The 144,179-nt window shown below is 40.0% G+C and overlaps 5 protein-coding genes across 7 annotated transcripts; 3 read left to right on the forward strand and 2 right to left on the reverse strand.

Annotated features, from left to right (window-relative positions):
- Positions 1–176: 176 nt before the first annotated feature.
- ier3ip1 (immediate early response 3 interacting protein 1) lies at positions 177–2,250 on the forward strand. Its single transcript, XM_069673094.1, has 3 exons — positions 177–267; positions 605–703; positions 1,159–2,250. The coding sequence occupies exons 1-3, from the start codon at positions 177–179 to the stop codon at positions 1,212–1,214; spliced, it is 246 nt and encodes an 81-aa protein (XP_069529195.1). The 3' UTR covers positions 1,215–2,250.
- A 1,060-nt stretch (positions 2,251–3,310) lies between these two features.
- Positions 3,311–11,205, forward strand: hdhd2 (haloacid dehalogenase-like hydrolase domain containing 2). Its single transcript, XM_069673093.1, has 9 exons — positions 3,311–3,431; positions 4,952–5,061; positions 5,260–5,362; positions 5,603–5,708; positions 6,872–6,956; positions 7,225–7,390; positions 7,638–7,688; positions 7,966–8,029; positions 8,294–11,205. The coding sequence occupies exons 2-9, from the start codon at positions 4,961–4,963 to the stop codon at positions 8,395–8,397; spliced, it is 780 nt and encodes a 259-aa protein (XP_069529194.1). The 5' UTR covers positions 3,311–3,431; positions 4,952–4,960; the 3' UTR covers positions 8,398–11,205.
- katnal2 (katanin p60 subunit A-like 2) lies at positions 7,398–16,215 on the reverse strand. 2 transcript variants are annotated; one of them, XM_069673092.1, is made up of 16 exons: positions 16,085–16,215; positions 15,339–15,409; positions 14,865–15,031; positions 14,689–14,725; positions 14,496–14,598; positions 14,301–14,399; positions 13,425–13,496; positions 13,251–13,328; positions 12,799–12,897; positions 11,914–11,977; positions 11,673–11,791; positions 11,444–11,535; positions 10,218–10,328; positions 9,784–9,946; positions 9,471–9,573; positions 7,398–9,255 (listed from the first exon to the last, which is right to left on the reverse strand). In XM_069673092.1, the coding sequence occupies exons 1-16, from the start codon at positions 16,133–16,135 to the stop codon at positions 9,116–9,118; spliced, it is 1,569 nt and encodes a 522-aa protein (XP_069529193.1). In that variant the 5' UTR covers positions 16,136–16,215; the 3' UTR covers positions 7,398–9,115. The 2 variants fall into 2 exon arrangements, with proteins under 2 accessions (XP_069529193.1, XP_069529192.1); XM_069673091.1 differs by having other exon boundaries at positions 9,166–9,573.
- A 1,415-nt stretch (positions 16,216–17,630) lies between these two features.
- On the reverse strand, positions 17,631–20,642 carry sigmar1 (sigma non-opioid intracellular receptor 1). The gene is made up of 5 exons (XM_069673478.1): positions 20,398–20,642; positions 20,215–20,266; positions 19,768–19,916; positions 19,351–19,443; positions 17,631–19,232 (listed from the first exon to the last, which is right to left on the reverse strand). The coding sequence occupies exons 1-5, from the start codon at positions 20,540–20,542 to the stop codon at positions 19,003–19,005; spliced, it is 669 nt and encodes a 222-aa protein (XP_069529579.1). The 5' UTR covers positions 20,543–20,642; the 3' UTR covers positions 17,631–19,002.
- A 7,174-nt stretch (positions 20,643–27,816) lies between these two features.
- Positions 27,817–118,406, forward strand: galt (galactose-1-phosphate uridylyltransferase). 2 transcript variants are annotated; one of them, XM_069673731.1, is made up of 11 exons: positions 27,817–27,970; positions 29,197–29,366; positions 32,683–32,758; positions 33,699–33,747; positions 57,173–57,302; positions 59,120–59,176; positions 64,667–64,789; positions 83,339–83,471; positions 93,312–93,395; positions 117,385–117,539; positions 117,864–118,406. In XM_069673731.1, exons 1-11 carry the CDS (start codon positions 27,934–27,936, stop codon positions 117,960–117,962), a joined length of 1,113 nt encoding a protein of 370 aa, XP_069529832.1. In that variant the 5' UTR covers positions 27,817–27,933; the 3' UTR covers positions 117,963–118,406. The 2 variants fall into 2 exon arrangements, with proteins under 2 accessions (XP_069529832.1, XP_069529833.1); XM_069673732.1 differs by lacking the exons at positions 93,312–93,395; positions 117,385–117,539; positions 117,864–118,406 and adding an exon at positions 85,177–85,817.
- Positions 118,407–144,179: the final 25,773 nt, after the last annotated feature.

The raw sequence follows: 144,179 nt of genomic DNA on the forward strand, positions 1-144,179 counted from the left end.
CATGACAACACTATAATTATTAGGTGACATTATTAGTCAGTCTTCACAGGAAGAAAAGAGTTAAAAAAAAGTTGAAAAAGTTTATTTGCTTCTGCTGCACGACAATCGCTACCAATTTACGGCACCTGTATCTCTTGGAGTGCTGGTGAACGAAGCACCAACCAGGAGTTGCCAGCATGGCGTTTACATTGTATTCTCTCATCCAGACCGCTATTCTGTGCACTAATGCAATCGCTGTGTTACACGAGGAAAGGTTTCTCAGTAAAAGTAAGTTTTCTGCTATGTGTTGCAGCCTATTACACCATACATTTTTATTGACAAACGACTAACGGCGAATACAAAGCCAGAAGCTGCTAGGTCATAACGTAACATAACGTCCACGTTATTCTCATTTTAAGATATTTAGGAAAAAAATTAGGTGTGTCTACGGCAGAGACGAAAATATGCTTTGTGAAATAGCATACGATCATTCCTGCAACCATAAAGCTTATGTTACTTGAGGGGAAAAGAAAGGGAAAACTGGTTGTTAAAATGTTGAAAATGCATAAACATTCATTTACTTTCATGGTTTGCTTTGTACTTTAATCTCTTTCCATCTGTCTAGTTGGCTGGGGTGACCATGGAGTTGGAGGTTTTGGGGATGATCCAGGAATCAAAGCCCAGGTCCTCAATCTCATTCGCTCTGTCCGGTCCGTCATGAGAGGTTAAAAAGCTTTTTCTTATGTCCCTAGAAAAAATCATATAAATCATCTAAGGTAACTAGAAATTTTTAGTGAATGTCATATTTATTAAGAGTGGGTATCCTGTGGAAGTGATGAATGAATGGACTATGAGTTTTTGGTAAATTATGCCAAAGCTGTAGTTTTTTTTCATACATTTAGTAAAATGTAATTTATTTCGACCAGAACCCTTTTTTCTTTTTAATAAATTACACCAATATAATAAAAATCTTAACATTACATTACACAGTTACTACTTTTTCAAAAATACAATTCAGCATAAAATTAACACAATTATAGTTTCAAACTAATCATAAAATACATAGAAATATTATTAACCAAAAGTTCGAAGTTTAATGCCTTGTTCCAATACTTGAGTTGTACAATTTTGCAATCATCTATTTACTGTTTGTTTTCTTCTTTTTTTTTGTTTCTGCAGTGCCTTTAATATTAGTGAACTCAGCCTGCATTGTCCTGTTGTTACTGCTTGGTTGACAGCAATACACCAAATACTACGGACCATACGTGTGCTGAGGAACAAACAGAAATATTTGGCATTGAAAAAGACTAGAAGACCTTGAACGAACATCATTCAGAGAAAACATTAGCAGGGCTTAAAAGTTAGTCTATGGGGCTGGCATGGTAAAAGTAAAACATAAAAATGAACCTGGAAAAGTTCACATCCAAAGAGAACAAGAATTGATGCTCCACGTGGTCAAAAATATGGCTGATGTGGCATTCGCACACACATGCACATACATACACACACGCACGCACACACACACAGATGACAAGGAATTTTATGTGTCATCTATTTTATCTGGTTGTTACAATTAAAGATCTCAGACATGATGGTAAATATTTATTATGTGTTGCTATATTTGCTATCTATATTCAATAGCTACTGTACTTCTGGTTTCATTTAAAAATGTGTTGGTTTTGGAGGCTTGAATAATTATGGAAAGTGTACTTTAAAGCTGCATCCAATTAGAATGGGCGGGGGTAACTTTTAGCAGAGAGCATCTTAATAAAGACTCTTCTTGCACTTTTTAGCATTTCCACCTGAAAACTTGATTCATTTTACTTGAGTGTGATCCTGCAGTATATCTATCTTTACTTCTGCTCTGTATTTGCTGACCTCCATGTTTGTCTATCTTTCCCTGCTCCACTTCATTAATAATCCCCATATGTTGTGAATTATCACCATTTACTCCCCCGCTAAATGTCAAAAACATTTTTACTAACCCTACTGTAGTTTTGATTCTAAATACGTGGAATGGGGGATCTGCTGGAATTAGAAGCATATGTTTATCAGAGAGATTTGCACAGTAAAGCCACTTTGATCTGTGATTAGTCAAAATTTAGCTGTGGGTTCAGAATAAAATCTGTAAGTGGTCACAGGCCAGTCTACATGGATGTGTATCTGCACTTTACAGGTCAGAATGTGGGGGGTTTTGGTTGTCAGTAATAAATCATGGATGTGTTTCTACAGGTTAGTTTCCAATTCAAATTTTTAAGGTGTAAAATTATTTTGTGCCCTGTTAAGTTTTGTCAAATTAAATTGCATTTAAAATGAATTGAATGTCTTTGGTTTCTCTTAAATTGATATAAGCCATTATGGAAACTATTCAACATAATATAAATGTTTGAAAAGGCCTTGTGGTTTGGGACTCTTTACCCTAAATGTATGTCCATGAGAACAATAGTGTTGTTTATATTTAAGCTGCTTATAAAATTTACAATAAATATTACAATTTATAATTAAAAACTACCTAATTGATTGTTATATCAATCTGAAAAGTTGACAAAGAAAAGGGGAATGAGGAATGTATCTTGATGGTCTTCAGCTTACCAATTCATAAAAAAAAAATAAGGGTTGAAAAGTTTAGTATCTACATGTACATTAATCTTAAAGCCAGTATTTAAATAAAGAAGATACAAACAAAATGGTAATTATTTATATATTTTGTCCAAAAAATACGTATATGGTAAGAAAATATCTCTCATCCAAGATCTTTCTCTTTTTTTTTTTTTTTACAGCTATGAGCTGCATGATGTTTATGCAAAACAAAACACAACAGTGAGATACAGTGTTATTCACTGGAGGAAAATGAAAAGAGGATTTGGTCAGTGTTGTCTGGCGTCGTGCAGAGAGAGGGTTTTTATCATTTTGATAATACCCCCCACCGTATTAAATCTATTTGAATGTTCTAAAAGACCAACTAATGCAATGCATCTGTTTGTTGTTAGTCTGGTGGGACACATATGTTTTTTTTTTATTCTAACAAGTGACTAAGTAGTTAAGGATAAGCCTCTTATCTGATTATAATATATACATTGGAGAAACAACTAACAGAAAAAAAGAAAAGGTTATTTAAAAAAACAGAGATAATTAACAAAATATCCAATAAGAAAAAAAACATGAAATAAGAACATTGCATTAAAGGATGTAAAAGAGAGTTGAAGCTGTTGCGGTGTTTGACCTGCAGGGGCCGTCTTGAATGCATATAGAATAACACCCACTACAAACCAGCGAAGAAGAAAAACGCCAACAGGAAGCAGCTGGAGGAGCTGACTTTGCTTAGGGTTAGCTGTGTGGTCTGGTGACTTTCTGATCATACTGTAAATACGTAAATACGTGCACTTAAAATCGACCAATTTGTTTCTGCGCTGCTGCAAAGAAGTCGCTAAATGTGCTGCTGAAATGTAAAGGTAAAGCCAACAGCTACATGAATGCCACTGTGCCTTTCTACATTTATGAATGTCCAACAGTGATGTTGATACTGACGGACTCCTGACAATAAAACGTAACTACTTACTGTCCTACAGTTTTATGTGGTACCGTTTAACAAATATTTGCCATAGAATTCTCATTTTAATTTACGTAACTTTCGGAAAGAATGATACAATGATGCAGTACGCATAAGCTAGAGTTGATTTAAGGTGTATTTTGTATTTAAAAGGCACAGAAACATAATATTACAGTAGTATTCAATTATTTAATGAAAAAAAACCTTAAAAGCAGCAATACTACGAAGTGTTTAAGTGAGACACTTCAGATCACAACGGAATTAATATATCAAGGTTGTCAAGGAAAATGAATAAATGATACTAAATAGTACATGAAAACTTCAAAGTACGACAACACAAGTACGTTGATACAGGAACCAATATAATGTCATTGCCGTATAAAACTAAAATTAAGTATGTTGTATTGTATAATTACGGAGGTGTAGCAAACGCTTATCCCCTTTATTGTTTGCAACCCTTTCTTTTATCTGAAGATCATTTAAAACGACCAACATAACTGGCAACATATAGCCTAACATCCTCTGTATCTGCCTGTTCTAACACTTAATTGATACAATGTAGGGCTCACACTGAGTCTGCTTGACCATTTTCCTGCAGTGATAGTAAAAAATAGCACAGGTGTAATAATGACAGTGACATTAATGACAATGAGTGCATCCCATTTGGGTCCAGATCCACCAGTTGTTAATTTACAGCCCTGACACCCCTACAGACACACACATGCTCATTATGTGTGTTTGTGTGTGTTTAAGCTGTTTTGGGTAGGTATTAAGAGCATTAATTGTATCCTCCCATTGATAACTACATAACAGAAATCCAAGCGTGTCTAAAAAATAGGCGATCACACAGTCAAATAGCAATAAAATACTTAAATCTGTATTCTAGGCAGGAAGTCTGGGGACAAAGTGGTCAATAATCCTCTCAGTTTGTCCTGATACAGGTTTCAACAACACAGTAATCTGATACATTTTGCCACTACTGATGTGAATTAAGATTATCAACGTATCATCTCTAAAAAAAACACATTCTCAAAGAATAAGCTTTTTTAAAGCTCCATTTACAGCAGACCTTGGTCATATTTAGCAGTTTAGATAATAATAATCAAAGACTGCACTCCAAAGTGCTCTTATCTAACAGTGTACTTGGTGAGGACTAAAAACCTGTCGGATTATTCAGATTTTTTTTTTTGTTTAACCAGTGAAAATAAAAATCCACTAACTAAATGGAAAGGAGTACATTTTTATTTTTATGAATGCAAAGTCTCTGCAGGAACACAAATCTCTCTTGCATCCAATGGAATGCTACCTGACCTCCTAACATTGTTTTTTAAAGTGCCAGAAGAAATGTGAGTCTAAAGCCGTCAACTGTGCCATCATGCCTGTTCATCTCTACAAGCTACTAAACATTTCACTTTGCTACAGGTCTCCAATATGGCAGGTAAAAGGACTCTGAAGGCTGTGCTCATTGATTTGAGTGGAACTCTTCATATTGAAGACACAGCAGTACCAGGGGCCCAGGATGCCCTGAAAATGTATGAAAAACAGCCATAACTCAGACATAAAGACCAATATACTCATAGATGCATATTTAGGCCTGTAAACCCCTCTTATTTTAGTGTTTACATTCTAATAGATCAAACTGAACTTGCTTATTAAAATTAAATTGAAATGAAAGTTCGAACACTGCTTCACTGTTTTCAATTACATGATAATTGCTTCGGTGTTTTCAGGTTACGGCAGGCATCTGTAGCTGTGAAGTTTGTGACCAACACAACCAAGGAGAGTAAGAGGAACTTACTGGAACGACTACAACGTCTCAACTTCAATCTTCAAGTAAAAACAACCAAAGCCATATATAATTTACTGACGATAATTAAAAGGAAAAGAAACCTACATAGAAATTAAATTGGTTGCTCTTTCACAAAAAACAAAAGTCTGGAGAAAAGACACTCCAGAAGTCAAAGTCCGCACAAGGATCGTCTCATCATTTCATAAATTCACCAGAACACATTAAGTTTTCTTTTTGCTGCTTTTAACCTTGAAGTGCTTAATTTTTAAAAATTAACTCTACAGGAACAGGAGATCTTCACTTCACTGAGTGCTGCAAGGAGTTTGTTATTGCAGAAACAACACAGACCACTGCTACTAGTGGAGGACAGCGCACTAGAAGACTTTACTGGTAAGGAGCTTTGCATGTGTGTGTTTCAGTCAGAGGATGGAATGTTTGTCATCTTTTTCTCTTTTTTTTTTTTGTATTTTTTTTAAGAGATCAAATAAAACAACTTAGTGCAATTGTTAGTGTTTATCATTGCTATTGTTATTGAGCTATTGTTCATCCCTCTAAACCACAACGTTTGCGAAAAAAACAAAAAACCTGCTCTAGAGTCAGTGTCACCATTTCTAAGATGGATTGTTAGTTTAAATTTAACCCAAACAATTTGGTTTGGGTGTTAAAAGAGAAGTTCGGTATTTTTAAACCTGGGCCCTATTTTTTTTTTTTACAAATTTGGGTGTTGAAAAGGAACAAAAACCTTTGGAATCGGTCTAGTAGATGGCCTCCCCCGTAGCTGTGATACGGCCACAATGGCTGCAACATAAGCCCCTGGGCAATTTCGCCCGATCAAAGTACGTCCACTAAAAGTGTTTGTTTTTGCCACTGACAGGCTCAGATTGTTACTTCAGGTGTCCGACACTTTTTTCACACAGGTTAAAAAGCACTTTTAGTTGATGTACTTTGATTGGGCGCAATTGCCCCAGGGGATTATGTTGCAGCCATTGCGGCTATATTTTTTGTTTTTGTTCCTACGAGTCATTTCGACACCCAAATTTGTAAAAAAAAAAAAAATAGGGCCCAGGTTTAAAAATACCAAACTTCTCCTTTAAGTCCCAAAGAAGTGTATCATTTTCTGCCGTCTCTGCTGAGCTGTGAACCAACCGAAAATATCTATGACTACAGCATGAAACGAAACAAAAAGCAGGTGTAACAAAAGTCAACATTCAGATGGAGTCAAGCTGTCAGGATGATGAAGTCAAAAATATTGTCTACATAATATTTAGACTAAATAATCTAAATAATATGATGACAATGATCTAAATAGTCTTATAATATAATATCTTCATTATTGCTACTTGAACCATTTTTGTTTGTGAAGCGTTCACTTATTTTGACCAACACTGCTAAAACCAAACTAATCAGTTTAAAAAATATATCACAAAAAATACTGCAATCATGGCATTTGTAAATTTCTAGGTTTTTAGACTGAGCAAGTGACTCGCTAAATATGTTTTATATCAAGATTGAAAGGCATTAACAAATCCTGCACCATGTCTCTCCATCTCAAGGTATTGACACATCAGAGCCAAACGCTGTTGTCATTGGACTTGCCCCTGATCACTTCAACTACCAAACATTAAACAAGGCTTTCAGGTGGTTAAGTATGTCCTAAGAATTGAATACTTCAGGATTGAATGGCAGATTTGAGTTCAGATTATTGAGAAACTTTCCTTACAGGTTAGAGGATATTCTTTTTTGTTTTGTGCTCTTTATGGCTCAAAATCATCTATTACCCTAAAAATAGTAGTTTCTTAAGCTGTTCAAACAGATAAATCACTACTGCTACTTTTTTCTGCTTTGTAGCTATTATTTTGTTTGATGAATAAAGTACAGCTCATTAAACATGTAAATTTTTCCCCAGAATGATTCTTAGTGGAGCTCCTCTCATCGCCATCCATAAGGCTCGGTACTACAAACGTATGGATGGTTTGGCCCTTGGTCCTGGGCCCTTTGTGACGGGACTTGAATATGCCACAGACTGCAAAGCTACTGTAGTGGGAAAGCCAGAAAATACTTTTTTCACACAGGTTAAAATGTTACATTTTAATGTGTTTTTTAATACATACACAAAAGAGAAAATGCCTTTTTTAATGTAGAAATATGTAAAATGCATTGTGGTGTAGAACACCTCATTATATACTTCTATGTGACTGTACCATCCACTTTTTAACTTTTTTTGTGGTATTGTTGGGAGTAGATTTCATGGTTATAAAACTTAGATAATCAGCCTCTCAATGAGACCTCTCTTTCTCTTTTTTTCTTTTCTTTAAATAGGCTCTGTCTGATTTAGGATGTAGGCCAAATGAAGCTGTCATGATAGGAGATGTAAGTATATCATCTGTAAGGTTTCATGTTCAGCAAGTTTGTTACATTCATTTCTACTAAACCTGAGCAAGAAGTGTCCACACTTTAGGGCTGTAGTTGGAAATCAAGCCTGAAACTTGTCGAAATAGAGACTTATTTTGAAACATCATTAAATGACCACTGACATTTTTTAGAAGATACCGCACTTCTTATATGGAACTTCCATCCCAAATACAATATCACTTGATTAGGTACAAAAAATAGAAGCTGTTTAGAGACCGTTTGTGTTTTCCAACAGGATGCCAAAGATGATGTGGGTGGGGCTCAGAACACAGGAATGTTGGGAATTCTGGTCAGAACTGGTAATAAAAAAAACTTCATCCAGTTTACGCTTATCCCTCCAGCATTTTCACCCATCCCTCTGACTCTTATTGATGTACACTCTACCTCATCTCTCAATTTTTTCTTCCACTGTAATGTATTCATTAAAACCTACATTATTGTATTTTACCATGGGTCTTATATATACAACATTAGCTACAGTATAAACTAATCAAATTATTTTGATAATGATTGTCTTCTTTGTGGTTGATAATTTTTCCTACTTCTCTTCTGTCATCTCTCAGGTAAATACAGAGAAGGAGATGAGAATACAATTAACCCTCCTCCCCACCTGACCTGTGACAGTTTCCCAGATGCTGTTGAGCACATCCTGAGGAACCTGCTTTAAGCTTGTAACTGCAGAATTCTACAGTCTAATTTTTAATAGTCTTTCTTTGTCACAGGAAAACAATCTAATAGACACTAATTACTGTTCTAGACTATTGGTGTTTTAGAAGTGACAGCTAGGAAGTTAATAAATTATAACCCACATTGTAGACTTCCTGAATTAGGAATCTGACCAAGTTTAAGAAAAAGAAATCCTCAAAACTTTCCAATTGAATGTCTCCCTATAAATCCAGAATATTAACAAATAAAAATACATCATTCATTCCAGACGTAAAAACCTTATGTTGCCCTAATGACAAATATTTTTTTTACCATATCATCACAGAAAATGTATTTGAAAAATCAGCTGGTATTTAAAACTCAGAGAGGTTCAGAGTACCTAAGTTTTCAGACATGTTTTCAGAAACTTTGTGTGTATACAATTTGAAATTGATTGATGTCAAATATTCCACCAGAAGTTATAGGACAGAGACACATTAAATTGAAAAAATATGTAAATTGAACTAAGGTAATGATGCAGGCAATGTTTTTCTGTTTGTTTGTTAGGTATTTTTTAATTCTGAAGCTTAAAATTAGTTATTTGGGAACGCTACAATGAAGAGCAACCTTATAACAGCAGTAGTAGGGAAACCTTTTCACAGTAAGAAGAGCTTATTCAGACATATGGTGATATAAAAGTCTTTTTTCCCCCTCTTGTTTTTACTGTATGTGCCTGTGCTTTAGACAGACTCGTACTCTCTCTCCCATGCTGTGAATCTGTCCATCAGGTTTCGGGCCGAAGGTTTGGTGTGAGTAATGACTTCCAGAAATTCAGCTGTTGTTACAGTTTCAAGCTCGATTGCAGGCATGTCAGAATCTCCTGTGAAGGAGAACACCTGTGAGGTTAGAGTGTTCATTCAAAAGCACTAAACAGAATCATGGCTATGTTGGTGGTTAATCTTCTTTTGTGTGTGTGTGTGTGTGTGTGTGTGTGTCTGTGCGTGTGTGTGTGCGTGTGCGTGTGTGTGTGTCTGTGTTTGTGTGTGTGTGTGTGTGTGTCTGTGTGTCTGTGTGTCTGTGTCTGTGTGTGTCTACCATCCTGATGTGACTCAAGAGCATCAAAGATCTTGCGGACTGGTCTCATTGCAGCCTCCTTGCAAACCAGTCTTATATCAGAGCCAGAGTAACCGTCCATCCTCTTAAACAAAAGCACAAGTTGTGATTGTTCTCTATTTCATCTCCTCTTAGAGGCAACAGACACAAATATATATACAATTTAATATATTTACAGACAATAAAAGCATTTTTTATTAAATCCCAGACAAATATTTTTTAATTAATACTTAGAAATAAATAGATAGATGTAATAGATAAAGGATTTAACATTAGTTTAATTATCATAACAGACCTTCGCCAGAGTATCATAATCAAGGTCAGTTCGTAACTCCACCCCTTCTGTGGCGCTCAGAGGAGGCAGCCAATGAGAGATCATGGCTTGGCGAGCTGTTGAGGAGGGAAGACTGACTAGAATCCTTTTCTCTAACCTTCGTAGCATGGCATGGTCCAGTTCCCTGGCATAAGAGTGGAACAGTTAAAAAAAATTAGGAGACAGAATATCATTTCTCATTCTCTTCCATTTCCAATGTCCTGAATCAGAAATAATTCAAAAAATTAATCATGGGGAATAGAACTGAAAACCTAATTTTATGTGCTTGTCTGTCACTCTAGCATCTGTCTATCATCTTTAGTGTACATCTTTTTTGCAAAACAAACACTGATTTATTTTCATTCTGTTTATAAAAGAAACAAAATATTTTGTATTAGTCTAGGATAAAATGTTACCAAGGCAAGTTGGAGGCAGCCAGTAGAAACACCAGATCGTCTGATTTTGCAAGTCCATCCATCTGAACCAGAAGCTCAGTCTTCATCCTGCGGCTCCCCTCGTGCTCGCCTCTGAAAACAAATCAAGAACAAATCAGTCTGCTTTCCCCACTGTTTATTTTCACAATGTTACTCAATAGCAAATTTGTTTATAGGTCCACCCATGACGTAATACAACCTGCAAACTTTTCCTCAAGCTCATCTTACAGGAAACGCATAAAATATTTTTTGTGAGTTCTCTAATGTCAACAACGTGTGGATGTATAGTTATTGTTGAAAGCATTCAATTTTACAACGTGTTAGCTGTAGTCAAAACATGTGAAACTTGAACATGACATTGGGACATTATACTTCTAGTTTGTCGCCTTGAAAATACAAAACTTTCTACACAGAACACTTGTTCAATAACCTTATCTATTCCAGCAGGTTTTTTTTCCTGCAATATAATTATTGTACATGAATCAATATTATTGTTACTGTTTTCTATGTCAGAATGCCACCTAAAAAGAGAGGTCTTCTATACAGTGTGCCAGGTGTGATTGCTGCCTTTCAAAATAAAGAGTTATGGTGAGATGGAAGCACACTACAATGATCCAAGTGAAGTAATGCAGATTAAAATGCTGGTAAAGTAGACAAAGATAACAGAAACCCATTGACTTAAGCTTCAACCAACCAAGTACATGAATAAAACAGGATTTTATCAGGCCAAATATGGTTGCCCAATGTGCAAGAAAGAGTCAACTTCTAACTGAAAACTGGAACCAAGATGAAATTAGGTTGTGTGCCCAAATTTGTCAAATTTCTGCAAATGGATCCTTAGTTGTGTTAACTTTTCTGACAGTGAGTGTATAGAAATTCCACTCTCAGCTAGGCCCAACATTGCAATATTACTCTTTGTGAGAAAATGTATTTAAATGTATAAAATAAATAAGCATCTATTTGTTTTGTATTTGGGCTTCAAAGAGATATACATACATTTGTTTGCGTATTTTGTTAAATAAATACAGTACTAGGTTCACAATTTACAGATGTCTCATAGCTAGTTATTTGCCCTACTCAAGAATATGTTGGCAGTACGCATGCCTAGGTGAACAGACACATTGGCCATTGCAGGAAGCAAACTCATTACCTTCAGTACTGGGGAAGAAAAAGACTTTCCATTTACCACATTTCGTGGTGTAACTCACCCCATGGTGGTTCCCCTCTGGCTCATCACTGACTCCAACTCATCCAGGAAAATGGTGGATGGGGCATGGTACCTGGCCAGCTCAAACAGAACCTGTAGGTAAATAAAAAACACAAATACAAACTAAATGCATTTAAATGAGAGAATATGTGTTCATGTGTATAAATATGGGGGGGGGGGGATTCCTATTTGTTGCATTTGATCTGTTGTGTGTTTTGAAGAATACCTACTCTGACCAGTTTTTCAGAGTCTCCTCTCCACTTGCTGACGATGCTGGAGGCTGAGATGTTGAAGAAGGTTGTCTTACACTCTGTAGCCACAGCCTTGGCCAGCAGTGTCTTACCTGTGCCTGTGAGAATTTTGTTAAAATTTAATTCTGTTAAATTAATAAAAAAGAAAGCAAGCAAACTTAGTTTTTTTTTCTTTCTTATCAACCAACCTTCTTAAGGTTTAAAGTGCTGGAAATCTTACCAGGGGGGCCGTATAGCAGCAAGCCCTTCCAAGGAGACAGGATGCCTGTAAATAGCTGGGGGTACTGTAAAACAGCATAAGGGTGAAATATGAACACTAAAAAAGAAAAGACAACATAAAGTAAATCACAGTATTCTTCAAAATTGGAAAAATTTGAAGCTGCAAACATATCCCTCAGCTACAAAAAATGAATTTTCATTGTATTCTGACCGAACAGAGACTGTTCAAATTAAACTAAATTACCTGATGTCTAGTAGAGTCAGTTCAGCAAATACCACATACCACAAATTAGTCTAAAGTCTAGGTGGCAAACAGAGACTGAGTCACATCTACAAACTGACCTTATACCCTAGAGAATGAAAAATAATGAGAGAATTTCAGGTTTGTTGGAAGGAGGAGGTATTGTGTTATCCAATAAACGAGGCAAGCAGAAGAGAAGATAGACATATCAGTCCTCATCTCTGTCTGTAAATGTCAAGTGGATGCAGACAATGTGATTTGTTGTCATTATATCCATAAGGGAGAGCTATGTGATGGGGATTGAAGTGTGTATGTATTTTCTGTGTGTCTCTTTTATTGACGTCTTTGTGTACCAGACTTTTTTGTATGTACAGTCTCTGTATGCAACGGCATTGTGTGAAAGCGGCTGGGTACACAAATTCTAAACAGCATTCAATGTGTGTGTGTTCGTGTCTCCATGCCTATCTACCTATGTGTGTATGTGTGTGTTACCATATTATCTCAGATATAGATTAAATGTCAGCCTAACAGACTGGCCTGACCCAGCTGCCCTCCTTCTCTTTAAGCCTTTTAAAGGAGATGTATTCAGAATCGAAGATAGGCGCTTGGAGCTGGATTACCAGCATACCCGAGCAGTGGTCGCACCTTAATGGGATAAACGACGGCCTCCTTGACTAATTGCTTTGCATTCTCCAGGCCGATGATGTCTTCCCACCGTACATTGGGGCTTTGCAAATAGATGTCCTTTAGGCAAGAAAACACACCGAGTGAGAGATGCATGTGGATGATATCAGTCAAAAATGGTCACGCACACATTCTGGTGCAATCAGGCTTGTGGCCTATAGAATAAAGAATCAGATAAGGAAAATTGAACCCTGTTTTTTCATTATTACAGAACATCAGTTCATTCACAACAAAACACTTCACTGCTCTCTAGGGGATACATTTGGTTTCACATAAATCACTTCAAGAATTTCTTCATATTTGAATACTATGTGTCACACATTAAGATATAAAAGATACAAATAAAATGTTTGTGAATGTATGTGTTGTTTATCACAGTTAGTGCTTGCAATGTATGAGTGTGTATGCATTACTTTGCTGATGATTGCGGCCAGTTCTCTCATCTCACCACTCATTCCAGAAAAACCACTGAGGGGCTTCAGCAGCCGTTCCTGCATAAAAGCATAAAATCACGTTTAAATAGTTACTCATTGTAAGGTTTTTTCAAATTTTCACCTCAGTGTTCTAGGACACTCCATTGTAATTACCATGTAGTCTGAGTGACAGCTCGCTCCTTTAACGGTGTCATAGATTAAACCTTTGCCATCAGTCATCTGGCCCTAAGACAAGCGACACATTTTTTAATACATTTACGTACATTGGCATAATTACAAAAAAATAATGGCTGTGATTTTGTTTCAAATTGTAATGTAAAGTGCACATTGGTGACACTCTGGTGCATGGGTAAGCTCTGTTGTCTCACAGCAAGAAGGTTCTGGGTTTGAATATGCCTGCTTGCTGGGTCCTTTCTGTGTGGAGTTTGCATGTTCTCAAAGTACTTCCATTTCCTCCCACAATCCAAAGACATGGAAGTAAGTTTAATTTGTGAGTCTAAATTGCCCATAGAGTGTGAGTGTCAATCTTTGTCTATACATGTAAGCCCTGTCCAAGGTGTACCTGGCCTGTAGCTTAATGTGAGCTTGGATGCGCTAATGCTCCCCCAAACCTTATGGCATATTGATCACTTTATGGTGTATGTTCTGTATTTATGAGGGACTTGGCATTTTCCATTGTTCATGTCTATCTGCATAATGGCTTAGGAAGTAAAGGATTTTATGCGACTAAATCCATAAAAGGCACAAAATACACAAAACATTTTGTGTGACACTTCCAAGATCAATATAAAATGACAAGTTGTAGGTTTAAAACAACAATTTAAGCAAATTGGAATATGTTGGAGATACTTTTATAAAATAATTTCAGATTATTTTAACGTAATTCTCATTATGATGATGGGATTTGCTGTTATTTTCTAGTTTAACCCTAACCCTAACCCTAGTGTTAATTTCCGAAATGTAAACAAAATGTTACCCTTAAAAATGTATCACATTTATCTGTATTTAACATGAATCATTCCTCAGTACCTTTCTGTTCATGGCTGTCTCCCCAGTTGGTCCATTTCTAATTGAGGAAACATTGAGACCAAACTCTGACAACTCTGTAGGACCAGAAAAACCACTCTCCTTGAAAATTAAAAAAAAAAGTCATTAAGATGCCTGTAGAATCACCTTCAGTTTTAATATTACGGTCTTGGCTCTTTGTTAAATGCTATACTGTACATTGGTATGTGCATCGGGAGCTGTCCTCTTGGTGCTGTTTCCAGACTGCAGGCTCTGGGACTGGCTGATTTTGGGAAGAGGCTTCACAGATGAACAGGGACTTCTGAGGGACATTTTGCATGTATGGGCAGTTTAAAACTAGAAGTCCTAAACATTTAATAAAAGGAAAGGTGTGAGGAATAAAGGCACTCACCTCTTGAATCCACCACTTTTTGCACATCTGTTTTCAACTTGACATTGGAGAAACAACAGAAAACATTCATAGCCTATAATATAGATTTTTTTTTTTTCTGAATTTAGCGAAAAATTTGTCCCATCAAGCAGGAGATATCATTTGTGTTTTACTAAGTGTGTTACCAGTGGTCTTACCTGGTTCTACTTTTTTTCTAATAAGTTTGGGATATTTCTGGAACTTGACGTAGTGATAGCTTTCGTACTCGGTCAGAACCATATTCAGATCGATGTTGTCACAAACCTCGAACCTCCTGACACCTCCATTAGTCTCCTGGTCCAAGGCCACAGCTGCAGCCATGTAACTGATGGACAGACACACACAAGAAAAAACTCACACACATGCACACACATTAAAAAGATCAATAATTACCCATATTGGATATTGCTGATTTATTGCAAGTGGGTGATAAAGTTAGACACTTTTTGTACAGCGAAGCACACATGAAGGAACTGTAGGCCTGCATCATCTCACGTATCATCAACAGCTCTACTGTTCAAATATGCCTTTGTGTGGAGCAAAAAGACCAAATTTGCTCTTTTACCTTTTTGCTGTTTAAAAAAGGCCACTGAGCATAAACGCAACATGCCAATACAGGACTTCATACTGACCCTTGTCCTTGCAAGTGTTGGTAAATGAGGATGAGGAGACTCTTCCTTCTCATCTCAGTCCTTAGCTCATCCTATTGGACAGAAACACAAATCAGACCTAGCATATTGACTCATTAGCACATAAAATTCAACTTCTGTACTAAGAGCTATATTTTTAAAGCTGTGTGATCTGTGTTTTGACTGCAGGTCGCAATAACTTATAAGAAATAAATTTAAAAAATCACACAACTGTAATCTTGGTAGTTGAGTAGAAATAGGCTACTGTTTCAAACTACCCTACATACTTCAATACATACATCAACTGTTACTATAGGTATTTTAAAAGACTGCTTTTCATAGCAATCATTCAAACTAATGTGAAGCCAATGGCTGTATGTGTGAAGCACATTGTGTTGCCCTGTGTATGAAATGTACTATATAAGTAAAGTTGACAAATTGCCACAAATGTATCAACCGACCGGGTATCTAGGCAACAAGTAGACGCCGATCTATTGTGCCACTGGTTCCTGCAAAACTAGCAAGACAAGCATAACAGCCATTTAAACGTAACCTCTTTGCTGATTGATATGGTACTGCATACATGATACAATCAGTAAGGCGTTACTTGTCATCTGGGAAAGTTAATTTGGCATGAACAGTGATGACGTTACATGTCTTCTTAGTGTCATTGCTAGTTAGCTAAAAGTTGCTAATAGTGATCTCAAATCAGCTATAAAATACAAAAAAAGAGCTCCTTCTTAACTCACCGCCTCCCGGGCTTGATGGGCGATTTTCATAGATTGATACGAAAGTTCCATTGAAGTTGTGAAAGGTCAGCAAGACAGCCGTTAAATCTGTCAGTTTTATTTTTTCGAGAGTTATGTTTGAAGTCCGTTCACCGTCTATGTAATGGGTCGTGTGGGTTTTCCTTCTGGGCTGCCGTACTTAAGCAACAACTGTCTTCTTTACCCATGCATGTTTTATACAGTACCGAAGATAAACGAAACAAATAACTGTCATAAAACCGATTAATATATACATACATAGCCTACATATCTTCTTGTATATTGTTTTTAATTTATATCTATCTATCTATCTATATATATATATATAGATAGATATAGATATATAGATATATTATCTATATATATATATATATGTAGCGGAAACACTGCCGGTGGTAACTCAGTTCCTCAGTTCACATCGACAGTAAAAACAAATAACTTTTGTCTTGTCAAGAAAACCATATAGCAGGGCTTTGAGGCAGAATTTGCCATTTAAAAGACCATGTTCTCTATCCACTTCTGCTCACAGAGGTTTGTTTCTGCTTGCTATCCACAACATCGCGGCTGCACCGATTCCTGATTTCTGAAACTGCGGGGAGGGCGTTCTATTATTATGGCGTTAAAAGAGCGCTAACTTTGACAGCCCTAATATATATGTGTGTGTGTGTGTGTGTGTGTGTGTGTGTGTGTGTGTGTGTGTGTGTGTGTGTGTGCGTGTGTGTGTGTAATTGGTGTGTAAGTATATGTGTACAAGTGGGACTGTTACACTTGTTAAGTATTGTTTTGTTTATTTTGTCATTTTTGTAATTGCATCCATCCATTGCTCTGTTTTGCCAGTCTGTGGTTAGGAGGAGTTCATCAGCCGGAGGACACCAAGCAACCGTTATTATCTATTCCACTAAGATGGAGCCACTGAGTGGATGGTGGACCCTCTGGTATTTCAGCTTCAGATGCCAATCTTCAATTCTGAATACATCACCTTTAAGGGCTTAATGAGAAAGAGGTCAGGTCAGTATGCAAGTCTGTTAGACTCATTAAAACACTATACACACAAGCAGATACAGGAAAATATACATCAACCTGAAAGGCCCACTCTTCTATCATCATGGATATAAAAACAACAAAAACCAGGTTGTCTGCATCCTCTTGGCATTGGAGATAAGGACTGATGTGTCTTGTCCTCTGTTCCACTGGCCTGTTATATTGGATAACAACGCCTTATCACACAGCATAACTCCATCTACCAAGAGGTCATTTTTGTGATTTCACTCACCTTGTGTTTAATGCTTCGTTTGTTTTGCGGAAAAAGGTCAATGTGATGGATTACATACTGCTTATATTATATTGTATGTCAATGGAATGTAATATGTACTGTGATTAGGGGCTTCTGCTTTGATGAAGGTAGATGGATCATCTATGGCACTATGATAACAATTTATGTAGTCCCATAGTAGCAGATGAACTACTACTATGGGACTACGGCAGTTGAAGGAGTTTGGCGTAATAACCCAGGCTTGTATCATTTTTTAAAAAAAACAGTCAGTTTTTATTTCAGCATACATTACAGTAATAAGTTACTTTGTGTTGCCAATCGTGAGAGGACACTGCTACTCTTGCTGATGTACATAAACCAGATAACTCTAGCTGTGAGTAGTTATACAGTATTCTGATAAAACTCTTTATGAGTCATGATGGATTCAGGTCTTGGTCTTGAATATAAGGCTGTTTTATCAATTTTCCAGTTTGTCTTAAGTATTTCAGATGCAGTCTTTAAATAAAGTTCTATACAAATCCATCCAATTGAATGAATGAATTAAACATTTACAGTATAACACAGAGGAGACATTAAGTTCAAAACAGCAATGTTTTGTTTTTTTCAATAATCATAGCCAAATATGACTTGTAGATTTTTTAGGGCTTGCATTTTTTTTCAAATACACACATGGTGTGTACAGTACGTAGGGCAATGTTCTGTGTTGGTATACATCATACTCATTCTTGGCCAAAAAAGTGACATTGCATACACATCATCATCATCATCATCATCATCATCATTGTCCAGGCAGTTTTCTTCAACATATCCCCTCCAGTTTTCAATTAAAAAAAGAAATGTTATAACATTAAAAACAGATCATGGATTGTGCATAAGGACATGGAGTAAAATGCCAAGATGGGATTGTCTTTGGAGCAATCATGCTCAGATCATCGTTAAGACAAACTTCACAAGAAACCCTTTTATACATATACATAAATATGACAGTGGTGTTCTAAGAAAATAGTGGCTTTGGCTTTGCTATATATACACAAGCCAAACTAAGCATTTGCTTTAAAAGTAATTTATTGGTCCCCAAACCTGACAGTTAACCAGTAGTTATATGAGAGCTTCAGCATTTTAGGTTTTTGGTTGTTAAGTGTCACTACTTAAAAGCCTGGTTACGAGTATTGCCTTAGTATTGCCAGAAGAATCTCCCAAAAAAATAAAAAAATAAAAAGTAGGTCTTTGGGGCACAACTTCTGACACCAGATCCCAAAAAAATATGCCCAGTGACTACCTAGACAGAATCTAAGTAATGCTTGTTGTGTATCAGTGAGGAACAGTAAGTAAAAGGGTAGACCTTGATTCATAAGAAATGTTTTTGGCTGTTACCTTTTTTGGTGAATGGTACAGCTTTAAATTAATGTTGGATGTTTGTAAACAGTTTGATGTCACCAGGTAAGAATGAAAGGACTTAACAGCCTTAACGAGGGGCAAGAACTTGAATGTAGATCACTAGATCAGCTAGGAAAGGTCCGGCAGTTTTTTTTCCTTGTGCTATAAGTAAGAGATAAAATGGTGTGCAATGACAAGGCAAACTTTTGATGTTACTGTCCTGTGTGGGCTTCCATGCCTCAGCTGCAACTCAGAAAATGCCAGCCTCTGTAAGAAGTGTACCAGCCTCCAGAAGCAGACCCTTAACATAGACAAGTATGGTGTAGAACATTGTGAGGAAGTCCTGGGTGCTGAACACGGTGTCAGCCAGAGCAAATCCAAGCGTGGAGGGTATGAAACCTCGACCGTACTCCACCATCCAAGTCCCAGCACTCCACTGGATGGAAGTGGCTTCACCTACACCATGTATGATAGTGTCACCTGTGTAGGGAGGGGGGATTTAAAATTTAGACAAAAAAATGTATTCTCAGTCAGATACGTCTACCATAAAATGAAGATGTAAATACATCTATTCAAAGACATAAGGTTAAGGTATTACCCGGGTAGTATATTTCACTCTTAGTTGTTCCCTCCTTCCACTGTCGGAAAGTTCCGGATATGACAGTGTCAGAAATCTCAGCCCAGTACCGTCCTAATAGATAAGGAGAGCATATGTGAAGTAAAATTTCTATTGTTCTCTTCACAGATTGATCATAAAATCCTATGAAAAGAACACAAACTCGAGTGTACATCAGAAGGGCCAGAACTCTTACTGCCCCTTACAAATACAATTGCAGACATTAATAAACACAGAAAAAGATTAATTGTGTATTTATTTTGAGTCTACCTTTTAATTCAGGAATTTTCAGACTTGACAAATGTCAATAACTGTAATACTATGACGAAAAGATTTTCACAAAAGTGCATGGAATAACAAAAAAAAAAAAAAAAAACTGTAACCCCCTTGATTCCTCACCTGAGTGTCCCCCTGTGTCTACTGCAGTACCAAACAGCAGCAGGTACTCTGTGAGTGAGGCATGAAGGAGACACATGGAACCCATCCAGCCTCCTGCGTTCACAAACACCCACTGCAGGTCCTCATCTGGCAGGATATGGCCAGGATACCTAGTTCAGTGACACTTTAGCTTTTTCATCACCCCTAATTATAGCAGGTTTTAAAATCAGAAGGATTAAAGAGGGTTTTGAACCAAGTTTTGTACATTGAAACAAAAGCTCAGTGGCTTAAAACAACATACCAACATCTTGTTTTCAACGGGTTGGAAACGGTTTTGAACAGAATGTTAAGTTGAAATGAGAAATCGACTGACTAATATGGGATAATTCAAATTTGATAATTGACTAAATTCCTGCTGTGCTGACAGTAAGTGAGTATGCTTCTGATGAATAGTTAAGTCACTGTTACCTCTTCCTGAGCTCCACCACCACTTTGGAAAAGGCCTGCTCATGGTCCTGTCCTGAGAATAGAGACATTTACAGTATAGTGGAAAAGCGGAGAGGACTACGTGGGTTACTTACATTCTTTACTTTTTTGATTAAACTACATTTTACATTTACTGCAACTAGAGGATGACCTAACCAAACTTACCCGCATACTGTTTGGCCAATTTGGCAATGTCTTCTCTGTTGAAAACGTACTGCTTGGTGGCCATCCAGTGCCGCAGCAGAAAAAAAGCAAGGACGGTGGCTGCGCCAAACACGAACATTTTTGTACTCGTTCTGACTACGGACATTGTAGAAATGAAATGGAAGATACACTATGAAAAAGCAGCAGGTTTGATTACAAGTGTAAACGGGCGCAGACAAGTTGCTCCAAAGACGCCATTGGCAGAGAAGTTGTAGACCGACAGATACTTCCTGTCTGTTCAGCGCTGCTCAGCCAATCAGAGGACAAGTTCTTCTTCTTCTATCGGTTCTTCTTTTTTTTCTTCTTCTTCACTGAGATTATGGCGGATTGCAACCAACGTTAAAAGGTGCATACCGCCATCCACTGTACCGGAGTGCAGAACATCAGGGTCTGATACTGTACTTCAGGTTAAAAGGGTAACTAAATCTCAGAGATTCGGCTGAAATGCGTCTACTCTGGAATTTCAAAAAATGCCATTAGAACGTCATCAACATATGGGGCGGAAGGGGGGAAGGAGGGTGGGTAAGACACACCCACTTATGCGCCACACACGCACGCATACAAACAAACATAAAATGCACATATGTATATGTGCTGCTAATAAGTATACTTGCTAATAAGTATACTGATCTGCTAAATCTGCTAATAAATATACTTATTAGCAGATTTAGCTAATAAGTATACTTATTAGCAGATTTAGCTAGGTTATTTAGCCATGCGCGACAACACAAGAAGCAGCGCAGACACTTGCGACGGACATGTCTTTTGGAGTGGAGGATTTTTCTCCTCCAGAGTCTCCTGTAGGCCACGACCAAAGCGGTCCAGAGCCGTATCAGTTGGAGCCGCTAGCACATGCACTGGGTGCTGAGAGTGCCGATGCTGAGGAGGAGGGGCAGGAGAGGATGGGGGACGTCTCTGAATGGTACAAGATGCCCCCCGGGGGATTTAAATGTTATGGCCTTAACATTTTTAAATATATAGCCCCGTTTTTGTACTTAACAATACGCATATTTCATGAAAAACCACTTAGGTTTCTTTTCTATTTACAACAGGTGCTCATGTGGTCACTGCACTAAGCTCTCTCCTCGAGAGAATATCTGCTGCAAGGAGGTGGCAAAGGTAACAGCTCACGAAGAGCCATAAAAAAAACATCACATCTTTGACCTTGTATTTCAACCTGACACTACTGCAAAGTCTATGAACACATAGTGATCACATTGCATTATAAGCCTGTGTGTATCGAATACAGGAGGCAAGTCATTTACACACGTGTACTTACACATTCATCTGTGCAAGACACCACCACAAACATTATGCCTTTCATTTCATGCAGGTGATGCATAGGTGTGAGCAGATTGGGGGTGCAGCCTGTGTGACTGCTCACCCAGGTTTCGGACCAGTGGCCCTCAATCCCTATGTGCTGCAGGCTGTGTATGGCACATGCAGGCAGCTCTATGGGGAGATGCAGGAACCAGAGCTCGATAGGTCAGTTTAAGGAAATCAAAGTCAGTTTATACAGGGAATAGTATTTAGATTTTTATTCATAACATGTAGTAAACAAAGTCGGCAAGTACTCTGTGAAGTGTAAAAGCACCAACATTATTTACATACTGATTATCCTTGTTTTGGAATACATGACGTTTTTCCCATTTTGGACAAAGCACTGCAAAAAGGCTTGCCATTAATATAGTACGTTCATTTCTCACAGTTGTTACAGACACCTGGCATACAGGAACTTTGTGCGGTGGTGCTGAGGATACCTGGGTCAGCACATCAAGGTGGTCATCCCGTCCTGTGCTGTCACCCGCATCAGACAAGAGTTCCCTGAAACTGGGGAAACTTACACTGGTTTCCAACTCCCACCCCTCGAATAAAAATACTGGTGGAGCGTTACCATGTCCACAGCTGTGTCCATTCCACCAGTTGTTGTTGGGGCAGGATGGTTTACAGTGTGGGAATTTTCCGGGCATCATTAAAGGGTAACTCGTCTAAATTTAAATTTATATGGGGGGCAATTTATTTTATGACGTTAACTTGGTGAACCCCGGCTTCCCCCCTGGAGAGCAGAGAAGGATCATTTTATCTTGCTTACGAAGGCCAGGTGGCTGATTGAAGTACCATGTGGGGATGGGGTAGGGGTTTGTTGATGTTGTTTATAAGCTTGAACACTTTAACTGCAAGGGAGAGAACTGCTGTACTTCTCTCCATGCTGCATGTAAAATGTAAGTAAAGAGACTTGATTCACAACATTGAGTTTGCTTGTTCTTCACAAATTATCTTCAGGAAGAGAGTTTCCCCCACATTTTTTTGTCAGAAGTGGGATGGATGTTTCGCTGATCGACTCCTGTGACAAGACTCAAAAAAGGACCCAAGAGCACGACTCAAAATTCAGAAAATCAAAAAGGTTTATTTAAACAAGGAAGTCCACAAAAATTCAAAAGAAACACAAAGTACAACATAAAATCACTGCAAAGCAAGAAAACTAAGATTAGGTTTGAAAAAACAAAAAATCACAGCAATGCTGGAAACTAAAGACAAGAGCACAGACCACACTAAGATGAATGAAGCTTACTTTGATGAGAGGGATCAGGACGAGACTAGAGACAAGACGATCTGACACAGGACACAGGTAGACACAGACTAAAAATACATCAGGAAATGGGAAACAGGTGGACACAATCAGGGGTGGAGCAGACAATCACACTGACGAGGAAACACCAGGGCAGGAAGTAAAGTTTCTGAAACGAGAGGGGACAGTTACTACAAAATAAAAGCGGACATGAGAAACATGGAAGACAGGACTAAAAACATAAAACTTAACATAACCAACGAGACATGACATCCTGAGTCTGGACTGAGGATAAACTGCCGGCAGGGGTCTTTTTTGAGACTCAGGGTGACCTCCCCACAAAAAAGGGTGATAGGAACCCGCCTGAAGTCAGACAGGGGTTTCGAACAGTGGATGCTCCATCTATTGTTATCGGGGTGAGTACGGTGTTATGAATCATTTTCTCAATGGTAACTGTGTAATTGTTGTGTGATAGGACAACTGTTTCCTTGTAATTCCTTTGTGGTATTGGAAACTAGTTTCAGCATAATTCCAGACAAGCCGTTGTGAAACTAACGTATGGTTGTATTTCTCTGATGGATTTCCTTGGGGGAGCAGAGCCCGTTGGCATGTAAATCCTTTGTGGTATTGTAGGCCAGTTCTATGTTATTCCGGAAAAAAAGGTTGTTAGAACTGACAAGGGGAATCAAATAAAGAAAAAAAGGGTAAAAGGGTGGAGGAGTATTAGATAATCCTCACAGAAGTTAAATATGTTTGTTGAAACATAATGATATTATAGTAATATAGCACATTATAAGGGTATAGCACATAAATATGATAAAATGGGCGTATGATTGAAAAATCTAAGAAATATATAAAGAATAAACTTTGTGGTTGCTCATTCAGTGTCTAGTACATATTCATGTGTACTACAGGGGTGTGTTGCTCGAAACGAATGTGTGGTACAAACCACCAGGTTGAAAAAGTTACCCAAAGGTTGTGTATGCTTGATAAGATCCAACCATACCATTGTATGGGAAGATCAGTGTGACTGTGTTTTTTGTGTGGATGATAAGCTCATTGGATGTGCAAGCAAATCTGTCCTACTGAGTCAGTTACCTGACCTCCTTTCAGGTCCTGCTAAATTGATGGTAGACAAATGAGGAAAAAATGTGGTTGAGGATGTTTCACTCTGGCAGTATATAACACAGGGTTTTTTCCTTTAATAGGCACACTGAGTAATGATTGTTTAGGAAGATGAACGTGTATGTAGAAAACAGAGAGATAAAAGCAAATGTAGGGTAAGAGATAGGGCTCTCCTGCCTCCATATGCTGTTTCCATGCCTTCAGGCCTCCTGGTAACGAGACACATCCCCCAACAGTTGAGCAGACTCATGATGACCCTGAGCAGGAGGGGGAAGGGGCAACAGTATACCCTGACCTGTCCAAACTTCATTTGATCTTTTGATTATTGGTTGCGGAGCTAAGGGACAAAGGGACTGTGCAAACAACTGCTCATGATGATGTGTCTAAATCTCAAGCCAAGGCCAACAGGAGGAGAAGCACACAGCCACTGGGATCCAGAAGTGTTGGTGGACAGTCCATTGCACATTTTTTTGTATGTGTTTGTAGTTGAATTGTTTGACATGTTGATGGCATAATTGTGGATGCACAGGTTATTTCCAGTAATAAATATTAGATATAATTTATAATATAATGATATGTTGTGATATTGTGATGGCACTTATAAGCATTATGATGGTACAGGTTGAAGTCATTAGAATTGGCTTTGTGAAATGTTGTTTACTCGCATTAGGATTGGCCATTATCAATTTCGTGTGGATACCAAGACATTCAGGGATCTGGGAAATGAAACAGGAGAACAAACTGGGGAAAAAAGCACTCAAGACGGGATTGTAGAAATCACTATTAAATAATACTATGAGTTAAATTGCAAATGGTCAAGAATTTGAAGTATTGTGGAAGTTCTTGTGTATGTATTTAAGAAACTTGGCTGAAGTCAGTATTACATTTTGTTATAAAAGTGGAAGGAAGTGCAGGAGGTTGTGTGATATTTGTGAAGCAAGAAATGAAAGATAGAGCATTCAAAAGAGGGAAAGACTGGGAATTGATTGAAGTCAGTATGAAAGACTTAAACATATTTTCTTTAACTATTATAATCACTGCAAAAAGCTTTCATTAAAATTAATAGAGGGACTAGCAGTAAATCTCTTTTTAATGCATAGTACAGTATGGGGCAATGACAATGATGGAAAGGGAGCGGTGATTGAAGAACTAATGGAAATCTTAAAATTTTATATGCATCAATGATGGAAATGGAACAAGAATTGACATAAGAAAAGGTATAATCAGACAACCTTTGATCTCACTTTAATTTCAGAACCAGTTGCACTTGGGAAATTATCAGAGTAATGACAGGAAGTGACCACTATCCTATAATGATTGAATTATGCTTGAATATGGAACAGTATCCTACATGGGATTAGAAAGATGGGTCTTCAGCAGTGCTAACTAGAAAAAATCTAAAATAATTACAGATAAAGAAATGAGCAAAAAGTTTAATCGATATGATGATGAACTAAACTGTTCTGTCTGTGAACTCATTCTAGGGGCAGCAAAGCAAACAATTAAAAGGAAAGGAGGTAAGCATGAAAAAATTGTACCATGGTGGACAAAGGAATGTGAAAAGGCAAGAAAATCTAGAAATAAAGCATGTAAAGTATTGAACAGAACTCACAGTTTTCAGAATCTTGATGACAACTTTTTACTGACTTTTTACTGGCTAAAGTAAGGAAAACAATAAAGTGCAAAAGTAAAAAAAATTTGTAATTCGGTAGGAAGAGAAACAGATATGACTTAATGGGGAATGATAAAATAGAATGAATGGAATTGGAAAGTTGGATATGGATACCCAGTCTTAGTTGACAATGAAAATACTGCAGTGACAGATGAATATACAGCAAAATGAGGATTCAAATGATATATTAAATATACCATTCACAAAGTCAGAATTGAACCGTGCTCTCAGGAAAACAAAGATATCATCGGGAAAAGGTAAAATATGCTATATAATGTTAAAACCTCTTATTGAATGGTCAAAGGGCATTTTATTAGAATGATAAAGTCTGGAAAAACAGGAAAACTACCAGTCTGAATAGAAGCTGTCATAGTTCCAATACGTAAACCAGGAAAAGATTGCACAGATCAAGGAAATTATAGACCTATTGCTTTAATATCGGGGGGAAAAAAGTTTAGGCTACCTTTATTATATAGAAATCAACAGACGTATCAAAATATAAGAGTGGATTTAGAAAAAGGCAGAAGTAGCATGGACCCTACTTTATGTTGAGAACATGAAATCAGGAAAACACAGATTAACAGGGAAAGTAGTGGCCATCTTTTTTGATATGAAGGTTAATGACATAATGTGGAAGAAGAGATTATTATTTAAACTAAATACATTAGGGATTAAAGGATTGATGAATAGGTGGATAAAATGATTTTTATATGAAAAATCAATTTAAGTAAGGACAGGGAAGTGTTTATCAGTAAGGTTTTTAGTTGAAAACGGTACAGCTTAAAGTAATGCGAGATCTTTTCAATGGAAAAATGTTACAGATTTTTGTTTCAGTGTTTTAGGAGAAAAAATTTGATAGACAGTTGGTGGCGGTAATGCACCAAAAGGTTATTTACCAACCGCCATAAAAGACCAAGAAGAAGAAGAAGAAGAAGAAGAAGGGCCATACTGGACTGAATGACATAATGTATATTCTGGGGAAAAGGAATAATGACAAGTGTGGAAGATGTGGAGCAAAAGAAAATGCAGAACATATAACACTTAAATGTGTTAGGTATGCAACAGAGCGAGAAGGACTGCAAGAGAAAGTCAGAACAGCAGGGCGGGAGTGGAGCCTGACAAGAATTCTAGGAACAGAGGGGGATGAAGAGGGAATAAGAGATGTCAGGAAGGCGCTTATTACCTTCCTATATAACACATGGCTCACAGCCAGAGTCTCAAGTATGTAAATGATAAGATGTTACACACTCGTGTACAACTGGAGTCAAGCCAGCCTCCACTTCGAATAACACAGTCAAGCCAGCCGCCACGTTTTTTTGGAGTGCGCATATATGCTCGGCAGTACGGTAACAGCGTGAAAGAACTGATTTCAAGATAAAAGCGACTTTTCATTCTCAAACTGAAATGGAATTTCAAAATTAGAGCCCTCTCAAATGGCTTACATAAAATAATTTTCCTCTGATTTCAGATTAGGATTAAAACGGAACTATCTGTTATCACACGCTAATTTCACTTCAGAGTGAAAGTACAACCCCCCCAGGGCGTCACTCAGAAAATATCAGGTCATTCTGATGTGGAATTTCAAAATTAAATCCCTCTAAAATGGCAAAAATGAGCACTATTTTCCTCTGACTTCAGATTAGGATTAAAAGGAAACTACCTGTTTTCACACACTAATTTCACATCAGAGTGATAGTACAACCCCTGAGGGTGTCACTCAGAAAATATCCTTATCCATATCCTAATATATCCTCAGCCTTTGTAGAGGGCTCTAATTTTGAAATTCCATTTCAGTTTGAGAATGAAAAGTCGCTTTTATTTTGAAATCAGTTCTTTCACGCTGTTACCGTACTGTCGAGCATATATGCGCCCTCCAAACAAACGTGGCGGCTGGTTTGACTGTGTTGTTCGAAGTGGAGGCTGGCTTGACTCCAGTCTTGTACGTAGGTGGCGGTATGCACCTTAAAGTTGTTTGCGATCCGCCAAAAAACCAAGAGAGGAAGAAGAAGAAGAAGAAGTAGTAATAGTATTTGGTAGCTGGTAGTAAATATCCTGGGTTTTAGCTGAAGTTCATGACTTTACAGTTCAGTGATTTGACAACGTAGAGGTAATGGTTAGTTAACGGCACAACATGAGTCGCAACACAGAAGTCAGTTTTGACCCTAAAGGTATGGAGATTTGTACATTTAGTAACTATCAAATTAACTATGAATTATTTTCATTTATATATTCTGTAGGCTATATCGCTAAGTGCAGACGGTGTGGTTTATGTCAATGCAGAATTAGATTTGAATCTTCATCTTATTCAGTACCGTGGCAAAAAAAAAATTGTCTGTCCGGCCTGTCTTCCTGCATTTTGAGAGTTACTGTTGCTTTACAGAACACACAGCCAGCTGTTTATTCTCGTGACTTGAGTTCTGCTTTTACTGCCATAAGTTAGAGCAACAGTAAATAGTGACCCATAGATAGCCTGAGCTGAGTCTCATTCTGCTGTTGATATTGTCTATATTTATGGTAAAATTGTGGCTGTAAAACCCGATATACTAACGTTATCTAGGTTGCTTTTCAGATCTTGTCTCCGCACTCCTCACTTCTAAGACCCTCGTTCAGCGAAGATGTGAGAAAGAGTTTCGTGTTATGTAAACGTTTGCATAACATTAAAAGTTGATGTTGCAAACGTGTGTATAACATCAATGATAAGTAAAGTCAGTAGCTTCCCAGAGCGCTTTTTTCCCTTTGAAACTTTAAACGCCCATGGTCACCAGTGAAAAGACTTTTAACACTGGTTCAGAAGTGAATGTCTTCACTGATTATTAGAAGGCGTTAATTAAACGTCCATGTTCAGACTATATTTCACCGGGATTTGCAAACATTAAATTGGTCATCCTCAAAGTCTGCACGTAAATGCAGTAAATGCAAATAAAGTTATATTGAAGGTTACTCATCTGTTCGGTTGGCAGTACTATAGTTGATGAAAAACTTCCACTTTTCAACCAAATTTTAATGTCTTTTCAACGGTTACCGTGCCCTGACGGGGCCGTGCTGCCCCCATCAATAGCCTACTGATCTAATCATTCACACACATTCACACACCGATGACTATGCCTTGGGAAACAATTCAGAGTTCTTGTCCAAGGACACTTCAACATGTGCGCTGCAAGCAAAACCTTTGTGTGATGAAAGTATCATATATTCTTATTAAGTGTTGAAAGATCCTCCACGATGGCTAAACAGTATCTTGGTGACAGGAGAAGAGTGCAAGAAAGGAGGCATAAGTCAGCATAACAAAAAAGCACCATTGACTGCTTCGATGGGATCAACAAGTGATTTTTGGTTCCCGAAAGATAGTGCATTCCCTCTAAATGCCTTCCCTTATCTCTTCTCAACTACTCAGAGCACCAGCACCTGCGCTATAATCCTCTGCGGGATACCTGGGTCCTTGTGTCGGCCCACCGCATGAAGAGACCCTGGGCAGGTCAGATAGAAAAACCTCCTGAAGAACATCTACCCAGATATGACCCCAACAACCCACTCTGTCCCAGGAACACACGTGCAAGTGGAGAGGTAAGACCAGGTAGATACAATCTTACACAACGTGTCTGTGAAGGTTCTCAGTAATCTAGGTCATGGTGATTCAAAGCTTAATCCAAAGGTTCTAACTGACTGGTGGACAGAGCTTCTAGACCCTGTTGTCAGAACTGAAGGAGCCTTTCGGATGTGAGGTGAAGCGTCTTCAAGAACTTTAACCAAGTCCAGTTGCCTTTTGGATTAAGCTTGTTTTCTCCTTAGTCCTCAGCAGTCAATGGGTTTTTAGTCAGTCACTATTAATGCTGTGGATATAAACTGTTACCTAAAAATAGGGCTGCATTTGGATTTGGCCATAAACTCATATCGTGGATCGGACTTCTATACACAACTCCCATGGCTGCCATGCGCACTAATAATAATCTGTCCAATTACTTTGAGCTCCAATGTGGCACGAGACAAGGGTGTCCTTTGACCCCACTTTTAATCGCGGTTGCAATGGAGCCACTTGCTCTAGCTCTGAGGTAAGATGCTTGTATCCAGGGAATGCAGCGTGCAGGTTTGGAGCATAGTATTGCTTGATGCGGACGATATGCTATTGTACATATCTCAGCCCTTTACAAGTCTTCATAAATGAATGGTCTTGGTCTCTGATTTTGGCAAAATATCTGGCTACAAAATGAATATTCAATAAAGTGAGCTGATGCCCCTCGGATGCCGTTAGGCTCAGTTCCTTTTAAAATTAGCCCAAAGAAATTCAAATACTGGGAATATGGGTTACACATAATTATAAGGACTTATATGTAACTATCAGCCTCTATTATAATACAGTAAAGATGAATGTACTTCCTAAATTTCTTTATACATTTCGATAACTTTGTCTTCTTAACAAAGTCTTTCTTTTCTAAATTAAATAATCAGGTATCAGCTTTTATATGGGACAAGAAACTACCCAGAATTAAAAGATGTATATTGCAGAGACCCCGTACTATGGGATGGATGACACTCCCAAATTGTATGTATTATTACTGGCCAGCCAATATACGACCATTGCTATACTGGTGAGGAACAATGTTACTGCCCCCACATGGGTAATTCTGGAGGGTGCCTCTGTTTGGTCCACTTTTCTAGCAGCCTTATTTAGTTCTAAACTACCATGCTATGATTTTCTCTCATTTAACATACTGCTTAACCACTTGGTCTCTTACAACAGATACAATATTATCGCCCGTACAATCGGTATATAAACAAGCTCTCAAGGTCCTGGATAACAAACCTAAAAGCTACCACCACTGTAATATACTCCCTGTATGGTCTCCTCTGCTGGGAAAATCTTATCAAATTTCACATTGCATGCTTAATATACAAGATTCTTAATGATTTAGCACCTCCTCAAATTATAATATATTCATCTCCCAAAAAACAGTATGTGAGAGATTAACTCGATCAAGAGTAAGAGGAGACATAGCTGTCCCAAGGAGAAAAACATCTTTTTGGCAGACAGCTTTTACAGCCGGGGTGGCTGTGGCTCAGTGGTAGAGCCAGTCGTCTTTCAATCGGAGTCAGGTCGGAGGTTTGATCCCCAGCTCCCTCAGGCTACATGTCGAAGTGTCCTTGGGCAAGACACTGAACCCCAAATTGCTATGAATGTGATATCTGATTGACAGTTGGGCACTTTACGTAGCAGCCTCTGCCATCAGTGTATGAATGTGTGTGTGATTGGGTGAATGTGATATGTAGTGTAAAAGCAGCTTTGAGTGGTCGCTAGACTAGAAAAGCGCTATATAAGTACAGTCCATTTACCATTTACCATAGTAAGAGCTTCCCAGTTTTGGAACATCCTCCCTTTAAACATACGTGGTAGTGAGTCTTACCGTTCTTTTGTACATAATATTAAAACCTGGCTAAAAAACAACCTGACCTGCGAACATACTTAGCCACTGCATGCTTGCCCTGTCTGCTCTCGCTCGTTTTAGCCTGTCTTCTGTAATATAATGTGATTTTTTGTTGTGATGTCTCAATAATTTGTGCTGATTGTTTGCTTGTGTGATGTCCTTCACAATGCGATTTTATGCGTCATGTTTTACAATTTACGCTGCCTGTCTGCTTAAAGGTCCCATATTATACTCCTTTTCAGCAAGTTCACATAGGTCTCAGAGGTTCCAGAACAGTCAATTTGAAGTCTGTTGGCATACAGAGAAATACAGAGAAACAAAATTTGACGTTAAAATAATACCGAAATAACAAATTATTTCAGGGGCAATGGTTTTAATGGAAGGGCCAGTGACTTTGGAAAGTTACTGGCCCGGAGTGACAGTGGAAAATTGTGCTCATTGTCGACCCCTGCTTTAGACCATCTTAAAATTAAATGAGAATCGGATTTGGGTAAAACCAATGTCAGAGGAAACTTGGCAAAAACTAATACAGGGAATTTTCTCCTCTTGATATGTCTTAGCCATGCTGTCATCAAATTTAAAATTGTACACCACCTGCATTGGTCTAAAGTGAGGCTTTCAAAGATTAAAGCTGGCATAGGCGTGTGATCGATGCAGGTAGGCTCCAGCCACTCTGTTGCATATGTTTTGGACATGCCCAAAACTTCACACATTCTGGCAAACCATCTTTGAGACTTTCTCTAAGATATTTGGGATAACAGTGGAGCCCTCTCCACTCATTGCGCTGTTTGGTGTGGCCCCGGTGAACACTCCTCTCAGTAGGTTAGAAACCAGCACATTGGCCTTCTGTTCTCTCCTGGCCATGAGACTTATATCTTTAAATGGAAGGACTCTATTCCACCAATATATAGTCATTGGAACAGTGAAGTAATTTATCAATACTAACTATGTATCTAATTATATATATAATTGGAGAAGATTACATCCCACATTACGTACCATCAGTGGGTCAGCCTTGAAATTTCACATTATTTGTCAGCCTTTCTTAGCTTTTGTTGGCAATGTATCATGGATATATGTGTATGGGGGGGTTTCTTCTTCTGTTGTACATGTTAATCCTGTAATATAATGTAAAAAACAATAGAAAAGTCAATCAAATCAAAAAATCAGGCTGCAGAATATTAACCTTAAGTTGCAGAATCTGCAATTTGTTTTCAGTAGAAATACAAATTGTGATACAAAAACGATTATTTTGTAATAATCATGTTGTGTTCTTTTCCATATCAAGCAGCATTATTAAGCCTGTGTTTGTAATCAATACTGAGGTTGTATTTGATACATTCCAGGCATCTACCAAACAGCATATGCCAGTTATAAATGGTATTTGTATAGGGCCACAATATTTGTTTTGTTTGGTTCCCCATTTTTTGATATCTCTGTGTCCATCTATTTCTCGCCAGATAAATGCAGACTATGAAAGCACTTTTATCTTTGAAAATGACTTTCCTGCTCTTCAGCCAGAAGCTCCAGATCCTGGTGAGTTCCGATGCTGTAAACTGTATAGATATTATTTACACCACTGGTTGGACGCTTGCACGTTATTTCAACTGCTTGAATTTTGTCAAATTTTTTTTCAACATATTCTAGTTTCATTTACCTTTTTTGCTGCTCAGTAAAAATGCAAAATGTTTATTTTTATATCTACATCTTTATTTATTTTTTCTTACATAATTCCAGGTCATAATAAATAACTTGGGTGCAAGGGGATTGATGTACTTGCCCCTGTGAGTGAAATTCCTGTGATCAACATGACTTTTCATCTATGACCACGTGTTTGTCAATATGATCATGCCTTTGCTGAAAATTGATTCCTTACTATTGAAGAAATGTGTCTCATGTGTTAACCATTGTATTAATTTGTTCATGTTGTAAGTTAATGATAAATAAGACCGCTCAATGTAAGGAAGTTTATCCTGGATGGGAGTGTAAAACCCCTTCCTGTGGGTGTGTGTGTGTTTGTTTGTTTTATATTGTCCGCTGTATCAAAGAGATGTGTCAAAGAAGATTAGGGATGATAGGCATGTGACATTCCCAGGATGATGAAGACAGAACAACGTGTGATATAGTAAGCTAGTATTGATTATTTAATGAACTCAAATGACACCCTGAGTGTAATCATGTGTATCCTGTTGTTTCGTCAAAGCCTAAAGTCCACTGTCTCAAATGCTATAAGAAGGGGAGGAAACTGTTATTCCTCAGTCATTACAGAATGGCTCTTGCTTGCAAGCAATATAGTCAACTTAGAAACTGGAATATTGTGCTGGTTGATATTTTGTTGCCCTCGCTCACCAATCTAAGACAAACACTGATTTTTCAGTTGCCACGACACCCCTAAAATTATAAAGCGAATTAATTGTTGAAAGCATAATACATTGTTATTATAAAACAACTTATATTTGCTATTGCGTGTTTTTAGGTTTGGATCAAGATCCATTGTTCCAGTGTAAAGCTGCCAGGGGTGTCTGGTAAGGACAATCTTCATGTCACATATTACAGGAATGACACTGTATACACCAGTCAGCCATAACATTATGACCTGACAGGTAATGTGAATAACATTGATTATATCGCTACAATGGCACCTGGCAGTGGGTGGGATATGTTAGGCAGCAAGTGAATCCTTGTCCTCGAAGTTGATGTGTTGGAAGCAGGAAAAATGGGTCAGGTAAGGGTCAAATTGGGATCGCTAGAATGCTGCATTAGAGCATCTCAAAACTGCAGCTCTTATGAGGTGTTCCCGGTCTGCAGTGGTCAGTACCTACCAAAAGTCATCCAAGGAAGGAAAACTGGTGAACCGGCAACAGGTTCATGGGCAGCCAAGGCTCATTGATGCGCATGGGAAGTGAAGGCTGGCCCGTGTGGTATGATCCAGCAGAAGAGCTACTGTAGCTCACATTGCTAATAAAGTGAATGCTGGTTCTGATAGAAAGGTGTCAGAACACACAGTGCATCACAGTTTGTTGGGTATGGGGCTGTGAAGCTGCAGACCCGTCATGGTGCCCATGCTGACCCCTGTCCACCACCGAAAATGCCTACAATGGGCATGTGAGCATCAGAACTGGGCCACAGAGCAATGAAAGAAGGTGGCCTGGTCAAGTTTTCTTTTACATCATGTGGATAGCTGTGTGTACCTGGGGAAGACATGGCACCAGGATGCACTATGGGAAGAAGGCAAGCCGGTGGAGGCAGTGTGATGCTTTGGGCAATGTTCTGCTGAAAAACCTTGGGTCCTGCCATGCATGTGGATGTTACTTTGACACATACCACCTACCTAAACATTGTTGCAGACCAAGAAAACCCCTTCATGAAAACCGTATTGCCTAATGGCAGTTGCCTCTTTCAGCAGGATAATGTGCCCTGCCACACTGTAAAAATGGTTGGCCTCCAAATTCCCCAGATCTTAATCCAATCGAGCATCTGTGGAATGTGCTGGAAAAACAAGTCCGATACATGGAGGCCCCACCTTGCAACTCACAAGTTTTAAGGGATCTGCTGCTATCGTCATGGTGCCAGATAACTCAGCACACCTTCAGAGGTCTAGTGGAGTCCATGCCTTGACGGGTCAGTACTCTTTTGGCGGCAAAAGGGGGTCCTACATAATATTAGGCAGGTGGTCATAAGGTTATAGCTGAGCGGTGTATACATTAACAAGTGTTAAAAAAGTGTTTTCTCTGGGACACCAGCAGATGGAGTTGTTTTCTCATGAATTTGTTTCACAGAAAAACTTGCTGTTATGTAATTATTTATTTTTTAGGGACCATGTACAATATAAAACATGAATGTTACCATTCGATGCATTGTACCAGAGTTAGCTTAAAGCAAAATTTCATCCGCAGTCCCTTGGCAGATCACAATTAAAACATCACATAGTTATAAACATCACCAAGTTGCAAGACTTCAACACATCTTATCACAGATCTCAAGCTTCACTTCTAACCCGGTTGTTTTACACTGAATCAAAATCTGGAATCAGTTTAGAAGATCCTTTTTCCTTAGTTACCTATCACAAGCTGCAGCAAAAAGTCACGTTTGCCCTGTCAGTGATGGATGGCGGTGTTATAGTAGGGTGTGTCTTCATTGTCTGATCTGGTCAGTGTCTGAAAATTCAAATTCCACATTCAGTTTTTGCAATTCAAATTCAGTTCTTGAAATTCAATTTCAGTTTACTGAGACACATCCGGTTAATGAGGAAGAACAGTCAAGTGCAGATTCACAGCATTTCTTTTTGGCCAATCAGTAACTATGTTTTTGACCAAATTCACTTACACGTTATATCCAATATAAATACTGCATGGTCATCAGTCTTTAGGTTTTATCATTATAGGTTTTATCATCTTTAAAGGTGTTCTGAACTATCCCACATTTTGGGAATACTTGGATGATTCTGGCTAACAGCAGTTACACAACAATTGTATAATAGATTTAATTAAAAAAAAAATCTGCATGTGCAAGTTGAAAACTGAACTTGGTGTTCTTAAAGAGATTAAAAAGAGAAACTAGAACTAGACAATAAAAGAGTACAATGGCTGTGGCTCAGTGGTAGAGTTGGTCGTCTTTCAATTGGAAGGTCGGAGGTTCGATCCCCAGCTCCCTCAGGCAAGTGTCCTTGGGCAAGACACTGAACCAGCTTCCAACGGGTATGAATGTGATATCTGACCCCCAGTTGGGTGAATGTGTGAATGGGTGAATGTGACATGTAGTGTAAAAGCAGCTTTGAGTGGGGTCGCAAAGACTAGAAAAGCGCTATATAAGTACAGTCCTTTTAACCACCAATTTTGAGGGTGTTTTTATATAAATATTCAAGTGGTAGTAAGGCTGTTCTACCTGTCTGAGACCAACTTGTCACACAATACGAAAAATGTGAGAGAAATATTGCATTTAACTAGGTACTTGATGCCTCAACTGTAAGGGATTTTCTTATATTTCTAAAATTTGCAAGGTTAATTTTAGTGTTTTTAGTTTTAATATGCTCTTTTTAATCAAGAGTTTGATCAAAAGTGATACCCAAATATTTTAATAACTCCACATTTTAAATGTTTTGCCCATTGACACAGATGTGAGGACAGTGTCTAAGTTTGCTTCCATTGTGCATATTTTTCCAAAGTGCATAGTTTTTACCCACATTTAGAGAAATTAACAATTATTTTAAAAAAACATTAATTATATAAATGAAATGATTTAATCTACATTAAATCACCTCTGTATGGGGCACCACTTAACAAAGTTAAGAAAATAACCATCTAATTACTTCAGTCACATAAAGTTTACTAGACTATCAATAGAGACTCTGATTAATAATTAACTTAATAACCATAACCCAATTATTGATAGCTAGTAGGTTGAAGGATTTGGAGTTCAAACGCAAAAGAGGTTGGCAGTATTCATTCTTGTGCAACATTAAATAGATAGCATTTTATTCCACACAATGATTTATTTAAAAAGACAATAAAAGCAGAAGTAAAACACGAAACATGCAATCTAACTTATTCTAATATTTACGTGAGAGAGAGAGAGAAAAAGAGAGAGAAGGGTGTGTCTGTCTCAGGACAGGCAGAGACCGAAATGGAGGTTGTGTCCATTAAGAGACCACATTGCTTCAGTGGCAAATAGGGGAGACAAAGAACTCATAGAATGGCCGATTCAAAGATGGCCACTGAATGCTGTCCTTTGTCTCAACCAACTTGCACTGAGCACATAGGACGGGTCGAGACCCAGAAAAAGAACCGGGATGTTTAATTCCTGGCTGTTTAGTCTGGTCAAAAGGTCAGTCCAAAATATTGTATGTGTGTAAGTCTTAAGAGTTAGAAAAGAGCAAGGTTAATTTAGCATGCAGACTATGTCTTTATGTAAGCATAAGTAACCTCAACTACAATCAATACCTGGCTAAACAGACATTACAACAATACAACTCAGTAACAAATCAAATCAATAACATTACAATACAGTAAACATTCCTGCTTAGCCGGTACTGTGAGTTATTCTAGCTTTGCCCAGATGTTACGTTATCAGACCGTGGACAGAAAGGTGTTGCTGTGCTGTGTTGCAGCTTATTAGGCCGACGATCCTGTTACTCAACCGGGCTGGGGGAGCAGTGGTTCTGGTGAAGTTGCAGTCGTTGTGTTGGTGTCCAGTTGGAGGAAAACTGGTCCTTCGTTGCTCCGTTGTCCTTATTTGAAAAGCGGGCAGACTCTTTCAGCTGCTGCTAAACTACGGTTACTAGTTTGTGCTGAGTAAACCGGTAATCTCTAATCGCTGCTCAATCAATCAATCAATCAAATTTTATTTGTATAGCGCCAAATCATAACCAGGGTTATCTCGAGACACTTTACAGAAAGAGCAGGTCTAGACCGACTCTTTGTTAAGTTATTAAAAGAGAGGCCCAACATGAATCACCATGGGTAGCACTTAGCAATTCGGCACATTGGCAAGGAAAAACTTCCTTTTAACAGGCAGAAACCTCGAGCAGAACCAGACTCATGTTGAACAGCCATCTGCCTCGACTGGATGGGCCGAAAATGGGATAGAAGGAGATGCAGGATAGAGACAGGCAGAGAGAGAAACAACAACATATGTTCTTGTTACAACAACAACATATGTCCTTGTTACATGAACAACAACAGACACATACTTATGGTTACAATGCCAATAATAGTGGTAGACTAGGGTGAAGATTTCCAAAATAAATAAATAAATAAATTAGCGAGAGAAGCAGAGTAATGATAAAGGCTGAGGTAATCGTAATTGTAACAGTTGAAGTCAACAGGTCTACTATTAGCATTAGCAGCAACAATAATGATACTATGGGGAAGGCTGATGTTAGTAGTTGTTGCAGTCGAGCAGGTCCACAGCAGCAGGTGGTCTGCAGCAACTATCCCCAGGAACCTTGAAGACAAGGGAGCACAAGAACTCCCGGGAAGATATGTGGTTAGTAATGTTAATGGGACCAGAAGATACAAAGTTAATGAGCTGCATTAAGATATAAGAGAGAGAGAGAGAGAGAGAGAGAGAGAGAGAGAGAGAGAGAGAGAGAGAGTCAGAGAGAGTCAGAGAGAGAGAGAGAGAGAGAGAGAGAGTCAGAGAGTCAGAGAGTCAGAGAGAGAGAAGCTTGGTGTGTCAGATCCCCCGGCAGTCTAAACCTATAGCAGCGTAACGATGGGCTAGTCCAAGCCTGAGCCAGCCCTAACTATAAGCTGGAAAGTTTTAAGTCTACTCTTAAAAGAAGAGAGGGTGTCTGCCTCCCGGACCTTGACTGGTAGATTGTTCCAGAGGAGGGGGGCCTGGTAATTGAAGGCTCTACCTCCAACACTACTCTGAGGCCTTGCTCAGTTAGCAAGCCATGAGAGCTGTTGAATTGGAGGGATCTGCGGCAGCAGTTCCAACCTTCTTGGAGGACAGTGGAGAGCTTCTGAGCTTCAGAGCTTCAGAACAAAAAAAAAACCCAAAACAATGGAGGCCTTCAGGCTTTACAGACCTGGCCAGGGGGAGGGGTTTTCAATTGAACGTGTGAAAACCTAGAGGCTGCTGGGAGTTTGTGTGTTAAGTTCAGCTGCCATTTTGAAGTGTCAGTTTAAAGTCCATAAATGAACACATTCCAATATTGGAGATGCAGTGAATCCCAACACATGGTACAGGTTTTTAGGGGTGATAAGTTATTGTTTATTTGCATACACTGTTGGCGACCACTTAGGTATGATTGAATCCAGTTTTGTGTAGTTACAAAGGTCGTAGTTTGCCAATTTTTTAAATAGTATTTCATAGTTTACTCTATCAAAAGCCTTTTGCAGGTCAAGGAAGACTGATCCCTTGGTATCCCTAGACCAGCGGTTTTCAAACTTTTTACACCATGTGTTTTTTAATTTTTAATTTAAATTTAATTTAACCAGGAAATGCCTCATTGATATTAAAATTCTCTTTTACAAGAGTGTCCTGGCCAAGACAGCAGCAGTACATTTTACCAGGGTTTTAGACATACAACACGTAACAATTACAAAAACAAGTCAGCATAATCAGGGTCACATAGTGAAAGCCATTAATCAAAGCATCTACAACCTGATGCATCTTCCTCTAATGCCTTAAATCTACTTTTAAAAAGATTTAAAGAGATTAGATCCTTCAGACTCAAATCCTCCTGCAGCAGATTCCAAGCAGCAGGAGCAGCATGCCTGAAACACCTTTTCCCCATTTCAAGTCGCACTTTGGGGACAGATAGCAAAATTAAGCCTTGCGAGTGGGTCACAGAGCGAAGAGTGTAGCTTCCAGCAGTTTTCAAATTAATAAAATTACATAAGTAAGAGGGAAGTAAGTTAAGAATTGCCTTAGCACTCTGTCCAGTCTGGTCTCCAATGTTTGACAGAATAAAAAGTCCTATTGAGCTGCACCATCATCTTCATATCTGACGTACACAAGCAAATTGGCTAAATCTACAACATTGTGTGTCAATTATTTGGCTGATGGTAAACACATCTGTTCGCCAATCGTGTGTGGTTTACTGGCTTTTGCTATGCGTAGGCTTCATGGATTCATTGCTAACAGGGGTGTCAAACCCATATTAGGTAGGGGGCCGGATTTGTTCAGATGAGACCTCAAAGGGGCTGGACTATTTTTTGCCAACATCATGATGTCTTAACACATATATATATGTCGGCTACTACAGTTTTATTATTTGAAATCATGCAATATGCATGCATGTGCCATGAATTGAGTGATCTCTGTGCGTAATTGAAAAAAGTGTTTGAGCATTTCTCCTCGGCTCAACGAGCAGACATCAGTGTGAGGGCAAAAATCTCATATACATAGGCCTATATATATATATATATTTATATATATATATATATAATATATATATATATTTTTTGTTTTGATTTTTTGTTATGTTTGTTTTTTTTTTTTCCTTCCTGTCCCCCAAAATGTCTTGCGAGCCTGATGAGACCTCCTGCCGGCCGCATCTGGCCCGCGGGCCGTATCTTTGACACCCCTGGCTAAGAATGTGACCACATACCACACACATCCTGCTCAAACTGAATCCAAATTTGAGGTAACTCGAGTCATATCTCCTCACTGCTTTGTGCCGTTTGCTGCCAGCAGGTGCTAGGGAGAGTTCACTGGCGCTGCTAAATGCTAAGTAGCCACTAGCACTTGTGTTCAGTTCAGTGTCACCCACTTCAGTTTCAACAGGGCTGCTCAAAATATTTGCACTTCTCTTCCTAATTGTTCCCGTTTGGAGCCAAGTTGCAGTGTTTTTGAACCACTCATTTTAGCTCCGCTTACTATCTTGCCATCACAGTTTAGTCTCGTGCTACTGCTACTTTAATAAAGACCTCCGCATACCATTAGAGGGCGGTCGCGTACCAGTACCATAGTTTGAGAACTACTTCCCTAAACTGTCTAGGTTTGCTTTATTTACCAAATTGCATTGGGTGTAAAAGGGCCTTGGAAAGAAGGTGTGCAATCAGTTGTTCTGCTACGACCTTTTCAATAACCTTTTGAGATGGCAGGGAGTATGCTGATTGGTCGGTAATTGTTTAACTCCTGTTTGTGTCCTGATTTGCATACATGGGTTATTATAAGCCGGTTTAAAAAAACTGGAAAAAGTACTCTCATTAATAGACATGTTTAGTATTTGAGTTTTAGGTGAGGTTATAGTTTCTTTCTGTTTAAAAATGCTGTATCAAGGCCATATTTTTAAAGTTCAACAAGTGCATCAACATAAAATCTAAAGACACAACAGATGTAAATGCAGTAATACTGCAGCGTTCTGTTGTCTGTCGTTCTGTTTTTCCATCAAGTCAAAAATGCTTGTACCCAAGCAATTGTTTTTGTTTTTGTTAATTCTGGCAGCTATTTTAGACTTAGTCTTAAGGTGGTGATACACGTATCAACTTTTACATGAACATCAACAGACAACATCAACAAGCAATATGATGAGACACGGGGCAACAGGCCTTTGGGCAACAAGGCTCTCTGTACTCCTCCGTTCCAGTCACAACTATGGCGTTACCATAGCAACTCCTAGAACGACCACAATTTAAGCTAGCTCAAACGATCATATACAAATATGCTATACAAAAATGACAAATTTCATGGCAACAAAACACCTCAAATGTGTTTGTTTATATTCAATTACTTATACCTGAGAGATATTCTCCACACATTCACTTAACAGTGTAATGTTTTAATAATAAAACTTCCTTCTCCGAGGTCCACTTCGCTTGGATGGCCGCCATTGTTCAGAAACATTTTCAGGCCATAGAGATCACATGACCCAAAATCTTGGCTGTGATTGGAGCATTTCTGATGTAATTCTGCGTGTTGAAAAATCGCTATCTCTGCGTTTGGAAACAGTCCACCACCTGCATGCCTTCTCTCCTTCATTTGATTGGCTGTGGGACAAAAGCCCCTCTCCTATGATTGGTTGTGGAATCAGTCGATCTCAGATCAGCACCCGCCTTTTTCACCAAATATCTCAGTGGAGGTGCGATTTGTGATTTGTAGTTGATGGAAACAGAATCTGTGACTCGTGGGGAAGGAAACAGAATGTGTGACTTGTGGGGAAGATTCAAGCATTTGTAATTATCGATTTGTATTTGTGTTTTAAAGTAACACAAATAATTTCCTGATAAATTATTTTACATACATTGAACATTTTTTGCACAAGTTCACATTCAGATTTGCAAATATTCAAATTTTGTCCACAACTTCACATTGTTTGATACAGGTGCACAAATATGTTTTGCACCAAGTATACTGCAACAATTGGAGCAAAAATGTGAGCATGTCAGTTTTTTAATCTGTGACTTGTAAAATACTACTTGTCCACTTGCAATTAAGAATTTGTGAATGTGTAAGTGTTGTGTTGTATTTGTGGAGAGAGACAAAATCTACAAGTACACAACTCATACTGACACACATACAAATCACTGTACAAGTACACAACTCATACTTACACACATACAAATGACTGTATACAACTACAAATTGTACTGTTACAGGCGCTCAAACCTTTTTCACCAATAATACCTTCATAGAAAGGAACTAATCTTCAATGGTGAAACAGCAGAGAGCCCTATACATACCAACTCAAGGCCAGGGATATGAAATCATGCATCTTGGCCAAATTAGGGGGCTATAACTTTAAGAATAATGGAAGTTCATCTGACCCACACATTGGCCCTCATTTATCAATCTTGTGTGAAAACGGGTGCAGATCTGAGTGCAGAATTGGTCTTACGACAGGACACACGTGTGATTTATGAAACATTCGTATCTGACCAATCCCAGCGTACGATTGATCCGGTCTTGATAAATGCGGCGGCTGAATTCGATCGTCATTAACATGTTACGCCCTTAAATATTCCTGGTTCGGAGGCCTCGCCCACTGAGGTCAAACATGGAGAGAAGAAACACTGGCAAGAAAAGAAACTTTTCCGAGATGGAAATCGGCATCCTCACATCTGAGGTGGAGCAAAACAAAGATGTGCTTTTTGGCAGTCTGAAAACTGGAATTAAAGGAGCTCATAAAACGCTGTGTGGAAGAGGATAACGGAGGCAGTCAACAGCGTTGCCGTACAGGAACGGACTCCGGCTGAGGTTTGATTAAAATTCTCAATAACTTACAAATTTCTTACAAATAATTAGGCTTACACATGTTACATGGGTATACATTTTTATTGTATGTTTAAATGTTTCAAAGCCAGGCACCAGCAGTATCGGCCAGGTGTCCTCCCCAGAGCGGTCCCACTGAGCCAGACCCACCGAGTCAGGCTGCTGAGAGCGAGCGTGTGCCCTCTGCCCCCCGTGCTGCGCTGCCTCAGTTGTCGGCACACTTGAGGCAATAAATAACACATTAAAAGAAATTAACGAAACCCTAAAAAAGCCTTAATAAAATGTTGTCCATTGTCTGTGTTTAGTATGCCTTTAGCCAATTTCACCTAGGATACTTCAACACATACTGATTAAATACTGCAGCGCGTTTGCAAAAGTTTAAGGTAAACTTTACATTTTAAAAGCGATTAATAAGGTCCTGTCTCCTCCGTATAGGAGTGGATGCTTTGCTGGCCACGGTTCCCTGGGCATTGGCTCCTCTGGCTGCTCCGGCACATCAAAAGGCACTCCATTTACCAATGCAATGTTGTGCAAAACTGAAAAGGCCAAAATAATGTTGCACACTTTCTCTGGGGTATGCAGCAGCGTTCCCCCCGCTGGTCCAAGACAGAGCCACCTGCCCTTGAGCAACCCGAAGCAGCGCTCCACTGTGACCGGTGTGCGCAATGTTGAACCTGTGCTCGAAAACAATTGCACAATTTTACCATAAGCTATTTTGAGTTCATTTGCAAACACATATTTCTGCTTGTATTTATTGTTATTTCAAATTTTAATGTGCAATAATTAGTTGTCATGTTTAGGCTATTTAGCCTATCATATTTTTTTTATTTTACAAAAAAAGTGGTATCAGTAAAAACGTGGGCTTTTAAAAAAAAAATTCATTTTGTTTTATTCGTTTTAAGAATCCGTTTGATCTTTTCTGAATATGTGGCTGCTTATGCTTAGATGACAGCTGAGGTTTGTTTAATAATTACTTTCAGACTCAGCCAGATTTTGCTGTGCTGCACCGCAAATCCACAGACTCAGATTTGCTTCCGCTCACGTCCAAATTGATAAATACCGAAGCTTGCGTGGAAATGGTCGTACGCACAGTTTTCTGCCGTACGTTTGTTTGATAAATGAGGGCCAATGTCTGGAAAACCTTTAAGTCTGCTATCAGAGTACATACAATTGAGAAGGGGTCATGGAAACACAAAGTATTTTTTAGATATAAATTTAATGGAAGACCAAAACTATTTTAATTTAAGGCTAGATGAAATGCAACTTCCCTCTGTAGATATAGCTTGTTTAACAAAAAGCAATCAATATACTCAGAGCATGGAAGTGGTATTATCCATAGATCTCATGCCAAAGGAAAAAGGGAAGTGCACTACATGAATTTGTGTACCACAGATGGACTGTTTACATTCCTAAAGTCAAATTGTGTGAAGATATAGACTATTGTAAAGCTTTATTTTCTTTTGAGGAGGAGCCCATACTTGGCTCTGATTTTTAATGTAATGTAAACCATGACACTAACACTACATCAGCAACTAAGGAGTGAAGGTGAAATTTTAGAAAGAGAAATCGCCTGGGAGTAATGGCATTCACATTGAGGTTTATAAGACCTTTTTTGTTCAGAAATTAAAAACCCTCCTATGCCATCGTTTAACTACTCATTCACTCAGAGAACATTATCAGACACACACAGAAAGTGCACATCATCACATTGCTTAGAGCAATCAAGACTCAAGAATCAAGAGGGGTATTGTAAAGATCCTGTATGAACCATTTTCGACCATCTACACTGTTCTGCTGTAATACCTGTATCCTCTCTAAGTGTATTGCATTGGGAATGAAAAATGTATTTGTGATACTAGGGCTGGGCGATAAAACGATAACGTATTTCTCAATAGAAATACAACAAATGATCGATAAAGGGTTGATATATTTAAACCTGTAATTACACAAACCAAACACCACAAAAGGGGGTCGCTAATGTGCCTTAAACGCTAGTTGCCACCCGCCATTAAAGAGAACATGAATAAAATTACGAACATCCAATCATGTCACAGGGATAGAGAGGCGGGCTTACAAACTTTAGGATTGGAATGAAAATACTAGAGCCAGACAATTTATCGGTCAACCAATTTTATCGGCTGATATTCGCACTTCGCAGTTTTATCGGTATCGGCATTTATGTCCTCCGATATGCTCCAATATGAATTACTTTAATTTTAGCAGGGCTGTGGGTTAAAGCCATTACACCTCCTGACAAGCAGAGGGCGTAGATTTAATTTTGACAGCATGAACACCAGGCCCTTAGACTTTATAAAGAAATACAGCTGAAGTCAAGAAATGAAACAGCCACCTTACTCATGGTTACAACTATAAACCAGCACGAAAATGACAATTACCAACATATGCAGAACATATGTTCTAAACAGACACATTAAAAACACTGACAACATTTTTTGCATTTTGGAACATAAATAGCAAACTTAACAACTTAAACTACTCAGTCAGCACTAGGCGGCAGGCATGATAGGAAATGAGGACGTCCCTATCGCTGCCAGAGTGCGTGTCACAGCTGAGCAGAGCAGCACACAAAGCGAAGGGAAGCATTATCTTTCCCATACAGAACGAAACATTGTGAACAACAAAGTCGTGTTAAAATCACAGTAATCAGCCAAAGAAAGCTTGCTTTCAGAGCACCGCTGTTTATACCCTCTGTGTATCTAAACTGTGCAGACGAGATCCTGTGTGTACAGTCTGGCTCTTAGTTAGTTTTAAGTTCGATAGTAATGAAGGTTCAGGACCTTTAAGCTTTATTGTCTGCTAGTTTCACAGCGGTTACACTCTAAACAAAAAGCTTACACATCTCAAGGTCAAGGTATCTTTATTTGTCTCCCGTGGGAGAAACTTGTCTCGGACAGAGGGGTCATTCCACCCACAACAACATTCCACTACACACATACAATAGTCAGAAATAACAATGAACAATACATAAGAAATAAAATACTCAGCAGAGTCACATAAAGTGCAATTTGTAAAGTGCAATTCATAAAGTGCAATTCATAAAGTGCAATTCATCTCTGTGCAAATTCAGCGTCACATAGCCCCTGATCATTTCCGTCCATCCTGAACAATCTGCTCATTGATGAGCTTGACTGAGAGTGGGATGAACAAATGCTTATATCTGTTGTGCTTACATAGGGGGACTCTATACCTCCTTCCTGAGTTCAATAAAACATATTCAGAGTGCAGTACGTCTACACCTCTGTACAACCCCACAGGCAGATACAGGGTTTTGTTCTAATAAGCCATTGTCGCACTGCTGCCAGGTGTGTGCGTCTGTCTACTCCGCCCTCCGTCACACCTGCAGCTCCTTACAGCAGTCAGATACACACGTGCGTGGACTGTTCTCATTCACAGAACGGCAAATGAAGACGCTTTGTGAAGTCCCTTGTCATCGTGATGCTATGTTTGATTGAGTCCCGACCTGCGGACTGTTGGCTGAGCTCCAGACCACTGCCCCGCCATAGACAGTCCATAGATAGTCCAAAATGCCCCAAGCCGGAGCAGAATAATAAGAATAGAAACACAGACGAAGGGCAGATCCTCTGCAGATACAGACACCATCTCACACTTCTCCTGGATTATAATGTTGATTAAGAGGGAATATTTAATATGGGAAATCCTGCTCATTAAGCCTTTATTACTGTTATTAACAGTATCAGTCTGTCAAATAAGCTGGTCTGTGTTTAGTGACTTTTATCTTCAGCAGGTGGACAAAACAAGAAAATTATTTTTGATCCTACTCTTGTGTGTTTTTGGTTTATACTCACTTCTATTTAATTTGATATTTTATTTTAGTGCTATTTAAGCTGCTACAGAAATGCAAATGTGACAATAACGTTTCAGATTTGGAATTTTAATATTTTAATTTCAGATACATTTTGAACAAATGGGAATACATCGGCCGATATATCGATAGCGGAATATTGTTTCTCACTAATATCGGAATTGGCACTAGCCCCAAAAGTCCATTATCGGTCGGGCTCTAGAAAATACAGCCAAAGTGAGCGACACTGAAGAAAATGCAGTGCCTACCAGCTCAAAAAAGGCCATTGTTGACAAAACAGGCCACTCAACTCAAGTAGCTTGGAGATACTTTGGCTTTTTACTGTCTGACAAAAACAGAGCAGCGTGCACTGCAAATGCTTCCTATTAGTACTGTTGAGAATAAGGAATTCAAGCAGCTTATCAGTGTACTTGACCCCAGATATGAGCTACCTGGCTGGAAACATTTTTCACTGACTGCACTTCCCCTGATCTATATGGAGTGTAAGGAGAGGATGGAATGTCAGCTGAACACAGTCTTACCGTTGGCAACTATGTGTGATATGTGCTCTAGTCACACATCTGAGCCTAATATTATTACAAATAATTATTAATTATATAAATGATATGATTTAATCTACATTAAATCCTCAGTCTCATAAAGTGTAATAGACTATCAATATAGACTCTAATTAATAATTAACTTAATAACTATAACCTAAGTATTGATAGTTAGTAGGTTGAAGGATTTGGAGTTCAAATGCAGAAGAGGTTGGCAGTATTCATTCTTGTGCAACATTAAATAGACAGCATTTTATTCCACACAATGATTTAATTAAAAAGACAACAAAAGCAGAACTAAAACACTAAAAGAGAGAGGTTAATTTGGCTTGCAGATGAGAGCATAAGAGCATAAGTAACCTCAACTACAATCAATACCTGACATTACAACAATACAACTCAGTAACAAATCAAATCAATAACATTACAATACAGTAAACATTCCTGCTTACTGTGAGTTATTCTAGCTTTGCCCAGACGTTACGTTACTAGACCACGGACAGAAAGGTGTTGCTGTGCTGTGTTGCAGCTTGTTAGGCTGTCGATCCTGTTGCTCAACCGGGCTGGGGGAGCAGTGGTTCTGGTGAAGAAAGTTGCAGTCGTTGTGTTGGTGTCTAGTTGGCGGGAAACTGGTCCTTCGTTGCTCCATTGTCCTTACTTGAAAAGTAGATGGCAGACTCTTTTAGCTGCTGCTAAACTACGGTTACTAGTTCATGCTGAGTAAACTGGTAATCTCTTCAGCAGGATCTCTCATCGCTGCTGAGGCCTTGCTCGGTTAGCAAGCCATGAGAGCTGTTGAATTGGAGGGAACTGCAGCAGCAGCTCCAACCTTCTTGGAGGGCAGTGGAGAGCTTCTGAGCTTCTGAATAGAGATGTTTCGGTCCTTAACGATTCGTTCAAAAAGAATGAATCTTTTCAGTGAACGAAATGATCCATTCACTTCCATGCATCAAATTCATTCCTTTCGTTCACTTGGCTCCGCTCACGGCTCCCCAGTGCCTCTCTTCTTCTTTTAGAAAACCAGACTGATTAGCACGAGCCAATTGCCTTTCAGAGGAGGGCTGTTTTTATCAAATCAAATGTAGAACGACTGAACGTATCGCTTGACCGAATGTCTCTCTCTCTCTCTCTCTGTCTCTCCCTCTCTCTCGTTCACTGAACGAGAATGGTCTTCATGAATGAAGCAACCCGATTAGGTGCACCTGTGCATACAAGTCAATTCACAGATGTGTAAATCAAGGGCAACTCGTTAACCTGAGCTATTGTTGACCTAGTAGCCAATCACTGAGCGTCATTAGTAAAGTGAAGTCAGCTAAAATGGGCCAATTTTTTTGGTAAATTATCTATAAGTCCATAAAATAAGATGTGCATGAGATCTAATGATATTTTTATTAATTGGCACAGGCCTCATATATTAATATTACAGATATTGATTGGTTTAAAAAATGGGTAAAAATACAATTGTTTTAGTATCGGTTGTTAATTTTTTTTCATTAGGCAGTGTTGGTGGAGACTCTGATTAAATATATTACATCCTAAGGCCCTGTGAATATACAAGGAGCCTCATTCACCTCCATTAAAACCTTAAAAACAACATATAATAAAAACGGTGATGCAGACTCGCAGCGCGAGAGGGAGGAACACCTGCACAGAGGGAGGGAGGGAGCGGGTCATCACGGACTGAAGTGATGATGTGATATTTAAGTTTGATCATGAAGCCTGATAATCATCTACAGCTCTGTGTAAAATATATGTAGTACACAGCAGACTACAGTCTCTGTTGACAGACAGACAGATCTGAACACAGGTCCACGTTATTAAACGCGCTGCGTTATAAACTATGATGAACTGATCACAGGTTACAGCTCCTGCTCGTGTCATTCCAGCATGTGGAGAGACGTACTTTATTTTATATAGTAATTGTGTGCGTAAAATAAAGACAGATCGCGACCTTATTGTGGCAACAAATCAAGATCAGTCATTGTTATTGATTGTAAAATTTTAAAGAGCTATTATGGTCCAAACTTATCTGGCCCGTTTTACCTGACTTCACCACTCCCCTTGGTGTTGATGGGTCATTAGGCTCACATGATCCTGAGTGTGGGTGCGATCTCGCCTGTTTAGGCAGATGATTTAACACTGCATTGTTATTGGGAGATCGGTGGTGTCTAGGCCATTGCCTCTGTTAAGGGATGATTTTCTTATATTAGAAGCATATTAAAATTACAATGACCTGGATTACTGAGAACCTTCACACTAGCAAATACAGTTTGAGCGCCAAGGAGGGGTGAATGACCGGGTCATCTCTCGGTCATGAACGAACGAATTGAGTCCCAACAGGTCAGACATTCTGATCCTCAACCACGACAAACTAAGGTGGCTGGGGTATATCTTGCACACACACACACATCAGCAGTTCACATATGTTTACAGCACTGATGAACACAAACAAAATTACGTTTATTAATAGAAGGTCGTCATGTTTTGTAATGGAAGTCCGACGTTAATATATAACTATATGATATATAATATATAACTATTTTTAGCAAACTGACTTTGTGTAAAGCACAATGAAGTTGTTGTCTTCGTCTTTTTTTTTATATATTGTGTTTTGTACAGATATGGACTTATGTGTCTGAAATAAAGAAATAAAGTAAAGTACAATACTAGAAACGGTATAACAACAGCTCAAAAATAAACAGTGACACAACAGCAAGATAAGATAACACATGAATGTTTATTTATAAATATTTTCTTTTTAATATAGTTGGGCCAAGTAACTGTTATATTGTGATGATTGAACAAGAAGACCAGTAATGCAATGGGAGCCGTCATCATTCATGAACGAGTGAGAGCGAGTGAGTTAGGGTAAACTGGAAATGTCGCTGAACGACCTGGTGAACGAATGTAATGAACGAATCTTTCAGCTGAACGAGATTTGAAGATCCGGGTCACTGAAGTGAACGAGAGCTGCCATCTCTACTTCTGAGCTTCAGAACAGAAGAACAAAAAAAATGGTGGTCTTCCGGTTTTACAGACCTGGCCAGGGGGAGGGGTTTTCACATGAAGGTCTGAAAACCTAGAGGCTGCTGAGACTTTGAGTGTTGAGTTCAGCTGCCATTTTGAAAAGTCAGTTTAAAGTCCATAAATGAACACATTCCAATATTGGAGATGCAGTGAATCCCAACACATTTGTTTTAAGTTGTCACCAGCTTGTACTCCCGCACAAGCTGGTGACAGAGTCACCTACAAGGTGGGACTCACATCGGAAGATGGTGGCAAGAAAGGTAGAGCAGCACAAGGCCATCTCTCAGGTAGTCACTGCTGACAAGAAAACAAGGCACTTAGTGCCCACCTGGCTCACGGATTATCTTGGAATCACAAGTATGATGACCAGGAAACGCATAAAGTGTGGATCGCGCAAGGATGCAATATCATGCAGGTCAAGACCCAATATATCAAGCCAGGCAAGATTGAGGCCATTAAAAAGAGAGTGGTCACTGAGTAGGGTTTTTAAGAAACCATGCCCCAGCAACTCAGGACTTACTGCTATGCAGTCAGTGGAGGGAGTGCTGTAGAACTACCTCAAGGCTCCAGATGCAGAGAGTGAAACAGAACCCCTAGATTGGTGGAAGATGCATGAGAAAAACTTTTCAAGAGTGAGCCAGCAATCAAAGTGTTACTTGTGTATCCCTGCTGCCAGCTCCCCCTCTGAGAGGGTTTTTAGCACAGGAGGGAACATTGTGACCTATCACAGAGCAGCTTTAAAACCTGAGACTGTAGACATAATTGTTTTTCTGGCCCGTAACCTGTAGGGTAATGGCTTTGCTTGTTTTTTGATATTTTGACAGTTGTCATTTTTCTTTTGTCTTCTTCTCAATAATAAGGTGCTTAATTAGTGAGAACATTTTGTATCTTCTTGATACTATAGACTACTTTAAAAATGAACACAATCCTGGGCTTTATTTATTGCTGACTTGAAAAAGTGTTTTGACAAAAAAAAGATGGGACTTCATCCAAAAATTAAAAAATGGGTAACGGTCATGTTGAGTATAATCAAACAAAAAGCAAAATAGTTAATAATGGGAATTAATCCAATTCGCTAGCCAGTCACTAGCTAGGCTCTTCTTTTCTGTATTCCCCTGGTGGTGGAATCAATCAATCAATCAATCAAATTTATTTGTATAGCGCCAAATCATAACCAAAGTTATCTCAAGACACAAAAAGAGCAGGTCTAGACCGTACTCTTTGTTATGTTATTTAAAGAGAGACCCATCATGATAATAATACATTAGCAAGAGAAGCATAGTAATGATAACATGCTTATAATAATGAATTAGCAAGAACAGCATAGTAATGATAAATGTGATACTATGGGGAAGACTGATGTTAATAGTTTTTGCAGTCTGAGTCGAGCAGGTCCACAGCAGCAGGTGGTCTGCAGCAACCATCTCCAGGAACCTACATGGCAAGGGAGCACATGAACTCCTTTGGGAGATATATGGTTAGTAACGGTAATGGGATACATAGATAATTAAAGCCGCAAGCGGCGATGAACGGGCCCTCACACACGTGGCCAGGTTGGGGTGTGTCGCAGCCACGGGGTTGCGAGGCAGCCTTGGGGCCTGCTGCAGCAGCAGGGTGCGCATGAGCCACAGCATGTGCTGCAGCCAGGGGTGGTAGGTGGTTCTATCAGCATGACCCAAAGTCCAATGAAGATCTGTTGGGATCGAGACTATAATCATGGCTGTGAAATTTTATGCTGATTGAGCATTATTTATGAGAGCTACTACTCCCTTTTTCACTAGCTGGCACTATGAGTATGAGCGAAAAAGTCAATATGTAGACCTCTTCAGGCCAAGACTGTAATCATACATGTGAAATATGGAGCCGATTGAACATTGTAAGTGAGAGTCATTGCTGGCTCTCACCAGTAGGTGGCGCTATGAGTATGAGCAAAAAATGTATATAAAGATATGTTCAGGTCGGTACTGGCATCATACATGTGAAATTTGGAGCAGATCGGACAATGTACATGAGAGTTGATACAACCTCTGCCCAGTAGGTGGCGCTCTGACCCAAAATGTATATGCAGATCTGTTCAGGGCAGTAGCCTCATCAAAGCTGTGAAATTTGGTGGAGATTGGACAATGTACATGAGAGTTGATACAGGCTCTCACCAGTGGGTGGCGCTATAGAATTAGCAGGAGTGTGTAGATCTGTTGGGGGCGGGACTCTTATCAAGTATGTGAAATTGGGTGCAGATATGAGGAAGTACAGGCGGGTTATCGCAGCCTAAATGTTATGGCGAGGCATCATGGCGACGGTTATATTCGCCATGCCGCCAGGGTCACGCCCTCTGTTGAAACCTCAGCAAGGTTTTTCACAAACCTTAATCAAGGTCTTAAGAGTTTCCTGACATGAATTTGAGGTTAATATGTATTACCACCTTGGAGGAGGGGCTTGTAGAGTAAAACATGTCAATTCCTGTTTCCAGTAGCGGGCGCTAGGCCTGATGGGAAATATTTTCCTCTAATTGTGTTCAGGCCAAGACTCTTGTCATGCACGTGAAATATGAAGAAGATAGAAGACTGTATATGAGAGTAACAGTGATTTTTAGCCAAGAAAAACATCAAACTTTGACCCACAGCCCAGACCACGCCCATTCTCAAAAACTCAAATTTTGGATCACTTTTAATCTCCAATGTCTTGTCAATACACTGACCCAATTTGAAAAGGATGGGAGGAAGTCTCTAGGAGGAGTTCGTCTGCACCCTGTGAATATGGCAAAATATGCCAAAAATGACCACAAAATACAAAATGGCTGAGTTCCTGTTGGGTTTAGGGTATGTCCATAATAGACTTTTTTGTAGGTCCTGTCATGATACATATGTGTACCAAATTTTGCCACGCCCATTCACCAAAGCACGATCACACGTAAATTTCTCCTACTTGTGATGCGCATGGCAACTTTCATGATTTTTGGGGCATGTTTAAGCCGCCAAATTTGCGATTCATTTGGAAGAAGAAGAAGAAAAAACGTAAAGAATGATTCCTTGCATTCCAAGAGGTCCTCCAAGAGGTCCTCGCACTGCCTTTGGTGCTCGGGCCCTAATAAGATGCATTAATATAAGGGAGGGAGAGAGACAGACGGACAGACAGAGAAAGAGAGAGAGAGACAGGCACAGAGAGAGAGAGAAGCTCGGTGTGTCAGATCCCCCGGCAGTCTAAGCCTATAGCAGCATTACTATGGGCTGGTCCAAGCCTGAGCCAGCCCTAAATATAACCTTCATCAAAGAGGAAAGTTTTGAGTCTACTCTTAAAAGTAGTAGTAGACTAAACTTCTGCCTCCCGGACCCTGACTGGTAGATTATTCCAGAGGAGGGGGGCCTGATAATTGAAGGCTCTACCTCCCACACTACCCTTAGTGACTTTAGGTACCACAAGCAGGCCTGCATCCTGGGAACGCAATGTTCTAGAGGGGTAATGTGGCACTATGAGGTCTTTAAGATATGATGGTGCCTGACCATTAAGAGCTTTGTAAGTTAGAAGAAGGATTTTAAATTCCATTCTAGATTTTATAGTCCATGAGCCAGGAGGTTGGTCGTGTCAATTTGGAGGAATCATGTCTCATAGTGATTTTTATAAAGATCTGTGTCACTGGTGTTGGAAAATGTATGATAGCATTGCAGCAATGGTAGCTTTCTATGTGCTATCACTCAGTTTTTCACCCCTCCGTCACCACAATTTTCTCATGTTTTTTTGCCATTTTTCACATAGAGCCTGTATAAAAGAGGGTAACCTACACAAAATATCATGAAGTCACATCTCATTGTATAGCTTACATAATATTCTATCTACCAGTTACGTTTTCATGACGCTGAGGACAACAGAATTTGACCTCTGACCTCCAACGCTGTAACAGGGCAAGTTCTGCATGCCTCTGCAAATGCCCTTATCACTACCTTCATACTGATCTGATATGCGTATGGATAGCTCCATCATAACATGCACAAAAATAGCTTTAAAATGACATATTGTATGAATAACAACAATTACAGTATTTTTTTATCATAATAAACTTCACTTTGTGCAGTTTGTTTCTGATAGAAATTTTGCACTGGATTCTGTTATTGGAGCAGCTGTAAACGGTTCTGTAAGCAACAGAAACACAATAAAATAAAAACTCAAAACCTTTCCTAAGAAATTCATCGAAAAAGGACAAGAGACAAGAAAATTGAATCTGTGGTTTAACATTTCATGTTGATTTGCAGTAGTCTAATGGTCATCAGCATCATTGTTATCGTTGTCAAGATTCACATCATCATTTCCTCTTCCTCTTGAAGCTTGTTTTCACAGCTCTTCAGTCTGCCCATATCAGTACACTTAAGGCCATTTGCCAAGCAGACACAAGTGGGTGCCTCACATTTACAATTTTACAATTAAGGATGCATGATATTGGATTTTCTGCCGATAAGAGAAAGACAGAGAAACTCAAGTCTCCCCTGTGGAACTGATATCATGCCTGCTCTTATTGTAGTGGCCCACTGGCAGATACAGAAATAACATAATACAGTGCTTTTTAAAATGTACACATTCACTGGGCAATATAAGAAATGTACTTGAACTTGGGTTATGTACTAAATGCCATATTTATTTGTAAATAACATTTTCTTTTCTTTTTTTGGGGAATCATCGAGCATTTAGGCATTATTAAAACGTTGTTTTATTGGCGAAAAATATTGACAGAAAAATGACACATCTACCGATGCCGATACCGGTGTTCTGCTTTTAGTTTTTCTCCCTCATTGATTAAGCGGATTGTGTCCCTGATCAACTCTGTCTTCCAGCTCATGTTGAGGGTATTGTAGATCTCCGCAGCAATTGTCCGGAGGACTTGGTCATGCCGCCATCGATAGCGTCTATCTGCCAGAGCTCTGGGGCAGCAGCTCAATATGTGCTCCAGAGTACCAATCCTGTCAAAGAGGAGACAGATGGTTGGGACAGATGCTCTGTGAGGCCCCAGCAGTGCAGGCTGGATAGGCTAGGCAAGACGTCATAAACTGCCTGGATGAGGAACTTGATGCTGCGCGGATCCATCTCCCATCCCTTACGCTCCATCCCTTGTAATATCGAGGGACTTCAGGGCTTCCAAGGCCAGCTCTTCTAAAGAACTAGCTGACTACCCTCTCTACATCAGTGACAGTGGAAATTGGGAACTCATACAGGAGCAGTGGCAGGTAGATTCATCGTAGAAGGCTGTACTGGTAGATCCATGCTCTGAACTGCCCTGGGAGGCTGCAAGAATAGAAAAGCATTATCTAAGTAAAGTCAATTTACCATTTACCCAGATTTTCCTCTGTCTCACCATATTGGGAATCTGCATATTGTGGTGCTGTCCCTTCCTTGGGGGTATTTTTCTATTCTTTGATCTGTAGCTTACTTAGGTTCTCCTTCACAGGAGCTGTGGTTAGGGCTGCTATCCCACTCCGCACTGGTTTGCTGTCTTTCCAAGCTGTCAATTGTCTTTCCAATCGTCACCAAACTTTCCCGGTCGTCAACCAGACTCTTTCTGGTCATCACTGGTGTCCCAGTAGTTTCAGAAACATCTTCACGATGCAATGCTAGGGCATCATCATCAGTGATGTTACCTGTGTAGGTAGTTATTCCCATCTTAAGTGATGTTTTTCAGCTTATACAGAGTGCCACCCTTTTGAGTAAAAGAATGAGTGTTTGTTTGTGTTTACCTGTCTATGCTATGCACGTGCCCAGTGTACATGAATGGTCATGTGATATGTTTTTTAGGATTGTTTGTCTGATTGGAGAATAGATATATCTATGGGACAGAAATAAATCACTTAAACACTAGCTGAAGGTCATTTTTGTTTTAATTGGCAATATAAAGACAAACTTGAGATTGATTGTGGATTGCTATGAGAGGTTGTACATACAATCATGCTCACTGTAGTGGCAATTTCTGGTGGCGAGACCAATAAAGTTCTTTGAGAAACATAGTTGTCTTTTGATGTCTTTAATTGAAGAATAATAGAAGATGAGTATAAGCAGTTCACAACTCGAGCTGGGTCAGACCAGCACTACAAAGAAAGGTGTTATTGTTATGACCTTAGCTGAGGTGCCTGACTATCTAGAGTTTACCCCTTGCCACATAGCTCTTTACCCCAGACAAGGCTACTAACTATATCTCTCTAAGACAGAAGGAGCAGCAGTAAATCATTCACAAGACCCTGGAGAGGAACAAACACTATGTCTAAAATTAGCACATGCATGCATCATTAAATTAACCATAGCTGATTATACCATGATTATTGACTATATAATATTAAAGAAGAAAACATATGATCAAACAGGTTAACATAAAAAATGTCCTTCACACTCACCACAGGATTAATTTAAAAGCTTTGAAGTGATTTTCTGACTTTTCATCTAGTGCCATCATCAATTTATATTGTCAATACTTGATTTATTGCCAATAACTTGTAAAACTAATGACAGCCTTAACTTTGTATTTGTTGCTAAATTAAGATTGTGAACATGTTCATTATTATTAGATAGCATTATTCTTGCTAAACATCAGCAGGATAGCATTGTAAGAATGCGAGCATGGTGATCTTGGCATTAATGAGCTTAAAGCCCTACTTTGCTGTAAGTCCAGCTGCTGAGACCCTCAAGTGTGGCTGGAGTCTTGTAAAAAAAAAAAATCTGAGCCAGGCTTATTATTAAGTATTAAAAGTTTTGCTAATGCTCATTTAAATTATCAAAGGGGGTCATATACTGTATTTGCCAAAATATTGCTATATACATTTCTTCTCTTTCAATCCAGTCAAAACGTGAAGAGAGAAGAGAAAACATTTCAGTTCTGTTTTTTTTCCCTGAACTCTTTTTCAGTAAGGTCATGTGTTTCCATCCCTGGTCTGACATTACACTCCCCCTCATGAAAACAGAGGAGGTTGTCAAGGTGATTGACAAATGGGCGGGTCTTGTTGAAGAACTAGGCACCTCATACCCCTGGGTTCAGGTAAGGTGGCACACACATTCATTCCTCTTCACATTCACACATTTTTGAACCAATCTCTCCCAGGACTGGATACAGTCGCAGATAAACTTTCCATTCCATTTTTGTTGTTGTAATGTTTAAGGTATTAAATATGATACAATTTTAATGATGCAATTGTTATTGTAGTTTGATGCAGTGAGATAGAAATGATATTGATATGAATCTACAACTAGCAATTGAATTATTCCCATCACATGTAGATAATGAAAAAAATGAAGATACTGTGTTTTTGTTGATAGATTTTGAACTTAAGCTGATGTACATCTTAACTGGTTTTAGTACATTACTTAGTCCCTCAAGTAAGTCACAATGTCACAATTGCAACAAATTTGACCAATTTCTTAGCATTCTGCGGGATCTTGCAATTTTGTCTCAACATTGCAACCTTTTTGCAAATTTGACCAATCCCTCAATTCTTTGTTATCTAGAATACTAACACTAATACAGTGTCTTTTGGAGACTTTTTACGGTAAATTAATAATGATAAATACAATACACAATGTCATCATTGAATATTTATCTTTTTTCACTGTTTAACTGTGAGCCGTACACTTAGCCATCCTGTGATGCCTTGGTTTGAGTCTGTCTGTCAATCAAAGGCTAAGTTCCTAACTTTCCACTAACCAGAGACTCTATTACTGATGTGTTTGTCAGCGCTGATCTCAAAGAGTCATTCAACAGTGAGATTTTTTTCCTGTCTCTTATCAATGGTTTTCTACTAGTTCAGCACCTGAACTAACAAGTAGAACCGCATAAATGTGATAGACAAAGTGTAGATTTTCCTTTGGGCATATTGATTGCACTGTGATGCGCATGCAAAGTACCAATTGAGCATTTTATGGCTATTTCCTGTAGTTTTTGTCCGTTTTCCAATTTTATTTGGCATCTTGACACAGAAATCAACTAGAAGTGATTTCTCAAGACAAACAGCTTGTTCAGCCTAAACATGGCTAAATTTGAGCGGTCCTAGTTGCTCACAGTGGCTATGTAATGTATTACACACAAAAATAGCCTAAAAACATCTTGCATTGCAATTATTATTAATTAGCCATTTTTTCTGTAAATTAGGCAATCTTGGAGGGACTGATCAATAGGTATACAGATGGAGCAACTTCTCATTAATACTTGAAAATCTTTTGTTTTTGTTGTTTGATGTATCGAATGATATTCCCAGAGAAGCAATTAGTGTGAAATAAATAAGCAAGAGCCATTATATCCTCATGAAATCACTGCACCATAGTTCTGAATTGATAGAAGTTTCCAAACTGAGTTGATACATAGTAATCTGTTTACATCATCTTACTGGTTAATGAAAGGTCAGCATCTTACTTCTGCAGCACAGCCAGTCTTTAGATCTCTTGTGAGTTCTGTTCAATGTATTTTTTGTACAAAGTCACAATTGTTAATTCCACTGACATTTTCCTAGGATAGTTAGAATACATATATTAATACAGACTTCAATCAGCAGCCTGTGTGCCAGATCAGGCCCTTTTACAAACTCAATCTGGCCCTTTAATAATTTAAGAATAAATACAGATAATAAAAAGTGTATTAAAAATAACAACAATTTCTTCCAATCGGACAATTTCCTTTTAGGTGAAAGGTTAGTAGGACAGCCCAGTACTGACATCTAAAGTACCACCAAAGGGCTCTTCTCTTCTTCTTATATCTGTAATTGGTTTGATTTTCTTTGCCTTAGTTTTGTTGCTTTGCCTGCAAGTGAGTAAGTTTAACTAAAGTCTGGATTCCCTTTCCATCTTATTGTCTGTTTTTTTCAGATCTTTGAGAATAAAGGAGCTATGATGGGTTGTTCAAATCCACATCCTCACTGTCAGGTAATATATGTCCACATACATACATAAAAAAACATATGTACATAAAAAGAGCATTGATTAAATATTGCACATGCATGTGCATGGACAGGTGTGGAGTGGCAGAAGTATCATGGAGAACATGATGCACTTACTCCTGATTATTTCATAAAATTTCCACGTTTGTGTATGTGCATCTGTGTATCTATGTGTGTTAAGAACGCCTCCTTGCACGGGCATGCAGTACTACCCTTACCACGCACACATGTACGCACATGTGACTTTTTATAGACAGTCTGTATGATTCATTATTGTAGTTTAATGTGTCAGCTCCCCTCTGTCATCCACAGCAGCTATATTTTGCACATGTAGCTGTCTCTGGATCAGCTGCAGTGTTCTGATCGCACTGGAATGCTCTGCTTTTACTTTTTGTTATTTAGAGAACAGGTTACATGGCAATTTTGAGATCACATACTAACGTACTGCCCACTCAAACAGCATGTACTGCATACAGCCTACTAAACTGATCAAACTGCCAAGATAAATATATTATTTTCAAATAATAATTTGCATAGCGTTAAGTTAAATCAGAATTTTTATCTCTGATGTACTGTTTTGTTCTCTATAATCAAACCTGACAGTAAATGAAGTGAGGGAGCATGCTTGCACAACGCTATGTAGCGTAAATCAGTGGATTGATTATTTAATAATTAATTAGTCGTAGAATGCGTGTAGTCCGGCGTTCACATTAATATGTCAAATATGGATGTCTTAACATGGAAAAATACAACGTCATAACACGCTAAAAACGCCTTAAGACGTTAGAAAATGACCTGTTGACAGGTGAGTTTTTAACTTGTTAAGTGGTTTGGACCATTAAGGCTTCCATGCTATTGGTTGGCTTCAACATACCCACCCCTTTTTGATGTAGGTGCTGCGTTGGGCTGTACGTATGTCTACGTTGTGGTCATGTGGGCTCTTGCTGGTTGGTACGTTTGGGCTACGTAGCTATCATGTGACATGCACACAACTGTGACGTAGTATGTGGAACAGTCCGTTGTGTGCGGGGGTGGATCAGTTTCTGAAATAAGTAGTGTCTATTCCGACCAGAGTGAGGCAGCAATGCGCTAAAAGTGCCTAGTCTGCCATAAAATCCCATAAAGAAGAAGAAGACACTTTCTAAAATTGTGTGGGCAATTTAGAACTACAACTTCACTCTGGTGGTTTAGAGAGCGAAGGCGTCTAGAAACTTTGTCAGGAACTGTGGCAGGACATTTGCAGAATGTACCCGACGGTTATTATCTGATGAGCATGATGATGATTTTTCAAATAGGCCTATAGAGAGTATTTTGTCTAACATTTTGGACAAGAAGCCATGGGTGGCTAGGTCCACAGCTTCCAGTCTCCCTTTGATGGCTGCTGCTATGGCCCTCCTCAGGTGGGACCTGTAATGAATACTTACAATACATTTCCTCTGCCATTAAACTACTTTACAGCAGTGATACTATGTTCTCTAAGAATGCCACATTACTTTCTGAAAGACAGAAAAAGCTTTGACTTGGTTAATATTCTGATTAAAGCAAAAATTGCTGTGATAGACACTGTACTCCACATTTTCTGCTAGTTCTCATTCTGATCCAGAAGGTGAACAGCACACGTTTTCATCCAGTCTCCATTATACATTTCTTTCCAAACACAAATGTGATGTCTGACACAAAAAAGCTGATTCCTAATTAACAGTCTGTTCATGAAAGGATAAAAGTTATATTATTTTTTACATTATAGTCACAATGTATAATTCACACGACCATTACATTAAAAACATACTCATAGGCTGCACTAAAAATGTCGCCATTAATCAGAAAAGATGTTAACAAGTATACATCAGGCATTCAGAACATCAACTGCCTTCCAATATTCTAAATTCAACAGGTTGCCACTTGTGCTCCAATACTGCCATCTAGTGGGCGTGTAGGCGAGCACACCACATTAAATCAAAGTACACAAGCTACATTTTTCCTCGATAAGTAACCAGTACAAAAATGGTGATTTTAATAACATCACCGTAAATTCATATCATTTCTAAACCCCAGTTCAATAAATATTGTATCCTGACCACAATTCATACAAGGTTTATTGAGTGGGGAACTGTTTTCTGTCTTCCAACGACTGTATGTAGGGATTCCCCTCAGAAACGGATGAAGTGGTATCACCCGATAATATACATCTTAACAAGTCAAGAACTCACTTGTTAACAGGTTACTTTCTAACGTCTTAAGGCGTTTTTAGCGTGTTTGACGTTATATTTTACCGTGTTAAGACGTCCGTATTTGACATATTAATGTGAACGTCGGACTACACGTTTTGACCCTTGTGGCTTTCCATAGAGTGCGTCTTCTGGGCTCTGGGTTTGAGGCTTGTCAGAGCGCAATTGGAGCAAAAAGAGAGAGATGTATTGTCTTCAGTTCTTGGAACACAGGTCTACAACAGCTTGAAGTTTACTTGGAGCAATGTCTTCAGCGTTGCAACGCGCACGTAGGCTCTGGGCCTTCTCGTGGGGCAAAACTTAAAGCCCCTGGAAACTCAGCTTGAAATACCAAAAAGGCATAAATGACATCAGTTGTGAGTGTTTCATAAAGCATCCACAAAAATCTGAGGGAAAATAAACGTTCAGGACCACTAGAAAATCTTCTTGAAAAACAGCTCGTTTGGCTGTGCAGACAATTTCTAAGGAGGCGTGGCAGCTCCCGTGTTGATTGACACCTGCCAGGGAGTTATTTCTTACTTCCACACTTTAATTGTACTTTCTTCTTCACCTCATTAAGTTTTAATTCACAAACTACTTTAATCCGATCACTTTGCTTCAGTCCCCCAGCACACCTGCACCTCCGCTCCCTGCACCACTACTGGCCCCGCTCAATCCCCCCGCCCCCGCTTCTGTCTGTCTCTCTGTCTGCTGTGTAGACAGTCTTCATCAGCAGTCTGTTTAATTAAGTCACAAAACATATTACATATTTTCTCTTTAGCAATTCAGTACTCACAGCACCTGAGTTGCGTGTGCACGAGGGACGTTATTAATGACGTAGCGATCTAAACGATCAATCGTTACCAAATGACATCTCCTTTTATAAGCTTTATTAAGCGCGACAATCAATGTACTTACAGTAGGGACGTACGGAGTAGACAGACAATATCTCCTCATTCAGTATAATATTGTGCAGCTTGCTGGAGGGAGAATGCCAGGGAGCTGAAAGTTTGATACTGAGCGCACAGCTGATATGGTCACGTGGATTGTTTACATTGCGTATTAGACCTGCATATGTATGCCGATGTCAGCGATGCGGAGTGGACCCTCTTTTGCCATTAGAAGTAAACTGGTTCCGCTGTTGTTTATGTGGTTGCCAAGACTTCACGAGTTCACTGTTTCAGTGGTCTTCCTCAATGAGGAGAGGATGGACGATCGTTGATTTCTCCAAAGAGTCGTTCAATTACAACTTCTGAAGCAGCGGCTGCAACAATTCATTAAATGTATGTGGCGGAAACACTGCTGCTTCTCAAAGTCCGCCGCATTTACAAAATAAAAGAATGACACGTTGTCATCTCAGATGGTGGATGTGCACCGGGGACAGCACACACAGGCGTGACGGGGAAAAAAGGCGATCGTTAGGCAGGTAACTGCAACAGGTATGTGCAGAGATGTTCAAGATATGTGGACACGAGTTAGCGCAGACTCAGAGAGAGGGATTGATCGCGAGCCCAGAAGTGTTATTGCACCTGTGAGGGCGGGGCAACTGCTGTTGATTATTTCATGATTGGTTCGAGAAAATTTCTGACAACATAAATATCTTCACTGACCACGCCCAATTTAACCACAGCGTCAGGGAAGTTAACAAAGTAAGAATGGCAATTACTCCAGTTTGGATTAAAAGTCATTTCTAAAACTTTTAACATGCTTACAAATATGTACATAAGACTTAAAATTGCATAGAGAGAAGGATTTTGTGGATTTAAAAGGGGCTTTAAAAGACAAAGAAATGGTCAAAAGTCCAGAGACAGGTAGTGGCGCTCGTCAGCTGCCGGGTTGAAGAGGATGCAGGGAAACGCAGGGTGGAAAAGAGGAGGAAGCAAGATAGTAAGAGAGTAAGAGTAAAAGAGAGGGCAAGAGTGTAAGAGAGAGATCTTGGGGTGTCGTCTCTTATTTTAAGGGTCTCTTCTCCCGAGGGCAGTGTCCAAGCAAAACGGTGCGAAGTTGACCACTCCTTTGTCCGAAACTTTCTTATCAAATAAACTATTTCTTCCTAAACATAAAGTAGTTCATCTCATCTATATAACCCCCCCATATTCGACACCTCTGGACTCTCAGCTGCGTGTAGACTCCAAACATCGCTGGGTTATGATACACAGAATGAGATTAAATGAACAGTTCATGAAAGTAATAGAAAATTCAGCAATAAACATATCATGCACACATTTATACGTGAATGTATATATGTGGATATGTGTGTGCATATATATATGTGTATGTGTTTACAGACTATTAAACCAAATAAAAGAGCCACATTGATGAATCAACATTTTCTCTGTCCTGAGTTAGCTCTGTTTCACCCCTCCCTTCTCCTCTCTGTGTGAGGGAGAGGGGGGGAACGCAGATAGGTGACCCACAAACTCTTTCACTCCCCAGGGATCTGAGGTTTGACTCGTCCCTGTTGTCCACAGTCCGTGGATCAAAGCATTTGGTTACTTATCCTCAACATATTATTCTAGATGCAAACATTTAAACACGACAATCATTGCAGTTTATTGGAGGTTGGGAGGGGAGGGAGAGGGGGGAGAGGGTTGTACCCCCCCCCCCCCGATTCCATTAGTGGCTTCTTGATTAATAGCAGAGCTAGTGGTCTAGCTCTCTTCCTCCTGGGGTCAAATGACCAGGTCAGGCCTGGATCAGGCCCATCCTGATGCCACGCTACAGGTGATCAGCTGACGCCATTATCACAAACGGCGCTGCTCGTGGCGCTTCAGGGGAAAGGACGTCTCATGTCTCTCAAAAAACATTTGAGGGATGCATGGATGCAATTCAAGAGATTTGAGAAGCAGCCATGGTCGTTTGAGGATGCTCTGCTAGTCATTTTTGGAGGCCAACCAGTTCCTGAAGCGGTCCTGCATTCTTATAGAAGATGAAGGCATTGTGAACTCAAAGCTACTTGGATATGTCATCTGACATTGCAGACCCTGACCCTGTCACTCCAAATATGCTCCTGATGGGGTTGTGGAATGCTTCACTTCCTTATTGGAAGCATCATAGCCAAACACTTACAGACCATTACTGGGGAAGCTTTATCTGTCTTTATCTTCCCAGACTGCAAATATGCCCTTAATGACATGCAACCTTGAATGTGGCAATGTGGTATCAATTAACAGTTTACTAATTTGCCTTGCTAATTTTTGACATTGAAAAACTCTTTTATTTATTTAGATTTCTGTTGTGTCTCATTCTACTTTTCTGCTATCTGTTAGGTGTGGGCCAGCAACTTCCTGCCAAATGAGCCAGCTCTGTCAGACCGCTGTCAGAGAGCTTACCATCAGAAACACAGAAAGCCACTGCTTTTGCAATATGCAACACAAGAGGCTCAGAAAAAGGTACAGCTATACATATATATGAAAACAAATGCAAATTGTCTTCACAAAAACATGTTGAGCTATGTTTTCCCCTCAAAAACATGTAATTTACTGTTCCTCTGACCATACCTAATTCAAATACTTGTTGGTCCTTCCTCTAAACATTTTCTGCCATGCTTCTCGCATTATATAAGGCACAGATCTGACAACGGCATGTTCTCAAATTCCAATGCCACTTTGGGGAATTGTGGTAAAATCACAACGACCATTCTTAGAGTTTTTATAGTTCTGGGCTCATGCTTGTGTGCTTTGTTCATAAACCACCCTGTGCTCAGTGGCTTGGCTCATCTCTAGATCAAAAATTGGCCAAGTTGAAATTAAGTGAAGAGCTACCTAAAATCATAATCATCATTTTGCCATTATACTACATCCCAACAAAACAATGATAAAATGAATACAATACAACGCAAAATGACTATTAATAAAAGCACATAGCCACAAAAAATTATACAGTGCCATACATCCGAAACAGAGAATACGAACTTCACCTTAGTTTTACTTCAGATATTACACAACAAAGCAGGGGAGGAGGAAGACACTTGAGTGGTTTATTCTACATGGGTGTGGCTATTGAGGGGTATTTTGACCCTGTTAACACTAGCTGAGTTAGTTCTCTAGCTATGTCCCCCTGCAAAGGAGACACATTTCAGTAAAACACCTCTTATTCTTTCATCAGGGAGTACCCTTAATATTTCCCCGTACAATAATGCAGTGTTCGGTGGCTGATCCTTGATCCAGTTATCAAAATACATTTTCTGGCCAATAACAGTAAATTGTCACATGGTTTATATTGTAAGTAACCTTCTTTGAGGAAAGACCAAGAATTGTGAAGCATGAGTCTCTCTTTATCCTCACCCTAAAAAAGAAGCTAAGTTCCTGAGAAATTGTACCCAAAATCTTTTTATGAATTTACATTGCCAAATGTAATGATAATAGGTTCCAACTTCTCTTTGCCTGCAGCCATTCCCACAGGAAGAGGGCATGGAATGCACACTTCAAAAAAATATGTTTGGCATGGCTAGGCCTCCCCTCTCAGAGGGCAGCTGTAGTGTTTTCGGCTTCTGTCTTGGTCTCTTGCCATGCCACAAGTGTAGTGGATTTAATGTTCTAGCTCGAGCCACAAACCACCAGGATACAAAGTTGTGAATCATCCATTCATTTATTAGGAGATTGAAGTTTTATGTAGATTTTTGGGGTGTTTGCCTTGGTTCTAGACAAAGAAAGACACAAATTATAATATATTTCCCATACAAATAATAAATCCAGCGAAATATTTGTATATTAAAGTTCCATAAATCCATAAAATAATGACTAACTGAACATACTTCATCGTAATATTATTTAACAAATTAAATTATCAATCAACCTTTTAATAAAGGTAAACGGCTACTTACATTGAATGAACTCAAAACACGCATGGCAAACACTGCATCAAGGTGGATGTGTTTGAAGACAAAGAACAGGAAGTCCTCAACCAGGCCTCTATTTATAGAGTGGGAGGTACCCAAATCTATTGAGCCACCACTGGGTGTCTCTTGTGGAGAGGAGGGGGAAAACACTTGCAGTTTCTCACAGCCGCCCCCGGATTTGTGCAGCAAATACGTTTCATTTAGCCCTTTCGGTGATTTCAGGGAGTTGGATCAATCTGGAAACAGGGCGTATGTATTCTCTACCTTTAATAATGACTTTTGAGACTTCCTGTGACATCATGGACTCGCTTGCAGCATAGTAGCCGAGCTCCGCTGGACAAAATTAAAGATAAGAATGACAACAACAGTATTTTGACGCTGAAACTTAAAAGATATATCCACGAAAAATGAGTTCCTCCGCTGGTCAAAGGAGACAGGACGAACCTGATCCCTCGCGATGAAAAGAGGATAATAAGCCGAATCAACCGAGCCCAACTAGTATAAACAAGGCTATCAGCAACATGTGTCAGTCAGACTCATCGGTACTGGAGGAGTTAAAGAAACTCCGAAAAGAAAATCAAGACAGACACAATGGGCCTCATTTACGAACAGTGTGTACGCACAAATCTGTGCTTGAACTGTGCGTACGCACGTTTGACGCTCAAATCTTGGATTCATCAATTTGTTCTTACCTAAATTTCTTCGTACTCTGCGAACAAATTTAGAACTCCCTCAGACCATGCGTACGCACAAATGATGAAAGAAATGTCCTAGGAAATGTTAACACACACCCTTTTAACTAAATGCATACTATATTAAAACTTCATTTACTGAAAAAAAGGCTTTAATAGACAACAATAATTGAATTTACTAATGTATGGACCAAACGTAAATGCCGTGTCATCCTCATAATTTATTGTCATATAATTAAAATCTTCAATTATAGCATATATATATATATAGCAATATTCAGTTGAGTTAGTTTATTAAGTTTACAATAGAGTAGACCATATGAAAATGTTCATATTGAAATGTAACACTTTTGTTACAATTTTTTCTATTTCTGCTGATGTGAAATGTTTCTTTTTTCCTTTTGAGGCCATCTTTCACGTTCTTTCATCTTCTCCGTAACACCGCTCTCTTCATGCAGCACCAAACAGATGTCCTTATATAGAGAAATAGAGGCGTGGCAGTATGCTGATTGCAGATCGCGGACACGCGCCTGTCGATTTAGAATGGTTCCGATTTACTAACATACGCACGGTGGTGAGAACAAAATTGGCCGGTACGCACGTGTCATAAATCCGATGGTGATTTTTGCGCAAGTACTTATTTTTTGCGGAGAGTAAGAACATTTCTGCGCAGATATTAGTGAATGAGGCCCAATCACACTAAATTGGCCCTCGGCCGTGTGGAACAAACTGTTTCGGACATAAAGGACCAGCTGGCGGAACACGAAGAGAGAATGGGAAGATGGAGGATACGGAGATGCGCCATCGCAGGGCACTGAGATACCTGCTGCACCGTGATATCGACCTCCAAAACAGGCTGAGAAGAAACAATATCAGGATCTTTCAAATTCCGGAAGGCAGTGAAGGGAAAGATATGGCTGGATTTATCAAAGACCTGCTCCAGAAGGAACTTAAATTACCACCAGACTTGGACATTAAGATTGAAAGGGCACATCGCTCACTGGTGGCCAAACCTAAAGATGCTACAGCCCCTCCAAGATCGATTATGGTGAGACTTCTGGAAGCAGCAGTAAAGGATACAATCATAAGGCAGGCATGGAGCCAGGGTCCAGTCCTCTTTCAAGGCAAGCCGTTTTACTTTGATCAGGACTACTCCCTCGATCTACAGCAGAAACGGATGAGGGTCCATGAAGTTATCAAACAACTTAAAAGGAAAGACATACAGGCAAGGTGTCTGCAGCACAACTGAGAATTAAGCCGAACACCGGGGAGAAGACATTTACATTACTAACGAGTGCCGTGACGGTGTTGAAGGAGCTGGGGGTTGACATGCGCTGCGGGGAGAAGGAGCGCATCGAGGAGGGGCTAAAGGATGGATGGAGGAGCCAAGAGAAGAGAAAGAGGGGAGCGTTTCTGTCACCAGCTGATTTTTCCTGACACATGCTACAGGCACTGTTCTGTTAGTGATTAGACTATATCATAAAACTACACAGAGAACATGGCTGAGTTGAATTTCATAAGTTATAATATAAGAGGAATTAATAATCCAATCAAAAGGAATCTTGGGACAATTAAAGAAGTTGCATTGTTCTGTTGCTCTAATTCAGGAAACAAACTTGTCAGAGACTGAGCATTTAAAACTGAAGAGAGAGTGGGTGGATCAGGTTTATAGTGCATCATGTGGGGGGAAAAAGAAGAGAGGGGTTGCCATACTATTTCATAAATCTGTGTACTATAACAATGAGAAAATCTTTCAAGACGAAGAAGGTCGGTATGTTATGGTGATAGGCACAATTGGAGGAATAAAGATAACCATACTTAATGTGTACGACCCACATGAAGACTGTCCTTACTTTTTAAAAAAAGTAGCAACTCTAGCAGATAAAAGTGAGGGGATTATACTAGTGGGGGGGCGATTTTAACTGCACCCTGGACTTAAAATTGGACAGGATACCTGCAACAAGAAAATCCCAATCTAAAATGTCCAAGGGGCTATCGGATATGATGAAGGAACTAGGTCACTATCAACATGGCCCTTGAGATCGACTCCAGTCCCCTGAGCCTTTTTTTTTTTACTGTTGTCCAGATGTTTAAAGTGTGTTTTATCCATTCGTTATTTATTTTGATTTTATTGACTGACTTTGTATCAATAAATGGTAGTACTGACAAGGGAACGCCTCTAACCGAATCCCGCTCTATCTGAGTCCATATTGCCTCCTGATCATTTCCGATCCATGCCACTATTGCATTTATTTGAGCCGCCCAGTAATACATTTTTAGGTTTGGTAGACCTAGACCTCCCTTGTCTTTGGGTAAATGAAGGGATTTTAGTCTTACCCTCTGTCTCTTCTTTTGCCAAATAAATGTTGAGATTAGTTTATTTTTTATTAGTTTTAAGAAGCAGGTACTCTTACAGGAAGGGATTGAAACAAAAAAAGAAGTCTTGGTAATAGATTCATTTTTACTGTATCTACTCTTCCAAACAAGGAAAGGGGAAGGACTTACCAACGCATCACATCATTTTTTTTTTTGTTGAATTAATTTGTTATAATTTGCCTCGAACAACTGAATGGGGTTAGGTGTAAAAATAATTCCCAGATACCTAAATCCTTGTTTGGACCAGCGAAAAGAGACATTGTTATTTAATTGTGTAGGCCAGGTACCTGAGATCATCATGGCTTCTGATTTATTTTCAATAATTTTGTATCCAGACACTGACCCATATTCATGTAGGCATTTCATGAGTGCGGGGATGGAAAGAAGTGGATTCTTCACAAAAAGTAAAATATCATCTGCGAACAGAGCTATCTTATGAATTGAGCCCCCTTCATCCGCTATCCCTTGAATTTGTGTATTTTGGCGTATCGCCTCTGCCAAAGGTTCAATACTGACAGCAAATAGGATGGGTGACAGTGAATCCCCCTGTCTCACACCCCACTCGATCCTAAAAAAGGTAGAACAGTCACCATTAACTCTAACTTTGGAGCTGGGCTCTTTATATAATAGGTTTATCCAAGCCACAAATTCTTTCCCGAAGCCCATTTCTATCAGTGTCTGCCTCAGAAATACCCAGTCAACTCGATCAAATGCCTTCTCGGCGTCTAAGCCAAGAATTATTGATGGTTGTTTATCCCTTGCCGCTATTGCCTGCAGGTTCAGGGCTCTCCTTATGTTATTTGTTCCTTGACGTCCTGATATGAATCCTGTCCGGTCTGGTTGTATTAATTATTTTATGTTTTTTTGGATTCTAGTAGCTATTATAGAAGTCAGGATTTTATAATCTACACAAAGTTGATAGTTTATTCATTTTGAGGGGTCTTAAAAACTCTGTAATTTTCTCTTCCTTAAATTCTAGTTCTTCAGCCCTATATAGCTGTTTATAATATGTAGCAAATGAGTCTGATATTTTAGTGGGATCGGTCTCAACCTGATTGGTTTCAGGGTTCCTGATCCTGGGAACTGCACGGCTAGATTGGTAGCCTACTAGCTTTATTCCCCATTTCATAATACTTTCTATTAGTATATCTGAGAGCTCCCTCTGCCTTATATGTCAGAACCTCATCCAGTTGTTGTCTAACTTCCTTTAATTTTTTAAGTGTGTCTTTCTTTCCAAATTGTTTATGTTCCCTTGTTAATTTTTTTATTTCAGCTTTCAATCCTTGTTGTTTTGCGAGCCTTTGTTTCTTTATTCTAGATCCTATGGAGATTATCTTGCCTCTCATCGTGGCCTTACTGGCATCCTATACAACTGAGGGGGAGACATTACCATCGTCATTTATAGTGAAGTACTCAGTCAGAGCTCCTTGTAATTCCTGCCTGATGTTTTTATCTGTGAATAATGAGACATTAAGTCTCCAGTATCTAAATTGGTTGTTTACTCCTAAATTAATTTTCATGGTCACGGGGCCGTGGTCTGATATAGAAATTGGCTCGAGTGTACTTTATTTTATTCTATACAGTTCAGTTTTTGATATGCAGAAGAGGTCTATCCTTGAATAGCTCCCATGTACTTGGGACATAAAGGTGAAATCTCTCTCATTAGGGTGGAGCTGTCGCCAAATGTCTACTAGACTAGGAAATATAGAATTCCCACCCTCCGTGTGGGATTGCGGGTTTAGAAGGTGGGCTGACAAAGGTCTCTGTACAATTATTCAACTTTTTAAAGGAACAGAACTCAAATCATTCTCTCAACTCCAAGAACAATTTGATCTCCCATCAAAGGATTTGTATAGGTACCTCCAGACACTATATTACAAACCATAAGGAAAGGGAAATGGTCTGCAAAAACCCAAACGAAATACAAGAGTACTTTATTAGTGTTCTAGAGAGGCATTTCCCAAAGAAAAAACACGTATCTAATATATATAAAAGGTTAGCAACTAGCACCTCACAAAACACAGATTATATCAAGGAAAAATGGGAATTAGAATTGAATGTTATAATTGAAGATTCTACATGGATGGACATATGGAACCAGGGAATTAGTAGCCAACTGTGGAAAGAATTCGACTGGAAGGTGAAGATCAGATTTTTTAATATTCCTTTTACACACATTTTCTGGGATTGTCCAGTAATACAAGGATTTTGGGAAAATGAAATGATCAGCTAAGATCCGACTGTGACGCCATTTTCTCCTGCCGATGAGTTCACTTGCACCAAAGATTGCCTGAGGAAGAGAGGAGTCGGGCCGCCCCATCAGCAACGTATTTGGTGTGACTGGGTCTGGATCAGCAAGGTCAGAAGAGGTATAGCCAAGAGGCTTTGAATTTAGAATGCCTTAAACTTCAATCAGGACTGTGTGTAGGACTGTTTCTGTTGTTGGTTGGTTTCCTAATGCAACATGGAGGGCCATTTTTATTGATTTTATCTCTCGTTCCCAGCTTCTGCCGAAATGTGGTGTAGATGGAGGATTGAATTGGAAGTTCCCTTGTGTGTGGGCCAATTGCTGTTTCAAGTCTGGCCTTGAAGGCATTTTGCTGCTCTGCTTCTCCTGCTCTGAAATTTGTCCCACAGTCAGAGAGGAGTTCAAAGGCTTTACCTCTGCGTGAGACAAATCTTCTGAAGGCCATTAAGAATGTGTCTGCATCCATACTGTCAAGCAGCTCAAGATGTATGCAGCGTGTTGTTAAGCATTTGAACAGTATACCCCATCTTTTCCCTGTGCGGCGGCCAATTTTCACTATGAATGGCCCAAATCAGTCCATGCCTGTGGACCAGAAAGGGGGCTTAAACAGTGCTGGAGGAAGGTCCGCCATCTTGGGTGGGCCATGACTGGCTTGGCTCTCCATCGACACTGGTGTTGATGCTGGCGAATGGCTTGGTGACCACCCAGGATCCAGTACCTGCGTCTGATTTCCCCCAAGACACGCTCAGGGCCTGGGTGCAGCAATTTCTCATCATAATGCTTGATAATGAGTTTTGTTATGGGATGGTTTGGGTCCAATATAATTGGATGGATATTCGCATGGCCAAGGTTATCCGCTCTTCGAAGTCGACCTCCCACTCTGATGAGGCCGAGGTCAGGGTCATATTCAGGAGACAGGGGGAGTAGTTTGCTACTCTTCAGTATGCATTTATCCGTTTTCAGGGCATTGAATTCCTCAGGGAAGCTTTCTGATTGGGCCCTATGCAGAAGATGCCTTTCTGGGTTTATATAGCATTGGGCTATGTTTGAGTTCTGATCTGCTGCCCCTTAAATCACGTTGCTTGTTTCCTTTATCAATTCATCCCAGCTGCAGTACTTGTTCAGATCATGGAGGTTCGGATCATCTGTGATCAAAGCCCCACAGAACATAGACTTCCTGAGTTCCTCAACAGGCTCTGATTCAGGTGGCACACATGGATTGGCTGGCCAGCAGTTAGTGTTCAGCAATAGGAATGGAGGGCCTTGACTCCATCTGTGTGGCTGAGAAAGCTCTAGGAGGGTTTTGCCCTGTGTTAGGTCATCAGCTGGATTATTCTTTGAGTCAACATATCTCCTGTCAGTCAGAGTCTGAATCTCAGCTATCCTTGTACCAACAAACACCTTATAGCGACAGGAGTCAGATGTTAGCCATGATAAGACTGTTGTGGAATCTGTCCAAAGGGTCACTGACTGTAGTGGAATAGTGAGTTCCGTACTGAGAAGGTTAGCCAGCTGGGCACCAGATAGGGCTGCGCATAGTTCAAGGCGAGGGATACATAGCTGGCGTTTAGGGGCTATACGAGACCCGGCCATGATGAAGCTGACATGGGTGTGGTCATATTGGTCCATGGTCTGGAGGTAGGCAACAGCACCATACACACGTTCAGAGGCATCACAGAATACGTGCATGAGGGATTCTGAGGTGGCTGCACTGGTACAGGGGGGAAGATAACAGCGAGGAAAGTGAATGTCAGGGAGGTGTTGCAGTTCCAACTCCCATGCTTGCCATTTCTCCAGTAAGCCGCCTGTTTTGATGATGCTATCCCATCCTCTTTCCTGCTTCCATAGATCCTGTACTAGGATCTTTGCACGGGTTATGAAAGGGTTCAGAAAGCCCAGAGGAATATATTGGCTTGCCAGCAATTTGTATATATTCCTCATTGTAGGCTGATGGTAGATGATGGATCTGTTCTTGTAACCCAACATGTCTGTGAAGCAGTTCCATTGGAGGCCTAGTGTCAGCTCTTTGGGGTCTCCCCTTTCTGAGAGCCACAATTCGCTAGTTTTGCATCTGGTGGGACATGGTATTATACAGCTGGATCATTACTAGCCCGTTGTCTGATGTAAAACCCACCATCAGCAAGCAGAGGTCTCATTTTGTCAATGAGGGACTTGGCTTCGTGAGAGGAAGGAAAACTCTGTAGGCAGTTATCAACATAAAAACACTGCTGAACAGATTGAAGGACCTCCTCATTTTTCTCACAGTGATCTTGGACATGTTTGTGGACTGCATAGGTGGCACAGCATGGGCTACAGGTTGTTCCAAATGGCAAGACTTGCCATTCATAAATGGTGGGCTCCTGGTCTAGCTGCATCCCTCTCCATATAAAACGCAGTAGAGGTTTGTCCTCACTCAAAAGACGTACCTGATGGTACATCCCTTTAAAATCTCCACAGATGGCAATGGCATGTTGGCGGAACCTGAATAGAACTCCAAGGAGAGAGGGGCCCAGTGTTGGGCCAGGCAGAAGACATTTGTTCAGATTTTGTCCCATGTATTCAAATGAGCAGTCAAAAACGACTCTGTATTTGTTGTTGTGTTCATCAATGTGATGTGGGAAATACCAGGTTTCCTGTGGTTGGTCTACCTGCTCACTGGGAATCCTTTTAACATAGCCAGACTGTACAAGCTTATTCAGTTCCTCCTGGTATTTATCAGACAGCTTGGGATCTTTGGACAGGCGTCTTTCTGTAGCACAGAGACGGAGCAGGGTAGCTTCCTTAGGAGCCTGTAGGACAGGAGTGTTGGGAGCTCGTAGTAGTGGAGTGGCATAGCGCATTACACCATCTATGTCAACTTTAACTGTTTTAGAATGGAGTAGATCTAGAGCTAATTTGTTTTGACCTTGTGGCTGTCTTTATATTCACATAGGGCAAAGTGTCAATCTGCCAGAGTCTTTCCACATTCCTGAGCAATTCACTTCTGAAGCAGGTAGAAGTGAAGGGGAAAGTCTGCTGGGATTGGATTAAGCTGGCTGGCCCTTGGAGAGCCCATCCTAACCTGGTATGTACTGCCAATGTACCACCAGGGGGTCCCATGAACAGTGGCTCTGTGGCTGTTATGAGATGGGCATAGTCTGAACCAATGAGGACAAGAGGGAATACATGATCAATAGGTTGTACCTAAACACTGGACAGCTTGGGGGAGAAGAATAGATCTATCTGCACCATCATCCAGGATTGCATGAGTTGTGAGGGTCCTTACCCCATTGTGAAGACATACATTGACTACTTTCAGCATGACTTTATAGGAGCGGTTGGGTTTGTCCATGTAAAGGAGCTCTGAGGGAGAGGATGTAAACATCACTGTGGCTGATTTGATTGCATTGACATCTTGGAGAATGGTCAGGTGAATCTCCTTACAGATGTTACATGGCCTCCTTAATGTGCATGAATTCATTTTGTGCATTCTCCTACATTTAATGCATCTTTCCTTCTCTTTGATCCATTTCCTTATGTCATTGTTGGATAGCCTTTTGAATTCTGTGCATGAACCAAGGAAATGGTCTCTGATATTACAGTAGGGAAAGTAAGGCTAAGGCTTATTATCATTTACCTTTTCTTTGGTGTAAGCCTTTAGTTTGCTGTCTATCTCAGATGTTGTTGACAGGTAGACAGAGGAGACTTGTCTGGAAGGCTGGCGTTCCTTTCTAGCTTGTGGTTTTTCCTATTTGTAGAGCTCAACAGCTCTCTCTGATATGCATTTAGCTCTTGACTTTGATTGTAACCAGGTTGAAAGGTCAAGCAGGGAGTAGGTTTGATTTGCCTGCCCAGTCAGAATGGCACGGTTAATGCATTGTTCAACGAATCCATCTCTATACTGCACAGGGAGTTTACTGAGGAGTCTGTCCACATGAGAACCACATCTTAATTCAGACCCATTGGGGCCCTCTAGGGACAGCAACATTCCCACCAGAGCATGGACAGAGAGGGAAAAATCATCAAAGGAATCTACATCACCTATGCGAATAATGGGGGAATTCAATATTGCTCCAATTTCACTCTGAACTAGTAGCCTTGGCTGGCCATATTTCTCTTGAAGTGCTGGGAGAGCGGTAGAATACGGTCTTGCATCATGCATGCTGGATCTGGCCAATTTGTTAGCTCCTGGGTGCTGAAGATGCTCTAAAAGGACCTGATATTTAAATTGCTCAGTAAGATGGGGGGTGATTGTTGAGGAGGTTATCCAGAACCATTTTCAGGAGGGCAAAATCACTCACTCGACCACTCTTAAACGCAGAAAGCGAGGGCCTTGGTATCCCATAACTAGAGGCTATGAACATATCCATAACATTGAGGTTTTGAACATGAGGGTAAACAGATTGTGACTGCTGGGATGACATGGCCTGCATTAGTGGTAAAGCACCAGTGAAAGTGGGCTGTCAAGGCATGGGTATAGTATAAGTAGGGGCTTGGATGGTGACAGGAGGTGCAGCTACATGGGGAATAGGAGGGGAAGAGGTTATTACCTGGGCAAATGCATGGTGACTGGAAGAGGGTATAGCCTGGGCAGATGCAAGGGGAATGGATAACGGTGCAGCTTGAGCAGTAGCTACAAATGGCAAAGAGGGAGCCTGAACAGGGACTAAACTTTGCAGCTCTGGCTTCCTCATCAATTAATGTACATTTTTCATCAAGCTCCTTATCCTCTTGTCTTTGTCTTCTCAGCTCCTCCAATTCATCTTTCCTTTTCTTTTCTTCAAGAATGCTGGCTTGGAGATCACTTAAATTAGAAGCATGGCTGCTCCCGGAATGCCAACTAATTTGAGAGCTTGTGGGGAAACTAGAGGCTGAATTGGTGCAATGAGTCCTCTTGCTGTGTGAACTACGTGAGCCATGGGATCTTGCAAATGTCTTCCGCTGTGGCATATGAATCCCATAGAAGTCAGGGGGCCTCCTAGCCCTTTTAGGTCTAGCCCCTGGGTCATGGCTAATAATAGGGATTTGGTGCTCTCTGTGAGAGGTACGCAATGATGGGTCAGGTAAAAGGCTATCCTCTGTTTGGTGAGCAGGTATACACTACTCACAAAAAGTTAGGGATATTCGGCTTTCAGGTGAAATTTCAGGATGAACCTAAAATGTACTATAACCTTTACAGGTGAACTTAATGTGACCTTCTCTAAACTTTTGAATGCACATGTCCAACAGTTCAATATTTCAGTACTTTCTGCACAACTTGCTGTTCTCTAACAAGGATCTTAACGGCAAAATTCACAACAGGTGTTTGATCCATGTATCGACCAATACATTTCCTGGTTCAATTAGAATTGGTATTTAAACAGTCATCCTCATCATGCTGTTCACATTTTGACATCATGAGACCAAGACGACGCCTAACAATTGATCAACAGTGCCACGCCATTGCGAGGCTTCAAACAGGATGTTCTCAGACGGAAGTGGCCACTGAGCTTAGACTGTCACAGAGTGTCATCAGCAGGTTGCAACAGAGATACAGAGAGACTGAAAGAGTCACAGAAAGGCATAGAAGTTGACATCCTTTGGCCACATCCCACACTGATGACCGCTTCATTGTGAACAGTGGCCTGTGGAACCGGATTATGAATGCCGCTCAACTCCATGCACATTTAAGGGAGGTGAGAGGCACCCAAGTGTCACGTCAGACCATTCGAAACCGTTTACATCAGCGTGGTCTGCGTGCTAGACGACCTGCAAGGGTACCTGACCACACCACCAGGCACAGGCGTCATCGTCTTGCATGGGCCAGGGAGCATTTACGCTGGACGAGGAACAGTAGGCCTCAGTGCTGTTCTCTAATGAAAGTCGATTCACTTTGAGCAGAAATGATGGCCGCCAACGATGTTGGAGACATCAAGGACAGTGCTATGCATCAGCCACTGTTGTCACCAGATGAGCCTTTGGTGGTGGTGGTGTTACAGTGTGGGCAGGTGTGTCTAGTCAATACAGAACTGCTCTACACTTTGTGAATGGTACAGTGACAAGCCTATACTACCTGGATAACATCATTAATCCAGTCCTTGTGCCCCTGCATGAACAACACAGGCCTAATTTCATCTTCATCGACAACAATGCTCCAGCTCATCGAGGTGGCATCATTAGGGAACGGCTGCTGGAGACTAGGGTACCTCAAATGGAGTGGCCTGCACTTTCTCCAGACCTGAATCCCATAGAAAACTGTGGGATCAGCTGAGTCGCTGTGTAGAGGCTTGTAACTCTGTACCCCAGAACCTCAATGACCTGAGGGCCACCCTTCAAGAAGAGTGGCATGCCGTGCCTCAGCAGACAATAAGTCGACTTGTGAACAGCATGAGACGTCGTTGTCAAGGTGTAATTGATGCTCAAGGGCACATGACAAGTTATTGAGACATTGACATTTTTTGTTGTGGTATACCCACCACTGTTGTTGGCTTTTACTTCAATGCATTGTTTGGGATGAGGAAATCACCATTGCATGCTTCTACTTAAATGCCCTACTTTCATGATATAATACCACTGTAGTGTGAACTTTTTACATTTTCCATAAATTTCACCTGAAAGCCAAATATCCCAAACTTTTTGTGAGTAGTGTAGATGGCCTAGGTGATGTTTGAGGCAATTTGGGTTTGGCTTCGTCTGTGTAAAGCTGAGTTGAGTCACTTACACCTTGACATCCATCCATATACTCACTATGGGCCTGACCATCATTTGTGGGATCATCAATGGGGTTAATACCATCAGTCTGTGAATCAGCCATTTTAGGTCACTGTGTGGAGTGTGGCTCAGCATCCGGCTCGAAGGACCAATTTGTAGTGGATTTAAAGTTCTAGCTCGAGCCACAAACCACCAGGATACAAAGTTGTGAATCATCCATTCATTTATTAGGAGATTGAAGTTTTATGTTGATTTGTTGTGATGTTTGCCTTGGTTTTAGACAAAGAAAGACACAAATTATAATATATTTCCCATACAAATAATAAATCCAGCCTTTAAATCAAGAGAAATATTTGTATACTAGTGCTGCAAGCAGCATTGAAGGGGCCCTCGCACCAGCGACGCAGACACCGGAGTTCGTTAAAGTTTGAGCCCTGGAAATGTCGAAAAAACATGTTTTTTTGACAACGTCATCTAAAATGGCAGACTTCCTGTTGGTTTGACAATATGGGTCCAAGAGGCTTTTTTGTAGATCTAGACATATGTGTGCCTGATTTCGTAAGTCTAAGTTTAACGTGCTGCAGGGGCTGCATGTTTGAAAATTGTAGGGGGCGCCACTGAGACATTTAGCCACGCCCACTAACAAAACCTATACAGACCTTCCCATTACCCCACTGGGGACATGTTTACCGATTTTCAGGGCTGTATCAGTATTGTAAGCCCCTGAAAAGTGTACTTCCTGTTAGTGGCAAACAACGCCACGCCACGGCAACAACGTGGGACATAGACTTGTGAGTTTCAAGATGGAGCATGTTAAAGGTCTTGTGAGGTTGTTGACCAAATCTGAAGGGGTTACCAACAACCTAATAGGAACTGGACATGTAAAAGTAGAACGAGTGACTTCCTGTTGCCAGTAGATGGCGTTGTGCCCGTTATGCAAATGTTCAATATAGATGTGTTCAGAATGGGACTCTTATTGAGCACATGACATATGATGCAGATATGTTGATGTACAGTTGAGTTATGGCAGTTTGAATTTTCATGGCGAAGGATTTTGGCGACTGTTTATTTTGCCGCGCCGCCACGACCACATTTCCCTAGGCAGAGTCACAGAGTTTTCCCTAGACCTTAATCCAGGTCTTAGGTCCCTACTGAGACACATTTGAGGAGGATATGTTGTACCATCTTTGAATAGTAGCTCATAGCGTAAAACATGAAATTTCCTGACATTTCCTGCCGCCAGTAGAGGGCGCTTGGAGTATCAGTGAATTATGGCATATCAAGCGTACAGGCCGGGAGCCTTATCAAACATGTAAAGTCAGGGTCACATTGGAACTTGTACGGCCGAGTTAAAGGTCACTTCCTGGTTCGAAATTTGTCATGTAACTTTGAGCCCCCAAAAAGGCCACTACCCCTCCGAAAAATGTAAAGCCTTTGATAACTTTTAATCCTCAATGTCTTGTCAGTACACTGACCGAATTTGAAGTTGATCGGATCAAGTCTGTAGGAGGAGTTAGTTAAAGTATCGACCCTGTAAGTGGCCAAAAACGGCCAAAAATCGCGAGGCTTTTTCGTGTGTCTTGACCCCATAAACATACCTACAAAATTTCAGAGAGCTAGGTGAAAGTAACCTCTATGGGGAGGCCTTTTTGCAATTTTCTAGGGGGCGCTACAGAGCCATTTTGGTGATCTTGTGGCAGACGCCCATAAAATATCAATTTTTTCGCCAGACGTGATGCGTGTGCAGTTTCATGATGCTCTGCCTCGAAAAAAGCAAAATTCGAGTGCAATGAAACAATAATAATTAAAGCCGCGAGCGCCGATGAACGGGCCCTCGCACCCGTGGCCACGTTGGGGCTTGTCGCGGACGCGGGGTGTGCTGCAGACACGGGGTGCACCTCAGAAGCGGGGTGTGCATGAAGCACAGGCTGTCCACCAGTAGGGGCTGCTGTCAGCATGAGCACAATCAATATTTAGATCTGTTCACACACCGGACTGGCACCATACATGTGAAATTTGGAGGAGATTGAACAATGTATAGGAGACCTACTACTGCCTCTTTCCACTAGGTGGCACTATGAGTATGTCTAATATGTAGACCCGTTCAGGCCGAGACTATAATCATGCATGTGAAATTTGAAGCTGATATAACATTGTTTGTGAGAGGTATTACTGGCTCTTACCAGTAGGTGGCGCTATGAGTATGAACAAAAAATTAATATGTAGACCTGTTCAGACTGAGACTGTCATCAAGCATTTAAAATTTGAAGCAGATTGAACATTATATATGAGAAGTAGTTCTGGCTCTTACCAGTAGGTGGCGCTATGAGTTTTAGAGAAAAATGAATATGCCTATGTGTTCAGGGCAGTACCCTCATGAAAGCAGTGACATTTGGAGGAGATTGGACAATGTATATGAAAGTTGATGCGGCTCTGCCCAGTAGGTGGCGCTATGACTATGAGTGAAAAATGTATATGTAGACGTGTTCAGGGCAGTACCCTCATCAAACCTGTGAAATTTGGTGGAGATTTGACAATGTATATGAGAGTTGATACAGGCTCTCACCAGTGGGTGGCGCTACAGCATTGCCAAAAAAAGGAGTCTGTAGATCTCTTCAGGGCGGGACTCTTATCAAGCATGTGAAATTTGGTGCAGACAGGATGAAGTACAGGCGAGTTATCAATGCCTAAATGTTACGGCGAGGCATCATAGCGAAGGTTATATTTGTGGCGCCGCCAGGGTCACCCCCTCTGTTGAAACCTTAGCGAGGCCTTTTAAAAACCTTAATCAAGGTCTTAAGAGTTTCCTGACATGAATTTGAGGTTAATATGTTTGACCACCTTGGAGGAGGGGCCTGTAGAGGAAAAACATGTGACTTCCTGTTTACAGTAGGTGGCGCTAGGCCTGATGGGAAATATTTTCCTGTAATTGTGTTGGGGCTGGGACTCTTTTCATACATGTGAAATATGAAGAAGATAGAAGACTGTATGTGAAAGTTACAGTGATTCTTAGTTTTTCGCATTTTGACTTTGACCCCCCGCCGAGGCCACGGCCATTCTTAAAAACTCAAGCTTTTGATAACTTTTAATCTCCAATGTCTTGTCAATACACTGACCGAGTTTGAAAAGGATGGGACGAAGTCTGTAAGAGGAGTTCGTTAAAGTATGGACCCTGTGAATATGGCGAAATATGCCAAAAATGACCATAAGAAACAAAATGGCGGACTTCCTGTTGGGTTTAGGGTATATCCATAATAGACTTTTTTGTAGGTCCTGCCATGATACATATGTGTACCAAATTTGGTACACGTAGGTCAAACCTGTGTGAGGGGCTGAACTTTAGGGGGCGCTAGCGAGCCATTTTGCCACGCCCATTCACGAAAGCACTATCACACGTAAATTTCTCCTACTTGTGATGCACATTCCAGATTTGATGAGTTTTGGGGCATGTTAAAGCCACCAAATATGCAAATCTTTTGGGCGTAATAATAATAAGAATTCCTTGCATTCCAATAGGTCCTCGCCACTGCGTGCAGTGCTCGGGCCCTAATAATAATCCTTACAGATACAATAAGGTCCTCGCACCCGTTGGTGCTCGGGCCCTAATTAAAGTTCCATAAATCCATAAAATAATGACTAACTGAACATACTTCATCGTAATATTATTTAACAAATTAAATTATCCATCAACCTTTTAATAAAGGTAAACGGCTACTTACATCGAATGAACTCAAAACACGCATGGCAAACACTGCATCAAGGTGGATGTGTTTGAAGACAAAGAACAGGAAGTCCTCATCCAGGCCTCTATTAATAGAGTGGGAGGTACCCAAATCTATTGAGCCACCACTGGGTGTCTCTTGTGGAGAGGAGGGGGAAAACACTTGCAGCTTCTCACAATAAGAATCTCGAGAATGCCTTTTGTACATCAAGAGCAACTTGGAAATACATAAAGGTAGCATTTGTAGGTAATATAAGAGCTGAGGGAAGACATTTATTTTGATTAAACGTATGCGTCAATTGTTTGCCATTCATTACTATACAAGCCCCCCTGAAATATGAAATAAGTATTCCCTCAATGACTTATTGGCATCCAGGGATACATGTCAGTGAGTGGTCCAGCTACAAGATGGCTTGATTTTTGTAGAATTCTTGGCAGAAGCCATCAGGTCCCAGCAACTTTTCTGCCTTAAGGGATACAGTTGCTCTGTAGGTAGAGTCGCTCTTTTAAGCGGCTTATTTCTGTGCTGTGGTGTACGATATGATGCCCCAATATAATGTGAAATAATTGAATGAAACTAAAGCAAATTACCATGGAATAGTGATTGTGCCTATTTCAATGCTATCCATATGCACAAAGAATGTACACATTATTTATTGCATTTAAGCTGTTCTACTTGTTTTTTCAAGTGCTACGCTTGTATAAAACCACTGATAGGAGACATGATTTCTATCTCACTGTACAAACACTCTTTTAGATCAACACTGACTCTTATTTGTAACAGAGCCTCTGGTTGGTGGAAAGTTTAAGGCACCAGGAAGTGGTTAAGTTAACGGCTAAAAGATTTCACATGGAAAAAATTATCACTAGACAATGACATTCAGTAAGACATTCATTATTGGATGCGTTGTTATGGATTCACTGTATAGAGTCTCAATAAAGACACTGTGGTTGGAGGCCTGATCAGGTAGCTCATGAAAGAGAGACGCTTCACTTTGCTTCACAGCAAAAAAAAGTAAGTCTGTAGCATGCAGCGTTCCAGAGATATTAAAGGCAAAGTAAACGATACTCTCCGATATTTATACAACGTTGCAGACCTATGAAGATCAATATGTGGTGATGTGCTGGTTGACGCCCTTGGGGGAAATAGCTTGACGTACATCTGAGAGTTAATACAACACAAGCAAGGATCAAGACAGGAAAGAACAAAATCAGTTAAGTGCCAACAAACAGCTTCAAGTGTGATCGGACACAGGTGCCGACAGGCAGTGCACAGGGCGTGATGAATAATTTAGTGTTATTATGTATTTAACTTTGAAAATTCATAGTGAAGCCTTACAAATGATACTTTTTCCCTGCATATTCAAAAACATTTCAATTTTCTTTCTTCTCTAGGAGCGGTTGGTGGTGGAGAATTCTTGTTGGCTTGCAGTGGTACCATATTGGGCAACATGGCCCTACCAGACGCTGTTGTTACCACGACGCCATGTTCTCAGAATCAATGAACTGACAGGAGAGGAGAGGGAGGGTTAGTATGTTTGCCAAGCTATAAAGGGGGAAGGCAATTTTCTTCCTTTTCTTCCATGGTCATTCAAAGCACATGAACTCTTCCCAGGGGAGATGACTATTCATTTTACATCATGATAATTCAGTGCGTGAAGTGGTGTTCACAGTGATTTGAATCAGCTCCATATCAACTAATTGCATCAAATACACATTGTAATTAATCCAAAAAATAACTTATCACAAATGATAACATTTTACCAATATTAGGATGTGTATGGATTAATGAAATAGATGATGTCTCTATAGCTACCATGCTTTTTATTTGCATGTATTTTTTCCAGCCCTCACAATTATACATAGTTCATAAAACAAAAATAAATATTTGGGATTGAGTTAAATAAATTTGTTTTTAACTTACTTCCTCATTTTAATCTAATCTTAAAATGAGTAGCAGTAACAGTTGTTGCTGTTGTCAAAATTGAACCTTTGGTTGTTGATAGTTGATAGTTGAGAGGCTTTTGAGTTTGAGCTTGTATTCAATGACGGTGTGAGACCCCAAAGCACACAGATCAAAATCCGCCGCCTCAGTCAGCAGGTACCAGAAGAGCAGAATTTTTATGTCCTCTAAAACAACTGATTTATGCCTGCAACCATTTAAACTGCAGATGGATTTGTTAGTACAAGGCTAGCATCTTATTGACGGAATCAAAATTGGTTTATTTAGACATATATCAATCAAGCATTATACCAATGATATGCTAAATTGGTTCAATCAATCTGGCAATAGTTTTTAATTATTTTGTGACTGTTATTATTTACAGTATATTGTCATATTTGTAATCTTTGTTTTGCCACCTACTTTTTGTCTTTTTTTATTACTTGACTACTTTATTTAATTTGCCTGTTTTGTGAGCTGCAGTAACGAGTACATTTCTCCTGTGGGGGATAAATAAGGCTTATCTTATCGCATCTTATTTTATCAATAAATCAAATTTTATTTGTATCGCGCCAAATCATAACCAAAGTAATCTCCAGACACTTTACAAAAAGAGCAGGTCTGGACCGATTTTTTTTACATATTATTTAGGGAGAGACCCAACATGAATCCACCATGAGCAGTACTTAGCAACATTTGGCAACAGTGGCAAAGGAAAAACTTCCTTTTAACAGGCAGAAACATCGAACAGAACTTGGGCTTACACACAGGCTTATGTTGAACAGCCATCTGCCTCAATTGAATGGGCCGAAAAATGGGATAGAGAGAGATGCAGGATAGACACAGCCAAACAGAGCAACGACAACATATATTTTTGTTAAATCAACAACAACAGAAAATACATACTTATGTTTACAATGCCAATAATAATAAATCAGAATCAGAATCAGGGTTTATTGCCAAGTAGGTTTACACATACAAGGAATTTGTTTTGGTGATTTATGTGCAGAACATTTAACACAGAACTAGAAAAAAAAAATAAGTAAAGGACTAAAATAGAATAAGATAAAAAATAGGCAATAAGAATGAAAATATATAAAAAACAATAGGTATAATACAAAATATGTACAACAGGTGTGATGGTATAAATGTTTAATATTAGCAAGAACAGCACAGTAATGATGAAAGGCTGATAATAATAATTGTAACAGTTGAAATCAACAGGTCTATTTTTAGCATTAGCTAACTATAATAATGATACTATGGGGAAAACTGATATTTATAATTGCAGCCGGACCGGACTCTCCCCCCAAACACCCCGAAGAATTGTGCAGATCAGCTGTATCTGGTGTTCACAGACATCTTCAACACCTCACTACAAACCTGCCGCGTGCCAGCCTGCTTCACGTTCTCCACCATCATTCCTGTCCCCAAAAAGCCAAGGACCACAGGACTTAATGACTGCAGACCCGTCCTTCTGACCTTTGTGGTAATGAAGTCTTATGAACGCCGGATGCTCACACACCTCAAGGACATCACAGACCCTCTCCTGGACCCCCTGCAGTTTGCCTACAGAACCAACAGGTCCGTAGACGACGCAGTCAACATGGCCCTTACACTTCATCCTCCGGCATCTGGACTCAGCAGGAACCTATGCCAGGATCCTGTTTGTGGATTTCAGCTCTGCCTTCAACACGATCATTCCGGCTCTGCTTCAGGACAAGCTCTCCCAGCTGAATGTGCCCGACTCCATCTGCAGGTGAATCACAGTGTTCCTGCCTGACAGGAGGCAGCATGTAAAGCTGGAGAAACGCGTCTCTGACTCCAGGACCATCAACACCGGCACCCCTCAAGGCTGTGTTCTTTCCCCGCTGCTCTTCTCCCTGTACACCAACAGCTGCACCTCCAATCCAAGCTCCTTTAGTTCACAGACGACACCACCCTCATTGGACTCATCTCCAGTGGGGACGAGTCCGTCTTCAGGTGGGAGATTGACCATCTGGTGACTTGGTGTAGTGAAAACAACCTGGAGCTTAATGCTGTGAAGACAGTGGAGGTGGTTGTGGATTTTTGGAAGAAAGCAGCCACACCTGCCCCCATCACCATCAGTGACTCCACTGTTTCTACTGTGGAGTCTTTCCGCTTCCTGGGGACCATCATCACCCAGGACCTCAAGTGGGAGCTGAACATCAACTCCCTCATCATAAAGGTACAGCAGAGGATGTACGTCTTGTGGCAACTGAAGAAGTTCAACCTGCTAAAGACAATGATGGTGCACTTCTACATCGCCATCATTGAGTCCATTCTCACCTGCTCCATCACCATCTGGTACACTGACTGTCATCCAGCCCCCCAGTCACTCAACATTTCCCGAATGTTTAATTCAGATTATGCATAACATTAACGCACACTGGACTTTTATATTGTATGTACACTGCAATATTTTTAACAGAACCTTGTGGAACTCCATGACTAACTTTGGTGTGCATAGAGGATACATAATTAGCATTAACAAACGGAGATCGATCTGATAAATAAGATTTAAACCAACTTAATGCAGATCCTGTAATGCAGCATGTGATGGTCTATTGTGTCGGATGCAGCACTAAGATCTTACAGGACAAGTACAGAGAGAAGTTCTCTGTCCAAAGAGATAAGTAGACCATTTGAAACTCATGTCTTAGTGCTACGGTGGACTCTAAATCCTGACTGAAAATCCTCAAATAAAAAGTTGTTATGAAGAAAGTCGCATAACTGGTTAGCCATTACTTTCTTAATAATCTTTGCGAGAAAAGGAAGGTTAGATATAGGTCTATAGTTAGCTAAAGTGAATGAATCAAGACTAAGCTTTTTAAGAAGAGGCTTTAATTACAGCTAGTTTAAAAGACTGTGGTACATAGCCTGTCGATAAAGACATTTTATAAGCTTTTCAATGATAAATTATGATGTTATGATAAACCCCTTAAGAATACTAAAGAAAGAATACTTCTTTTAAATACTTCTTTTTAAAATAAAAAATATGAGGAACTATGGATGCTGAGGACCTGAACAGACGTGAATGAGCTGATATCTTTCTTTCTCTTTAATTTAAACAATGCTAACTTAGACTTTTGAGTTTGACCAATTTTATTTAAGGTACTTACCAGATGAAGGATGGACCGCCGACTTCTGAACCAAAAAGACGGCCAAAGCGATACAAATTTTCTCACTAGTGATGCCGTAGCTAACATTAGCACACACAAGGCTGTTATGTAAGATGCTAACCCGTTATTAACCCGAGAATTTTGCCGATATGCTTGCTGTACTCATCAGAGAAATCCACAAGGGAAACAGGACTCTGTCACAGAAAATTTATTTACAATCTGCGGAACATCAAACTTCCATCGACAGACTAAATGCTACTGTAGAGGGCTTACTAGCAAAGGTAAATATAGCTCAACAGCCATACACAGAGGACACAGTTAATGGATGTTACTGACTAAGCAAATGCAGAAAGACAACTTATTCCTCAAAAACCAACTTGATTTACTGGAGAACCAGATGGTATAATGTACGTGGGACTACAGGAAGACAGCGAGAGCTCAGTAAGGGGGAACTGCCACAACCTGCAAGAGTGGGCAGGTGGCAGCTCTGGTGGCTGCCAGGCCGGCCCAGGGGAACTGCCAGTAGCTACCATGACCTGTCAGGACCTGCCAGAGCTGCTGCCATAGAAATTAATGATGCCTTTTAAAAAAATGTTATACCGACCTTTTCACCTCACAATCAGACTGAGATCCATCAAAAATAGACTCCTTTCTCTCCTTGGCTGACTTGCCATTTCTATCATATAAAGACAAGAGTCTTGAAGAGCGTTGGCTTTCCCTCAGAATTTTATGAGTTTAAAGACCTTCTTGTACCACTATGAATGGATGTATGTAAGGTGGGAAAAACACAGATTATAAATAGGTTATTCAATGATATCTAAAAGACTAGAGAAACATCTCCCCCTGCTGGTCAATCAGGATCAACAGTATGAAAAGATTGTCCTCTAATAACTTAAGGTTACTGTTCAACATACTCAGCCTTGCTAATAAAAATAGAAAACCAAGTCTGCAGTGTCACTTAACACGGAAAAAGCCTTTGATATGGTCAAATGGCCATATCTGTTTCGTGTTTTTAAAAAATTTGGTCTCTGTGCTGTGTTTATCGATGTGAAAAAATCACCTTACAAACCTCCCAAAGCAAGTATTATTACGAATAGTATTGTTTCTAATCCTTCTTTCCATCTCTATAGGGGTAGCCAACAGGGATGCCCAGCTAGTCCTGCTTGTTTTGTACTCGTGATTGAGCTGTTGGCTGAGGCCATTAGAGGTAACCCTAATATAGACTGACTTTAGGTCCGGTCATGAGACGCACAAGATATCACTTTTTGCTGATGACATTATCCTATATTTAACTAAACCTCCCTTTCCCATCTACAGATTATTAAAACTATACAGTTCCTTTTCTGAATATAGGTTAACCTAGACAATAGGGAAATACTGCCGCTTTGAAACAATGAAACAATTATTCCATAATGACCAACCATTTTTTAAAACTATTTCTAAAGTGTATGCAATCTTTTGTCAAGTTTATGTCCAAGAAGTCATTAATGTGTGTAGTTTGATATCTGTGGCATTTGTATGGAGCTCAAGAGATCAAACGGAGCTTTGATCCTGTCTGCTACATTACATCTGCCTGAGAAATCCTCTCCTACTTTCTACTGCAATTGTAAGTTTATTTTGGTAAGGAACATTACAGTGTATTGCTTTTGTCATGTTTGGAGGCTACAGTGCATTGCGTTGTGCCATAATTACAACAATTTACATAAGAATTATCCCCCCGGCATGCCAGAGTTTGCTGTGAATCCAATTTGATTACCTGCAGTTGGAGCAGATAATAATAATAATAATAATACATTTTATTTATAAGCGCCTTTCAGGACACCCAAGGTCGCTGTACAAAAAACACAAACAAGAGTAAAAACACCAACAAGGGTAAAACAGACCAGATAAAATACATTAGGAGTGGGTGAGGGACAGTGCTTAGAGTTGGGGAGAGTAGGTGAGGCGGAACAGATGGGTTTTGAGATTTGATTTAAAGATCGGGAGGGTGGTACAGTTTCGGAGGTCGGGTGGGAGGGAATTCCAGAGCTGGGGAGCAGAGCGGCTGAAAGCTCTAGCCCCCATGGTGCTGAGGCGGGCAGGGGGTACGGTGAGGTGGATGGAGGAGGAAGACCGGAGGGTGCGGGATGGAGTGGCAATGTGCAGGAGGTCAGAGAGGTAAGGAGGGGCGAGGTTGTGAATGGATTTGAAAGTATACAGAAGGATTTTGTAGGTGATCCGTTGGTTTATTGGGAGCCAGTGGAGTTGCTGTAGGATGGGGGTGATGTGGTGGGAAGAAGGTGTTCTGGTGATGATCCGGGCGGCAGAGTTCTGGACAAGCTGAAGTTTATGGAGGGCTTTCTGGGGGAGGCCGAAGAGAAGGGAGTTGCAGTAGTCAAGGCGGGAGGTGACGAGGCTGTGGACAAGAATAGCAGAGGTGTGGGGAGTGAGGGAGGGGCGGAGACGGTTGATATTACGTAAGTGAAAGTAAGCGGACCGGGTGACGTTATTGATGTGTGATTGGAAAGATAGAGTACTGTCGAGGATGACACCCAGACTCTTAACCTGAGGGGAGGGGGAAACAGGGGTGTCGTCAATGGAGAGTGAGAAACTGTCAACTTTAGATAAGGTGGATTTGGTGCCGATAAGAAGGATTTCGGTTTTATTGCTGTTTAATTTTAGAAAGTTTGAGGTGAACCAGGATTTTATTTCAGAAAGGCAGGAGGAGAGGGAGGGGGGTGGGAGTGTGGAATTCGGTTTGCAGGAGAGGTAGAGCTGGGTGTCATCCGCGAAGCAGTGGAAACGGATGTTAAATTTGCGGAGGATATGGCCAAGGGGGAGGAGGTAAGTGATGAAGAGGAGGGGCCCCAGGACAGAGCCCTGGGGCACACCTGTAGTGACTGGGGAGGGGATGGATGTGAAGGACTTGAGCTGAATGAACTGGGTGCGGCCTGTGAGGTAGGAGCGGAACCAGTGAAGGGGGGTGTGAGTGATGCCAATGGAGGAGAGTCTACTGAGGAGGATGGGGTGGGAGATAGTGTCGAAGGCCGCACTCAGGTCAAGGAGGATGAGGATGGAGAGTGAACCGGTGTCAGCTGCAGTGAGGAGATCGTTGGTGATTTTGATGAGGGCGGTTTCGGTGCTGTGACGGGGACGGAAACCAACATAACTGCAGAGCGCACCGCTAACTGTGTTCGACTGGGAACTCAAATTGACAAAACAGTTGCATACATGCTACATATCCGCCAAATTGAGAACCTACTTTGCCATGAGGTTGAGCATTTGGTTGGAAGAGTCCAGAGACCTGTTCAGAAGTCTCACGACTCAGGCTTTTCCAGCTGCTGAAGAAACCGTGGCTCCCAGGAAGCAAATCACTACCACCTAGTTTGGGCTTGTCCTAAAGTTTACACTTTTTGTTGCAAGATCTACTAAGAATTAGCAAATGAATTTGGGACAAATGTTACTTTAATTGGGACCACCTTTTCGCTGGAATCCTACATTCATCTACAAATAACAAAAAACTTAATTGGAATACTATGCGTAGCTGGACGACAGGCAACAACAACAATAATTAAAGCCGCAAGCGGCGATGAACGGGCCCTCGCACCCGTGGCCACGTTGGGGCGTGTCGCGGCCGCGGGGCGTGTCGCAGAAGCAGGGCGTGCTGCACCCACAGCATGTGCTGCAGCCAGGGACTGTGCACCAGTAGGTTGTGATATCAGCATCACCCAAATTCCTATGGAGATCTGTTCAGGCCGAGACTATAATCATGCATGTGAAATTTGAAGCTGATATAAAATTGTATGTGACAGGTAGTACTGGCTCTTGCCAGTAGGTGGCGCTATGAGTATGAGCGAAAAATGATTATGTAGACCTGTGCAGGCCGAGACTGTTATCATGCATGTAAAATTAGGAGCTGATCGGACAATCTATGTGAGAGTTAGTACTGGCTCTGCCCAGTAGGTGGCGCTATGACTATGAGCGAAAGAATAATATGTATATGTGTTCAGGGCAGTACCCTCATCAAACCTGTGAAATTTGGAGGAGATTGGACAATGTATATGAGAGGTAGTACTGGCTCTTACCAGTAGGTGGCGCTATGACTATGAGTGAAAGATTAACATGTAGACCTGTTCAGGCCGAGACTATAATCATGCATGTAAATTTTGAAGCTGATATAACATTGTATGTGAGAGGTAGTTCTGGCTCTGCCCAGTAGGTGGCGCTATGACTTTGAGTGAAAAATGTATCTGTAGATGTGTTCAGGGCAGTACCCTCATCAAACCTGTGAAATTTGGTGGAGATTGGACAATGTATATGACAGTTTATACAGACTCTGCCCAGTAGGTGGCGCTATGACTATGAGTGAGAAATGTATATGTAGATGTGTTCAGGGCGGTACCCTCATCAAACTTGTGAAATTTGGTGGAGATTGGACAATGTATATGAGAGTTGATACAGGCTGTCACCAGTGGGTGGCGCTATAGGATTGGTAAGGAAAGGAGTGTGTAGATCTGTTCAGGGCGGGACTCTGATCAAGCATGTGAAATTTGGTGCAGACAGGATGAAGTACAGGCGAGTTATTGCAGCCTAAATGTCATGGCGAGGCATCATGGCGAAGGTTATATTCGTGGCGCCGCCAGGGTCACGCCCTCTGTTGTAACCTCACCAAGTTTTGTCACAGACCTTAATCAAGGTCTTAAGAGTTTCCTGACATGAATTTGAGGTTAACATGTTTTACCACCTTGGAGGAGGGGCTTGTAGAGTAAAATATGTCACTTCCTGTTTCCAGTAGCCAGTAGTGATGGGAAATATTTTCATGTAATTGTGTTCAGGCTGGGACTCTTGTCATACACGTGAAATATGAAAAAGGCAGAAGACTATATGTGAGAGTTACAGTGATTTTACATTTTTGGCATTTTGCCAAACAAACATCAGACTTTGACCCCCCGCTAAGGCCACGCCCATTCTCAAAAACTCAAGCTTTTGATAACTTTTCATCTCCAATGTCTTGTCAATACACTGACCGACTTTGAAAAGTCTGGGAGGAAGTCCCTAGGAGGAGTTCGTTAAAGTATGACCACTGGAAATCCACAAAAACACGCTTTATTTTGAAATTCAAAGCAAAATGGCTGACTTCCTGTTGGGTTATGGGCATATGTATATGAGACTTTTTTGTAGGTATGGACATGATACATATGCCTACCGAATTTCAGGCCCGTAGGTGAAACCTCCTTTAGGGGCTGAATTTTGCTAAAATTCTAGGGGGCGCTATAGAGCCATTTTGCAACAGTCATCTGCGAAACCCACAAAATATCAAATTTTTCACCAGACCTGATGCACAGTCCAAATTTGATGAGTTTTGGGGCATGTTAAAGCCGCCAAATATGCGATTCATTTGGCACCAGAAACAAACAAACAAACAAACAAACAAACAAACAAACAAACAAACAAAGAAAGAATAATAATTCCTTCAATTTCAAGAGGTTCTCGCACCGCCTTCGGTGCTCGGGCCCTAACTAGAGAAAAAAATTGCCTAAGCCAGTCACCCCAACTATGGGGTAAGTTATACTTAACACTTGTGTGTATACGTATGTGTATTTTTTTATATCTTTTTTATGAATGGACATGCACCCCATGTTGTAATGTATAGTTTTTTCTCTTTTTTTAAAAAACAGGGAAAAAATTGACCACTCTGGAAGTTGAAATGAAATGAAATGATGACTGTATGACAGTCTGTTATTCTATGTGATTCTAAATAAACTTAAAATGGAAATCAGAGGCCTGGCTTTCAATGGGACTGAGGCTCTCTGAAATCAACAGCTGTGTGACCCTAGAGAAAATAACTTACTGTTTGAGGAACAAGAGAAAATCATTTTACAGTATTTGGCACCCCCTTCTAGATTATATTTAAAACCTTCTTCTGTACATGATTGATGGTGCCACTGTATAATCTAACTGTACTGAGAACTTGCTGTCGATATGACCTTTATGTAAGAAAGTGATCTGTGTCTCTCAATGTTTTATTAAGTCACATTTTGTTTTTGGAAATTTGCAATGTCTATTTTGTTGTTGTCAGTTGTCCATTTATTGTTGTACTAGAATATTTCATACTTTAATGTATTGTATTTTCATTTTTCAAACATATATATATATAAACTTGAAAAAGAAAAATAATATTTTACATGCTTACACGCTCTTGCTTTAGCTAATCTTTCTCATGTCATTTACAATGCACTGCTATTAACAATAGTTACTGACTGTACTAACTTACTTCTATGTGTCTACTTCCTGTCTATATCAGGTCTGGCTGACATTATGAAGAGACTGTTGACCAAGTATGACAATCTGTTTGAAATGGCATTCCCCTACTCCATGGGCTGGCACGGTAAGAAAAAAAACTGTGAGAGTTGCAGAGTGTAAAAAAAAGGATTTGGATAAATGTGGCAATCCGTTTCATGTCTCTTTCACAAAGTTACTCACACAGTATTCAGCCAATGAGAATAATAGGTACGCTAACCTCTAACTTGGTGCAATGAGCAGTTTGCCTTAAATAACTGAGAGGGAGTGTTAATATTGACTTTAACTGTCGACAGATTTATTTCTTCACAGCAACTAAACAAAATTCACGTTGCAGCAGTTCATGTATCATAATTAGGACTGTCAGTCGATTAAATATTTAATCGCGATTAATCGCATGGTTGTCTGAAGTTAACTCGTGATTAATCGCAAATGAAGCGCACATTTTATACCTGTTGTAAATGTACCTTAAAGAGATATTTTTTTTAAAGTTTTTAATCCTCTTATCAACATGGGAATGAGCAAATACGCTTCCTTTATGCAAATGTATGTTTATTATTATTGCAACATTCCAAAACAATGACAAATACTGTCCAGAATATTCTAAAGAATAACCTCAAAGGTACTGCACGCTCAAAAAATATGCTGGAGGCATAACATGGCAATCATCGCATATATATATGATTTCTGTGAGAAGCACATCACATGTAGACTTACTCAGTCTGGATTACCCGCTTTCTAGATTCCACAGTTTAATTGTACTCTCTTCTTCACCTTAATTTACGTTTTAATTCACAAACTATTTTTAATCTGATCACTTTAATTTGCTTCAGTCCCCCCAACACACCTGCACCTCTGCTATCTGCACAGCTGCTGGCCCGGCCCCCTCTTTCTGTCTGTCTCTCTGTCTGCTGTGTTGACTGTCTTCATCAGCAGTCTGTTTAATTAAGTCACAGAAGTTAAATATTTTCTCTCACAATTCAGTTCTCACAGCACGTGAGACACATGTGCACGAGGGAAGTTATTAATGACATAGCGATCAAAACGATCGATCATTACCGAATGACATCTGCACCTTTTACATGCTTTATAAACAGCAACAATCAATGCATTTACAATAGGGACATACAGAGATACACAGTAGGAATGTCTACATTGAGTTACAGAACTGCATAAGATTGTGTGCGGACAGGGAGCGTCCTGATGTGCTGTGACTCCTGTCACTGTGTCAGTGCTCTTCCTCAACAAGGAGAGCAGGGGAACCACCGGTAAAATGTAAGTAGCGGAAACACTGCCGGTGTGCCAGATTAACTGGTGCTTGAATTAATGTGTAGCATGTGTCTGCAGAGCCAGGGGCTGCAGATTCAGGACTGCAATTTTGGGACCGCATTTCAAGGACCCTGGCTGTTTGCGACAGTGCCACCTATTGGACGACTGTAAAAAGCGACTAATGCCGTTTACCAAATACCACTTTTTTGTTGTTCTGTTTTTTTACTTTAATAAAGATTTCAATATCTCAAGAATCTGTGAATGTTATGTTTACATTTATACAAAATATATATATTTGGGTGTAAACACTTTAAACTGTTCTTATAATTAGTATTTGGGTGTAATAAACCTTTAAACTGTTGTTAGAATTAGTATTTGGGTGTTATAAACCTTTAAACTGTTTTTAGAATTAGTATTTGGGTGTAATAAACCTTTAAACTGTTGTTAGAATTAGTATTTGGGTGTAATAAACCTTTAAAGCTATAGGTTGTTCGACAAAAAAGTGGTATTTGGTCGGAAAACGGCATTAGTCGCTTTTTACAGTCGTCCAATAGGTGGGACTGTCACAAAAACATGAGGGTCCTAGAAATGCGGTCCAGAATCTGCAACCTCCGGCTCTGCAGACACATAATATTGGAATTAACTGGTGACGGTCACAGATGTGTGTGGGCGAGTCCATTGTACACAAACAAGGAAATAAATAACTCTACTTCTTTGCTGCTGTATTTCATTCATTTCATTAATTAAGCAGTGTCTTTTGAGACATTGTAAGACACACAGTTTGCTGGAACATTCATTTTTCTGTGGACAACATTACATGACAACAGTGGACTTTACACTCGCCACCGCTGATAGCTACAAAGGTGTCTTCTCTGCTTCTGTTTTCTTAAAATAACGTAATGCCATGAAAACATTGAGTGAATAGAGAGCATAGTCAAATTGATTAACGCATCACAATAACTCAAACTCAATACACCTAAAGCATAAGTCATTTGTGACGTAAAAGAATTAACTGGTCAGCTGAAGTTTGAATTAACTTGTGATGTTCTGCTGTGTGCGGCTGTGGTTGCAAAGGCCATCTCAGAGCCCCTTTTTATGATGCCAGAGCACTGACGTGCACAGATGACAAAAAGTTATCCACAAGTAACTGTCAAAAACTCTTGAATTCAGTTTCTACGTTATCTTGCTGCATAGTCTCAGGGAACTCCAACCTGCAAATCCGCTTAAAACGATGTCTAATGTAAGTGACTGTGTCGATACTAATGGCGGCACGCTGAGCAGACACTGTTTTCCCTGCACTGTTGCTAATCCTGCAAATTACAAACTTTAAACATTCCTAACCACTTCTAAAAGTAAAACAACTTGAGAGTTTTTATATGTCTTTTTATTGAGAACAAGGTGCACAAAAACAGTTATACAAAAAGATAATATTTTTTGATTTTTCACAAAACACATATACAAAATTGACACCGCCACCCACCCATCCCATCCCCCCACCCTACAACATCCAGTGCATCTCAGTCTAAGGAAATGAAATAAGTAATTAAATAAATAAATAAAAGTTATGATATTAATATATAAAGATGTCAGGTCCCTTTGTGGGATTGCAAGAGCTAAGTTATTCACTGGAAAGCACTCGCTTTTTGTAAGGTTAATCTTATATCCTGAAAAGATGCCAAATCTATACAACGCCTGAACTATGTAGGAGACACACCGTACCGGGTCAGACACGTACAACAGTAAGTCATCGGCATATAAGGCCACCTTGTGTTCCCTCCCCCATCTAAAGATTCCATTTATTTCCGGGGATGATTTTAACATGATAGACAGAGGCTCAATGGCAAATGCAAACAGAAGAGGACTTAGTGGGCACCCCTGACGTGTCCCTCTTGATAATGAAAAAAATTCAGATCGCTTCCCGTTCGTGATCACTGAAGCCTTTGGTGAGGCGTATAAAAGTTTAATCCAAGCAATAAAAGTAGGTCCGAAACCAAAGGCCTGCAGACATTCAAGTAAATATGCCCACTCCTCTCTGTCAAAGGCCTTCTCTGCATCCAGGGAGATAACCACCTCTGGTACCTCCCCAGATGCAGGAGAGCATATGACATTAAGAAGGCTCCGGATGTTAGAGAAGGAATGACGACCAGTCATGAAACCTCTTTGAATATTACTGGGGCTATTACTGGGGATTCAATTATAGTGGAATATTCTGGGTTTTTTTAACAAAGGGGAGTAATACACTGTCTATGAAAAAATAATCAATTCTGCTATACGAATGATGGACATGTGAAAAAAAGGAAAATACTTTACTAAAGGGGGAAGCTAAAGCGCCATGGGTCAATACATCTAATTTGGTTCATGAATGATGACAATGTTTTAGCCATTTTGGAAGGGACTTTTGACTTTGGGTTAGAACAGTCCAAGGAAGGGTTAATTGTACAGTTTAGGTCTCCTCCAAAAATTAAGGAGCGTGAGTTTAAGTCGGGTATAGACGAGATTACTTTTTCTATGAATTTCTCATTGTCCCAGTTGGGTGCATATACGTTAACCAATAGGACAGGTTTGTGGTAGAGGGACCCTGAAACGATAATAAAACGGCCGTGTGGGTCAGATATAATGTTTGTGGCATTGAAGAGTGTTTTTTTTATGAATTATAATTGCTGTGCCACGTGACCTTGAGTTAAAACTTGAATGAAAAATTTGGCCAATCCCCGGTTTTTTTAATCTGATGTGGTCTTTAACCATTAAATGTGTTTCTTGCAAAAAAGCAATTTCCCATTTTAAGAGTTTAAGATGAGCAAATATTCTAGCTCGCTTTACTGGTCCGTTCAAACCTTTGACATTCCATGAAATGAATCTTATATTTGCCCTTCCTGTGCTCTGATTACTTTCCTGTGTCCTATTCATGGTCTACTAGATCTATCAGTAATGTTTATGGGAATACATGATCCGCCACACCACAGCCCAGCATTCATTCCAAAGAGCATAAAAAAGCCTCCACTTAAAAGTATATAATAACATGGTGAAAACAAACTAATAAAACTGCTGAAATGGGTTCGAAATCCAGGGATGCACACACCCAATACCCTAAAAGCCCTAACAGAACCCACAATTACCCAAAATAACAACAGAATGTGATAAACCAAAATAAAAACAACGCCTATGTTTACCTCCCCAACTGAGGAAAACTGCAGGCTCGCCATATCTCCCCTGTTCTTCCGGGAGTGCCTCCTCATTAACCCTATTTCCACTCGAGGTACTCCCAATCATTTTGTGCAAGAGTCATCACATCATTATTTAAACTTATAGCTAATGAAGTTGTCAGAATAAAGAAAGAAGCATTATACATTTATATTAAGTATATATGGCACTTAGAGCAAAAAAATGGGTTTTAACCTAGCATCAGGTATTGAGTTGCTTAAGGGGAAATTCGAAAGTAATAATATTGACATGCCACACAAGTTGTTTCAGCATTTATGCCTAAAATAACCAGACACAGCAATAAAAGAAGAAAAAAAAAAAGAATGAATAAAACAGAAAAGGATACCTGAGTCCAACGATGAGAGCAAGTGTATTGTTTATGTAAAGTCTAGTTAGTTAAGTCCTGTACCTGGTGTAAAGGCCATTCTTCTGGCCAAAAATGAGCGGCAACAGTCACGGACGTTTTTATCACTCCTTAATTACCCGGCGGTTGTAAAATTCCTGGGCGTCTTCAGGTGACTCGAAGGTGAACGCCTGCGCCTCAAAAGTTACCACCAGGCGAGCCGGGTGCATCAGACGGAACCGGACTCCCTTCTGGAAAAGAGCCTGTTTCACGTCGTTGTAGGCTGCTCGTTTCCTCGCCAGCGCAGGGCTCAGGTCGGGGTAGAACCTCAGAGCTGTCCCCTGGTACTTCACCTCATGGTTCCTGGACCACCGTAGGTCCCTCTGCTGGAAGCGATGAAAGCGCACGACTAATGGTCTAGCTGGTTTCCCCTCTTTCGGTTTTGGACCAAGTGACCGGTGAGCCCTCTCCAGTTCAGGCGGGTCAATAAACACGTCAGGACCCATACACTCAGCCAGGAGCTCGGAGATAAACTTGACCGGGTCCTAACCGTTCTCGCTGCCCTCCAGGATGTTCACTATTCTCAAGTTGGATCTGCGTGATCTGTTTTCCATGTCATCTACGCGGTCCCACAGTGCTTGATTCTGGGTTTGGAGAGATTTAATTGTGGTTTTCTCCGGCGATGGTCTCCGTGGTTGTAAGGCGGGTCTGGAACGAGCCGACCATCCATGGCTGTATTGAAGTGGCATTAAAGACTCTTGAATCAGCCCAGATACATCATCCTTCAAACCGGCTCTCTGCTTCGCCAGCTCGGCCACCAGTTGCGACATGGAGATGGTGTCGATAACATCTTCCCGGACAGGTAGGACAATGTTAGCTACTTCGCTTTTAACGTTAGCAGAAGCTGCGTCAGCTGCCATGGCTGAGAGTTTGCTAGCTATGCTAGTGCTGGCTCGTGTTGCAACTGGAGTTTGTGCGCTACTTTTCTTTTGTTTAAAGTTGCTCATTTCGGTATCAAAAGAATCGAAATGGCTTTGTAACGCGCTGTGACAGTTTGATAGAAGAAAGTCCGATGTTTAGGTAGAAAATTTAGCAAATGTGATAGGAAAAACCTGGAGCAGGCGTCTGCACTCTTACGTCGTCATCCGGAAGTCCCCTCGAATAACAGAAAAGATAAGAATTAATCTTAAAACAACAAGCAACAACAGCAGGAGATTTTAAGTAAACAGAAGAATGGCTCCTCATTGTGATGTGGATCTATTCAGAGTACTAGAAGGAAGACGTTAAAGAAGGATTAAGGGTTGCCCATGCGTTCCAGTTGGGCTTGTGGGTGTTTGGGGTGTTTGGGATGGGAAATCTCTCTCTTCGTGTGCAGCATGGTACCAATTTTAGTTATTAGACTTTCATCACGTTTTCTTAAATATATGGAAAATTAATGACAGATACTGTAGTGATTATCCTGACCTGTTTTAATCACTCTGCTGGGTGCGGGAGGGAGACCATGTTTTTGAAATAAAGAAGTTCCCAGCTGTAATCACTGTCGGGTGATGTTCCCATTTATTAAACATTCAATCAAGTAGCAACTTACTTTAATTAATATGGGGGTTGACGATCAAGCGTGATTAGCGACCAGCGTGACGAGCGGGAAAAACCGTGCGACTTCCCCTCACCCATGCGTCACTGTCAGCTGTTTCAACTGTGCCCTTTCAAGTGAATCTACCACCACCTACCTACACTGCCACCTGTGGCAAACTGGTATGAGCAACAAATATACACAAAAAGAATGGCTCCTACAGATACCTCAACTGAATGTATGTCATCGAACTGTAGAGGCCTACAAAAGCTTATCAAAGTGAAGCAGGTTATGAACAGGATCAAACAGTGAAGAGCCAAGATAATATTCCTGCAGGAAACACATCTGTTGGCTAATGAGACATCTAAGATAAAACATAGTTGGCCAGGGCATGTCATAGTATCCTCATATTCTTCTAACGCCAGAGGTGTAATGACATTAATACATGAATCTATTCCAATACAAATTGAAAGAGTAACCGAAGATCCAAATGGTAGATTTTTAATTATACAAGGTTGTCTCCTGTCAACACAGATTAATATAATTAATGTATATGGACCAAATACTGACGATGTTAACTTTTATAATAACCTATTCCTGAGAATATCAACACTGTCTGGTAAAAACATTATTGCTGGGGATTTCAACTGTGTCCTGAATCGAAGCAAAGATAGATCAGCTGGAGTGGACAACACTCATACGAAATCCAGAAAAACACTACATCATTTTATAAAAGAACTTAACTTAGTGGATATATGGAGGCATTTGAATCCAACAGCAAAATAGTTCTCCTGTTACTCTAGTACGTATAAATGTTACTCTAGAATAGATTACTTTCTGGTGTCAGCAAAGCTTATTTCCAATATTAGAGGATGTCACTACAATAGCATAATCATCTCAGACCATGCAATCGTCTCTATGGTCTATGCGCAGCCAAAAATGGTTCGCCAACCCCCTAAGATGAGATTTCAAACAAAGTGGATGCAGGATTCAAAGTTCTTACAATTTTTAGGTGAACAAATTGACATTTATTTTGAGATTATTACATCCCAAACTTCTGCTACAATTAGGTGGGAAGCCTTTAAATCATTTATTAGCCTTTAAATCATTTATTAGATTATAAGTTATATAAGCAGACGATCAAGATAAACACAGGCAAAATGTAGGGAGTTGGAGCTCCAAATTAAAATTCTTGAGAACAGGAGTTTTCAGGAGGGGCAGAGTGACAACTATGTGCACAAGCTAGTACTAAGGACTCAATATAATGAGATAACATCTAATAAGGCCGCTGCAAATTATTACGATCAAGGGGAAAAGCCTGGTAGGCTGCTTGAATGGCATATTAAACAATAACAAACAGAGAGGACAATTACAAGCATAGAGGACACGAATGGGAACGTCACTATCGAACCATTGGAAATTAACACAGTATTTAGAAACTTCTACGAAAATCTCTATAAATCAGAGTACAATATCAATATAGATACTGTGGAAGAAATTAATAATCTTCAGGTCCGATTCAGTGGCTGGTTCAGATGAGTTTTATTCACTGCGCAGTGGAGAGAGATCATCACAGCAAGTTGTAGAAAACCTCTCTGACTAGAGTCAGCTCTAGTCAGATTATATATCTTGAGTCACAGTAAACAAAGGGCTAACCAAAAGGGCTATGCTAATTGAGATCGAGCAACAAAGGGCAATACACAACCAAGATGAAAGAAGCTACGGTGTCATTCTCAGAGGGGGGTGTCTGGGGGACCAAACTAACAAGAGGGTTCAAGCTAGCTTCTCGAGGCTCATACAGTGGTCTTAGGTGTGAAGAACTCACAGTCTGATGGCTAAACAAATGTATAGAGGGAAGTTAATCACAGGGGTTCCTTTGGAAACATCAAAACCTTGATTAAGACTGATGTGATAGCAGGAAGGAAAAAGAATACACTCTGATGTTGTTCAGCTCTGAAGTTACAATTTGTTGAGACAATTTAACTAAAAGTAGAAAGGTGGAACGAATTGTGAAGAAAACCATAATTATTTAAGATGTTAACAAATACAGAATTAAAGCTATAAATTCTGTTTCCACAATACCCAGACCAAATTCTTAGACCAACTTAATATTCCAAAGTTTTCTAAGGTAAGTAAGAATATGTTAGACAAACAATTAAGTACAGCTGAAATTTCTGAAGCTATAGGTGCAGTTAAGGCAGGAAAAACAGCAGGACCGGACGGCCTTCCAATTGACTTATATAAACATTTCAAAGACAAATTGATAACCCCCTATATGAGATGTATTTAGAATCCTACTGTACTGGCTACTTGCCTGATTCTCTGAGAGAGGCTTTGATTATCCTGCTTCCAAAACCAGGGAAAACTAATACTAAATTTGAGAATATGCGTCCTATAAGTTTAATAAATACAGACACAAAAATCCTCAGCAAAATTTTGGCAAAGAGGTTGGAGGGAGTACTTTCAAGCATTGTGGGGGACGATCAAAAAGGTTTTATAAAGGGAAGACAAGGGTTTCACAATGTAAGGCGTGTTCTTAACATCCTCTACAACCAGAAGGGAGAAAGGGATACGGCTCTTCTATCACTTGATGCTGAAAAAGCCTTTGATAGAGTTGAACGTTATATGTTATCTCTTCGATGTCATCAACCGATTTGGATTTGGAGACTCATTCTGTAGTTGGATTAAACTATTACATCTTAACCCTGTAGCTGAGGCACTAACAAACGATGTGACATCCAAACCTTTCAATATCCCAAGAGGTTGTCCACAGGGTTCGCCTCTTTCCCCACTTTTATTCATATTAGCTATAGAACCATTAGCAATAGCAATTAGAACTAACAGGCAAATACAAGGAATTACAATTGGTAACAAAGATCACAAAACACCACTGTTCGCGGATGACGTAATTTTATTTTTTAAAACAATTACAAACCTCCATACCTGCACTGTTAGATCTACTAGGCCTGTTCGGTGATATCTCTGGATATAAACTGAAAGCTTCAAAATCTTCACTCATGTTGCTTAATGAAAATGAGGGACAAAATCCCAATCAACATATATCTTCTTTTAAGTTTTCAACTGGTTTTACCTATTTGGGCATTGAATTAGTACCTCATCTACAAAATATAGCACCAATAAATTATGAACCTGTATTAGACTTAGTATATAAATCTTTAGAAAGATGGATGTCATTGAATATTTTAAAGATGAACATATTACCGAAATTCTTATTCCAAAATATCTCTTTCGCACCACCTGATGGAATGTTTGAGAAAATAGAACCACTCATCAGAAAATGTATATGGAATAAGAAATGCCTCTGAGTTCGCCTATCTCTGTTGTATCTTCCGTTTGACGCAGGGAGGTTGAAATGTCCAAATCTCTATTGGTACTACCTCGCAGCACAGCTGACCACTTTGAGATTCTATTTTTCTGATGTCAACATGACTCCATGGATGGACATAGAAGCACAATATGCTCAGATACCACTTCATTTATATTTGTACTCAGCTGAATTAAAATACCTAGGGAATACAGCTCACCCTATAATATTGAATATGATTAATGTATGGTGCGAGGTAAAGAAACACATGAAAATATTAAATTCCCTGTCACAATTTAGCCCAATTTGGGGTAATGTCTCATTTAAACCAGGCAAGCTGGATGCTGGGTTTAAATTGTGGGCAAAGAAAGGCCTAAGTAAAATATCTGACCTGTATAAGGAAGGTGTTTTATTGTCTTTTGAGGAAATTTCTCATATATATAATATCCCAAAGAAACACTTCTTCAAATATTTGCAATTGCGGAGCTTTATTTCTTCTATGCAAAATTAGTCATTAGCAATTCCTACATTTACACCTTTAGAGGAAATTATTACTAACAAATGTATTAACAGAGGTTGGATTTCATTAATATACAACTGGCTGACATCTGGTTCTAATGAATCATCAGCACCCAAACTTGATACATGGAGGGCAGAATTGAAAGTGGACATTTCAAACAATGATTGGACCACTGCCTGTAAGGAGGCACAATCACAAACAGCCAACACTAATTTAAAATTACTCCAATACAATTGGTTATCACGGACCTACATAACCCCTATCAAGCTTCAAAGATACAACAATGATATACCTGATACATGTTTCAAATGCAATTAAGTTAAAGGAACATTTATACACTGTATCTGGGAATGCGACAAGATTAAGAAATTCTGGAGGGAGGTGATTGATAAAATTATGGCTATTCTGTCGGTAAATATTTCACTTGATCCCATTATGACTCTGTTACATTTGTATCCACCAGACCTCAATCTGAGAGCTATAGAATATACATTTATTAACTTTGCTGTATTACAGGCAAAGCGTCTGATAGCTCTGAATTGGAAAAAAAACGGTGGTGCCTACAGTAGGAGCGTGGAATCAAATGTATGGCACAGTGTATATCAATGGAAAGAATAACATATTTCTTAAAAAATAAATTGGGTGTGTATGAAGGAATTTGGAAACCATTCAGTGACTTTATTAAAAAGGAAGATATAGCAGAGCTTCTACAGTTGGAGAATTCAGGTTAATTTTGTTACTATCTGTATTAATTCTTATTTTTATCTTTCTATTTTCAAAATTTTAAGCTATACATACAAGAGAGAGAACGAGAGAGTATGTGTTGAGGGGGAATGGGGATGTATGTAATATTACAGTGTCATTCATTGGATAACTCCTCGCATTTGTACCTTACATGTACTGTAATGAATAATCCAAAATAAAATAAAAACATTGTTAGAAAAAAAAAATCATCAAATTGAGCTGTATCCTTAAAAACTGCATGTCTACAGATAAGGACCCTTTGCGCCAATGAAACAAGCATATTGTGTCCATTACTCCCACCCACGTTAGCTTTGGATCAATAGCAACTGATATGATTGTCACACATGAAGTCAATCTGTCATGAATCACTCAACCTTCCAGCTCACAACTTACCGTCCCTGCCTTGCTACTGTTTATTTTTTCTGAAAGCTTAAGATCAATTACTTGAAAAGTATAAATGCTGTCAAGTTGAGTCCACAAGCAATTTGAATAAAAAGATCCTTTGTTTTAAAGTATATAAATGGTATTAACATAATTAACATGATTCAAACTGAAATGTTTTTCTGTTTATCACTGTGATACAGGTCTGAAGTATTTAGCAGAGACATTTGGCTCAGATTTGGCTTAAGTCTGGCACAGCTGGCATTCATTCGGCACTGGCATAAAGCATGTGAACGGAACATGGCCCACATCTGGGCCACATCTGGCAGAGGTTAAACTTAAGTTTTACAATACAAATAGTCCGAATGGCATCTAAGACTGCAAATGGTAGTAAGCATATGCTTAATCGGTGTTACGCTTATGAGGGGGTCCTTGGAAAATGTTCCACCCTGTAAGGGGTCCCTGGCCCCAAAAAGTTTGAGAGCCCCTGTTCTAAAAGACACTGTAACATGTGATTTTATGTCTTCCCTAAGCACATCGCTTTTGAAACCACAGGACTAGGTAGCTTTTTATGTACAGCCTATTTGATTTATTTTCCTGTTTTCCAGCAATACCTGTGAATTGTATTTAATTTCCAATATGCACTTTATGTTATGCTCACATGCATCCTAAATCCTTATATTTTTCTTACTTATTCTGTTCATTTGATTTTGTTGAATTCATTCTGTATTTGGAGCAAGCTGTGATATTTCTACTCCTAAAAGGTAATATACAGTATAAATTATTTTTTACTTTCTTCTAGAATCACTGTGTATTCTCAGGACACTTTACATTCTGTTTTAGGGCTGCCCGATTATGGCCAAAATGATAATCAATTATTTTGATCAATATTAAAATCACAATTATGTATTAATATTCGGGACAACCCATCTTTTATTGTACTCTCACATTTAAATAAACAGAGCAACGCTTTCAGTTCCACTTTGTGCTACATTCCAGCTCATGTACTTATTTTGCATCAAACCAAGACTGGTGTATTTTCTAGAGGCAAAATAAATAGAATAATACCAAAAAACTTTTCAAACAAAATAAAATCAACAGAGCTCTGTTTTCACTTTAATGCGCAAACATATAGTTTAAGTTGTTTAATTAATCAGAAATACAGTCATACAGAGTCAAAATCCAACATGTAAACACAAAGTGATCCGACCTTCAGCAAAGTCTAATTCCGTCCTGGCTTCAGTCTTGCGATCTGTTCTGAGTTTAGTTAGGGCCCATAGGGCCCTGTTGTGATGGGAGCACCAGCGCCTTTCATTGGCAGAGCATAGTTGGCGGGAGGGAGTGTAGACCCTTTTTGTTGTAGTTTTGTAAGTAAGCAATAGGGTTTTGAATTTGATGCGAGTGGCTACTGGGAGCCAGTATGACCTAATGTAGTTAGATCAGAATAGGAATCACTTATGGAAGACTACACACTTTTCATTTATGTCAGAAATGCTTGCCATGTCTTATCAAATTTACCAGTAGAACCATCCAATGTACATCTTATTTTCTCGTTGTGTAAAAATCCCATAAGTTCTCCAGCCCACTGGACATCTTAGGGAGAGACCTTCTGCTTCCATTTCATAAGTAATAGGCATCTAGCCATTAAAGAAGCAGAGGCAATAGCATTTGAGTAGTATCTGGGAAGGAGTATGTCCTTCGGTACAACTCCGAAAAATTGTAATCAAAGGGGAAGTGACCCTGAAAATGTATCAAAGATAGAGGTCCAAAAAGTGTGAATGAGGGATCCTGTTACTGTTAGGTAATGAGTGAAGGAAATTTCTGAAAGAATTACTATCATCCCAGTTTGGGGCCTGCGGATTTGCTAATATTGAAGGGGTGTTGTACAATGAGCCAACCACAACTATATAACGACCGTTTGGGTCAATTACATCAGAAACACTTAATGGAGTAGATTTATGAATTAGGATTGCAATGCCCTAGTTCTACTATTGAATTTAGAATGAATCATTTGTGCGACCCAATTTTTCGATCTCAATGTTAAGGTGGTCTGGGGATGATGGATGATGACTATATTGACCTTGTTGATGTTGCTGATGATGAAAAAAAACTAAACAAAAAAAACGGTCCGTGCACTGCCAGTCGGCACCAGTGTCCGATCACACTTGAAGCTGTTTGTTAGCACTTACTGACTTTGTTACCTCCTGTCTTGATTGTTTCTTGTGTTGTATTAACTCTCAGATGTATGTCGCTTTGGACAAAAGCGTTTGCTAAATGAAACTGTAACATTGTCTTTATTCTTATGGTGTGTTTCTTGAAGAAATGTGATGTTTACTTTGAGGTGTAACAGATGGGAGAGTACTTTATTACCTTTGATTGGGTTGTTTAGTCCCCAACAGGGAGACACCGCTACTTACATTTTGTGGCGGCGGCCACAGGACATCAATCTCTCGCGAAGTCTTGGCAACCGAATACATAACAGCAGGACCAGTTTACCCCTCACACAGTGTTCTAACCAGTGGCATAGCCAGAAATGAAATTGCAGCTGGGCCTGCATATAAGTGGATGAGCCACAAATTTATTTATTTTGCTAATCTTCACCCTAGTCTACCACCATTATTGGCATTGTAACCACAAGTATATGTCTGTTGTTGTTCATGTAACAAGGACATATGTTGTTGTTGTAACAAGAACATATGTTGTTGTTGTAACAAGAACATATGTTGTCTGTCCACTGTACATGATTTCACGACATTTGGAAAAATCTCTCCTGGACAGTTGTCAAACTTCTGCGATGAATGTGCCAAACTGCTTGCACGGGCTCCTCAGCAGCTCAAATTCACCAAATGTCGTAGATCTAGGCAGTAAGGAGGCTGGCATCAGTGGCGGCTGGCCAATAGAGGGCGCTAGGGCGCCGCCCTATCTAGTGGAGAGTGTGTTTTTATTTTTATTGTATTTTAAAAAACTAATATTAACAAAATTAATTATTTAAATATGTAATATATATATATGTATATATACAAAAAAATATCTACATTAATTAATGTTCATTGGAAATGTGGGAAACAAGTGTTAGGCTACTCATCTCTGCTTTATGGGCGCTTTTTCCAGCGCCCCTAAAGCAGAGACGAGTAGCCAATCAGGGACTGTTGCTGGGGCAAGATACGCGCATATCAACGTGAATTTGGCCAATCAGCGTCGTAGAAAATAATGTCCAAAGGGCGATTCTGAAATTGGTAAATTCGGTTAGTCTCGGGGGTTGAAGTCTGATCAGTCTATGAGTGATGGAAATGACATTGACGGACGTTGACACCACAAACAACTCTGTACACTCCGTAAAAGCGTCCTCCGTGTAAATCCGTTTGAGAGGAGAGGTTTAAGTGAAAAATTATGGATTAAAGAAATTGGACCAGATCAGCCATATATTAAAATCAACCAACAAGCGAGTGAAAAAGGTAAAACCTACACCAGAGGATTTTCTTGCAACTGTTACACCAGAAAGGCTTGGCTAGCTGGATGTATCCATGTAAATGCACTATTTTGCTTCCCGTGTTTACTTTTTAAAACTGTCGTAGTGGGATGGTTGTTAAAAACAATGGCAGTATGGCGCAGGAGTATGGCACAGCACAGCCCCACCTTGAATATTTTTCATCAGCCGCCACTGGCTGGCATGATTCCATATGTGTTTTCCTGAAAATCTGCAGTTCAGCTCTGTTAGCTGTCTATCCAGAATAGCATTCCACATTTGCCTTAGATCTGTGTTGGTCTTTATACTTGAGGTTTTCCCCCAAAAAGTAGTCACCAGTATCTCAGTCTTGCCACTATTTTTCTCTGTCGCGAGGAAGTGACGTCCCAATCTCTGATATCATTCTTGCTCATTAACTTTTCAGTTAATTTAAGGACTTTGTCAGAATCACCATCTGTATTCTCTCTGAACTTTGAAAAGCTGTTTTTAGAATTTTTATTCAATCAATGCAGTCTGAGACAAATAGGGTAGAACTCTGTAGTCCTTTCGTTGCAAGGTCACTGGTGTCAGATGTCATTAGCAAAAATATTCTTCTTTGTCTGAGTTTGCTGTGACAGAGACTCTGCTTCTAACTTTTTCCACTTTCTTCTGGAAACTCAGCCAGACTCTAGTATCATGTCAAGTAGCTGCAGTGTTTTACTAACAGATCCTGATTTTGAGCTCCATCGTGCATTGGTAGCTTTCTCAAGCTCAATTTGCTTCCAATCCGGGTGAATTTCCTTTTGCAGTTGCATGAAATGCTATTGTCTGCGGGCTCCAGAAACTATGCAGCTTATCAACAGCCCTAACCCAGGCCATAAAGGTGCAGACATTTCCTGACACTTTAGCAGCAGTGCATAACATCAGGTTCAATTCGATCCAGTGGTTCCAGGACTTCCAGGATCTTCCTTGATATCTCCTCTGCTGACATATCAGCCGTGTCAGCAAATCCAACAGCCCTGTCCTTAATCACCCCACATTGAATAAAACAGAGACACACACATGGTTATTAGCTCACCTTTGGATTGGTCTTTGTACTCATCTGCTAGTATAGCAAAATGTGTTGACTCATGTAATTTGTCCTTGATTTTTCAAAGTAATAATGAGGCTGCTTATTCCACCAGCTTTTAAATGTTGGGAATCATCAATGTAGCATTGCTTAGAGGCTGCTGGAGCCTGTTTTCAATTTCTTGGTCATACTTAAAAATAAACTGAAATATTTCCAAAAAGTCTCCTCTATTTAGAGCCTCCTCTGTTTCTCTTTGCCCCCTGAGAGGTATGTCCTGTTTGGCATACATTATGACTATATCTAATACCACATTTACATGCTGAGGGTTTTTCTCAACAAATGCAATGTTAGCAGCATCTCAATGCAGTCCTGCGTCTATTTGACTCATGGCTTTCTCTGTATGCCGCCAGATTACTAAGTACATGAGCATGCGGTTTGCTGTTTTCGTGTTTAGAACAAGCCTGTCTGAGGTGCTTCCAATCTCTAAATCCATCTTTCACAAATGAATATTCTGTACGAATCCTGGGAAAATGTCTACAGCATTTGCAAAAGATAGCATCAGCTAAAAAAAAACAACAGCTTTTTGAGTGGATGGGCTGAGGCAAGAAGTGTGCAGGCAGGCCCAGCCAGGCCCATCCATGCTACGTGCCTCGTTCTAATGGCAAAAGAGGGTCCGCTACAGTATCATATGCAGTTCTATTACGCAATGTAAACAAACCACGTGCCTATATCAGCTGTGCAGTAAATATCAGCTCCCTGGTGATGTCCCTCCAGCCAGTAGCCACAATATTGTAGTGAAATGAGGAGGTACTGTGTATCTAACTCCGTATGTCCCGGATCATAAAGTCATTGATTAGTTGTTTATTAATTTATAAAAGGTGCAGATGTCATTTGGTAACGATCAATCGCTTCGTCATTAATTAAGTCCCTCAAGCACACATGGCTCACATGCAGTGAAAACTGAATTGCGAGAGAAAATATTTAACTTTGTGACTTAATTAAACAGACTGCTGTTGAAGACAGTCAACAAAGCAGACAGAGAGGCAGACAGAAAGAGGGGGGGGGGAGCAGCTGTGCAGAGGTGCAGGTGTGTTGGGGGGACTGAAGCAAAGCAAAGGGATCAGATTAAAGTAGATTGTGAATTAAAACTTAATAAGGTGAAGAACAGAGTGCAGTTTAAGTGTGGAATTAAGAGATAACCATCTAGAACGAGGGTAAGTCTACATGTGATGTGCTTCTCACAGAAATCATTGATTTTTATTTTTGGGGCTTTTTGCCTTTAGAACATCTGAAGAGAGACAGGAAATGTTGGGAGTAGAGAGTGGGGGATGCACTAAGTGATCAGCAGACCGGGAGTCGAACCTGCGATCTGTGGGTCGAGGACTGTAGCCTCTGTATATGGGGCGCCTGCTCTACCAACTGAGATAAACCAGTGCCCCCAGAAATCATTGATATTTATGCGATTAATTGTGATCAATTAATTACAAAGCCTGTAATTAATTAGATTAATTTTTTTAATCACCTGACAGCAGTAGTTTTGATATGATGTGGGCATGCGCACATACCTGGGTGGTACAACAAAACCCTCTACCACAGCTGCTGAAAAAAATCCTAGAGGAAACACTGGTCCCTTAACATTCCAACTGATAAAGTTAACACACAAAACATTAACTTCTGAAGTTGAGGGCATAGGCATCACCGTAAAAATTGACAGAAGGGGGAAAAACATTTATGTATTTTGTGACACATCGGAATTAACAGTGTGAAGCCTTACTACATTTAAACAGGACAATATAACTAAATACATAAAGACATTAACACAAAAAGCAAAAACATCAACCACACCCTCCCCATTATCCTCAGTGTCATCCTCTAAAGATTCCCAAAGATTAGCTTTTCCTGAGATCATTTCATCCACTGAATGGCCAACTGTAGCCAGCTTTTGTTGACAGAAACAAACATTCAATCAATCAATCAAATTTTATTTGTATCGCGCCAAATCATAACCAAAGTTATCTCAAGACAATTTACAAAAAGAGCAGGTCAAGATCAACTCTTTGTTATATTACTTAAAGAGAGACCCAACATGAATCACCATGAGTAGTACTTAGCAACATTCGGCACATTGGCAAGGAAAAAATTCTCCTTTTAACTAGCAGAAACCTCGAGCAGAACCAGACTCATGTTGAACAGCCATCTACCTTGACTGGATGGGCTGAAAAATGGGATAGAAGGAGATGCAGGATAGAGACAGGCAAAGAGAGCAGCAGCAACATATGTCCTTGTTACATCAGCAACAACAGGTAATACATACTTACGGTTACAATGCCAATAACAGTGGTACACTAGTGTGAAAATTAGCAAAAAATAAATTAGCGAGAGAAGCATAGTAATGATAAAGGCTGTAGTAATCTTAATTTTAACAGTTGAAGTCAACAGGTCTACTATTAGCATTAGCAGCAATAATAATGATACTATGGGGAAGGCTGATGTTAGTAGTTCTTGTTTGTGCAGGTCCACAGCAACCAGGTGGTACCCTTTGTTGGCAATGACAGAGGTCAAACATTTTCTGTAAGTCTTCACAAGGTTTTCACACACTTGCTGGTATTTTGGCCCATTCCTCCATGCAGATCTCCTCTAGAGCAGTGATGTTTTGGGCCTGTCGCTGGGCAACACGGACTTTCAACTCCCTCCACAGATTTTCTATGGGGTTGAGATCTGGAGACTGGCTAGGCCACTCCAGGACCTTGAAATGCTTCTTACGAAGCCACTCCTTCATTGCCCGGGCGGTGTGTTTGGGATCATTGTCATGCTGAAAGACCCAGCCACGTTTCATCTTCAATGCCCTTGCTGATGGAAGGAGGTTTTCACTCAAAATCTCACGATACATGGCCCCATTCATTCTTTCCTTTACACGGATCAGTCGCCCTGGTCCCCTTGCAGAAAAACAGCCCCAAAGCATGATGTTTCCACCCCCATGCTTCACAGTAGGTATGGTGTTCTTTGGATGCAACTCGGCATTCTTTCTCCTCCAAACACGACGAGTTGAGTTTTTACCAAAAAGTTCTATTTTGGTTTCATCTGACCATATGACATTCTCCCAATCCTCTTCTGGATCATCCAAATGCTCTCTAGCAAACTTCAGACGGGCCTGGACATGTACTGGCTTAAGCAGGGGGACACGTCTGGCACTGCAGGATTTGAGTCCCTGGCGGCGTAGTGTGTTACTGATGGTAGCCTTTGTTACTTTGGTCCCAGCTCTCTGCAGGTCATTCACTAGGTCCCCCCGTGTGGTTCTGGGATTTTTGTTCACCGTTCTTGTGATCATTTTGACCCCACGGGGTGAGATCTTGCGTGGAGCCCCAGATCGAGGGAGATTATCAGTGGTCTTGTATGTCTTCCATTTTTTAATAATTGCTCCCTCAGTTGATTTCTTCACACCAAGCTGCTTACCTATTGCAGATTCAGTCTTCCCAGCCTGGTGCAGGTCTACAATTTTGTTTCTGGTGTCCTTTGACAGCTCTTTGGTCTTGGCCATAGTGGAGTTTGGAGTGTGACTGTTTGAGGTTGTGGACAGGTGTCTTTTATACTGATAACGAGTTCAAACAGGTGCCATTAATACAGGTAACGAGTGGAGGACAGAGGAGCCTCTTAAAGAAGAAGTTACAGGTCTGTGAGAGCCAGAAATCTTGCTTGTTTGTAGGTGACCAAATACTTATTTTACCGAGGAATTTACCAATTAATTCATTAAAAATCCTACAATGTGATTTCCTGGATTCTTTCCCCCAATTCTGTCTCTCATAGTTGAAGTGTACCTATGATGAAAATTACAGGCATCTCTCATCTTTTTAAGTGGGAGAACTTGCACAATTGGTGGCTGACTAAATACTTTCTTGCCCCACTGTATGGTTAATGTTAATGGGACCAGAAGATACAGAGTTAATGAGCTGCATTAATATAAGAGAGAGAGAGGGAGAGAGACAGACAGACAGAGGGAGACAGAGGAGCTTGGTGTGTCAGATCCCCCCGGCAGTCTAAACCTATAGCAGCATAACTATGGGCTGGTCCAAGCATGAGCCAGCCCTAACCATAAGCTTTATCAAAGAGGAAGGTTTTAAGTCTACTCTTAAAAGAAGAGAGGGTGTCTGCCTCCCGGACCTTGACTGCTAGATTGTTCCAGAGGAGGGGGGCCTGATAATTGAAGGCTCTACCTCCCACACTACTCTTAGAGACTTTAGGTACCACAAGCAGGCCTGCATCCTGGTAGTGCAATGTTCTAGAGGGGTAATATGGCACTATGAGCTCTTTAAGTTATGATGGTGCCTCACCATTGAGAGCTGAGTAAGTAAGAAGAAGGATTTTAAATTCTATTCTAGATTTTACAGGAAACCAGTGCAGAGAGGCTAATACAGGAGAGATGTGATCTCTCCTCCTAGTTCTTGTCAGTACACGTGCTGCAGTATTTTGTGCCAGCTGAAGAGTTTTTAGTGACTTATTAGGGCAGCCTGATAATAACGAGTTACAAGTCCTCAAATAAACTGTTGTTATGAAGAAAGTCACATAATTGATTAGCGACTGCTTTCTCGAGGACTTTTGAAATAAAAGGAAGGTTATATATAGGTCTATAGTAAGCTAAGGTGCCTGAATCAAGTGTAGGCTTTTTAAGAAGTGGCTTAATAACAGCTAGTTTAAAAGACTGTGGTACATAGCCAGTCGATAAAGACATATTGATCATATCTAGTAAAGAAGTGCTAATTGAGGGAAAGACTTCCTTAAGCAGCTTGGTTGGAATCGGGTCTCAAAGACAGGTTGATGGTTTAGACGAAGATATCAGAGAATTTAGCTCAGGAAGGTCAATTGGAGAAAAACAGTCAAGGTAAACATCAGGTTTTTGAGCAGTTTCCAAAGATACATCTGACCCAGTTAACAGCAGAAGGTTACAAATTGTGTCTCTAATCTTTAGGATTTTGTCATTAAAGAAGCTCATGAAATCATCACTGCTCAGGGCTATGGGAATGCATGGCTCAATGGAGCAATGACTCTCTGTCAGCCTGGCTACAGTGCTGAAAAGGTACCTGGGATTGTTTTCATTTTCTTTTATGAGGGAGGAGTAGTAGACACCTCGACCATGCCGTAGGGCCTTTCTGTATTTATTAAGACTACTTTGCCAGAGTAAACGAGACTCTTCTGTATTGGTTTATCGCCACATTCTTTCAAATGTACCCGACATTTGCTTCAGGTTACGAGTTTCCGAGTCCTACCATGGAGCTAGCCTCTGTTGTTTAATAATCTTCATTTTTAAGGGGGCAATCAAATCTAGAGTACTTCTCAGCGAACCTGCAGTACTATCAACAAACTGATCAAGCTGAGAGGGACTAACATTAAGCTAGCATAAGAGCTTTCTGTAGTAAAAAGATGTGGTAAAGAATTGAAAGCAGCTGGAATTGCTTCCTTTAATTTAGCTACGGCCCTGTCAGACATCTTGTGAGTACATTTTTGTTAACTGGAGAGTAGTCGGTTAATAGGACATTGAATGTTACTAAATAGTGATCTGATAAAAGAGGATTTAGTGGAAAGACAATTAAGTTTTCGGTTTTAAGGCCATAAGCTAGAACAAGGTCGAGGGTGTGGTTAAAGAGGTGAGTAGGCTGGTTCACACTTTGAATGAAACCAGTAGTCCAAAAGGGACATAAATGCCATGCTAAGACTATCATTATCAACATCTACATGAATATTGAAGTCCCCTACAATAATTATTTTATCTGAACTCAGGACTAAATAAAAGATAAGATAGATAAAAACTCTGAGAATTCAGTTAGAAAATCAGAGTATGGGACAGGAAGGCGGTATACTATCACAAATAAAATAGGCTGTAAAGTTTTCCAGGCTGGGTGTGAAAAACTCAGAGCAAGGCTTTCAAAAGAGCTGAAACTAAGTTTTGGTCTAGGGTTAATTAGAAGACTAGAACTGAAAATAGCTGCCACTCCACCGCCTCGACCAGTGTCTCGAGGAATATCAGTATTAAGATGACTGGGAGGAGTGGATTCATTTAAGCTGACATATTCTTCCTGACACAGCCAAGTCTCAGTTAAAGAAAGTAAATCAATATGATAATCTGATATCAGATCGTTTACTAATAGAGCTTTAGATGACAGGGATCTGATATTTAACAGACTACATTTAATTCTCATATTTTTTGGCATAACTTCGGTTGTTGTTTAAATTTTTATTAAATTTTTTTTTTATTTGCTCCTTTTTTATTTAAGTTTGAATTAACAGTTTAAAAGGCCTGGGTTGGGGGGCAGACACAGTCTCTATAACATTAACGTTGTTATAAGTTATTATCCAGTGCATTTTAACCTTGTTGAATGCAGCTCTGCGTCTGCTTATATCAACGCTGTAATCTGGGGAAATGAGGATCTGCCTTCCTTAAAACTCCAACAGACCCTTCTGCCTAGCCAGACACTGTCTACTCCTGAAAGTAATGAACTTGAAGGATGAACGGCCGTGGTCGGTCCCCCTCTCGAGGCACCTGTGCTGCAGCATGATGAGCCCTCTGCAGGATCGGGGGCCCCCCCCCAAACCTATGTCCCATGTCATGAGACATGAGTCATGTCATGCCTGTAATTTTTTTAATCACTGGTCAGCTGTGAGTACTTCTTCTCCATGGTCTCCAAGCGGACATCCAAATTATTCAGTCCTTCTTTGTGGTCACGCAGTTTGTCACGGGGCGAGGGCAATTCTAATCGGAGAGATGGCTCGTTTGATCTCTTCCTGACGGCCGTTGTTTTCTTCTCGGAATGCTTGTAGCATGTTAGCGTAAACAGTGCTACTGCTAGTCAATCAATCAATCAAATTTTATTTGTATAGCGTCAAATCATAACCAAAGTTATCTCGAGACACTTTACAGAAAGAGCAGGTCTAGACTGTACTCTTTGTTATGTTATTTGAAGAGAGGCCCAACATAAATCACCATGAGTAGCACATTCGGCACATTGGCAAGGAAAAACTTCCTTTTAACTTTTCCTTTTAGTAGTAGCCTCTGGATATCAGCCTGCACGACTTCAGAAGGTTTCGGAGGCATTTGTGTCCACAAGTCTTTCCTGTGAGACAGACATAGTAAACTGATTGTCTCAGCACCTATCAAGGCCACAGAGCTGAGAGGCCTCACAAAGAGGGCATACAACCAGATCTTGAACATTTAGTACCACTTAATCAGTGTATTTGCACATTAACATCTCTGTACACTGTAATGGCATATTTACACCTTGAATCACTGTATCTGAACATTAACAACCTTTACATTGTAATTGCACATTTACATATGAGAAGACTGTATGTTGCATTAACACCTCTACCTCCCTGTAATATTTGTTTACATTTAAGATATATATTTATTTGAGTAGTTTACTTTAGTTTTACTTCAGATATGTTAGTTTATATTTTAGATCATTATTAATATAGTTGAGGTTGCTTATTATTGCTGCTAGAATTCCTGAATGTATAAATTCCTTTCTTTCTTATGGTATTATTATAGGGTTATTTTTACTGTGTATTTATTTTCTCTTGTGCTGTGGATAACCTGCGCACTTGATAACCTGCTGCTGTAACGCCACAATTTCCCAGTTTGGGATCAATAAAGTACATCTATCTATCTAGCTATCTAGTTATCTTGAATAACTACTGTTTCCCAAAGAAGGGCCACGGCCCCTCCCTGGTGAGTATATGATCCTCCCAGCATTCTCCCATGACAAATTAGGTTGTTTAAGTGACAGTAAGTCTGCACAGAGAAGGGGCAGGACCTGATTAAAAGACCTATGGTTAAAATAACTGTTTCACTTCAGGCCCGGGTGGGTAGTGCCCCGGTGACTTCTTACTTTTCTCTCTCTCAAAATATCAAAATAAAATGGTCACTTAATCCAATTAAACCTGTTGTACAATTTTACTGGATAATAACAAACAAGTATGGTAATTTTTTTTAATTAATTAGAAATATTCTCATAGAAGACAGGGTAACACGCCTTGATAGGTAGAACAGATGAGACCCTGAAATTGTCAGTAGCCACAGAAACTGTTATGAGTTAAGAAAACCTTTAACCCACCTGTTTAATCTTCGCCAACCAGCTTCCGATCTGAGTACAGCAGCTGAGCAGATGAGTAAATCTGGTTCTGTGTCTCCAGTCTAATCTCTCCCGCTCTTTGTTCAGGAGCCCCTACTGGAACCTATTCAAAGGAAGACAACACTCACTGGCAGCTGCATGCTCACTACTATCCTCCTTTGCTGCGTTCAGCAACAGTTAAGAAGTTTATGGTGGGTTATGAGATGCTAGCGCAGGAGCAAAGGGACCTCACTCCTGAACAGGTGAAAAATGTAACATACATAATGTACAAACCAAGCTTGAATATTGTCTGTCATAAGCTTTAAAGCTCAAACTTGTGACCTTTAGTATTGGGACGTCTCTTGACTTTTGGGGTATTTCCTTTATTAATTCCACAAAATTCAAATTGAGATTTTTTGTTATGGGCCTCTTGTACCCCAGGCCATCAAACTTCATTATCAAAAGCTGACCCTTTTTCAGCATACTTAATATAATGCAAAAGTAGGATTGCAGTATATAAACTCTCTGTCCCTCTATTTGTCTCACAAAAGTATAAAGTTTGAACTGCTGTCTTCTTGTATTATTAGGCTGCTGAGAAGCTGAGGAACCTACCCGAAGAACACTATAAAACCAGAGGGAACCAGGAAAAAGGAGGAAGAAAAGGTAAAGAAGATCAGGGAGAGTGAAGTAAAACTATCTGTCTGATGGGAAAAATATAGCTTTATTGAAACTAAAGTATACTTTTTAGAAAACAAAGTTTGTCCTCTGGTTTTTTTAAAAAATATCTATAATCTAAAACTAACATTTGAACCTATGAACATGTAGGTTACCTGTAACATTGTCTGAACTTGTGCAACATGCTGAATAACCTTGAAAATACATTAAGGCATAACTTCTGTTGAATTTAAACAAATTTTTGTTGTTTTACTGCTCAACCACTACTTTTTGTTTGTCACTCAAATTAATGCATTTGTTTCTTGTACTTTGAATTTATATATAGAATATAATTAATAAATGAGTAACTAACTGTTTGAAAGCTTTTAGTTCCAAATATGTAACAGTTATATACAACTTTAAGTTGAGAATACATATTTACCAGAAAACATGTATTTCTTTGTTTTTATGTTAACTGACTCAGTACTATCATGAATTAAAATCAAGTTAGTTGTCATGGTGTTTTCATTAATCAGCTACAATAGTTTTTTTTGAACATAACCATGTTGAGAGTTTGAAATGCTTACAATATATCAATTAAAAGTTGGAAAACGTCTTTTTAAATACAGGATATGAGAATTTCTGATACACCTTGCTGGTATGTACACTATACTATTCAAAGTTTAATCCAAATGTCAACTAGACTGGAGATATAAACTGTGGTAATCTGTGGTTTATATTATACTGTAGTTGCCTTTTGGATTAAACATTGAAACACCACACCTGCAACTTTGACTTAAAAAGAGGGGCTGATGTTTAAGTCTTTGAAATTAGAGAAGGTGTAGGAAATGGTTCATTTATGAAAAGGGTAAATTTGGGTCATATAATCCGTTTAAATTGCTCAGAATTCAGAAAGTCTGGGTTTCAGTTTTTCTGAACCATGGTTTGAGATGGAGTGGCTGACTTTAACTCTGTCAGCACCAGGGACAGAGACTATCCAAACTTTGAAATGGTCAACATTTAAGAGCATAGGCTTGCATTTATTATTATTAACGGGTTAATTGCGATTGCATTAGAAGTAATATGGGAAAAAATACATGTTCCATTTGCAGTAGCAAATATAAAGCTTCTGCAGCCTTTTTTGGGCAGAGTTTCTTCTTTGTGCTTTAATGGACCATGTTTGCTTGCTAAGCCACAGCAGAATATTTATTTATTTATTTATTTCAGAAAAAAAAGACACAAATTAAAAGAATACACTGGAGTGTGCTGAACTAAACATCTCTTGCACAAAATCTGCTTTAAGAAGGGTTGGCCTTGGCGCCAAATGGAGTACCAAAGAATTTATTTTATTTTATTTTATTTTTGGGGGGGCTTTTTGCCTTTAATTGATAGGACAGCTGAAGATAGACAGGAAACGCTAGGAGGAGAGAGTGGGGGACGACATACACCAAATGATCGGCAGACCGGGAGTCAAACCTGCGATCAGTGCAACAAGGACTGCAGCCTCTGTACATGGGGTGCCCGCTCCACCAACCGAGCCAAACCAGCGCCCCAGTACCAAACAATTTCAATGATCAACTGTTAAGACATCTTTTAACTTGTCTTACTACTAATGTTAAATCATTATATAAAGTTGGTAATGGGAACAGAGAAAAAAACCCCAAAACAAATATGAACATCTGCCCACATCCAGGGCCCTGTTTCAGAAAGTGGGTTTAGTGAAAACTCAGACTTATTTGAGTCAGAGTTGAAGGAAACTCTGGGTTTTTCGGTTCAGCTTAACTCTGAGTCAGTTACTGTTGGAAAAAAAATTTGCCTGGATAATGCATTTGTCATGAGTGATACTAATCGTCTTGTTGATCACATTAAGTTGTTGGTATGGGACTTTTCAGTCCCACAGGAGGCAATGTTGGAAAAAATTTTGAAACTTTATAATCAAATGTTTTAGAGTTAAAGTTATATAATCAAAAGTTCTATAATGAAATGTTTTAGGTGAAACTTTATAGTCAAATGTCTTATAAGTTAAAGTTTTTATAATCAAATGTCTTAAAGTTAACGTTTCTATAGTCTAATGCCTTAAAGTTAAAGTTTTACAGTCAAATGTTTTATAGTTAGGGTTTTATAGTCAAATGTGTAAAGTAAATTCTTATAATCCAATGCTTTAAAGCTCTAAAGTAGACGCCTAAGCTGAGAAACTTGCTGGGCTCATTATAAAATCCAGGTGCAAATCAAAGGGTGGGAAACTGGCCGCCTTATCTGATCTACAAAAAAAACAACAGGTGTCCCCTGCCAACGAGCCCTTCCTTATCTGTTGTACAGTGCATGGGCGTGCCTAATTGGCCAGAGTTAGGAAGAGTCCTGCGGAAAAGTTGGAAATGTGTCAGACGAAACTGAAAGGACACAAGCTGAGGGCAGAGGGCCAGAGTCGGGGGAGGGGGGCTCCAGCAGGTGTTGGCACAAGTCTGCCACTTGCGACACACTTTAACTAAATAGGCAGAGACCTGAAAATGGGGGAAAAAAACTTGCCGAAGCCCAGCGAGGGAGGGGTTTAGAGTATATAAGACCGAGCGGCTAACCTGTGGGCAGTCTCATCTGGATGGACTCAGGTTTATTTGTTTGTATTTATACGGGAATAAACTCTTTTTGCATAAGATTCTGCCAGTCTCTAGTGTTTGCTTGTCTGAGTTTTTTGAAGACTTTGAGTTTTTCAACCAAGTTTTATTACCTAATTTTAAGAGTTTTTCAACCATGTTTTATTATCTGTTGGAGATTTAAATTAAGTGGCTGAGTTGTGCAGATGTTTGGGGCAGAATCTGGTGGTGTCCTGCATTTCAGCACTATTGGCCAACAAACAGAGGTAAGCAGTTTATTTCTGCATAATTCGGACTGTGTTTTGAGTGCAGGATCCTCCCAGGTACATCAAATCAAATCAAATCAAATCAAACTTTATTTATATAGCACCTTTCATGCAAAAAGAATGCAACACAAAGTACTTCACAGAAAAATTTAAAACATATCACAAGAATTAAAAAAAATATCACAGTAATACAAATACTGGAAACTTGCCCCTCCCGACCCACCCGCAGAGGCACACATACACTTTATCACACACAGATACAGACAGACACATGTACACGTATGCACATACACACACACACACATGCACGCACTCAGGATAAAACATGGTAAAGAGACATGGCAGGACACTGAGGAACAGGTGAGGAAAACGCCACCTATGGGAGCCATCCGCACCGGGAGGGGTCACAGTCTACGCCTGCAGGGAGTGACACCCACAGAGACCACCCCTACCCGGAAAGACCGGGACAGACTCCACACAAGGTGCAGAGCCCCACGGTCCTCCGGGCCTGAGGGATCTCCAGTACGACGTCCCCGTGGGCAGACCAGACACAACTCCCAGTGTGGAGGGCTCCCATGAGGAAACACTGGAGCTAAAAAGTAAAAGGCTAAAAGACAATAAGATAGGCTGAGATAAATGTAAGAAATAAAATGATAAAAATAGAAAAAATAAAATAAAATGTATTAAACTTTGAGATAGAAAGATTTAAGAATAAATAAATAAATAAAAATAAAACTAAGGCTTAGAAGATTTAATAATAATAAAGTGCAAAAAGAAATAAGAATAAATTAATAAAAATATTAGATATTAAAAATAGAATAAAACAGTTAAAAGAATAGGATAAATCAGTTAAAAGCCAAGTTGAAAATGTGAGTCTTGAGCTTCTTTTTAAAAATATCAACAGTCTCTGCGGTCCTGATGCTCTCCAGGAGGCTGTTCCACAAGTCTAGGCCACAGTAACTGAATCCTGCCTCACTGTGGGTTTTTGTTCTAACTTTAGGAATAGGCCGGTGCCAGAGGACCTCAGGGTCCGCGAGGGTTGATACGATAAAAGCAGTTCAGATAGATAAGATGGCGCAAGACCATTAAGACACTTAAAAACTAATAAAATAACCTTAAAATCGATCCTGAAACACACGGGGAGCCAATGCAGCAACTTTAAAACTGGTGTAATGTGCTCCCGCCCTCTGGTCTAAGTCAGTACACGTGCGGCAGAGTTTTGTAGCAATTGTAAGTTTGAGATAGTCTTTTTGGGAAGACCAGAGAGCAGGGCATTACAATAGTCTAAACGACAAGAGATAAAAGCATGCATCAGCACCTCTGTGTTAGCCTGAGAAAGAAACGGGCGGACTCTGGCAATATTCTTAAGATGATAAAAACCTGTTTTTGTTACGTTTTTAATGTGCGGGATAAAAGTGAGCTCAGAGTCAAAAATGATGCCCAGATTCTTTACGTATTGTGATGGTTTAAAATCCTGCAGTTTTGGTAAAAGTTTCTCTCTCTTGCCTTCTGGACCAATGATTAAAACTTCTGACATGTCTCCACCTGTCTCCTTCTTAAGAGCCTAGATAACATTCTGAAAATCCAAATTAATAATTACACACCAATATCCTTGCTTTTATTGACTATTGTGCAAAAACAGATTGAATCAAACTAAGAGCGCTGAGACTAATATTCCATCTCAGCATGATCTGATAATAATTTAATAATAATAATAATTTATGTTTGTCTGTGTCTATTTATGTTTGTCTGTAACTAACCCAATCACGGTGTGGAAGGTTTGTGTGGGATGAGATATAGCTGCAAATGGCTATAGTGTTGGACTTCCTTCTGCTTTTCTACTTGAGAGGGAAAGAGCAGAGAGAGTTAAATGGTGGAGCTGTTGAAGGGTTTTAGTAAGTGAAATTAAAGAAATATAGTCAAGTGGGTGTGTGAGGCAGAGACTGTACTCTGTGCATGTGAAAAGATAAGGCTGAGAGGGAGTGTTTAATACAGTAACCGTGGCTCTTGTGTGCGTGCATGAAGTTGTATTGTGAGCCCATTGTGTTGTTTAACTATTTTGTTGCGTCTAGATGTATGTTACAGAATGTAATCTTACTATAAGAGTGCAGTATACTTGTGTTTAAAGGTTTGTTTGAGGTTTGAGGTCCAAACAAACAGAAGAGTGAGTTTTTGGTGGAAGAGATAAATGAGATTGGCTTCGCCAGGTGTAACGTCTGTGAAGTGATACGGGGTCAGTGTGGTGTAAGGAATCTCAGGGCGCCATCTTTGTTTGTGATTAGTCTAGAATAGTGCGTGTTGAAAAATCCTATGTAAAAAATATGTGAAAAAACTGCTGTAAAAAAGTGCTTAGTACCAGAATTTGTAATATTTTAAAGTGTTTGATTAAATAAAAGAAAAATATAGGGAGAGAGAGAGTGAGTAAAACTGTGAGTGCAGGTTAAGGGAGGGGGAGATAACGAGAGCACTTCTGCCGTGAGGAGTCAGGGCGAAAGGTGGAGGCCGTGTTTCTGGGCCCAGTAGTCATGGGGGAGTAAAAGCAGCTCTCCCTGTAGACACAGAGAACAATGGGAGAATTGTGTGTGAAGAATATAAGTGAGTTATATAGGTAGAATAAAGTGAAAACAAGGATAGAAAAGTAGAAAGCTAGGATAATAAAAATAAATAATAATAAAGTAACGCAATTTATGCTAGTAATAATACAAATGTGATAATAAAGAATGTAGTATCTGTTCACTCGCTGCCTACTTGTCCCAGTACAGAATGAGCACTAAGCTTTTTCAAACAAACACAGAGTACGACTGTATATACAAGAGTATAAAATATTGATATAAATACTATTAATGGTGAAGGAAATAGTAGTGAAGGAGAAATCATTACACTAGAACACTGGAGTGAAGCAGGAGACAGATGAATAGACGTACACTTTGATTTAAACATTGTATAAATTAAGGAGGATGAGGAGCACCAGCAGAGAGCACGGCTGACAAATCTGAAGCTTTGGCAGATCAAAGTTTGGTGATTAAACTTAAAGACAAAGAGTGGAGTAGGAGAGGAGTAAAATAAGATATACTGAGTGTTGGTTTGTTACAACGCCCTTCAGTGTGCCACACATATGGTAATTAAAGTGTGTAAAAGTGAGACAACTAATGTGTTACCTAATTTTACAATTATTGTACTTTGATAATACAAAAGTAGTTTTGAAGCCCAGATTTAAGTGTGATTAGAGTATTACAACATACAAAATGGCCATAAATCTGAATTCACTTAAGCAAAATGTTGAAGTGGTTTCTATGTTTCTAAACTTGCAGAGTGTTGGAGCAGCTGTGCAACAACCCCAAAAACTGGAGCAACCATCCCTTTGAATGCTGCACTCTGGGTACATGACGGGTTTGAGAAGTAAGATGGCTGTGAACCTGTGATTTTGTGTTACTATCAGCCCCCAAAAAAGGACAGGGGGGAAGCAGGCAAGTGTAAATACTGCAAGCTAAACACGTTTCCAATAAAAACACCCAAGACAGGAGTGAAGGTTCAAGTGGTTTAGTGGAAGCTTTCTTTGTGAAACTGTGACAGATACAGAAACAAAGAGAAAGAAATTAATATCTGTATGACAATGAAATTACACTGAATTGAACTGAATGCATGTTTAACGTAAATCTTCACCAGTAATAATGTAATATAATGTACACATAAGACAAGTTACCATGTAATAAAAAATAGCTAGTGCTAATAGTGACTACGGAATGCAGTAAGCTTTAAATGGGCACTGACTAACATGTGCTTTGCTAGCATGAACAATGTGTTCAGTTAAACATGTGAAAATAATGATACCCATAAATAATCATTACAATTAACAAAGAAATATCTAATAGTAGCTATACTCACAGATTGTTCCAAATCAAGGACAGAATAAGGATGGATGTGGATGTAACTATATATCTCTCCACTTCTGAGGTCCTGATCAAAATGGCTGCTCTGCACTATCTCCAGAGGTTTAAATAGCCTTCCCTGAGTTAACCAGTAGGTGTCACTAGAAACACTCTAACATATACTGGGGCCAGAACATTTCTTAACGGCCTGAAGAAGGAGAAGCAGAAAACAAAATTTACAATTCGATTAGAGAAAACATAAGTTTAGAAAAATAACTGGAGAATATAATATAATTATAAGAATAAAGACAAAAAAATTAGAATTATAGCAGTACTAAGAAAAAGGAGAGAGAGGATCAGGAAAGGCAATGGAGTCTGAAGGTGAGGAAAAATAACAATTAAAAGCATTTATGTCAGAGGCTTAAAATGTGAAAACAAACAGCAGAGAGAAGGGAAATTAAACGTAGGGAAGAAGAAAAGGCAGAAACGCGCACAGACAAAGCATACGTTTGTTTTATTAACACAGAAACACTAATACATTTTATCCTTTCTGAGTGTCTTGTCATGCAGTCAAGACAACTGTGATGAAGACAGGCGTCAATCATGATCTGGTGATGAGATCTTATGTGATTTTTATAACATCACTCCCAGACAGTTTGAAAGTCTCCAGATTACCAGCAGAGTTTCAGACAGTGCAGTAGAGCCCTTGTGAAGTCCTGTATGTGTATGAATGGCAGTTACTAAACAGTACCTACAATAAACTATAAAATTACCTCACCAACATCCACATTTATGCAACCACATGCATTACATTACATAGTGTATGTGTCACACAAAAGAGATGAATGATATGAGAAATGTTTGTATGACAGTACGTCAGGTCTAGAAAGTATTTATGTAAGTTATTAGACTCACAAGTTGCAGCCCCTGCCAAACTCTCTCCTAAGCAAACTGTTATTAATGACTCACTTATCTGCAGTCCCACCAAAGAGCAATGTGAAAAACACTGTTGCAGTTTAACAGCAGGTCCCAACGTAAGAAAATACATGTTACAATTTTGCCAATCAAACATAAAATATTTAAGCAGGTAGTTATGTGAGGACGAGGCTAAATTCCCCATAATAGAAGCTGAAGTCAAAAGCTCAGAAAAAACCACAAACAGTAGGACAAGCAGTGGATTTATGATTAAAACAGTGTGAAGATCCCTGAGTAAAACAGCAGGTCTCACTAACAATGCAGCTCGGTTACAGTGAACTGAAGCAGCAGTAGAGCCTACAAGGCTAAAAGGGAGACTTGCCATCTGCCCCAACACTGGGTAACTCATATTATCCCAAACCATTCTATCTTTTATTTATGTTTCAGAGAGATTAGGATATATAGACAGACATTTTCTTACTTTAGTACTAGACAATGTTGAAGCAAGGCTGTCACCCAGTAAACAGGGTTTGGTAGCAGCAATTTGTGCAGTTAAAGTTCATCTTAATTCATACTGTGGCAGCCACTAATTTTGTACACATTAGCTACATGCATCCACTCGCCCATGATTGGTTTACACACGAACCAGGAAAACTAACAATGAAGTAGTATCTTCTGCTCCTGAATTTGATTCCCAGCGATGCAGCACTTTGAATCTTATGTAGTTGGCTGCAGATGGAGCTCTCCGAGACTGTGACTATGATAAGAAAATCAAGTTTGACAGTTTTTACATTGTTTTTAGATGGTCTTTCTTGACGCCACAGAATGATAATGTTTCTTCTTTTTTACAAAAGTCCAAAGGATGATTACTCAACCATGCTCTATACGGTTATAAGAACTAAAAGCTTTAATAGGAATACGCAAATTGATTTAAGAGAAGAAGATGTTATATAATGACTAGGCGTATGCATTTGGAGTTTGTAATATTTATGGTATGAGACATCTCCTCTGTGCTGTTTACCCGGCTGCTCTGTGTGATGCTTTGTACCCTGCTGTGCCTGGTATCTGTCTTCAGGGCTGCAGACCTGGTGGCAGGCCAGTCAGCAAGATGGGGCATACCCTGGCCAGGTATGCCTCATACACAGAGTTGGGGGGTGTTTTGACAGAGGCAACATTTTGAAGCAAATGCGGTTTGCTTATTAGAGATGGAACACCAGTATTTTTGCAAAGAAAACACTGTTTGAAGCAGTTGTATCTTTAATTTAGGTGTTGTGTGCTGCAGTTAGTTAGGTGCATGGCTTCGACCATTGCGCAAGGGGGGAGATGAGATATTTTAGCAGCCATGAAATTAATGAATTGTTATGAATTAGCATCGACAGGGATATCAGGCAGGAGCAAGGGTTTCCATTCCAGGCCCGAGTGCCACCAGAGGGCTTGCACCAGGGATTCCAGGCCAGATGAAGGCCATGAAGGACCGATCCAAGGCAACCATGGGACGGGGTGGCTCTCAAATTCAGATTTCAGGTGGAATTTTATTTGATTTCAGATTTCAGTTTTTTCACGACAGGGCCGGGGAGGTTCTCAAATTCAGATTTCAGGTGGAATTTTATTCGATTTCAGACTTCAGTTTTTGACCCCGATTTTTAACGACAAGGATGGTTCTCAAATTCAGATTTCAGGTCAATTTCAGACTTCAGTTTTTGACAGTGATTTTTCACGACAGGGCCGGGGTGGTTCTCAAATTCAGATTTCAGGTCAAATTTAGACTTCAGTTTCTTACCCCGATTTTTCACGACAGGACCGCGGTGTTTCTCAAATTTAGATTTCAGGTCGATTTCAGACATCAGTTTTTTAACCCGATTTTTCACGACAGCGCCGGGGGTGGTTCTCAAATTCAGATTTCAGGTCGATTTCTGACTTCAGTTTTTGATCTTGAATTTTCACGACAGGGCTGGGGTGGTTCTCAAATTCAGATTTCAGGTGGAATTTTATTTGATTTCAGACTTCAGTTTTTAACCCCGATTTGAAACGACGGGGCTGGGGTGGTTCTCAAATTCAGATTTCAGGTCAATTTCAGACATCAGTTTTTTAACCCGATTTTTCACGACAGGGCCGGGGTGGTTCTCAAATTCAGAATTCAGTTCAACTTCAGACTTCAGTTTTTGACAGTGATTTTTCACGACAAGGCCAGGGGTGGTTCTTGAATTCAGATTTCCGGTCGATTTCTGACTTCCGTTTTTGATCCCGAATTTTCACGACAGGGCCGGGGTGGTTCTCAAATTCAGATTTCAGGTGGAATTTTATTCGATTTCAGGCTTCAGTTTTTTACCCCGATTTTTCACGACGGTGGTTCTCAAATTCAGATTTTGTGTGGAATTTTATTCGATTTCATAATTCAGTTTTTGACCCTGATTTTTCACGACAGGGCCGGGGGGTGGTTCTCAAATTCAGATTTCAGGTCTATTTCAGACTTCAGTTTTTGACAGTGATTTTTCACGACAGGGCCGGGGGTGGTTCTCAAATTCAGATTTCAGTTCAATTTCAGACTTTAGTTTTTGACCCCGATTTTTCACGACAGGGCCTGGGTGGTTCTCAATTTCAGATTTCAGGTGGAATTTTATTCGATTTCAGACTTCAGTTTTTGACCCCAATTTCACACGACAGGGCTGGAATGGTTCTCAAATTCAGATTTCAGGTCAATTTCAGATCTAAGTTTTTGACAGTGATTTTTCGCGACAGGGCCAGTGTGGTTCTCAAATTCAGATTTCAGGTGGAATCTTATTCGAATTCAGACTTCACTTTTTGACAGTGATTTTTCACGTCAGGGCCGGTTTGGGTCTCAAATTCAGATTTCAGGTGGAATTTTATCCGATTTTAGACTTCAGTTTTTTACCCCGATTTCACACGACAGGGCTGGGGTGGTTCTCAAATTCAGATTTCAGGTCGATTTCAGACATCAGTTTTTTAACCCGATTTTTCACGACAGCGCTGGGGGTGGTTCTCAAATTCAGATTTCAGGTCTATTTCAGACATCAGTTTTTTAACAAGATTTTTCCCGACAGGGCCGGGGGTGGTTTTCAAATTCAAATTTAAGGTGGAATTTTATTCGATATCAGACTTCAGTTTTTTTAACCGATTTTTCACGACAGGTCTGGGGTGGTTCTCAAATTCAGATTTCAGGTCAATTTCAGACTTCAGTTTTTGATCTTGAATTTTCACGACAGGTCCGGGGTGGTTCACAAATTCAGATTTCAGGTGGAATTTTATTCGATTTCAGACTTCAGTTTTTGACCCCGATTTTTCACGACGTGGCCGGTGTGGTTCTCAAATTTAGATTTCAGGTCTATTTCTGAGTTCAGTTTTTGATCTTGAATTTTCACGACAGGTCCAGGGTGGTTCTCAAATTCAGATTTCAGGTGGAATTTTATCCGATTCCAGACATCAGTTTTTTAAACCAATTCGTCACGACAGGGCCGGGGTGGTTCTCAATTTCAGATTTCAGGTGGAATTTTATTTGATTTCAGATTTCAGTTTTTGACCCCGATATTTCACGACAGGGCCGGGGTGGTTCTCAAATTCAGATTTCAGGTCAATTTCAGACTTCAGTTTTTGACAGTGATTTTTCACGACAAGTCCGGGGTGGTTCTCAAATTCAGATTTCAGGTGGAATTTTATTCGATTGCAGACTTCAGTTTTTGACCCCGATTTCACACGACAGGGCTGGGATGGTTCTCAAATTCAGATTTCAGGTCAATTTCAGATCTAAGTTTTTGACAGTGATTTTTCACGACAGGGCCGGTGTGGTTCTCAAATTCAGATTTCAGGTGGAATTTTATTCGAATTCAGACTTCACTTTTTGACAGTGATTTTTCACGTCAGGGCTGGGGTGGTTCTCAAATTCAGATTTCAGGTGGAATTTTATTCGATTTAAGACTTCAGTTTTTGACCCTGATTTCACACGACAGGGCTGGGGTGGTTCTCAAATTCAGATTTCAGGTCAATTTCAGACTTCAGTTTTTGACAGTGATTTCACACGACAGGGCTGGGGTGGTTCTCAAATTCAGATTTCAGGTCAATTTCATACTTCAGTCTTTGACCCTGTTTTTTCACGACAGGGCCGGGATAGTTCTCAAATTCAGATTTCAGGTGGAATTTCATTCGATTTCAGACATCAGTTTTTTAACCCGATTTTTCACGACAGGGCCGGGATGGGTCTCAAATTCAGATTTCAGGTCAATTTCAGACTTCAGTTTTTGACCCCGATTTCACACGACAGGGCTGGGGTGGTTCTCAAATTCAGATTTCAGGTCAATTTCAGACTTCAGTTTTTGACAGTGATTTGTCACGACAGGGCCGGTGTGGTTCTCAAATTCAGATTTCAGGTGGAATTTTATTCGAATTCAGACTTCACTTTTTGACAGTGATTTTTCACGTCAGGGCTGGGGTGGTTCTCAAATTCAGATTTCAGGTGGAATTTTATTCGATTTAAGACTTCAGTTTTTGACCCTGATTTCACACGACAGGGCTGGGGTGGTTCTCAAATTCAGATTTCAGGTCAATTTCAGACTTCAGTTTTTGACAGTGATTTCACACGACAGGGCTGGGGTGGTTCTCAAATTCAGATTTCAGGTCAATTTCATACTTCAGTCTTTGACCCTGTTTTTTCACGACAGGGCCGGGATAGTTCTCAAATTCAGATTTCAGGTGGAATTTCATTCGATTTCAGACATCAGTTTTTTAACCCGATTTTTCACGACAGGGCCGGGATGGGTCTCAAATTCAGATTTCAGGTCAATTTCAGACTTCAGTTTTTGACCCCGATTTCACACGACAGGGCTGGGGTGGTTCTCAAATTCAGATTTCAGGTCAATTTCAGACTTCAGTTTTTGACAGTGATTTGTCACGACAGGGCCGGGGTGGTTCTCAAATTTAGATTTCATTTGATTTCAGACATCAGTTTTTTAACCCAATTTTTAACGACAGCGCCGGGGGTGGTTCTCAAATTCAGATTTCAGGTCTATTTCAGACTTCAGTTTTTGACCCTGATTCCTCACGACAGGGCCGGGGTGGTTCTCAAATTCAGATTCCAGGCGGAATTTCATAGGATTTCAGACTTGAGTTTTTGAGCCTGATTCCTCACGACAGGGCCGGGGTGGTTCTCAAATTCAGATTCCAGATCGATTTCAGACTGCAGTTTTTTACCCGATTTCGCACGACAGGGACCGGGTGGTTCTCAAATTCAGATTTCAGGTGGAATTTTATTCGATTTCAGGCTTCAGTTTTTTACCCCGATTTTTCACGACAGGGCCAAGGCAGTTCAAAACTTCAGATTTCAGGTGGAATTTCATTCGATTCCAAACATCAGTTTTTTAACCCGATTTTTCACGACAGGGCCGGGATGGTTCTCAAATTCAGATTACAGGTGGAATTTTATTCGATTGCAGGCTTCAGTTTTTGACCCCGGTTTCTCACGACAGGGCCGGGGTGGTTCTCAAATTCAGATTTCAGGTCTATTTCAGACTTCAGTTTTTGATCTTGAATTTTCACGACAGGGCCAGGGTGGTTCTCAAATTCAGATTTAAGGTGGAATTTAATTGATTTCAGACTTCAGTTTTTGACCCCGATTTTTCACGACATGGCCGGGGTGGTTCTCAAATTCAGATTTCAGGTCAATTTCAGACTTCAGTTTATGACAGTGATTTTTAAAGAAAAGGCCGCGTGGTTCTCAAATTCAGAATTCAGGTCGATTTCAGACTTCAGTTTTTGACAGTGATTTTTCACGACAGGGCCGGGTCGCTCTCATAATCAGATTTCAGGTGGAATTTCATTTGATTTCAGACATCAGTTTTTTCACCCGATTTCACACGACAGGGCTGGGGTGGTTCTCAAATTCAGATTTAAGGTGGAATTTTATTCGATTTCAGACTTCAGTTTTTGACCCCGATATTTCACGACAGGGCCGGGGTGGTTCTCAAATTCAGATTTCAGGTCAATTTCAGACTTCAGTTTTTGACCCCGATATTTCATGACAGGGCCGGGGTGGTTCTCAAATTCAGATTTCAGGTGGAATTTTATTCGATTTAAGACTCCAGTTTTTGACCCTGATTTCACACGACAGGGCTGGGGTGGTTCTCAAATTCAGATTTCAGGTCAATTTCAGACTTCAGTTTTTGACTCCGATTTTTCACGACAGGGCCAAGGCAGTTCAAAACTTCAGATTTCAGGTGGAATTTCATTCGATTCCAAACATCAGTTTTTTAACCCGATTTTTCACGACAGGGTCGGGGTGGTTCTCAAATTCAGATTTCAGGTCGATTTCAGACTTCAGTTTTTCACCCCGATTTCACACGACAGGGCTGGGGTGGTTCTCAAATTCAGATTTCAGGTCAATTTCAGACTTCAGTTTTTTACCCCGATTTCTCACGACAGGGCTGGGGTGGTTCTCAAATTCAGATTTCAGGTCGATTTCAGACTTCAGTTTTTGATCTTCAATTTTCACGACAGGTCCGGGGTGGTTCTCAAATTCAGATTTCAGGTGGAATTTTATTGATTTCAGACTTCAGCTTTTGACCCCGATTTTTCACGACAGGGCCGGGGTGGCTCTCAAATTCAGATTTCAGGTGGAACTTTATTTGATTTCAGATTTCAGTTTTTTCACGACAGGGCCGGGGTGGTTCTCAATTCAGATGTAAGGTGGAATTTTATTCGATTTCAGACATCAGTTTTTTAACCCGATTTTTCACGACAGGGCCGGGGTGGTTCTCAAATTCAGATTTCAGGTTAATTTCAGACTTCAGTTTCTTACCCCGATTTTTCAAGACAGGACCGCGGTGTTTCTCAAATTTAGATTTCAGGTCGATTTCAGACATCAGTTTTTTATCCCGATTTTTCACGACAGCGCCTGGGGTGGTTCTCACATTCAGATTTCAGGTGGAATTTTATTTGATTTTCAGATTTCAGTTTTCGACCCCGATTTTTCACGACAGGGCTGGGGTAGTTCTCAAAATCAGATTTCAGGTCTATTTCAGACATCAGTTTTTTAACCCGATTTTTCACGACAAGGGCCGGGGTGGTTCTCAAATTCAGATTTCAGGTCGATTTCTGACTTCAGTTTTTGACAGTGATTTTTCGCGACAGGGCCGGGATGGGTATCAAATTCAGATTTCAGGTGGAATTTTATTCAATTTCAGACTTCAGACTTTGATCTTGAATTTTCACGACAGGGACCGGGTGGTTCTCAAATTTAGATTTCAGGTCGATTTCAGACATCAGTTTTTTATCCCGATTTTTCACGACAGCGCCTGGGGTGGTTCTCACATTCAGATTTAAGGTGGAATTTTATTTGATTTTCAGATTTCAGTTTTCGACCCCGATTTTTCACGACAGGGCTGGGGTAGTTCTCAAAATCAGATTTCAGGTCTATTTCAGACATCAGTTTTTTAACCCGATTTTTCACGACAAGGGCCGGGGTGGTTCTCAAATTCAGATTTCAGGTGGAATTTTATTCGATTTCAGACTTCAGTTTTTGACCCCGATATTTCACTACAGGGGTGGTTCTCAAATTCAGATTTCAGGTCAATTTCAGACTTCAAGTTATGACAGTGATTTTTCACGACAGGGCCGGGATGGGGCTCAAATTCAGATTTCAGGTGGAATTTTATTCAATTCCAGACTTCAGTTTTTGACCCCGATTTTTCACGACAGGGCCAAGGCAGTTCAAAACTTCAGATTTCAGGTGGAATTTCATTCGATTCCAAACATCAGTTTTTTAACCCGATTTTTCACGACAGGGCCGGGATGGTTCTCAAATTCAGATTACAGGTGGAATTTTATTCGATTGCAGGCTTCAGTTTTTGACCCCGGTTTCTCACGACAGGGCCGGGGTGGTTCTCAAATTCAGATTTCAGGTCAATTTCAGACTTCAATTTATGACAGTGATTTTTCACGACAGGGCCGGGGTGGTTCTCAAATTCAGATTTCAGGTTAATTTCAGACTTCAGTTTCTTACCCCGATTTTTCACGACAGGACCGCGGTGTTTCTCAAATTTAGATTTCAGGTCGATTTCAGACATCAGTTTTTTCACCCGATTTTTCACGACAGCGCTGGGGGTGGTTCTCAAATTCAGATTTAAGGTGGAATTTTATTTTATTTTCAGATTTCAGTTTTTGACCCCGATTTTTCACGACAGGGCTGGGGTAGTTCTCAAATTCAGATTTCAGGTGGAATTTTATTCGATTTCAGACTTCAGTTTTTGACCCCGATTTTTCATGATGGGGCCGGGGTGGTTCTCAAATTCAGATTTCAGGTCGATTTCAGACTTCAGTTTTTTACCCGATTTCTCACGACAGGGACCGGGTGGTTCTCAAATTCAGATTTCAGGTCAATTTCAGACTTCAATTTATGACAGTGATTTTTCACGACAGGGCTGGGGTAGTTCTCAAAATCAGATTTCAGGTGGAATTTTATTCGATTTCAGACTTCAGTTTTCGACCCCGATATTTCACGACAGGGCTGGGGTGGTTCTCAAATTCAGATTTCAGGTGGAATTTTATTCGCTTTCACACATCAGTTTTTTAACCTGATTTTTCACGACAGGGCCGGGGTGGTTCTCAAATTCTGATTTCAGGTGGAATTTTATTCGCTTTCAGACATCAGTTTTTGAACCTGATTTTTCACGACAGGGCCGGGGTGGTTCTCAAATTCAGATTTCAGGTGGAATTTTATTCAATTCAAGACTTCAGTTTTTGACCCTGATTTCACACGACAGGGCTGGGGTGGTTCTCAAATTCAGATTTCAGGTCAATTTCAGACTTCAGTTTTTTACCCCGATTTCTCACGACAGGGCCGGGGTGGTTCTCAAATTCAGATTTCAGGTGGAATTTTATTCGATTTAAGACTTCAGTTTTTGACCCTGATTTCACACGACAGGGTTGGGGTGGTTCTCAAATTCAGATTTCAGGTCGATTTCAGACTTCAGTTTTTGACCCGATTTTTCACGACAGGTCCGGGGTGGTTCTCAAATTCAGATTTCAGGTCAATTTCAGACTTCAGTTTTTGACCCTGATTTCACACGACAGGGCTGGGGTGGTTCTCAAATTCAGATTTCAGGTCAATTTCAGACTTCAGTTTTTTACCCCGATTTCTCACGACAGGGCCAGGGTGGTTCTCAAATTCAGATTTCAGGTGGAATTTTATTCGATTTAAGACTTCAGTTTTTGACCCTGATTTCACACGACAGGGCTGGGGTGGTTCTCAAATTCAGATTTCAGGTCGATTTCAGACTTCAGTTTTTGATCTTCAATTTTCACGACAGGGCCGGGGTGGTTCTCAAATTCAGATTTCAGGTGGAATTTTATTCGATTTAAGACTCCAGTTTTTGACCCTGATTTCACACGACAGGGCTGGGGTGGTTCTCAAATTCAGATTTCAGGTCAATTTCAGACTTCAGTTTTTGACCCCGATTTTTCACGACAGGGCCAAGGCAGTTCAAAACTTCAGATTTCAGGTGGAATTTCATTCGATTCCAAACATCAGTTTTTTAACCCGATTTTTCACGACAGGGCCGGGGTGGTTCTCAAATTCAGATTTCAGGTCAATTTCAGACTTCAGTTTTTGACAGTGATTTTTCACGACAAGTCCGGGGTGGTTCTCAAATTCAGATTTCAGGTGGAATTTTATTCGATTGCAGACTTCAGTTTTTGACCCCGATTTCACACGACAGGGCTGGGATGGTTCTCAAATTCAGATTTCAGGTCAATTTCAGACTTCAGTTTTTCATCCCGATTTTTCACGACAGCGCCTCGGGTGGTTCTCACATTCAGATTTAAGGTGGAATTTTATTTGATTTTCAGATTTCAGTTTTTTAACCCGATTTTTCACGACAAGGGCCGGGGTGGTTCTCAAATTCAGATTTCAGGTCGATTTCAGACTTCAGTTTTTTACCCCGATTTCTCACGACAGGGCCAGGGTGGTTCTCAAATTCAGATTTCAGGTGAAATTTTATTCGATTTAAGACTTCAGTTTTTGACCCTGATTTCACACGACAGGGCTGGGGTGGTTCTCAAATTCAGATTTCAGGTCGATTTCAGACTTCAGTTTTTGATCTTCAATTTTCACGACAGGGCCGGGGTGGTTCTCAAATTCAGATTTCAGGTGGAATTTTATTGATTTCAGACTTCAGTTTTTGACCCCGATTTTTCACGACAGGTGGCTCTCAAATTCAGATTTCAGGTCAATTTCAGACTTCAGTTTCTTACCCCGATTTTTCACGACAGGACCGCGGCGTTTCTCAAATTTAGATTTCAGGTCGATTTCAGACAACAGTTTTTTGACCCGATTTTTCACAACAAGGGCCGGGGTGGTTCTCAAATTCAGATTTCAGGTCGATTTCTGACTTCAGTTTTTGACAGTGATTTTTCACGACAATTCCGGGATGGGTCTCAAATTCAGATTTCAGGTGGAATTTTATTCAATCTCAGACTTCAGATTTTGATCTTGAATTTTCACGACAGGGACCGGGTGGTTCTCAAATTCAGATTTCAGGTGGAATTTTATTCGATTTCAGACTTCAGTTTTTGACCCCGATATTTCACTACAGGGGTGGTTCTCAAATTCAGATTTCAGGTCAATTTCAGACTTCAAGTTATGACAGTGATTTTTCACGACAGGGCCGGGATGGGTCTCAAATTCAGATTTCAGGTGGAATTTTATTCAATTTCAGACTTCAGTTTTTGACCCCGATTTTTCACGACAGGGCCAAGGCAGTTCAAAACTTCAGATTTCAGGTGGAATTTCATTCGATTCCAAACATCAGTTTTTTAACCCGATTTTTGGTTCTCAAATTCAGATTTCAGGTGGAATTTTATTCGATTGCAGGCTTCAGTTTTTGACCCCGGTTTCTCACGACAGGGCCGTGATGGTTCTCAAATTCAGATTTCAGGTCAATTTCAGACTTCAGTTTTTGACAGTGATTTTTCACGACAGGGCCGGGTTGGTTCTAAAATTCAGATTTCAGGTGGAATTTATGTCGTTTTCAGACTTCAGTTTTTTATCCCGATTTTTCACAACAGGGCCGGGGGGTGGTTCTCAAATTCAGATTTCAGGTGGAATTTTATTCGATTTCAGACTTCAGTTTTTGACCCTGATTTTTCACGACAGGGCCGGGGTGGTTCTCAAATTCAGATTTCAGGTCTATTTCAGACTTCACTTTTTCACCGTGATTTTTTAAGACAGGGCCGGGGGTTGGTTCTCAAATTCAGATTTTAGGTGGAATTTTATTCGATTTCAGGCTTCAGTTTTTTACCCCGATTTCTCACGACAGGTGGTTCTCAAATTCAGATTTCAGGTCAATTTCAGACTTCAGTTTTTGACAGTGATTTTTCACGACAGGGCCGGGTGGTTCTCAAATTCAGATTTCAGGTGACATTTTATACGATTTCATACTTCAGTTTTTGACCCTGATTTCACACGACAGGGCTGGGGTGGTTCTCAAATTCAGATTTCAGGTCGATTTCTGACTTCAGTTTTTGACAGTGATTTTTTAAGACAGGGCCGGGGTGGTTCTCAAATTCAGATTTCAGGTGGAATTTTATTTGATTTCAGATTTCAGTTTTTTCACGACAGGGCCGGAGTGGTTCTCAAATTCAGATTTCAGGTCAATTTCAGACATCAGTTTTTTAACCCAATTTTTCACGACAGGGCCGGGGGTGGTTCTCAAATTCAGATTTCAGGTGGAATTTTATTCGATTTCAGGCTTCAGTTTTTTACCCCGATTTCTCACGACAGGGCCAAGGCAGTTCAAAACTTCAGATTTCAGGTGGAATTCCATTCGATTCCAAACATCAGTTTTTTATCCCAATTTTTCACGACAGGGCCGGGGTTGGTTCTCAAATTCAGATTTCAGGTGGAATTTTATTCAATTTCAGACTTCACTTTTTGACCCCGATTTCACACGACAGGGCTTTAAATAACTTAACAAAGAGTCGGTCTAGACCTGCTCTTTCTGTAAAGTGTCTCGAGATAACCCTGGTTATGATTTGGCGCTATACAAATAAAATTTGATTGATTGATTGAGGAGTCGTCTGTAGGCTGCATAGAGAAACACTGAGATGTGGTCCGACTGTCCGAAATGCGGCTGGGGGGCAGTCTTGTAGGCGCCTCTCACGTTGCTGGAGACATTGTCTAGGATGTTATTCTCCCTCGTTAATGGTCTATCTGACCGCATATACTTTATAAAAATGGTGAAACGTCAATTTAATTTTCAAAACCAACACTTTATTTTGATCATTTCCACAAGCCTTGTGAAAACATGTCATCTCTGGCAAATATATAAGGTCTTCTCCCTGTTCAATGCATTACAACTCCGCAATGTGCAAGCTGTTAAAAGAGCTGTCAGATTTCCCCAAAACACCCTAACAAATTTGAAATGACAAACAATACAATCATCCTCAATGGTATGTTTTTAATACCATTTTTAAATAAGTAATCATGATAACTGTATAGTGTGACACACACTGATTGATGACCATGTGCTTTATGACTTGACTCATTTCCTGCTTAACTGGGAGTACAGCGCTAGCTGATAATATATCAAAGCTGCTACTGACACCTACTGGGGAAAATAATGATTGCATGCAGCTAGCACAATGCTGTAGAAAGATTCCGACTCAGCAGTTGAAAGGAACCTTTTTGCTTGTCTCCCTATGCATTTTCAGTGTTTTTAATGACATTTTTCTGTTAGTAGCTTGAAGTTGTGAATCTGAAGGCTCACAACTTCAAGCTACTAACAGATTCGTTTGGATGGATAGCTTCAAAAAGGCTCTTCATGGAATGTCTGTATTTGTCCCGGCTGTGCGCCGCTGCTCTCTCCAAGGTACCGGACAGCTTCCTCACTGTCCCCGGCAGCAGCACCAGCACCTTGGAGAGTGAACAGATTTGAACCTTAAAATAAGCGAGAGAAGCTCAAAAACGTTCTTTGCTATTTCAGTAAGTGCCTTTAAGACATATAATACAGTTTTCTCCTCTTAATCATCTCTTTTAGTAATTCTGAAGTCGCAATACATTTTTATAGCACCTTAACCTATAATAACTGGTAAAAATGCACTTGTCTCAGCGAGAGGAGTCGATAAACAACATATGCCCCTCTTTGGTAAAGATGCAGCAATGTGCCAAATGAAACCACGCCGACTGCCAAAATAGTAAGGTTTAAATGTTATTTGGGTGTGCTAAGTATTGTACACCCAAATACTTGTAATATAGCGTGTACTATTCTATACTTGTCAAAAGACGCTTAAATCAGCGAGAGAAGGTCAAAACGTGCTTTGCTGTTTAATAAGTGTCTTTAAGACATATAAGACAGATTTCTCTTCTTTGATATCTCTTTCAGTAATTCTGAAGTCGGAATACATTTTTATAGCATGGGGGAGGACGTAGCACCTTAACCCATAATAAATGGTAAAAATTGTCTCAGCGAGAGGAGTCGATAAACAACATATGCCCCTCTTTGGTAAAGATGCAGTAATGTGCCAAATGAAACCACGCCGACTGCCATAATAGTAAAGTTTAAATGTTATTTGGATATGCTTAATAGTTTATTCGTGTCATATGGTGTGTACTATTCTATAGTTGTCAAAAGACGCTTAAATCGGCGAGAGAAGATCAAAATGTGCTTTCTCAGGTGAATCCAATATTTCTCCCCACAAGATCTTTATTTATTTATATATTTATTTTACTTTACAATGAAATTATATTAAAACTAACTGAATATAAAGAAAACCTTGTAGATTGATTATTACTTTTTTCATCAATCTTATGCATCGTCAGTTAAATCAGGGCCGTATTCTGCTGTTTATTCCATCCAGCTTCATACTTCGTTAGCAGACATTTTAGGGTTGTCGATGATCTTTCAAAACTGCACTGAGAAATACACTGTCTCTTCTGGCTAATACTGGGGCCTTTAAAGCCTGCCTCAGCCCCATTCACCTTTCATTATTGAAACGCCATTGTTACATCTGCCTACTTCAGATGAGCGTCAAGCTGGGCAAGAATTTCAACATGGAGAAGTTGTACTAACTTTAGGAATGTTGTAGCCCTTAACGTCTGCCTAGGCTACATTTCTCGTTACAATATAGCAGCAGTCACATGTTCATCCCAGTTCAGATTTTAAAAAATTCTACTGTCTAATTTGTAGCAGCCAGTCATTCCTTCAGCGTGATCAAACTGACTAAAGTTAATGTCAGTCAATCAATCTTCTCCTACTGTCTTAATTAAGGTTGGTATTTCTGATTGAAAATTAACTATTGGCATTCAAGACTATACACAGGACAAGTGCACAGAGGAATGAAAATATATTCGATCCGACTTATGAATGTAGTAGAGATATGCTAAAATGCTAACCAAAGTAAAACATAATTGAATTATATTACATTTGTTGTTTTTTTGTTTTAAGCCCTCCCTTTTCTCTCTGGTAGAGTGCACCTCAGTAGCAGCACCAGGCCATATAACGACAGAGGATGCTGGAACCAGGAGAACAGAGGCTGGCTTCTAAGGTAAGCTGTGTATATTTCATTGTTTCAGCCCTGAAGGCGATCTGCAATTTGTATTTGCATTTTCAACTTTTTTTTATCCGGGTTGATTATGTAGAGGTCACAAGCATCACGATGACTTGTAGTCATTCACACATACAGAAAATAAATTCAGCGTATGAGGCCACCTTAAAAGTACCTGAAATGATGTGGTTAATTTGTTGAGATACCCCTATAGACTTTGTTGGCGAAACCGACAGGTAGTTAAACAAACTTTATTCCAAAAGGATTGAAAATGCATTGCAACTACTCCATCGCTCCTCTGTCAAGCTGTCCCCCAGAGTTCAGTGCTTGGTCCTCTCTTGTTAATCCTCCCCGTTGGTAACATCATACGCAAACATGTTCTCCATTTCCACTGCTATGCTGATGACATCCAGATTTACATCTCCACCAAATCCATCACCACAGCAATTCGCTCCACTGTGACTAACTGCCTCACCCAAATAAAAACATGGATGCAAGCAAACTTCCTCCAACTTAACTGCGAAAAATCTGACATAATAATCAGTGACCCCAAATCCCTCACTAAAACCATGCAGGATTTCTGTCCCCATCACCACACATCCCCATCACCTTGGAGGCATTTTCGAAAGTAACATCAGCTTTAAACAACACGCCAATCACATCACCAGGATTGCCTTTATCCACCTCAAAAACATTGCTCCTCTCCATTCATCACTCTCTTTCTCTGCTTCATAAACTCTGATCCATGCTTTCATCACATCCAGAATCAACTGCAATCCACATAGGATTCTCTATGTGGTTCATCCTCCAAAGTCCTCAATAAACTCCAACACATCCAGAACTCTGCTGCCCATGAACACATCATCCCCGTCCTCCAGAACCTCCACTGGCTCCCTATTCCACAACGCATCCAGTTCAAAGTCCTTCTAGCCCACAAAGCCCTCCATAACCAGGCCCCTCCATACCTCACACACCATCTCCATCGCCACACTCCCTCCCGCAGCCTCTGCTTCTGATGCAATCCTCCTCTCTCCGCCACTCAGAACCAAGCACTGAACCTGGGGTGACAGAGCATTCTCCATAGCTGCCCCCTCCCTCTGGAGCTCTCTAGCCCAAGACATCCAAGACTGTACCGACCTGACTTCCTTCAAATCTCTGCTCAAGACCCACCTTTTTAGAACTGCTTTTAACCTCTGATGCTGATTTTATTTTGCATTGTTTTAATAGTTCCTCTTATTGTATTTCTTATGTTCTTATTTTGTCTCTTTAGTTGTTTTTGATCATGTAAAGTGACTTTGAGTACCATGAAAAGCGCTAAATGAATAAAATGTATTATTATTATTATTATTATTAAAATGTAACCAAGTCCAGTTGCCTTCTGGATTAAATTTTTATACAATGACCTGGATGACCGACAACCTTTAAACCTACTGTAAAGTGTAAGAAGGAATAATTATGTTGTTATGTTAAGTTTTAGTAGTCATATGCCTGACTTGGATTTATGCATGTGTTCATCAAATTGCTTTATTTCAAATGTTATCTGATGAATGATGTTGATGTATCTTTTACAGGAATGTGATACTATCCTGGTGCATGCCAGCACCTTGTTAGTGCAACACTCTGTTGTATGGAGAATTGTTTCAACTACACTGTATGAGGTTGCCTGATGGAGCACTTAAAAAAGAGTGGCAGCATGCTCCATGTTGAACAAGGCAGAGCTCAGAATAGAATTGTAACATACTTATGAGAACTGAGATCTGCAGCAGCAGAGCATTGTTTTTTATGGACACAAACCATCAGAACAGAGTCTTCACAAAACAACAGAATCTGAGACGTGCCTCTTTACTTTAAAAAGCATCAAGACTTTCCTGACACACCATGACACTTGGATTGTCTGAATGGCTAAACATTCCTGACACCAATGAGAGGATTAATGAGAGGTTTTTGGCTCTCAGAAGGAAAGTAGAGAGTAATTCAACTACAAATAGAAAAACATGCAGGGTTTCTCAGCACATTGTCTTTCCTGAAAATAGCTGTCTCATTTGCTTAAAGCAGCAATAAGCAACTTTCAAATGACAACAGTGAAATCTGTAAACTTGTTTTTTTTTAAACTATCCATATACTTTGTATATTCTACAGCTAACAGATTTGATTGCTTTGTCATAGTAATTTTGTTGATACACAGTGTGCCTGAGAGTAAGGTGAGAATTTTCTTAAAGCTTAGGTTTGCTAGAGTTCAGTATTTTGCCCTTGACTCCCTTGCCTATATGTCCATTTAAGCATTATTATTGCTTATTGCTTTCATGTACACATACACTATTTAATGCTTTGTAATACATCTGCATGTTTGGGTGATAAAATGTTTTGACATGGTTGAATAAAATAATAGTTGATATTTAATTACTGAGTAAAAATTAGTTGTTGTTTTTTTTTTTAAATATCTTTACTATTTTTTGCTTTAAATAACACTGAGGATGTTTGCTGAAGTTGCTTGATGTGGCACAGCCCCACCTAAGAAATTTGCCTCCAGCCGTTCTAGCTGATACCGTAGGCTATGCCCTGTCTACATGCAGGAGATAAGCTGTCCTTTACAAATAATACCTCACAGATATTAGGCCTAGTGAGGTCATGTTTAAAACCACATCCTGAGTCTCCAAAATGCTTTTCTCTCAGGTAGCACCCCAGCCTGGGATAGCCTCCAATCCCAGTTTTAATGGGATTGAAGGCGAGTCTCCTTCTGCTGACAACTCTGGGCAAAGCTGACTTTGAAGAAGACGTCGCTGGATCCGAATAAATCATAAAATCTCAGCGTGGTCAGAAAAACATGTCTGGAGTAGGGTCCAAATTAATACCGAAGAAAGGATACACTTCAATGACAATGCAAGCACTGAAAAGGTGAGGAAAAGCATTTAAAAACTTTTTTTTTACTTTGTTGATCACATCGTTCTTGCAGGGTTTGCTGACTAGTTGCTTGTGATCATTTTCGTGTCAAGTGGCAGCTGAGCTGTGTGTGGGAGGGAATGACAGTTAAAGAAAAACCTGTTGCTGTCTGAATATTCATGACAGAAAGTTGTGTTAGCAGTTGAGTTAAGGGCCGAGGACCCCGCCGTTTGGACGGCCTTGATAGTTCTAAGTGGCGATGTTTTAGGCACCTTTAGCCTGCAGTGTACAGTAAACTGCATTTGGCGTGGCTTGACGGCTTTATAGTGTGATATGTTTTTACATCGAAAGAAGAAAATGCAGTTATTGCAAACGACCGGCTGGGCCAACACGCCTCCTACAAGTTTGGCTCCACCCTCCCCGGACTTATATTGTCCTCCTCTCTGGATGAAGTAAAAACATAATAACTGAATCTCACAATGTATGCTAAGATCAGTTTACTTATTAATTTACTGTAAGGGCTACATAGTATAGCGCATGGATAGTGGCCATCACTATCCAAAGGCACAACATTGCACTGGTATAGCTTCATCTACAAATCCACATAAACAGTGCTGCTACAGCTTACGCTCACAGGATTTCATTACTTTGTCCACCCCATCAGTCCGTACTGAACTCAGTAGAAAGGCCTTTTCCTACTCTGCCCCATCAACCTTGAACACACTACAGAAGAATTTAAAGGTGTCCAGCTTAATTCTAGGGAATTTTAAAATACTTCTATAAAACATGGAGAGAGCGTCTGCCGGAATGTACCATGTAACTTTAATTGACTCTTCTGCATTCATCACTTTAATGATATTAATAATAATAATAATACATTTTATTTATAAGCGCCTTTCAGGACACTCAAGGTCGCTGTACAAAAAACACAAACAAGAGTAAAAACACCAACAAGAGTAAAACAAACCAGATAAAATACATTAAGAGTGGGTGAGGGACAGTGCTTAGAGTTAGAGAGAGTAGGTGAGGCGGAACAGATGAGTTTTGAGATTCGATTTGAAGATGGGGAGGGTGGTGCAGTTTCGGAGGTCAGGTGGGAGAGAATTCCAGAGCTGGGGAGCAGAGCGGCTGAAAGCTCTGGCCCCCATGCTGAGGCGGGCAGGGGGTACGGTGAGGTGGAT

This window comes from Semicossyphus pulcher, unplaced genomic scaffold (genome assembly GCF_022749685.1).
Source record: "Semicossyphus pulcher isolate SPU_LCO1_2020_fin unplaced genomic scaffold, fSemPul1.0.p SCAF_22, whole genome shotgun sequence".
In the NCBI taxonomy this organism is placed as follows: domain Eukaryota; kingdom Metazoa; phylum Chordata; class Actinopteri; order Labriformes; family Labridae; genus Semicossyphus; species Semicossyphus pulcher.

Coding starts and splice junctions, on each gene's coding strand:
- ier3ip1 (XM_069673094.1), top strand. CDS start 177: ATGGCGTTTACATTGTATTCTCTCATCCAGACCGCTATTCTGTGCACT. Junction 268..604: donor GGAAAGGTTTCTCAGTAAAA/GTAAGTTTTCTG, acceptor CCATCTGTCTAG/TTGGCTGGGGTGACCATGGA. Junction 704..1,158: donor TGTCCGGTCCGTCATGAGAG/GTTAAAAAGCTT, acceptor TTGTTTCTGCAG/TGCCTTTAATATTAGTGAAC.
- hdhd2 (XM_069673093.1), top strand. CDS start 4,961: ATGGCAGGTAAAAGGACTCTGAAGGCTGTGCTCATTGATTTGAGTGGA. Junction 5,062..5,259: donor GCCCAGGATGCCCTGAAAAT/GTATGAAAAACA, acceptor CGGTGTTTTCAG/GTTACGGCAGGCATCTGTAG. Junction 7,689..7,965: donor AAGCTGTCATGATAGGAGAT/GTAAGTATATCA, acceptor GTTTTCCAACAG/GATGCCAAAGATGATGTGGG.
- katnal2 (XM_069673091.1), bottom strand. CDS start 16,135: ATGGAACTTTCGTATCAATCTATGAAAATCGCCCATCAAGCCCGGGAG. Junction 11,978..12,798: donor CCGTCGTTTATCCCATTAAG/GTGCGACCACTG, acceptor GCTGTTTTACAG/TACCCCCAGCTATTTACAGG. Junction 11,536..11,672: donor ACTCTGAAAAACTGGTCAGA/GTAGGTATTCTT, acceptor ATTTACCTACAG/GTTCTGTTTGAGCTGGCCAG.
- sigmar1 (XM_069673478.1), bottom strand. CDS start 20,542: ATGTCCGTAGTCAGAACGAGTACAAAAATGTTCGTGTTTGGCGCAGCC. Junction 19,917..20,214: donor GTGGTGGAGCTCAGGAAGAG/GTAACAGTGACT, acceptor TCACTGAACTAG/GTATCCTGGCCATATCCTGC. Junction 19,444..19,767: donor AGACACAGGGGGACACTCAG/GTGAGGAATCAA, acceptor CTTATCTATTAG/GACGGTACTGGGCTGAGATT.
- galt (XM_069673731.1), top strand. CDS start 27,934: ATGAGTCGCAACACAGAAGTCAGTTTTGACCCTAAAG. Junction 32,759..33,698: donor GCCAGAAGCTCCAGATCCTG/GTGAGTTCCGAT, acceptor GCGTGTTTTTAG/GTTTGGATCAAGATCCATTG. Junction 33,748..57,172: donor AAAGCTGCCAGGGGTGTCTG/GTAAGGACAATC, acceptor ACTCTTTTTCAG/TAAGGTCATGTGTTTCCATC.